Source organism: Sorghum bicolor, chromosome 9 (genome assembly GCF_000003195.3).
Source record: "Sorghum bicolor cultivar BTx623 chromosome 9, Sorghum_bicolor_NCBIv3, whole genome shotgun sequence".
NCBI lineage: Eukaryota > Viridiplantae > Streptophyta > Magnoliopsida > Poales > Poaceae > Sorghum > Sorghum bicolor.
In genome coordinates, this window is record NC_012878.2 from 53,927,866 (window position 1) to 54,055,961 (window position 128,096).

The 128,096-nt window shown below is 46.8% G+C and overlaps 15 protein-coding genes, 2 long non-coding RNA genes and 2 pseudogenes across 24 annotated transcripts; 8 read left to right on the forward strand and 11 right to left on the reverse strand.

Moving 5' to 3' along the window:
- On the forward strand, nt 5,926–7,495 carry LOC8067465 (peroxidase 1). The gene is made up of 3 exons (XM_002439975.2): nt 5,926–6,241; nt 6,354–6,542; nt 6,662–7,495. The coding sequence occupies exons 1-3, from the start codon at nt 6,035–6,037 to the stop codon at nt 7,244–7,246; spliced, it is 981 nt and encodes a 326-aa protein (XP_002440020.1). The 5' UTR covers nt 5,926–6,034; the 3' UTR covers nt 7,247–7,495.
- On the forward strand, nt 12,363–14,338 carry LOC8080065 (peroxidase 1). Of its 2 annotated transcripts, none has more exons than XM_021448451.1 (4): nt 12,363–12,977; nt 13,041–13,265; nt 13,364–13,529; nt 13,698–14,338. In XM_021448451.1, the coding sequence occupies exons 1-4, from the start codon at nt 12,735–12,737 to the stop codon at nt 14,141–14,143; spliced, it is 1,080 nt and encodes a 359-aa protein (XP_021304126.1). In that variant the 5' UTR covers nt 12,363–12,734; the 3' UTR covers nt 14,144–14,338. The 2 variants fall into 2 exon arrangements, with proteins under 2 accessions (XP_021304126.1, XP_002440021.1); XM_002439976.2 differs by having other exon boundaries at nt 12,396–12,977; nt 13,077–13,265.
- LOC8080066 (traB domain-containing protein) lies at nt 14,885–18,651 on the reverse strand. Its single transcript, XM_002441287.2, has 9 exons — nt 17,941–18,651; nt 17,593–17,640; nt 17,392–17,451; nt 16,923–17,009; nt 16,737–16,841; nt 16,031–16,144; nt 15,574–15,674; nt 15,364–15,475; nt 14,885–15,182 (listed from the first exon to the last, which is right to left on the reverse strand). Exons 1-9 carry the CDS (start codon nt 18,634–18,636, stop codon nt 15,057–15,059), a joined length of 1,449 nt encoding a protein of 482 aa, XP_002441332.2. The 5' UTR covers nt 18,637–18,651; the 3' UTR covers nt 14,885–15,056.
- On the forward strand, nt 18,898–20,382 carry LOC8067466 (annotated as a pseudogene).
- On the reverse strand, nt 22,669–31,059 carry LOC8080068 (annotated as a pseudogene).
- Nucleotides 25,460–27,174, reverse strand: LOC110430067. Its single transcript, XR_002447272.1, has 3 exons — nt 26,392–27,174; nt 26,190–26,261; nt 25,460–25,828 (listed from the first exon to the last, which is right to left on the reverse strand). It is a non-coding gene; the product is annotated as an uncharacterized LOC110430067 (long non-coding RNA).
- LOC8067467 (scopoletin glucosyltransferase) lies at nt 31,928–33,509 on the reverse strand. Its single transcript, XM_002441289.2, has one exon. It carries the CDS (start codon nt 33,488–33,490, stop codon nt 32,012–32,014), a length of 1,479 nt encoding a protein of 492 aa, XP_002441334.1. The 5' UTR covers nt 33,491–33,509; the 3' UTR covers nt 31,928–32,011.
- LOC8067468 (UDP-glycosyltransferase 73E1) lies at nt 35,548–37,612 on the reverse strand. The gene has a single exon (XM_002441290.2). It carries the CDS (start codon nt 37,442–37,444, stop codon nt 35,948–35,950), a length of 1,497 nt encoding a protein of 498 aa, XP_002441335.1. The 5' UTR covers nt 37,445–37,612; the 3' UTR covers nt 35,548–35,947.
- Nucleotides 48,049–49,884, reverse strand: LOC8067469. The gene has a single exon (XM_002441291.2). It carries the CDS (start codon nt 49,371–49,373, stop codon nt 48,312–48,314), a length of 1,062 nt encoding a protein of 353 aa, XP_002441336.1. The 5' UTR covers nt 49,374–49,884; the 3' UTR covers nt 48,049–48,311.
- Nucleotides 53,584–55,550, reverse strand: LOC8067470 (scopoletin glucosyltransferase). Its single transcript, XM_002441292.2, has one exon. It carries the CDS (start codon nt 55,421–55,423, stop codon nt 53,978–53,980), a length of 1,446 nt encoding a protein of 481 aa, XP_002441337.1. The 5' UTR covers nt 55,424–55,550; the 3' UTR covers nt 53,584–53,977.
- Nucleotides 58,969–59,517, reverse strand: LOC8067471. The gene has a single exon (XM_002441293.2). It carries the CDS (start codon nt 59,451–59,453, stop codon nt 59,130–59,132), a length of 324 nt encoding a protein of 107 aa, XP_002441338.1. The 5' UTR covers nt 59,454–59,517; the 3' UTR covers nt 58,969–59,129.
- Nucleotides 59,686–61,451, forward strand: LOC8067472 (22.3 kDa class VI heat shock protein). Its single transcript, XM_002439979.2, has 2 exons — nt 59,686–60,188; nt 60,900–61,451. The coding sequence occupies exons 1-2, from the start codon at nt 59,852–59,854 to the stop codon at nt 61,160–61,162; spliced, it is 600 nt and encodes a 199-aa protein (XP_002440024.1). The 5' UTR covers nt 59,686–59,851; the 3' UTR covers nt 61,163–61,451.
- LOC8080069 (scarecrow-like protein 32) lies at nt 61,702–64,491 on the forward strand. Its single transcript, XM_002439980.2, has one exon. The coding sequence runs from the start codon at nt 63,189–63,191 to the stop codon at nt 64,461–64,463; it is 1,275 nt and encodes a 424-aa protein (XP_002440025.1). The 5' UTR covers nt 61,702–63,188; the 3' UTR covers nt 64,464–64,491.
- LOC8080070 lies at nt 65,028–66,988 on the forward strand. Of its 3 annotated transcripts, XM_021447268.1 has the most exons (3): nt 65,028–65,777; nt 66,171–66,221; nt 66,502–66,988. In XM_021447268.1, exons 1-2 carry the CDS (start codon nt 65,055–65,057, stop codon nt 66,219–66,221), a joined length of 774 nt encoding a protein of 257 aa, XP_021302943.1. In that variant the 5' UTR covers nt 65,028–65,054; the 3' UTR covers nt 66,502–66,988. The 3 variants fall into 3 exon arrangements, with proteins under 3 accessions (XP_021302943.1, XP_021302944.1, XP_002440026.1); XM_021447269.1 differs by lacking the exon at nt 66,171–66,221; XM_002439981.2 differs by lacking the exons at nt 66,171–66,221; nt 66,502–66,988 and having other exon boundaries at nt 65,028–66,012.
- LOC8080071 (probable indole-3-acetic acid-amido synthetase GH3.4) lies at nt 76,207–78,811 on the reverse strand. Its single transcript, XM_002441294.2, has 3 exons — nt 78,358–78,811; nt 77,335–78,248; nt 76,207–77,222 (listed from the first exon to the last, which is right to left on the reverse strand). The coding sequence occupies exons 1-3, from the start codon at nt 78,699–78,701 to the stop codon at nt 76,537–76,539; spliced, it is 1,944 nt and encodes a 647-aa protein (XP_002441339.1). The 5' UTR covers nt 78,702–78,811; the 3' UTR covers nt 76,207–76,536.
- On the forward strand, nt 100,273–102,840 carry LOC8067473 (transcription factor UNE12). Of its 4 annotated transcripts, none has more exons than XM_021447211.1 (9): nt 100,273–100,613; nt 100,719–101,073; nt 101,199–101,318; nt 101,535–101,600; nt 101,794–101,859; nt 101,999–102,058; nt 102,184–102,379; nt 102,496–102,615; nt 102,694–102,840. In XM_021447211.1, the coding sequence occupies exons 1-7, from the start codon at nt 100,384–100,386 to the stop codon at nt 102,319–102,321; spliced, it is 1,035 nt and encodes a 344-aa protein (XP_021302886.1). In that variant the 5' UTR covers nt 100,273–100,383; the 3' UTR covers nt 102,322–102,379; nt 102,496–102,615; nt 102,694–102,840. The 4 variants fall into 4 exon arrangements, with proteins under 4 accessions (XP_021302886.1, XP_002440027.1, XP_021302885.1 ...); XM_002439982.2 differs by having other exon boundaries at nt 102,512–102,615; XM_021447210.1 differs by having other exon boundaries at nt 101,999–102,379.
- Nucleotides 105,537–109,189, reverse strand: LOC110430606 (NAD(P)H dehydrogenase (quinone) FQR1-like). Its single transcript, XM_021448425.1, has 4 exons — nt 109,014–109,189; nt 106,575–106,668; nt 106,186–106,448; nt 105,537–106,064 (listed from the first exon to the last, which is right to left on the reverse strand). Exons 1-4 carry the CDS (start codon nt 109,034–109,036, stop codon nt 105,830–105,832), a joined length of 615 nt encoding a protein of 204 aa, XP_021304100.1. The 5' UTR covers nt 109,037–109,189; the 3' UTR covers nt 105,537–105,829.
- Nucleotides 110,708–119,315, forward strand: LOC8080072 (receptor-like serine/threonine-protein kinase SD1-8). 2 transcript variants are annotated; one of them, XM_021447895.1, is made up of 7 exons: nt 111,069–112,574; nt 117,239–117,376; nt 117,484–117,653; nt 117,944–118,154; nt 118,231–118,468; nt 118,557–118,707; nt 118,802–119,315. In XM_021447895.1, exons 1-7 carry the CDS (start codon nt 111,200–111,202, stop codon nt 119,108–119,110), a joined length of 2,592 nt encoding a protein of 863 aa, XP_021303570.1. In that variant the 5' UTR covers nt 111,069–111,199; the 3' UTR covers nt 119,111–119,315. The 2 variants fall into 2 exon arrangements, with proteins under 2 accessions (XP_021303571.1, XP_021303570.1); XM_021447896.1 differs by lacking the exons at nt 117,944–118,154; nt 118,231–118,468; nt 118,557–118,707; nt 118,802–119,315 and adding an exon at nt 117,732–117,937 and having other exon boundaries at nt 110,708–112,574.
- LOC110430335 lies at nt 112,872–120,046 on the reverse strand. The gene is made up of 3 exons (XR_002447780.1): nt 119,337–120,046; nt 114,229–114,316; nt 112,872–113,446 (listed from the first exon to the last, which is right to left on the reverse strand). It is a non-coding gene; the product is annotated as an uncharacterized LOC110430335 (long non-coding RNA).

The following is a 128,096-nucleotide window of genomic DNA, read 5'->3' on the forward strand; positions in this document are numbered from 1 at the left end:
GGTGAAACAATCACACAAATATTTGAATATAGGTGTAAAATTGTATTCATTTTACGGTTTTACTGTACATGTCAAAGAGGTATTTATAGAGGTCATAGCCCTCATAAGTCGTATACAAATGACCATTTTACCCCTCTTTATAATCAATACAACCCCTTTAAATTACAGGGGTGAAGGTGTCCTTTCATCTTCCAGAGTTCATTCTTCATTATCTTTTGTCAATCTTAGAAGTCACTTTCTTCAAAGGTGTCTTCGCGCACCTGAACTTGAATGTTTTATCATGAATCTTCTAGACTTCATAAGTCGAGCGAACTCTTCGATCATTCTTCACATTACCTAGGCAAACTTGTTTGGCTTCAAGCAAAGTCCATGGTCTTTTTACTTGTTCTGAGCGAAGTCATTTTTTCCTCATTTGCTTTAAGGTTATGAAAGCAAACTTTTGTACAGAGGTTAGATGTTCAACTCCAAAGTTTTAGGGCTGCATTTTTTTATCGAAGTCAAATCCCAACATCGTCTGCCCCTCCTTTCTCTTTACCAGATTTGAGAAATTAATACTTTAATAGATGCGATGTCTTCTTGTAAATGACCACGATTTTGTAATGGTACCTTTGCAAATGTTAGTGTGTTATCAGTGTGAAATTGTCAATTTCATTGAAGTTGGATGTCCATAGCGATTTGCCAAACAAAAAATAATATTTGGTTTTGAATTGTTCTTGCCTATCTCTTTCCTCATGTCTAATAGCTTTAGCTATGCATCTAGATATATATTATATCGATATATAATAAAATTTATGTATATCTATAAAAGCATAACAATTTTGAATTTGGAACAGAATGAGTAATAGGTAGATAGAGAAAAGAAGAGATAGAGACTAGCATGTCTTGACGGCTTTGTGAGGAATCGACTGATTTTAGAACTCTGGTATGGCACTGATAGACAAATCCGGCGTATTTTCAGTTGATTTATGTTGTAGTAAAATGTTAATGCTGACAAGTACATTTAAGAGGGAAACTAAGCCGCTAAATTTCCAGCTTTGCTAAGCTTAAAGGCATTTTTTTTATAAGTTTCCTAAAACAAGGCATTATATGTACCTTATGCCTTCGACCGAGTCATTATTTTAATTTCAATTTTGAAAATATTTTCCCCAATACAAAGTTGGAACCACAACAAGGTCTTGTTTAGTTTGTGAAAAAAAGGTTTTGAGTACTATAGTATATTTGTAACTATAGCAATTAGTATTCAATTATTGATTAATTAGATTTAAAAGATTTATCTTACAAAATACATATAAATTATACAATAAATTATTTTTTATCTATATTTAATGCTTGCTGTCCCAAGGCCTTAGTTTTCAGTACCATAATTTTATTCTTTATCTGAGCTGTACCTGAGCCCAGGGACAGGGACTAAAACAACAAACGGATCCGCTTTATCTGAGCCAAGTGACCGAAGTTCAGTTCTATATCAAAGCCCTTGGACCAAGGTTTAATTTTTTGACATCGACAGGGGCCGCACGAGCGCCAAACCGATCGGAGCCCAAGGAACTCAAAAATAAAATATATCTAAGCCCAGAGACCAAAGTTTAATTATATATCTCAGGGCCCAGGGACCAAAATTTAATTCTTTAAAATTGGCAGGGGCCGCGCGAACGCGTACCCCCTCTACCACAAATTATGACGTCCACTCTCCCTCTTGGGGAGATGGTAAGCCAGCGCACCCGCCAAGTGCAATGCGGGCCACTGACCTAGGCCACGGGCCTTCATGACCACCTGTCGACCCCGTCCAGGTAAGTATGGAGCAAGGGTGCAGGGGGCGCTTGTCTTATAGCAGGAGCTCGCAGCGCATCCAGCTTCCGCTGCCGAGGTGGTGCTAAACGAAGCGTTCTGCCGTGCTATGCCGCTGAGTTTTTAACTTCTGCTGGGCTGCCGAGACATAGAGACGTATATGGGCCTTTAGGATTTGGCCCACTTGGAACAGTAAGATTGCAGGCTGCAATGAATCTGCTAGGCTCTCGTGGTTGTTCCTGGGCTCGGTTAGGCATGGGAGTAGTTGTTTCTAAAAAAAAGGGCATGAGAATAGTTTTCCAGGCTTATTATAATTTATAAGGTTTGTTTTTTTCTAATCTGCAGCTACATGCTCTCGTGGTATATGAGTTTTTTTTTGAAAAAAGGCAAGAAAATTTACACATGCTGCTACTCTACTTTGAGACTGGGCAAGAGAATGCCTTAAACCACAACCTGAACCTGAAGCAAACAAGTCCAAGATTATTTCTTAATAATTGGTTTATGATTATGCGTTGCAACATTAGAAAAAAAGTTTAAAAAAAATTGACCACAATAAGGAGGGGCACAAAAACACATGTTTTTGGGATAATTCCTGATTTGTTATGAACATGTTGCTGTACATGCATGCTATTGCTGCTACATATGTTGAATGAGGTACGGAAACCAAGGCATGATACTCCTCCGTCCTGGCTAGAATGATAAACATACTATAATCATGAAAAGGTCAAATAATATATATTTTAACCATCAATTTTCTCTTGGTGTTTTTAGAAGCTGAACAAAACCAACCACAGCCTAATAGAACGACCGTTGAAGATTGCTCTCAGTACAAACACGTAGCTTTCCATCCATTTTTAACCCACTGTTCTCTATTCAAGAGCAGGCACAGCAAGCGGACACGTTCATGAGTTCCCTTCCCCTAGTCTTGCATTGGACTCTTTTCTCTCGGTGCGTACTTTGGTAGTAGTGTACAGTACAACCTTCGCAGTCGTCGTCGCCACTCCCATGTACCCGCGCTAATAAAACGCTCTTGAATAGAGACATTGTCGCAGCTCGGTTCAACCACCACCATAGAACGGGAAGCATCATTATACTAGTTATAAACACCCCTCCTAATCATTTGCTACCCCGGGAGTGGGAGGGTGAAACCCCCCTGTCAGCTCCGACCAGCACCAGCCACCGGATCCTCGAATCCAGGCAAGTACGTACGATGCCACCTGTGCAGCAGCGCGCCTCCGGTGGAGAGAGCTTCCAAAGTTCTAACGGAACGCAAGAACAGCAGCTACTGCCGACTGGCCGCGGCGGCGCGGCAGTTCATCAGCAGCATATAGTCCAGCTCAACCGGCAGGCAACTCAGCTCCCCCACCGCCACCAGTAGAGTTCCTTCCTTCCCGATCGAGCTGCCCCATGTGGCCGTTAATCATGACGCCGACTGTTGTCTGGTTGCCACTACCTAACTGGAAACGGCTCCGGTCGCTTCTCTCTATTATCTCGTCGTCAAATTCCAGTTGCTCTGGTCCGTCCTTGTTGTGGAATTTGATATGCGATTTCCGTGCTTGTGACAACGCCGATTCACCTCATAACAGAGGTGCCGTAGCTGCTACCCAATGATTAGGGACCTAATTGCGCCTCGATCGCCTTGCAATGTTGCAGGTGAGGTAACCTCCCCCAGGTTGCACATGCATCAGAATCATGGGGGTGCTTACCAACCAGCCGGCCTGCCTGTGCTTGCAGTACATGCGTGCTTTCAGGTGAATGTTTGAGCTGGATCGTTCGTTGTGCTCAAATCTATAAGTCATTCAACAGAATTTTTCTCTCATAATAAATTAGCAAAACAGTACTTTCAATCACGGATTATCAGCCAAGCGAACAGGCCTAATTCCAACTAAAACCCAAAAAAACTTTAAGATTTTCCGTCACATCGAAGCTTGCGGCACATGCATAGAACATGAAATATATATAAAAAACAACTAATTGCATAATTTTTCTTTAATTTGCGAGACAAATCTTTTGAGTCTGCTTAATCCATGGTTGGACAATAGTTGTCAAATATAAACGAAAGTGCGACAAAAAAAAAATCTTCACCTATGGAATTAAACAAGGCCTCATTTCACTTTCGGACAGTGCATGTTCAGGTCATCAGGTATGTATGGGAGACGGCTTGTTTAGTTTCTAAACCATTTTGCAAAATGGTCAAAATTACCTGTCATATCGAATATTGCGGTACATGCTTAGAACATTAAATATAAATAAAAAATAACTAATTATACAGTTTGCGTATAATTTACGAGACGAATCTTTTGGGCCTAATTAGTCAATGATTGGACAATAATTGTCAAATACAAACAAAAGTAATACAATAGCTATTTTGCAAAATTTTTCGCAACTAAGGGGTGTTTAGTTCCCCTCTTATTCTAAAAAATTTTAGGTTTTAATTCATCATTTTTTAAAATGGAATTAAACACCATGCAAAATTTTTTGACAAAAAGGTGGTTATTCTTCATTTTACATTTTAGCCTTAAGAGGCCAAGAAAACTCAAAAGAGTCTCATGTGGCTCTCGTGAGAGAGCAATAAATTCTGTATTTTAGATAGAACTAAACATGATCTTGAAAATTTTGACATTTTGCATTCTATCATTCTAAAGTAGTTGGCATTTTGTATTTTTTTAACTAATAAACACCCCCTAAACAGGACCTTAAACTGGCTCTCGACGGCATCAGCGTTGCGTGTAACGCAGGGCCTGGGGGCCGATCAGTACTGCATCGCTGCATGCATGGTGGAGAAGCTGTACTTCGCGGTTCTGCTCGCGGAAGAGGGGAACCGAGAGATCGCTGCACACAAACGAACAAGTTGTAGTACTGATGTTTATGTTTTTATGACCGGAGCGTCGTACAGTAGTGCGGTTCACCTGGGATCCTTTCCAAGCACACTTTTCGGTTGTTTGCTCCATGCAAACACAGTACAGGACTACAGGGCGATGTACAAGTATTGTTGAGTACTGACCAGTGATAGTGAATTTCCACCGGTGCTAGTATAATACTAGCCACCAGCCAAGGAGTTAGTGTGGTACCTATGCTAATTAAACTCCAGACGACATGTGTTTGTTTCGCAAACTGATCAAACGTGGCCTTCTTGCGCAGTCTGTCTGCGTTTCTCTGCCTGTGATCCGGCCGTTGTACCTGCTACAGCAAAGATTCGCGCGAAGCCGCGGAGCAAGCAAGAACAACTCAACTCACGGAGGCTGAATTCATTATCCGCTAATAGTTAGCTGGCTAAGGGCACGTTTGGAAGCCTTGTAAATTTTTTTCGCCTGGAAATGACTTCCGATTGTATTTTCATGTGCACAAGAAACCTCTTGCAAATCTTTTCGGTTGGAAATTTGTGTTTGGTTTACATGAATTAGTTCTCAACCCTGAAAATAGGAATGCAGAAGCACTTACTACTTTGTACTAGAACGTAAAAGGGGTTGTGAAATCAAAACCAAACTTCAAAGCAGAAGCAAAATGCATCCAAACGGATCCTAACCTAAGAGCATTTCTAAGAACAACCTTTCTAAAATCTTGTATCTAAATTATCGTTTCGAGAGCCATTTAAATAGAAATTATTTTCTATATTTTTATTTTACAATAGCTTTTCTATATATTATGTGTAGTCTAGAGAGTTATTCTCGTTCTCTATTTTTGGCTAGCGAGAAATCCAGAATAGAGGATATGTATATTTGAATATCTAATTGAAGAGGTTACTGAAAGATATTTTTTCACCAAAATTCTTATAAATTAGGAAAGATATAAAGAGTCCCTTAAAGATGTTCAGATCGTATCTAATATTAGCTAGCTAACTAGGGTGTTTGGATGCATAGGTAATTAAAAATAAAAATGATACTCAGATAACTATTAGTTGCTATTTCTCATTTGGTCCAACTAGTATGATAGTTACTATCTAAAAGTCTAACTAACAATTAGCTAATTTGTTAACTATACTTATTCAAATCTATACATATTTAGATCCAAATGAGATAACTATTAGTAGATAGTTATTATGTAGTATTGGCAAAAGGGGCCTAATAAGCCATGCAAGCTCGAGCCAGCCTAAGCCATGCGGGCGTAGGCTCCGGCCCGGCTCTATAAATCGCGGCCCCGTGTCGTGGCCGCCAATTCAGCAGCAGCGCACTCTCCCGTCCAGCATCCCGACCTCATCAGCGGCGAGCTTCACCTCTGGTTCGTTCTGTTCTCTGAACTCCGAAGAGATATGGCGTCCAGGGCGGCTCTCCTGGCGCTTCTGCTCTCGGCGTTCGCGGCGGCGTCGGCGGTGGCGCAGCTGGACGAGAAGTTCTACAGCCAGTCGTGCCCCAGCGTGGAGGATGTCGTCCGGAAGGAGATGGTGCGCGCGCTCTCCGTCGCGCCCAGCCTCGCCGGCCCCCTCCTCAGGATGCACTTCCACGACTGCTTCGTCAGGGTACGTGCATTATTGCATTTTGTGGTTTCGTCAGGGATCGACTTGAGCTGGCTCGATCGGCTTTGCTAACCCCGTTGCTGCATCCTGCATTGCTCGCCGCCGATCGGTGCAGGGGTGCGACGGCTCCGTCCTCCTTGACTCCACGGCGAACAACACCGCGGAGAAGGACGCGAAGCCGAACCTGACGCTGCGCGGCTTCAGCTTCATCGAGACGGTCAAGGCCGCCGTGGAGAAGGCGTGCCCTGACACCGTCTCCTGCGCCGACTTGCTGGCCCTCATGGCCAGGGACGCCGTGTGGCTGGTGAGCAACCGATCGATCGAGCACTGCATGCACGCACGCACGCACACCATTGTTCCACAATTCATTACAGCGCAACTGTTCTTACTGGCTGGTTGTTTTGCACGCACGCACGCACGCAGAGCAAGGGCCCGTTCTGGGCGGTCCCTCTGGGGCGGCGAGACGGCAGGGTGTCCATCGCCAACGAGACCAAGCAGCTGCCGCCGCCGACGGGCAACTTCACGAAGCTGACCCAGCTGTTCGGCGCCAAGAACCTGGACACCAAGGACCTGGTGGTGCTGTCCGCCGGCCACACCATCGGCACGTCGCACTGCTTCTCCTTCTCGGACCGGCTCTACAACTTCACGGGGCTGGACAACGCCCGCGACATCGACCCGACGCTGGACCTGGCGTACATGGCGCGGCTCCGCGGCAAGTGCACGAGCCTGGACGACAACACCACGCTGGTGGAGATGGACCCAGGGAGCTTCAAGACCTTCGACCTGAGCTACTTCGCCAACGTGGCCAAGCGCAGGGGCCTCTTCCACTCCGACGGCGCGCTGCTCACCGACCCCACCACCCGCGCCTACGTGCTCCGCCACGCCACGGGGAACTACAAGGAGGAGTTCTTCGCCGACTTCGCCGCGTCCATGCTCAAGATGGGCGCCGTCGACGTGCTCACCGGCAGCCAGGGAGAGATCAGGAAGAAGTGCAGCGTCGTCAACTAAACCTGGCGACCGGCCGGCCGGCCGGCCGGAGCACAGACGACTGTGTGTAGTTCAGGCACTTTTGGTCTGAGAGATGTATGAATGTTACCCTCAGTTTCTCTAATCTTTCTCACTTTTTTCTTTACTGCAATTGATTGATTATTTTGTTACAGCTATGTATGTATTTATGTATGTAAATCTGCCCCTCATCTTCAGGTTCCATCAGGATCTCATGATACTTCATACAATAAACCTTTTTTGATTTGTCCATTACTGGCTCTGGCTATGTCAGCCGAGATGCCATTGCCGTGCACATACTAAAATGAGAGTCTGTCTGTCCATCCATCATCAGCGATCTAGTTGTGACGCACATGCAGGGCATACAAAGCGACACGCATGCTCGACCAGAGTACATGTTGACGGCGGCCGTGGCCGGAGGAACTAACACTGGTCAATAATGTACTCGATCATCGCCCATTCATGTGTGGTTTCAGCGCATCTGATCTGCGTTATACTAGTGGCAGCGTTGCCCCACGCCCATGCTTGCTGGCGCCATTTGTTTACTTGTACGGGCAGCTCTCTTCCTGAATGTCTGTAACGGGAGGGGACAGTTTCTTGAGCAGCAACTCACATGGCATGCAGCATGAACGGATGCGCCGCAGGGCGTAGACTGTTGCCGATGGCATCGGAGCGCCGGAGCGGCCGGGGGCGTCGCAAACTATCTTGTTGTGGGGTTTTCAGATAGTTTGTGAGATCTAAAACAGATTTGATGCTGCCGCGAGGGGTCGGGGAAAAGGCTGGTTGGGCTCTTAGATTTCAGACCCGTGCGGCTCTCTCCCGGGAAAAACTTGGACCAGGCCATGGTCCATTCTGTTGATTCGAGACTGTTGGAGCATCTTCAGCAGGTCTCAAACAAACTCCTAAACTAAAATTTGAGAGCACTTAAGCCCTCATATTTGGCTGGCCCTCAAATCACTCCCTGGACCCTCATTTCAGGGACTCTTCACTAAGGATGCAAGTTGGGGCGGGTTGCTGCGCCAACCCGTTGGGCTGCCCATGCCGCTAACCGACCGGGCTGCTCAGGCTAGTCCACTTGGATAGAGTGAGCTCAATTGCCCAACCCATAAATCCTAGCGGCAACCCGCATCAGGTGGGGAAGTGAGCGTCGTCACGGTGAATGCCTGAACACGAGCAACAGCCTCTTGGCTCCTCCGGCGTTGGCGCCACCACCTTCGCTACTAGTGCTTCTACTGCTGCCTCCGCCGATGTGTGGGCTTCACTGGCGTCAAAGTTGACATCATGCAAATGCTGGAGTACGTCTGCGAGGAGCATGACGGGTGCGTCGAGGTCGTCATGTTATACCTGATGGAACTGTGCCGGGTGCTGCATGTGTGTCTGCATGTGTGAAGTAATATGTGGGTTGGTCGTTGGCGGCGCTTGTGTCTGCATGTGTGTGTACGGATGTGCTAATATGTGGGTTGGCAGAACCCACATCTTGCCGCATATATCATGCGGTCATTCTGGGCTCGCCGCATCGAGCTCGTGAAGCCTTTGTGGCTTGGCGGACATGGGGTGGGTTAGCCGTTGTTGCCCCACTTGCATCCTGACTCTTCACCCAACCCTATTCTATTGTTGGAGATATTTCCTGCCCGTGCGACTTCTCCCTGGCATCTGCTCCTCACTGACAAGGCCACCCCTACTGTTGCTTCCCTCCTCCAGCGAAGCAGCTTCCTCCAGCGAGCCGTCCCCGATGCTGATGGACCTCCACACACTTGTCACCTACACTGCTGCTTGTTGGCAGACCTCCGTGCTCGCCGCCCGCGGGCACCCGTGTAGCTGGTTGCTCGTGCAGAGGAACTCGATGAAGAGGACGGCGTAGCTACGGGAATGAACTAGGAAGGTGGAGGGACCTTGAGATCCACCATGAGAGGGGCACAGTGTGGAAGGTGAAGGTGGATCTATGAGCATCCGTCACCGGCTCCAGATCCACGACTTCCCCTAGACGCACACACACGGATGGAGAAGAGAGAGGATGATGAGTGGGTCCCATATGTCGGTTGTATTAAAAGTGACGAGGGCTTCTGCTGCAGCAACAAATATAAAAAAGACCTTAAAAATGAGGAAAGCCCCCCCAATTCAAAAGTAGGGGCCCTAATCTGAGGGCCATTGCTGAAAATGCACTAGAGTCTGTTTGGCAGACCTCTTCTCCGACCCTGGCTTTGGCTTTGCCAAATGTTGTTATGAAGAAATCTTTTTAAGTAAAAAGCAGAGAAGCTAGAGCCGTTTTGGCGAAGCCACAAATTGTGGCTTCTCCAAAATGGCTCTGGCTCCTCTAAAGGAGTCCCTCGTGAGGAGTCGTGTCAAACACCCCCTAGCACCGGATGATCCTGAAACATCAAGGCTATGCACCTAAAAAAGAGAAAAATAAATATCAAGGCGCTAGACTTTTCTAGGATTTCAATATAATTTAGGTCTCTATTTAAAGAGTCCCTCACAAAGAGATTTACTGATATCAATAACTACGCACAGGTATGAAGGAGGAATATAAATATGTCCTTACTGTAGTCTATCGATTCATCTATATATATATATAACTTAATTGTTAGTAGTCAATTTTCAAAGAAGAAGAGAGAAAGTCACACAAGAGAATAATGCTAGCAGTATGTGTGCATGGTCATGTATAGGTAATTGTATCCACTATTGAAACTATTTATGAGTGGACACTTACATGTGGCAACGGGAGAAGTGGATGATGATATGGCTCAAGGAAGTGCCAGAGAACCATTTATGAGTGGACACTTACATGTGGCAACATAAGAAGTGAATGATGATGTGGCTCAAGTAAGTGCCAGAGAATTAGACTAGTGGGGTTTATCTTTATAGGAAATATAGATATCGTACTTAGGATGAAACTAGCATAAATTTAAGTGAAACTTATAACTACCCAAAATAAGACGTATTTTCTTTAGAAACAAATAATTTGAGCAGGGGCACGCACCCCCTCCCCCTCCCCCGCTCATTGTGTACTAGGTCCGTCCCTATTTGTTTTTGCATTGTGTTTGTTAAAACAACCATGGCCCGACTCATCCTTAGGAATAACATGAGGCTTCTTCCTTTAATTTTGGGCAAAGACACATAAAACTATCTTTTCTTATTCTAGAGGATGTAGTTGCTAGTACAATAAAGAGAAAACCCTATCAATATATCCATGCGGTGATTCGATGCTCTAGAAGTAATATATATTCTCAAGACAGAAAATGACGAATGAATCAAAGAATAAAAAAAAAGACAATATATACCTGGAAAACGGGGAAAAAATTCAAAGAAAAGGCAATCTATATCTGAAGATTTCCGTCTACACGAACTAGGTGGCACACGCTCATCATAGACGATGTCGACTAGAGCCATGGTGGCATCAGCCTGCTCTACCACGAATCTGGTTTCCTCACTGCCCACTAAGGCCATGCTCATGCGTCCACGTCGGGGGCGGGATCATGATGTGCGGCTGCAGCCATGGACGGGGCCTAAAGTAGCGGTAGCAACATGGCCGCAGCAGCGGGATCAGGATCTACGACTGAGGGCATGGGCGGGGCCTGCAGTACTAGCGACAACATGGCCGGCTCCGAGGCGGCGGCCATGGCCACGACCAGCGTGGGATCGAAGGGGGCGTCGTGCGTGGAGTCGGCAAGCATGGCAAGGAGAGTGGGGTCGAAGACCGTGGCGAGAAGTGTGAGGTCGAAAGTCATAGGATCCATACGGATGGGGTCAGAGGCGGGGCCGTCGAATGTCAGCGGCTTGTGGCAGATGTTAGGGCTGACTGGTTGAGTACATATTTTTTTTGAAAACCAAGAGTTTGAGTGGGGGCACGTGCCCCACTCTTGTGTACCGGGTTCATCATGATTCTACCCGATTACTTAAAAAAGAGAAAGAAACCTCAAAACACTCACTTTTAAGTAGCAACGGGTTTACTCCTTGTGTTCTCAAATATAAGAGTTTAATCTTGTAAGTCAAACATTGCTAAGTTGTACTAAGTTTTTTAAAAAGAAAAATAATCATTATGATGAAAAATTAGCATCATTGAATACGTTATGAAATATATTTTTATAATTTATATCTTCGATGTGTTAGGTGTTAATGCTCTTCTCAATAAAGTTAGTCAAACTTATTATAGTTTTGATCCAAAACAAATTGGATGCCTTATTTTTTCACAACAGAACAAGTACTTTTTTTTAGTTTACCCAAAAAAACAATATAATGCACGCAACACGCCCACACTCATGTACCTAGGCTTATCTATACGAATGCACGCATACAGTTTAACTTTGAATGTTTTCATCAAGAGGCTAGGCAAACCTTACAGAAATTAACAAAGTAACCAAAATAAGTATTCTCGTTTGAGCCAACAACCACCTTTGATCCACAAAAGGAAAAAAAAACAAGTTTAAAATAATATAAATGGAAATACACGCACCTGAACGGGAGATTCAAACTTTGGGTGTCAAGTTTAACTAGAAGATTCTTTTAAAAAAAAAGTTTAACCAGAAGAACGTAGTCGACACGCTCCAGTTTGCGTTTGCAAGTCCTAATAAATTCCTCCATGTAGAATTCCCAAATAAATAACCAACCATATAAGATTTCTCACCGTTTGAAATACCGAGATTTAGAAGGAACATAACACATGTTCGTATATATAGTAGTTACCAAGTAGCAGTGATTCCGTCGGCATAAAAAAAAAGTGATTCCGTAAAGTGCGGGGAAAGCAGTGTGAGCCTGTGAGGTCAGTGGCACTAGGACTCGATTCCGGCGAGATTTTTATGATCTCTGGTTCTGTTGAGGGAAATGTTGGGGGTGTAGCCTCGCAGGATGGACCGAGGGCGCGTGTTGCGTGCATAAGAGCAGCCGCAATAGCCGTGGAAATAAATTTCGCAAGAGTTTTTGCCCTCCAAAACCAAAAACAAGTACCCCTAAAACAGCGAGGGAAACTGACATGTGCTGTGACGAAGAATCGAAGGTACTCAACCTCGGCGAAGCCCCTCGTCAAATCCGCTATTAAAGTTATCATTGGAAGGGAAGACTGTGTGGAAACATTGCTTGGACGGCTACATCATCCACCCACCAACAAAAAAACAACACGCATCCGGATTCCCCTTTAACAGCATTCGCTCCGAGTGGAGACGCGCGCGCGCGCGGGAGCACCACCAACCACAACACCCCCTAACGTCTCCGAGCCTCGCGAGGCGACGGGTCCAGTCGCGCTCAATCGCCGGCCGACTGGGCTCGTCACACACTACCAATCTACCATCCGAAAGCCACCGTGCAACCAGACGCGCTGACTTCCGCTGGTGTGATCCCCCGATCGCGTACTGCGCGTAGCACAGCTCGCGCGCGCGCGCGCACACACACACCAGACACAGGCAGACACCACCATCTCCCTCTCGCCCTCCCGCCTCCGATCCGACGCGTCGAGCGTTTCAGCCACCGCTGTGCCTTGGCTGCCGGCCGGTTCTTGATGTGGAGGGAGCGGCGGCCGCCGCCGCCGCTGCTTCTGATAGTGGCCGGCGCGGCCCTGCTGGTGATCGGCGCGGCGCTCGCGAGCGCGCCGCCGGAGGCCGCGCTGAAGGTCGGGTTCTACCATGAGACGTGCCCCATCGCGGAGGACGTTGTCCTCGCGGAGATGAGGCTCATCCTCATGGAGGACGCCACGGTGGCGCCGGCCCTGCTCCGGATGCACTACCACGACTGCTTCGTGCAGGTAAAGCATCAGCTGCTTCGTCCACGTACGTAGAGAAATGAACTCTTTCAGCGCGCGCTCTAGCTAGCTAGGCTCACGCACGCATGGCGTCCATGGAAGGGCTGCGACGGGTCGATCATGCTCCGGTCCAGGAAGAAGGGGAAGGCGGAGCGGGACGCGGTGCCCAACCGCAGCATGCGAGGGTACGACGCCGTCGAGCGGATCAAGGCCCGGGTCGAGACCGTCTGCCCGCTCACCGTCTCCTGCGCCGACATCATCGCCATGGCCGCCAGGGACGCCGTCTACTTGGTAAGCACTAAGCACACACATGCATGCAGCGTTAGATGCCAGTTTGTTCGATCGTGTGCTTAATTTGCTGATCTCCTGATGAATGCCTGCCTGCCCAGAGCCACGGGCCGTGGTACGACGTGGAGACCGGGCGGCGCGACGGCAACGTCACCGTGGCCGAGTACGTCGAGAACGACCTGCCGCCGCCGGACTCCAACATCGTCGACGTCAAGACCTTCTTCAGCGTCAAGTCGCTCAACTCCAAGGACATCGCCGTCCTCTTCGGTAGCTACCTAGCTAGCTTAGCTGCCCGCCCACTCCTCCTCCCTCCTTTCTTCTCCACCACACGCACACCCTCCTAGCTAGCTAGCTTTTCGCGTGCGACAGCAACGCGTTAGCAAACCACTCCAACACTACCGCTAGCTTGCTAACGACCGCGTTGCCTGCCTTCAGGGTGCCACAGCATCGGGACCTCCCACTGCGGGGCGATCCAGAAGCGGCTCTACAACTTCACCGGCAACATGGACCAGGACCCGTCGCTGGACCCGGCGTACGCCGCCGAGCTCCGGAAGCTCTGCCCGCCGCCCCGCCCCGGCGGCGACGACGACGGTGCCGGCGGCGAAGGGAAGGTCAAGGTGCCTTTGGACCCCGGCAGCAACTACACCTTCGACCTGAGCTACTACCGCCACGTGCTCGCCACGGGCGGGCTGTTCCAGTCCGACGGCAGCCTCCTGCACGACCCTGTCACCAAAGGGTACGTCGAGAAGGTGGCCAAGGCGGCGTCGCCGGACGAGTACTACGCGGACTTCGCGGCGGCGATGGTCAAGATGGGCCGCACCGACGTGCTCGTCGGCGATCTTGGGGAGATCAGACCAACTTGTGGCATTTTTGTTGACTAGCATACAGGTTCAGGATGGCATTAATTGAATCTGTCAACGTGTGTACTGTGCTGTGCAGTTAGCTCAGAAGAGCACGAGCTGTTAAAATTGCGTAATCCGGGAATCCTGTTCTGTGCACACGGCCGTCACTGATGGACTGATTTGTCAGCCATGATATATTTATTTATCTAATATATTAGTTATATTACTGTGACCTATGCTTCAGATCGTTGATGGTTTGACGAAGTAGGCACATCCGAATCAGTTTGGTCAACCACAATTTGGTGACCAAATCTTGCCAGAGCACATGCAGGGGTCTGTTTGGTGGCGCGCACAAATTGCTGATTCTTAGTTCATTTTGGGGAAAAAAAAAAAGAGATACAGTGTATGGAGAAATCAGAGAAGAGCCGGTCAAAGCTCCATCAAACAGGCCTAATAACTGTGAATATCTAGAGCCAGAGCCGGCTATAGCTTCACCAAACAAGCCTCAAGGGCAGTGCATATCACGTCTCAATTTTTTTAGTGCGTATCTATGCTTAATACAGGGAAAACAAGACTAAAGGTTATGACATAAAATTAGTATACTTTGATACAACATGAACTATATTTTCATGCTATACTTTTTTTTGCCATATATGTTAGTTTTTTTTTGTATAATACGTCAAACTTAAGAAAGATGACTTAGGACAACTTCTACAAGAGATTTATTTATGGACTAAGCGAGTAGCAGATTGTCAAGAAGGGAAAAGAAAAGGCATACCGTCAGAGAAAAAAAACATGTTTCATTATCTGGCGGATCTGTCCTTTCATTTGTTTAACTTTAATTTCAGAAATTACATCTATTTATATTTAGAACAAATGAAACAAGTTATAGGTAAATAAACTAAATACATTTTTAGAGACTAAGGCGCACTGAATACATTGCTCAGATCTGTTATTTTCTACCCCATATATATATTCCAGATGCTATTATTACTCCGCTTAATGCTCCAATGGATGCCAAAATTTTCAGCTTTGAAGGACCTTGGTTAGCATCAGGCAGTTCTAATAAACATTTTACCTGCAAGGAACGCCGATGATTAACGTGTGCGGATTATTTATAGAATATATATTTTTTATAACTAATCAAGCATTAACCTGGAGGACACTATCAACCAGTGATCCATTTCCTATACCTAAATGACATAATATATATGACATGCAGCTTAGGGTTTTTGTTTGTTTGAAAAAAAAAAGCTAACCTGAATTGGCTGTTGCCAATTTTTCTTTATTCCAGCAACATGCCCCTTTCCCACAACTGCAACCACTGAAGAATATTCCCTGGCCGACTTCAACAACATTGAAGACATATACCTGAAGGTACAATTTTAACAATTATACCTTAACAATACTGTAATACCGGAAATAACAAAGGGTCTGCTTAACACAGTAATTGTATTAAAGGAACTCACATATCTCGCTCATGTAGAAGTGTGTCCATCAAACTAGGAAATGCCTTGCTCATCTCTTGAATAACAAGTGTTAGCATGTCAACATCATCCATGTCCTTTAACTGTAGATAAGAGTTGCCGTTAAGATGTGAACACAATAGTAGCGACTTATTTGCGGCCTTGTTTAGTTCCCAAAAAATTTTGCAAAATTTTTCAGATTCCCCGTCACATCGAATCTTTAGACACATGCATGAAGTACTAAATATAGACAAAAATAAAAACTAATTGCACAGTTTGATCGGAATTGACGAGACAAATCTTTTGAGCCTAGTTAGTCCATGATTGGACAATATTTGTCAAATACCAGTGTCCATTTTGCAAAATATTTTGGAACTAAACAAGGCCCAAAAGGTATATTAACTTTCATGATTATACAAGCTATCCCAATAAAATGGTGTGGACCAAGAGAATATCATACCATCTTATTCAGTTCCTCCGGGCTTGGTAAAAATATGGACTGGAAAATAATGTAGTACAAAAATTTTGCCCTGTGCCATAGTGACATTTTCCCCCAGGTCCTCCTCAAAGTGATCTTCAAGACAAATAAAGAATAGAGGTGAGATGGTGTTAGCTCTAACAAAAAGTAACTAGTAGCTATGCTTAAAATTATTGTGCAGCAAATTTTGGAAACAAAAATTTAAAAAAGTGTGGACTGATTTGCAAGGAATAAACAAGCAATGCCAGCAATTAGCAATGGTTAACAGTTAACACCAGCACCAATAAATGGTGAACCACTAAAATGCTTCATCTTTTATTCCTAAATAAAAGCAATTCCTAAATTAGTAGTAGTATTTGGGATTTGGGTCACATACCAACAGAAGTAGCCTTATTTAGGCGATGGAATATTAATGCAAAAGAGTTACAAAATAAGCAAGAGGAGATAGCTATGAATTCACAATCCAAAAGCCTTATGCTGGTCATTCTGAAAATGCTTATATAGTTATATTTTTCAGAAAAAAGAAAGATGGCTACACGCTAGGTATTCACATGTGAAAAGCATAATATACGACCATTCTGTTTTGAAACATTATGCCAAATGCATGAAAACAACAATATCAGAAGTTGATCATGCCTATTCCAAGTTTCATACGCACATAGCCAGGCTCCATTGCTGGGTTGATTACCTGGACAGGGCGATCTCCTAGGATAACTTTGCCACCATAGCTCATCGCTTCCTCAAATGCCACCCGGAACTCAGCTCCAGGTAACACCTCAAGTTGACTAGCAACCTTAAATAACAATAAAAATGTTGATCAAGTGATAAGAACACTTAACTATTGCTAACTGCAAAGACAAACATCTAAAAATACCTTTGCAAGAAACCAGCTGTAGAGAATCCCAAAAGTGTTCATCTTCTTGTTCTTCCACATGTCAATCATTTCATTCATAGTAGGAACCTGTGGGAACAAGTTAGACGATAAACAAGATGATACATTATACTCTAGAAAATAAAAGGTAGGCATCTTCTGTTTGGCTGATGCCATTACTAAGACTTAAAGTTTTCTTAAAAATAGTACTGTATGTCATTTAAGGCTATATAGTTTTAGTTATAAGGACTGACGCCATTAGTTATAAGGAAACCATGAAAAACCTTTACCAGACACAATAAAATCAGTACTCCTTTATAGAAAAGCACACAGGTTTAGCAATCTAGACAGGGGCACAGGTCATACCATTATAGTTTATTGTTTTTCCTGACTTTATATTAGGAATTACAATCATGCAGAATGTCCCTTGCAATAAGAAGGGTTGTTATTCATCATATAAATGTGTAGATACCTGAAGGTTTTGTGGTGTCAAAATTGCAATCCTGCTCGTGCAGAGCTCCAAGAAAACAGCCTACACATGCAAGAGGGATGCAAAGGAATTATGTCTTGGCCCAACAAAGAACAAAACAAAAACAATCCAAAACAGGCAGCAAACCTGCCAAAATCCACAAGTCAGCAAAATTTATTGATGATGAATAGATAGAGGAAGAACCTGAGGTTTCAGGTAGTTGACAATGGCCTTCACTTGATCACATGATTCCTGCAACAAAATCAATAGTCAAATAACCATGCCATGATTTGTACTAATTATGTCCGTTGGATACATTCACACTCCAAGTATAGACTAAATCCGAGCAGAAAAGGCAGATTGGTTCAGTACAAACTCCCTGCCTGTGTTTCTCTATAGCAGTATGAGAAGCAATCAGGACAGGCAGTGTTCTCTGATCACAAGCAATGCCTACACGCAGAACCCAAATCGAACGCCTAAAGTTCGTTCACGGAATCATCGACGGCTTATACATCATACCGGCATCGGCAGACAAACAGAACAGCAGCTCACCTGCGACACATGAGCGGTGCCGACAACGTAGACGCGGCAGGTCCCGCCAACCCCTGCCGCCGCCGCTTCGGCCGATGTCTCGCATTCGAGGCACACCACCCCCTTAGCGAGCTCCTCAGGCAGCTCCTTCATCTCCGCGTCACCGCCCGCCCGCACCATTCCGGACCCCGCCCCGGTCCCGGTCCCGGCCCCGGCCCCGGCGCCGTCGCCCCCAGCCTCCGCGTCCTCGAATTCCGCGGCGTCCTCGTAAACATTGGTCTCGGCGTCGGCGTCGGCTTCGGTGGCGGGTGCGGGGACAGGCTCGGGGACGGCCGGATCCATCGGCAGGCCGAGAAGAGAGCCGAGGCGGGACGACGACGCGAGGCGCGGCGTCGGGGTTGGGGCTTGGGCGGCGAGGAAGGCCCCGCGCGGCGACCGAGTAAGGCGGCGGTAGCTAGCAGGGATCGGGGCTAGGGGACGGCGGGGTAGGCGGTGGCGGATTGGCGACGGCGCGTGCCCGGCGAGGAGTCGAGGTGCGCGGATCATGCGGCGCTGGGGCGTCGTCGATTTGGGGCGGGACTGCGAGCGCTCGGCGCTCGTCAGCTGGTGCGGGTGGGGACTCTGGATTGTGGGCCCGAGAGTTTTAACGGCTGGGATCTGTATCGTCGACGTCACAGAAGTGGCCTCATCCGTCCGATCCACCGTTTTGTTTCCCATCTCTAGCAGTACGACAACTGTGACGTGCCCAAGGCGAAATCCGCCATCGCTTTGATTCCTTCCTGACCTCATTTGGCCGGATTCTGACGCAGCATGCCTCCTCCTGCGCGCAGCGCGTCGCGCCGGCGCGCTCGCTCTCTATCTCTCATCCTCTCCCAACACCGATCTCCGGACCATACCCAGCTGACTAGCTGAGCAAGGGACCGCACCTGCACGAGCAAAGAGGACCCAGCTTGTTGCAGCGGAGGCGCCGCAAAGGAAATGGCGGCTTCCGCTAGGCAGAGCAGCAAGCTCCGCATCCTCCTCATGCCCTTCGTTCTTCGCCACTAGCCATATCGTCCCCTTCACTGATCTCGCCTTCCACTTCCACCTCGCCGCAGCCCGGCCTGACGACGTCGAGGCCACTGTTGTCATCACTCCGGCGAACGCTTCAGGCCTTGTTTAGTTCGTAAAAAATTTTGTTTTTGGCTACGGTAGCATTTCGTTTTTATTTGACAAACATTGTCCAATCACGGAGTAAGCTCAAAAGATTCATCTCATAAATTACAGGTAAACTGTGCAGTTAGTTTTTATTTTCGTCAATATTTAATGCTCCATGCATGTGACCAAAGATTCGATGTGACGAAGAATTTTGAAAATTTTTGCAAACACAAGGCCTCAATCGTCCAATCGCGCGGCGCGGCGTCAGTCATCAGGCCAGGCTCAATGTGGCCACCTACGCGTTCCTGTCCGTGGACGGCCTTCCAGCGGGAGTGGAGAACCACTCCACGGTCAAGTCGGGCGACGCGTGGCGCGTCGATTCCGTCGTGTTCGACGAGAAGCTAATGTGGTGTGGCCGAGGCAGGAGAGCCTCATCAAGGAGCGCTCGCCAGACCTCGTCATCATGGACATTCACTTCTGGTGGAACGTCGATGTCGCTACCAACATGGGCGTGTCGTGCATCAAGTTTCACACCATGGGAACCTTCCCATCGCTGGCCTGTTTAGCTTATCACACGCTGCCGGTGGGATCGATGCCACTGGGTTGGTGGCTCTTCCAGGATTTCCACCGCTAGAAATCCGGGTTCTGAGATATTAAGGAATCAACCAATGCACGATGAATATTGTGCCATAGACAATCGGGTACACTCGGCGCATAAGAGTTATTGTTAACATTTTTTTTATTTAGAGCACAGGCACTGCAGTATGTTCGTAGAATCGTAGGCAATGGTTACGTGAAGCGAGCCTACTTCGTCGGGCCCCTATCACTGCCGTTATGGACAAGAAGCCACCTCAGTCTTTGGTGTACTTGTGCTTTGGCAGTTTAACTCATGTTTCAGAGGCCTATGAGAAGCCATTCGCCCATTCCTATGGGTGGTCACTGGTCAGGTTGAAGACATGGGTGTCACCGGATCAGAGGGGTGGAAGGAGTGTGTTGGGGATAGTGAGAAGCCATTCGCCCATCTCCGGCTGTGCTTCACAAACCGTGATACTGTTTCACCGTGCAGTGGGCGTGTTTGTGACACATTATGAGTGGAATTTGGTCCTGGAAACGGTGGTGGCTGGAGTGCCGGTGCTAACGTGGTCTATATGGTGTTTGAGCAATACATCACCAAGAGGTTTGTGATGGAGAAGTGCTGGTGATCGGAGAGCGGTTGTGGCCAGAGGGTGCCAGGGTGTGAGAAGCACAAGGTCCGAAGAGCATGAGTTGGTTCCTGCTGAGGCAGTGGCACGATCGATAACCACAAACTCGCAATGCTTGCTTTAATTGCGAGTTTGCCGTCGTGATCAAACAACAAGCAAGCATTGTCTTTTTTGGTGTTTTTTTTCCCGCAACTGCGATGTCGTGAATCACAGGTAGATTTGTAGCTAGATGGGAGACAACATCGAATAACTAGGTGTGGGAATTTAAATGCTCTGTTTTTTTTTTCTCGAAACTTCGGCAAGTGCTTCGCCTAATTACTGATTAGTACTAAAAGGAAGATATAAATTTTAAAACCAGTACATACGTACAGAAGAAAAAAAGAAAAGAAAAAAGAGGAAAGGAGATGCAGATGCAGCATTCAAATGCTCTTGCTGCCAAGTGCCAAGGAAGTAGGTGAGAGTGAGACGTTGCCAAGACTGAATCATGTTTGTTTAAGAGCTTGTTGCTTGAGTTTTGGATCTTCAGCTGCTCAACTACCTGTTGCGTCTACGCTGGATACGCTGTTGCCTTGTTGGTGAGCGGGTGCTGTGCCGTAGTTCAATCTGGTCTGTTCACTCAGGAAGTCAGCCCCGCATTTGCACAAAGCACTGCGGTGGAACACAGTGATCTGCACTACAATTGAACACGGTCACACGGCAGAACCTCTTGCAATCAAACACTTGCGTTTTGAAGCTCTGTCCTCGGCAGCTACTGTTTAGTGTTTACTGATTACACTGACACTGATGGTGACTGCAAACTGGGAAAGAACAGAAGAAATGTTGTATCTGAAGGAACAAAGCAAGTGCAGCTGATGCAGGTTTGAGTTCAGGCAGTTTATTCCGCGACGTATTGTTGCACTGGTTTGGCCAAAAGTACTACTATTGTCCATTGGCAACAGCAGGAACAAGAGCGGCAGCTGATTTGTGAGCTGCGCGTGTTTGCGCTTGTGTGTGGAAGCACAGTTCCATTTTCAGCTATAGAACTCTTGACGTGCCATTAGTTGTTGGGCCACCGTTTGTTCTTTGGTTACAGTACCCATTGCCATTAGTTGGTGGGCCACCGTTTGTTCTTTGGTCACACTTCCATCCACCGATTTTTAAAATGGTTTTTTCATAGACTTTAATTTTGCACAACACATGCCCATAACTCTCTTGGCCGTGGATGAGCAGTTGACCTTCGGGGGGCGGGGGGTGGGCGGAGTGTGTGTGTGTGTGTGTGGGGTGGGGTGGGGGGGGGGGGGGGGGGGGTTAGTGCTTGGGCACAATATCATGGCATTTCGATGAACCCTAACGGTGAGAGAGAGACTGAGAGAGTGCCGGATGAGCCATCCGAGATGGAGTGGCTAGCTTCTTGGATCCACTCGTTGACAGTGAGATAACAGCTTCCATTTGATCCATGAATAGTTGTAGAGATAACAACTTTAACATTCTTTCAGCCTGATCACCGTGATTCGCAGACCAAACTAGTGCTTTCTTCTGAACATATTGTTTTAGCCTGAGTCAAGATCCAAAACGAAATTAATTTGAATTAATTGTCTCGGTGCTTTAAGATCAATGCAACTTTTCTTGAAAAAAGAGGAACACCCGAACAAAACTCATTGTTTTATTGTGCAATTGAAACGCAGCACGACTGCCTGAGTGAACACTGAACAGAGTAGAAATTGAAAATCCTTTTGACTTCTGAGTCCATTAAAAAAACTACATGATCCAGTCTTGAGAATGTCTCATCGACTTAGCAAGAGCATTTGGATGTGTCTTCCTTCACACCATCGCACCTACTAGTTCCTCTAGGTTGTCTCCCAAGCTAGAAATTTAACGCATATTGGAAAACAAGTATGTTATAGCTGTAGTTGCGGCAGAACAAAAAGGAAAGTAAAAAAAGAAGATAATGCTTGCTTGTTGCTTGATCATGATCGCAAATTCGCAATTCTGTTAACATGACATGAGAGATCAAAAAATGAGGACAAAAAAATGTCTCACAAGCATGCATTTTATGGATCAAATCCAGTATGTGAAGTTTTCCTGAAATACAAATGCATTCCTGAACAATAACACGACAACAGTTGTTTCACACCTCTGAAGATTGAGAGAGACAGAATTTCGTATACTGTTTCTGCTGCTGGTATGCTCCAGTATGCTGCTATGCTTAGGATATTTTTGCCAAAGGCGACAAGAGGTTTGCTCTCACATCATAAGGAAAGCTCCAGCTCCCAAAAAACAACACGGAGTAGTTACTGAAAAGGGCCGCCTAAGTGTCATGATTGGAGTTTGATCAATATGAACGGCACTATCATTTGCTTTCATATTTTTCAAAATAAATAGATAAGTATCGGTTTCAGACCTCTTAAAGAAGAGACATCAATCCACAAATATTACAAACACGAATCAAACTCAAAATCAAAAATCAAAATCAGCATTATTGGCCAATATGACACTTAAAAAGGCACCCACGAGACGAAAATAACTGGATAACTCTTATACTAACCAAACATTGAAAACCGACACCACCAGAGCTCAAATCAGACGGAAAGAACTGGCCGTGCAGCCGCTGTTCCTGCTTCCATGAGATCATCAATCATGCGGTGCAGATCACGGTGAGAAGAGCCGCCTTCCGCCATGGCTGCACAAGCCTTCGCAAAGAGCTCCTTGACTTTACTCCTCGCTGCATCCCCAGCCCCTCCGGGCTCCATAAACTGGCCAGTGCTCGTGCCACTGCCTGAGCAGGGACAAGCTCATGCTCTCCGGACCTTGTGCTTCTTACGCCGGCACCTTGTGGCCACAGTCGCTCTCCGATTGCCAGCACTTCAGTCACAAATCTCTCAGTGATAAATTGCTCAAACACCATAGGCCATGTCAGCACCGGTACACCAGCCACCACCGTTTCCAGGACCGAGTTCCACCCGCAATGCATCACAAACACACCCACGGCATGGTGCGCCAGTATCACAGTCTGTGGAGCCCAACCGGTGATGAGTGATGACCATCCCCCTGTCCCCAACACGCTCCTTCCACCCCTCCGGTGGCACCCATGTCTCTGACCTGATCACCCACAGGAATGGCTTCTCATAGGCCTCTAACCCAAGAGCTAGCTCACGGAGCTGGGCCTGTGAGACATGAGTCAAGCTGCCGAAGCACAAATACACCACGGATTGAGGTGGTTTCTTGTCCAGCCAATCGATGCACTGTGAGTCGTAAGCACCTACTGCCACCTGCTGTGATGGCAACGATAGGGGCCCAACGAAGTAGGCTCTCTTCACGTAATCATTGCCTACGAACATCTCGCAATGCATGTGCTCCAAATCAAAGAACGTGTTAACAACAAGTCCAAAGCACCGCTTGTGTGCTAAGCTTACCAGGTTGCCTCTAGCATGACCGCCGGTTATTTGTTGCCTCCTTAGCATCTCGGGTAGCTCGGTGGTTGGGACTTGAATTTGTGGCGGTGGAAACCCTAGAAGAGTCACCATGCCGCTGCCGGCGTCGGTGGCATCACCGGCAGCAGACAAGTTAAACATGGCCAGCGATGGGAAGGTCCCGATGGCGTGGAACGTGACACACGGCTGTTGGTTTGATCTCCCACCAATATGGCCCAACGGCCTTATTGGGCCTTGTCTCGCGCCCTGATCGGGGGCGCCCAACCCTATATGGTTGGTGGGCCCCCGTCGCACTGCGCTATAAATAAGAGGTGGGGGCCGGCGGCACTGTTCACGAGTTGAACAATTGCCACTCCTCCTAACCGACATCCAAACCCTAGAAACCCTAACCGATCCAGGGAGCGCAGCCAGCGACGGGAAGACTCACCGACGCCGGATCTGCGCCGTCTCGACGTCCGCATCACTGCCACCACCGACGTCGTCGAAGATCAACCCCGCCACTGACGTGATGGCCTCGGGATCGTCTTCCACCGCCCCTGCTGCTCCTACCGTCGACGGTCTAATCCTATTAATCCCGATCTATTTAATCCTTGTATTTACAGTTCTTGTATTAGATCTTGTATAAGGATATGCATCTGTTGTTTACAAATCAAAGAACATACCCGCCTAGATCTACTGCTAGCCGATCCTATGAACAGATTATGTCTATCAATGGTATCAGTCGCCTATCTAGTTAGTAGATCTAGATCTCGGGAACAGAAGAAAGAAAATAAATTGTTTCGAATCCAGAACACTAGATCGAGATCAAGAACATAGAGCCCTAACCCTAGAATTTTTTTTTTTTTTTTTCCCGCTTCTCACCGTCACCAACCAACAGACACGCGACAAAAGCGCCGACACGAGGCCATTCGACGGCGGTGCGTTCACCCAGTGGGGAGCGCGCACGCCGGCGAAGGGGCCCGCGACGGTGCTGGCTTCTCCATCCACGGCCTCCTCTGCCGGCCGTGTTGCTGCTCCTATACAGCAGTAGAGGATGGGGAGAAAGAAACAGAGGGTTGCGGCACGGTAGAGAAGGGAGAGAAGGAGGGAGCACCGGCCGGACTTGGTCCGATGGCGGCCATCCGCCGCCGCCGGTGGCCTGCTGCTGCTGAGTGCGGCGCAGTATAGAGTGAGAGAAAGAAATGGATTAGGGTTTTAGGGAAGCTGGCTGTTGCGCCCTTTTATTCCAGCGAGAATGAAGGAGAGCCGTCCGATCCAGATCAACGGCTCAGATCAGCCGCGCGGCCTTGGGCCAGATTGAGCCCAGGCGGCATCCCACTTTCCCGGCCCAGGCCCAGGTTGCGGCCTGGGACGCGGGACACCTGCGCGTGGCTCCATTCTTGGGCCGTTTTGGCCACTGGGCCGAGACCAGATGACAAAAAAAAAAAAAAACCCCCGCCGCTGGGCCGCACAGAGCCGGGCCGCGCGCGCGCCAGCCGCTGCTGGGCCGCGTGGGCCGCGAGTTTGCCCAGGCCGAAATGGCCATCCACACAAGAAATCACACAGTTTTTCCTTTTTTCCTTTTCCAGAAGCAGTTTTATGCATATTTAATTAAATTTTGCACAGATTTTATTACTTTTCTCTGTATAATTTTTGTCCAACGATAATTTTGTTCAGAGAACAGTAAAGTATTCAGATGTTTCTGGAAAATAGATAAAGAAATTATTAAAGTTTCCGCTGCGCATTTACAGATATTTGTTTCACTATTAAATTCGAACCAACGGGAGAATTTAATCTTTGAACATAGATATGTTTTCCAGATTATTATAATATTGTTATTATTCTGACCAACGTTGATTAATGGCAGTATTATGATGTGATTAAAAGATTATTATGCATTAATTCTATTTCTGCCCAACGGTGATATAGTTTTATTGCATAAACAGTTGTATGTTTTAATTTTGACCAACGTTGATACTAAGGCATACAATTGTGATTATTTATGTTCTCACCCAGAGGTTTGTGTTTCAGGAGCTTACTCGTTGATGACGTTCATCAACACCATTCCACCACTCAAAGGGGACAACTACGTTGAGTGGAGGAAAAAGATCGACATGGCCTTCACCTTTGCTGAGGTGGACTGGGTCCTTGACACAGAGCGTCCCGTCCAGCCCGTGCCACCTGTGCGGGCAACAGATGAGACAGATGATGCATGGCAGAAAAGAGAAAGAGAGTTTGCTCCCATCCAGATGTCTTATGACCTTGAAAAGAAAAAGTGGGAATCAGCAAACAAGAAATGTAAAACGCTTGTACAGAACACGATGGAGTCTCACATATCAGATTCCATTCCAGTAGTAGACAGCGTTAAAGATTACCTAGATACTATAAAGAGGCAGTTTACTGGCTCTACAAAAACGTATGCAACAGAAATGATCAAAGAACTGATCTCACAGAAATATACTGGTGGTGGCACTGGTATTAGAGAGCACATCCTTAGAATGAGTCACTTGGCATCTAAAATCAAAAAGTTCAAGGATCTCACCATCACTGATGCTTTCCTTGTTCATTTGGTTTTTGCGTCGTTGCCAAAAGAATTTGAAACCTTTGTTGTTAACTACAACATGCAACCAGAAACATGGGACTTAGAAAAGACTATTGCTATGTGTGCTCAAGAAGAAGAGAGAATCAAAGCCTCAAATGGTGGTTCAATCAACCATTTGAGGGACAACAAGAAAAAGATTTACCATTCTCCTTCAAAGAACAAGGGAAAGGGCCCTATGCAGCAACAGGGCAAGCCTTCCACCCAGCACCAGGGCCAGAACCAGTCTCAGCCTACCATGCAGCATCTTCCTCAACAGAACCAGTTTGTAGTGAACCAAAACCAATGTCTCTACTGCAAGAAAGAAGGACACTACAAGAAAAGATGCCCTGATTGGCTACAGATGAAACTCAGATCATGTGGGGTTCAGCTCGACAAGGACGACAACAAGAAGAGAAAGACACATTAGAGTGGCGAATGGAGTCAGAGCAGATGTTGAAGCTGTTGGCGATGTCTCCCTGGAGCTTGCTAGTGGCTTCACACTTTTACTTAGAGATGTCCTTTATGTTCCTTCGCTTCAGAGAAATTTGATTAGTGTTTCACGTTTGGACGATGATAATTTTGCTTGTCATTTTGGTGATGGCAAGTGCCAGATTTATTGTAATAATGACTGTGTTGGTGTTGCATTCCAACAACAAGATCTTTATTTATTATCGCTTCGTGAAACAGTGAATTCCGTATGTGATGCTACAGAAAACACGTCCTTGTCTCAGAGTGAGAATAGAAAAAGAAAGCGAACTCAAGATGTATCGTCGAAATTATGGCATTGTCGTTTAGGCCACATTTCGAGGGGGAGAATAGAGATATTAGTAAAGAATGAAATTCTTCCTCCACTTGAGTTCTCAGAATTAGATCAATGCATAGACTGCATTAAAGGAAAATTTGCAAAGAAAATTAAAAAGAATGCCAAAAGAAGCACTGGGATTTTAGATATAATCCACACGGACATCTGTGGACCGTTTCCTGTGAAAAGTATGGATGGCTATGACTCGTTCATAACATTCACAGATGATTACTCCCGATTTGGGTATATTTATCCAATTAAAGAAAGAACAGAGGCATTAGATAAGTTCAAGATATTTAAGGCTGAAGTTGAAAATCAGCACAACTTAAAGATTAAGATAGTCAGATCCGACCGTGGAGGGGAGTACTATGGTCGGCACACCCCTTATGGCCAAGTTCCTGGACCTTTTGCAAAGTTCTTACAGGAGCATGGCATAGTAGCCCAGTATTCTACACCGGGCGAGCCTCAGCAGAATGGAGTAGCTGAAAGACGCAACCGTACCCTGATGGATATGGTGCGAAGTATGATAAGTTACTCTACATTACCGCTAAGTTTGTGGATGGAGGCATTAAAAACCGCCATTCACATTCTAAACAGAGTTCCCAGTAAATCGGTGCCTAAAACACCGTATGAGTTGTGGACAGGAAGAGTACCCTCGCTAAGCCACTTGCGTGTGTGGGGGAGCCCAGCTGAGGCTAAAGTATTTAACCCAAACATTGGAAAGCTAGATCCCAAAACAGTCAGTTGCCATTTTATTGGCTACCCAGAGAAATCAAAAGGTTATCGTTTCTACTGTCCAGACAGATATACAAAGTTTGTAGAAACGAGACACGCCGTATTTCTAGAGGATGAGCTGATCAGGGGGAGCATGGTAGCTCGAAAGATTGATCTTGAAGAGAAGCGGGTGCATGCGCCCACTCCGATGATTCAAGAGCCATTTTTTGAATTACCCATTATGAATGCACCGACAGTGCCCGACACTGTGATGCCAGAAACAATTGCTCACTCTCCTGTGGCAACAACAGATGAAAATGTGGAACCTGTCCTTCAGGAGCCCATAGAAGAACCAGTTGCCACAGGCGAGGGGGAGCAACAACAGCCCCAACCAGATCAAGTGCCAACTGTGGAGGCACCGAGAAGATCTCAAAGAATCAGAAGGTCAGCCATCCCAGATGACTATGAAGTTTTTAACATAGAGGAATTTCATATGGAGGGTGATCCCACCTCATATGATGAGGCCATGAGAAGCGCCAACTCACAGAAGTGGCTAGAAGCTATGATAGAAGAGATGAAATCCATGAACTCCAATGGAGTTTGGGATTTAGAAGAAATTCCTAAAGGAGCCAAAACAGTAGGCTGTAAATGGGTCTACAAAACCAAGTATGACTCCCAAGGGAATGTAGAAAGATTTAAAGCGCGACTTGTGGCAAAAGGCTTTACGCAAAGAGAAGGGATTGATTACAATGAGACATTCTCTCCAGTCTCATGTAAGGATTCCTTCAGGATCATAATGGCTCTAGTAGCACATTATGATTTAGAATTACATCAGATGGATGTTAAGACGGCTTTCCTACATGGGGATTTGGAGGAAAATGTTTACATGGCACAACCGAAAGGTTTTGTCGTGGAAGGAAAAGAGCGAATGGGATGCCGCCTAAAGAAATCCATTTATGGATTAAAACAAGCTTCAAGACAGTGGTATTTGAAGTTTGATGAGACCATAAGAAGTTTTGGGTTTAAACAGAATGTAGAGGACAACTGTGTTTATGCAAAGTTTAAGAATGGGAAGTACATCTTCCTAATCTTGTATGTGGATGATATCCTACTCGCAAGTAGCGATGTCGGTCTACTGCAGGAAACAAAGAAATTCTTGTCCTCGAAATTTGACATGAAAGATCTTGGTGAAGCATCATATGTTTTGGGCATAGAGATTCACCGAGATAGAAAGAAGGGGGTATTGGGATTATCACAGAAAGCATATATAGAAAAAGTTCTAGAGAGATACAATATGCACAAATGTAGTGCATCACCTGCACCGATAGTCAAGGGCGACAGATATGGGGATTTTCAGTGTCCCAAGAATGAGTATGAGCTCAACCAGATGAGATCAGTTCCATATGCTTCGGCTGTTGGAAGTTTACAGTACGCTCAAGTATGTACTCGCCCTGACTTAGCTTTTGTTACCGGGTTGCTTGGCAGATTTCAGAGTAATCCAGGTGTGGAACACTGGAAATTAGTAAAGAAGGTCTTGCGTTATTTGCAAGGAACAAAGAGCCTCATGCTTACATACAAGAGATCAGATTCCCTACAGATAGTAGGATATTCAGATTCAGATTATGCGGGAGATAACAGAAAGTCCACGTCAGGCTATGTATTTACTCTCGCAAATGGAGCCATATCGTGGAAAAGTAAATTACAGACGGTCACTACATCGTCCACAATGTATGCCGAATTTGTAGCATGTTTTGAGGCGTCGGGGCAGGTGAACTGGTTAAAGAAGTTCATACCCGGTTTGAGAGTGGTTGATAACATCTCTAAACCACTACAGTTATACTGCGATAATAATCCAGCAGTAGAATATGCACACAACAATAGGTCAAGTGGTGCTGCCAAACACATTGACATAAAGTACTATGTTGTGAAAGATAAGATCCGGGATCATGTCATAAAGCTTGAGCATATAAGCACTGAAAAGATGCTTGCGGATCCGCTTACCAAAGGCTTACCACCCAGCGTGTTTAGAGAACACGTAGCCGGCATGGGTTTAAGGGAAAGCCTATGATTCCTGGACAAAGAGGCCCAAAGAATAACAGAATTTGTTTCAGATCAGAGAAGTGTATTCGTAGCTGTCAAGTCTATCGGCGATAGACCGTGATGATGACGCAGTTCTATGCACTAATTTGTGATGAAATAAATAAGGTAAAAGAGTTTGAAAAGAAAGAATACAGACAAAGAATAGAGTGAGATCAAGGGGGAGAATGTTGGTTTGATCTCCCACCAATATGGCCCAACGGCCTTATTGGGCCTTGTCTCGCGCCCTGATCGGGGGCGCCCAACCCTATATGGTTGGTGGGCCCCCGTCGCACTGCGCTATAAATAAGAGGTGGGGGCCGGCGGCACTGTTCACGAGTTGAACAATTGCCACTCCTCCTAACCGACATCCAAACCCTAGAAACCCTAACCGATCCAGGGAGCGCAGCCAGCGACGGGAAGACTCACCGACGCCGGATCTGCGCCGTCTCGACGTCCGCATCACTGCCACCACCGACGTCGTCGAAGATCAACCCCGCCACTGACGTGATGGCCTCGGGATCGTCTTCCACCGCCCCTGCTGCTCCTACCGTCGACGGTCTAATCCTATTAATCCCGATCTATTTAATCCTTGTATTTACAGTTCTTGTATTAGATCTTGTATAAGGATATGCATCTGTTGTTTACAAATCAAAGAACATACCCGCCTAGATCTACTGCTAGCCGATCCTATGAACAGATTATGTCTATCAACGGCACGCCGATGTCAGTGGCGACATCGACGTTCCACCAGAAGTGTATGTCGGAGATGACGAGGTCCGGTGAGTGCTCCCTAATGAGACTCTCTTGCCCGGGCTGCATCAGCTTCTCGTCCATGGCGACAGAATCGATGCGCCAGGCGTCGGCGGCCTTGACCGTGGAGTGGTTCTCCACTCCTGGTGGAAGGCCATCCACGGAGGGGAACGGGTAGGTGGCCACTTTGACAGTGACCTGATGATCGGCGTCGTGCCGGGCAAGAGCTGACTGGACGACCACAGTGTTTGCCGGAGTGACCGCAACGGTGGCCTCCACGTCGTGAGGCCTGGCTGCGATGAGGTGGAAGGCGAGGTCTGTGAAGGGGCCGATGTGGCTGGTAGCGAAGAAGGGCATGAGCAGGATGCGCAGCTTCTTTCTTGGCTTAACTGTAGCTGTAGCTGTGGCCATTCCTTGCAGTTTATGGGTGATTCGAGGATTTGGATTGGTGTTTGGAGAAGGAAGGGTGATCTTGCTTTATGCTGATTGCTATATATTCGTGTGGAGTAATAAACGAACAGAAGCTTCAGCGCGTCAATATCATGTTTTATATTTTTCAGTCGAATATATGTACATAGCAGTTGCAGTTGCAGTTGCGAGTTTGGTGACCAGCTCAAAGGACGATGTACGGTAAGATGTTGAAAATTGTTTCCCTGAAAGTTGAAACTTATATAATTTAATAGTACATGTACATTCTTATGGACCCGTGCAAGTTGCCGGCTACTTCCTCTCGTTTCTTTTTAGCTGTTGTTCTTGTTTCCAGAAAATTCAAACATATATTTTCATAATAATCTTTTTAGAGATACAAACATTGTTAACTTTTTTTTTACAAAATCTATTTGAACTTAAAAAAAATAACCGGCAAAAATACCACAGCGACACTTACAAATAAACTGACAGAGTACTGTCCAACTTTTGTGCAACTAGCTTGTACTCTTTTTATTTAATTTTATTTTCAGGTCCCCTAAAATTAAGGGCTTCCCTAGCGTATGTTGTCATAATAATAAGTAGTTGTTGTTTCAATATGAGTGATGATATGCATGCTATATCTTTCTTTATCGAATGATTAACTCAATAACTCCGTATCTCGAGCTATCAATTTTTTTTTTTTGATAAAATATACGAGTCAAAGCTTGATATGATAATTCATATTCTCTTGTACAATTTACTTCTACATCTCGTTTTGCATATTAATTGATACGTTGATGGTCCTTTTTATCGCCAAATGTCAAAGTTCTTCCGTTGGCTCTATATATTAAGCTTTCTTTAATTGCGTAGTTGATGTTAGCAGGTATTATCTTTGAACTCTCCGTAAACATTATTTGTCAATATAAAACCTAATAAGTCAGCCGTGTGTAATTTCCTAACTTTTATATTAACAATCATTGGAAACCTAAAAACTGATACAATCAGACGCAACCCAAGCTCAAAAGTCAAATTATACAGAAAGGGCTGGCCCTGCAGCAGCTATTCCTGCTTCCATGAGGTCATCAATCATGCGACGCAGATCACGGTGGGAAGAGCCGCCTTCCGCCATGGCTGCATGAGCCTTTGCAGAGAGCTCCTTTACTCTACTCCTCGCTACATCACCAGCCCCTCCGGGCTCCATAAACTTGGCCAGTGCCTGTGCCACTGCCTCAGCAGGGACCAACCCATGCTCTTCAAACCTTGTGCTTCTCACCCCAGCATCCTCCGCCCACAGCCGCTCGCCGATTGCCAACACTTTTGTCACGAACCTCTCTGTGATGAATTGCTCAAACACCATAGGCCATGTCAGTACCGGCACGCCAGCCACCACCGTTTCCAGGACCGAGTTCCACCCGCAATGCATCACAAACACACCCACCGCACGGTGCACCAGTATCACGGTCTGCGGAGCCCATCCAGTGACGACCAACCCCCTGTTCCCAACACGATCCTTCCATCCCTCCGGTGGCACCCATGTCTCTGACCTGATCACCCACAAGAATGGCCTCTTAGAGGCCTCTAATCCAAGAGCTACTTCATGGAGCTGAGCCTCTGAGACATGAGTCAAGCTGCCGAAGCACAAGTACACCACAGACAGGGGAGAATTCTTATCTAGCCAATCGATGCACCTTGAGTCGTATGTGCCAACTGCCACCTGTGGTGGCGACGGCAACAATAGGGGCCCGACAAAGTAGGCACGCTTCACTTGACCATTGCCTACGAACATATCACAGTGCCTGTGCTCCAAATCAAAGAATGTGTTAACAATAAGTCCAAAACACCTCTTGTGCGCCGAGTCCATCCGGTTCTCTATAGCACAGTCATCGGTTATTTGTTGTCTCCCTAGCATCTCAGGTAGCTCTGTGGTTGGGACCTGAATTTCTGGCGCTAGAAACTCGGGAAGAGTCACCAACTTGCCATCGGCGGCATCGATCGCACGAGCAGCATGCGATAAATCAAACATGGCCAACGTTGGGAAGGTCCCTATGACATGGAACATCATGCATGGCACGCCGATGTCGGTAGCGACATCAACGTTCCACCAGAAGTGTACGTCGGTGATGACGAGGTCTGGCGAGCGCTCCCTAATGAGACTCTCCTGCCCTGGCCGCATCATCTTCTCGTCCATGGCGACGGAATCGATGCGCCAGGTGTCGGCAACCTTGACTGTGGATTGGTTCTCCACACCCGGTGGAAGGCCATCCACGAACGGGAATGGGTACGTGGCCACCTTGATCGTGGCCTGACTGGTGCCACCACGCCGCTCGAGAGATGACTGTACGACCGATTGATTTGCCGGAGTGACTGCAATGGTGGCCTCGACGTCGTGAGGCCTGGCCACGACGAGGTGGAATGCGAGGTCCGTGAAGGGGCCGATGTGGCTGGTGGCGAAGAAGGGCATGAGCAGGATCCGCAACTTCTTTCTCGGCTTAGCTTTGGTTGTGGCCATTCCCTGCAGTTTGTGGTGGTTCGAGCATTTGGTGTTGGGAGAAGGAAGAATGATCTTAGTTCATGCAAATGGACAAAAAGCTTCGGCGCATCAATCTCCTTGTATATCTATATCTAGGACCATGCTATTTAGGGCACAACATGTAAAATAGTATTTGATGCGGCATTGGCTGGCAACCGATGCTCCCGGGAGGTACTCAACTGTAAAACTTGTTCGATTTGGTTTTTTAAAGTAGTAAAATCAAATCGAAAACCAAGGATGGTTTGATTTTCATCCTCAATTCATGGAAGGTTGTCCACTGGATAGCAACCAGAGTCCCGGCATGTCGACGGCCATAAATACATGAAACACGCCAGCGACACTAGGCCCTTGTGAAGCAGACCACACTGGAGAGCCTGAGAGGCCTCCCTAACTCTAAATGGGTACTCAAACCAGCGACAAATATAGCTCTAGCTAAAATTTGACCTTCGGCTCCGGCTCTAAAATTTGATTCCTTTCATGAAATTTATTTTTTCTAAGTTATTTTTTAAAAGGGCTACTCTCTGTTTTTTTTTTCAAAAAAGGGCCACTTGGATCGGTCTTCTTTGGAGGCCGTTGTAGGAACTAGGGATCTAACAATGGCTGGCCGTCTCTCACTCTTCGGGCTTAACCGCCAACTCTATGAGCTTTAGAAAAAAAAAGTTCAGTAAAATAATTTGCTCTTGTGGCTGAAAATAGTAAAATGTTAGTATATCCTTCTTCTTCTTTTTTCATCTTGTTATTTATTTTCATCCTTCATTTTTTCTCACTTATTTTTTTATTCATGTTCTTTGTCCACTTTATTCGGATGCCTGGGTGCCGCCGACGCCTTTGGTGCCTTTGCGCATCAGCCTCGGCCCCTTCTAGTCCCGCATTATTTTCACCCGGCGCCAACACACCCCTAGGCCCTAGGGTAAAATTGGTTGCATTGACCCCATAGGAGTAAAGGGGTCGAGCGAAACTGCTTTTTTGTAGCTCCCATTCTCCTGTGCTTTTCTCAGCATGGTTTTTGAAGCTTCAACTATGGAGGTTTCCATGGGGGACGTTTGGTTACCATAGTTGCGAAGCTGCTCATGGAGCACTACCAAACATACGGTCGAAGTCATATTGAGTGATTTTTGGTAGCTTCTTGGTTTTATACGGTACCTTGGCTCCTTTTTCTCATGTTTGTGTACTGTTTCTATTTCAGTCTAGACCAGAGTTTATCTATACTCCCTCCATCCTAAAATACAATGCATTATGACTATTTTCAGATAAAATAAGAGAGTAGACAATAGACGCATGTACCCCCACTTAACTTTCTAATTTATTTAAATTTGATCCTATTCTGCATGATTAAAGGACGCAATCTACGTTTCTTTATAAAAATATGGTAAGCACTCAATTACTTTCATCTCTTGTATTTTTATTTAAGTAAACATTATGTTCTTGTTCCCGAATGTATTATATTTGGGGACACAAGAATGTACTATATTCTAAGGCGGAGGGAGTACTTATTAATAGAAATGGTGGGTCCTTATAGTTTATATTATATGTTAAAACAAGTCAAAGGTGCATCCTAACACGAAGAGTAGAGATATGCAAGACTATCAGTAAATCCACGATTAAACTTAATTTAAGAAGTTACTCATACATGCTTCCTATAAAATTCAACCTATTTGCTGGTTCACACACAACCCACCGAGATGATTGTGTTGCCAAGAGAGACGATGAATGAGTGTTCAGAGTTCACTGGTTCAGAGATCGGACCATGGATGCATGTCTGCTTAAAAGTCTCGATCACTCTCTTTTTCTATGTTCCAGCAAGGGATGAATGAAGAATATTTAAACACAATGTCACTGTCACAGAGATCACCACTACTGACCGTGCAAAACCCACAACTAAAATCGTCCTACGGCTCTGTTATCCTTTCTCAAAAGCAAAGTCCAATAAGCTTATTTTTTTAACAACCCAGATCATTTTTTGAAGACTAAATTTATAGACAAGCCATACAATAGTACAGTAGCATACCTCCTCACACGATAAGAGAAACATTAAATAGAAACCTCCTCCATGTTATTATTTTTCGTGCAAGACTTGATTTGGATTGGGGCGAACTCAATTTGACGCGAGGGAATAATTAATGAACTCAATTTGACTCGAGTTAATAATCAATGAAAAGAGAAGCTGAATGACAGCGTCGATTTGGGCAGGATAAAATCCAATCTGACGAGAGTTTTTCCCTGCACATGGGAACGAGTCAAAGAGAGGTGCTCGAAATCAAAGATAGACCGTAGGACAAAGTACCCAGCAGTTTGATTTGCAATGGATCGGAGATGGCAACAGCTCCTGCTATACATGTTCTGGTATTCTGGTCCACAGTGACAACAGCAGACAGAAATAATCACAAGTGTTTTCTTCGAGAACACCTTCGAATTGCTCGCCAGATCGAGACATCTCTACTCGCCGTCAGCATCGGTGCTCGTTTCCACGGGTGCAGCTGACGGCAAGGTTGCCACGCCGGCAGCCGCTCTGGCTTCGATCAAGTCGTCGATGAGGCGGTGCAGATCACGGGACGACGAGCCGCCTTCCTCTACGGCGGCGTGGGCCTTCACGGCGAGATCCCGCGCCCTGCCCCTCGCCGCCTCCCCCGTCCCACCTGCCTCCAAGAACCTTCCCACCGCCCGAGCCACGGCCTCCGCCGGCACGAGCTCCCTCTCCTCGTACCTCGTGCTCCGCGCCCCGCTCCAGACTCGCTCCCCGATCTTGAGGACCTCCGTCACCAGCCGCTCCTCGATGAACTGGTCGAACACCAGCGGCCACGTCAGCATCGGCACGCCGGCCGCCGCCGCCTCCAGCAGCGAGCTGGACCCGCAGTGCGTCAGGAACGCGCCCACCGCTGGATGGGCCAGTATCGCCGTCTGCGGCGCCCACCCTCTCACCAGCATCCCCCTCTCCCCGACGCGCTCCTCCCAGCCCTCCGGCGGCGCCCATCCGTCGGCCCTCACCGCCCACAGGAACGGCGTCCCTGAGGCTTCCAGGCCGAGCGCCAGCTCCCGGAGCTGATCGCCCGAGATGGCGGCGTAGGTGCCGAAGCACACGTACACCACCGAGCAGCTCGGCTTGGAGTCGAGCCACCTGATGCAGGGAGACTCGCTGATGCTTGCGGCGGCCGGTGGCAATGGCAGTGAGACCGGGCCGACGAAGTAGCCGCGCTTCAAAGATCCGACGCGCACGCGCGCCTCGCCGTACTCCTGCTCCAAGTCTGCGAACGTGTTGAAGGCGACGCCCAAGCACCTGGCCATCGCCGCGATGCAAGGATTGAACGTGCCTTGGACGTTCGCTGGGCATCTCAAGAACTCCGGCAGCTCGCTGACGGGGATCCGTATCTCCGGCCCCGGCAACCCGGGAACGGCAACCTCATGGGACTCAGAGTCAGTGCCGCCGCCACTGACGACGGCGCCGCTGAGGAGCTTCATGACGAGCCCCGCGAAGGGGCCGATGACATTGAAAACGACGCTCGGCAAGCCGAGTTCGGCGGCGATGCTGCTGTTCCAGAAGAAGTGGAAGTCCGTGACGACGGCGTCGGGGACCTGCTCCCGGAGGAGCGCCTCCTGTGCCGGCCGCGACAGGGACTCATCGATGGCGGCGGCGTCGATGCGCCACGCGTCGTCTCCGGCAGTGGAGAGGTTCTCGACGCCCGGAGCGAGGCCGTCCACGCACGGGAACGGGTAGGTGACGATCTTGACGACGCCGCTCGCCGCAGGGCCGTGCCGCTCGAGGGCGGACCGAACCACCGTGACGTTAGCCGGGGTCACGGCGATGGAGGGCTCGACGGAGCCAGGCCTGGCCGCTGCGAGACGGACGGCGAGGTCGGTGTAGGGGCCGATGTGGCTTGTGGCGAAGAATGGGATCAGAAGTATGCGCAACTTCTTGCTCTGCTTTGCTGAAGCCATGGCTGTTGTTGCAGCTTGTGTTGGCTTGAGCTTTGAGGGGCAACAGGACTGCAAAGAGTGGTCTTGTTTTGATTATGCTTTGGACAAGTAGTTTCGATTTAGATATATAATCATGCTTTAAGTTGGTTGGCACAAATAATGCAAGCCAGCAAGCGCATCTCGTGGTTAGTAATCAAATATAAAGTACATAAGTAAAGAACTTATTTTAGATAATAATCCCTCCATCCTAAATTATAAGTTCTTTTATTTTTTTTGAACAGTCAAAACATATCAAGTTTGACAAAAAAATTACAAAAATCTATTTTAGAAAAAAAGACCAGGAGGGGCAAGGAGCCCCTACTTATAGTGGCATAAATAAATAAAAAACAGCAAGGTTCAGATACAAGTGTAAGAAAGAAAAAAACATAGCAAGAGAAGCATAAGTATTATTATTTTATTATGTAAATTTGGTTATGATTTTATAATATAAATTTAGTTAAGTTTGAGATACTTGGACTCTTTAATAAAGTTTTAAAATGTTTTGACTCTTTACCATTAGTTTTTAAAAAGTTTTGCAAAATTTTTCAGATTTTCTGTCACATTGAATCTTGCGGCATATGTATCAAATCTTGCGGCATATGCATGGAACATTAAATATAAATAAAAAAAAAAGACAAATTTTTTAAGCCTAATTAGTTCATGATTGGACAATATTTGTTAAATATAAATAACAGTGTCTGTTTTGCAAAAAAAAAAAATTGAAACTATAATAAGGCCTTGTTTAGTTCACCCTGAAATCCAAAACTTTTTCAAGATTCCTCGTCACATTGAATCTTGCGGCACATGCATGGAGCACTAAATATAGACGAAAACAAAAACTAATTGCACATTTTATCTGTAAATCACCTTTTAAATCTAATTACTCTATAATTAAACAGTGTTTAATAAATAAAAATAAAAATACTACAGTACCGAAAACAAAAAAATTTCGGAACTAAACAAGACCTTACACTATCTAAAAAGTATGGCCTTGTTTAGTTTGCGAAAATTTTTGCCTTCGGCTACTGTAGCACTTTCGTTTGTATTTGAAAAATATTGTCCAATCATGGACTAACTAGGCTCAAAAGATTCATCTCGTAAATTACAGGCAAACTGTACAATTAGTTTTTATTTTTATTTTTATTTAATGTTTCATGTATACGTTTAAAGATTCGATGTGACGAGGAATTTTGAAAATTTTTGGAAACTAAACAAGACCATATCTACCTATGGCATTCGGTTGTTTTGTAGGGGCGAGGCAACACCCGGTGCATTTGTGTGTAGGTGCCTGGGCCCTGGGTGGGTGGGGGAGGCCGGGCCGGGAGGCAACAGCCGCGTCTTGGCACCGCACGGCACAACCACCGGCACATCATTTACAGGATCAAGAGTACACTACTGGATCATAAATACGGTGACATGGTGGGATGGACCGGCAGACTGCACAGACTCGAACAGGACAACCTCTACCTGCATGTCAGACAGACCGGGCTTAAACTTTTTAAAATTCTTATAATATCTTAGGGAGCGCGTGACAAAGGCCTGGTTTAGTTCCGAAAACTGAAAAGTTTTCGGAACCGTAGCACTTTCATTTGTTTGTGGTAAATATTGTTCAATCATAGATTAACTAGAGTCAAAAGATTCGTCTCATGATTTACAGTCAAACTGTATGATTAGTTTTTGTTTTCGTCTATATTTAATGCTTCATGCATGTGCCGCAAGATTCGATGTGATAGGGAATCTTGAAAACTTTTTGAATTTCGGGGTGAACTAAACAAGGCCAAACTGACAAGACAACCGCCGCGCTTCTCCGCTTACGTGACAACCGCCACGTTGTAAAACACAAGAACATAAGGCGCCGCTAGACGACCTCCTCCCCGTGACCCGTCGTCGTCCACGCTCGCTTCGCGGGCCTGCGCAGGAAGCATCCCACGTGGTCGCCGTAGACTCTGGCGTTGGCCTCGCGGATCACTGTCCAACCGTGGATGACGACGTCGCAAGACGTGGAAACCAAGTGTTCTAATCAGTGGACCCGAGTGGGCGTGAACCATAGGCTAACGCAGCTGTGTCTGCGGGGTTCACGCCGGGGCATGGCCCTTGTATAAAGACAAATCGTTATGGGAGAGAGAGGGTAAGAAAAACATAACAAACAGAACAATACAATCCTTTCTCTGCCCTTTTTCCCTGTTGCGTGCTGAAGTCTCCTTCTATTCTTCCCCAACTCACTCCGTTCCTGAGATTTCCTTCCCAATTCGCTGCTACCCATCTCTGATGCTAACATTTGGTACTCAGAGCCAATCCCTCTAGATCGCTATCAATTTTTTCTTCTCTCCTTTCGATTCACAAACAACCCTGGTTGGATTCCTCTCGGCGACGATCGGCTTCGGCTGGACGACGCAGAGAGCCGTAAATCCTTGGTTCCGTGAACGATTGGTGAGAACGCGATCTGGATCCACTACCGCCGCCACCGCCGCCACCACCACCACTTCCACCCAAACCCCCAATCCGCCTTCACTACACCAGACGAGCCACGCAGCGCGCAACCATGAATCCCGATACCTAGCTCTTGCTCAAGGAGATCCAGAAAATCTCCCTTGAGCAGGCTACAATCCAGCAACAGCTCTCCGACCAGAAGCTCCTCCTCGAACGACGCTTCGATGAGGTCGACGAAGCGATGGACCAGCGCTTCAAGGAGGCCGAATCCGTCGTCGAACAACGCATCATCGACTCCGAACTTCGGCAGGATATGTACGACTCAGCGCGGTGGAGAAGACCGCCGAGGATCTGACCTCCTGGCGTCAGGAACAGGAAGGCCTCGTCGACGACCTGCGCCTCCGCCTCGGCAAGCTGGACAAGTATTGGAACCGCTCGGTGCTCGAGACGGCGTCCCCCTTCACCGAGCCGGGCATCTTCCCCGAACCGGGCGTCTTCACCGAGCCATCTCTCAAAGTGGAGCAGCACGCCGCACCATCATCTGCGGGCTATAAGGCTGCTCGGCCAATCGGGCACCGCGACGACCTTCACCACCGGGGGAATGAGTTTGGGGTGGTTACCACCCTCACTCATTCCCCGGTCACGGGTATGGATGATTCCTTTGCCAATCCCCCTAAGTTGCATGGTACAGCATCAGATTTAATCCTTTCGTGCAATCGTCCTCCTGAACATCAATTCCACCCCACCGGCAAACTTCCCAAATTGTCGTTCCCTACATTTGATGGTACTGATCTCCAGCTGTGGATCACTTGTGCCGAAGATTACTTCACTATGTATTCTGCTGACCCATCTGTTTGGATTCAGTGCTCTCGCATGCAATTCCTTGGACCTGCAAAGCGCTGGATCCAATCCATTACTGAGGATCTGAAAACCATGTCCTGGTCCCAGTTTTGTCAAGCTTTACACACTCGCTTTGATCGTGATCAACACGAGTTCCTCCTCCGTAAGATGAACCGCATTTGCCAAACCACATCAGTCCAGGACTATGTGGATCGCTTTGCCGAACTCGTAGATCAACTCAAATCCTATGATTCCTCTATGAAAGCCTTGCCACACATTACTCGCTTTCTGGATGGTTTATTTCCTGAAATCCGTGCTGTACTTCTTGTTCAACGGCCGACTTCCTTGGATATTGCGTATTCTCTGGCATTGTTGCAGGAAGAAGCAATGGAGTCCTCAAGGCGTCGTGATTACAAGTCCTGGAATCACAAGGGAGGCTATCAGGCGCCACCTCGTTCTAACCATGTACCCGAAGGGCGTTCCGACAGGGAGACCATGCACCAGAAGCCTGTGGACAAGAAGTTAGCTGACCTCAAGGCCTACCGGCGTGCCCATGGTCTCTGTGATCGCTGCGGAGAAAAGTGGAGCCGTGACCACAAGTGTGCAACCCAGGTCGGTCTACATGTCCTAGATGAACTCTATGCTTTATTTTCCACTGATGATGCTGTTGAGGCTGCTCACACAGAGGCAGATACTGATTCTGGTCCTGAGGAGGTCTGCTGTTGCATTTCGGCTGCTGGTGCCGTCAGGACATTGCAATTTGAGGGTGTTTTTCACAACCGACCTGTTCATATTTTACTAGATTCGGGCAGTTCTTCATCTTTTGTCAGTGCTACACTGGTTGATAGTTTGGGTCTGGCTACTACTTCTTGCGCTCCGGTCTCGGTCCGTGTGGCAAATGGCGCCATTATGCACTGTGACACCTCCATCCCTGATGCAGTTTGGACTATTCATCAGTATCACTTTCAGCATACTCTCAAGGTATTACCCCTGGCATCATATGATATTGTTCTTGGCATGGATTGGTTGCAAATGTTCAGCCCAATGAAGGTCGATTGGCGGCAACGTTGGTTGGTTGTCCCATACAACGACACGACAGTTCGGCTGCATGACAGTTCGGTTCCTCCGGGGGAAGAGGTGACTCAATTCCTGATTCAGTTCTGCAGTATATCAGTGCCCGACTCTCAACATAGCACTACACAGTTGCCTGCTATCAGTGCTATTCTGGATGATTTCCCTGAGGTACTATCCCCTCCAGTGTCTTTGCCTCTTAAGCGCACCTGTGATCATGCAATTCCCTTGGTGGAGGGTGCTCGACCCGTTACTGTACGGCCTTATCGCTACCCTCCAGCTATCAAAGATGAAATCGAAGCTCAGGTTGATGCAATGCTAAAACAGGGTCTTATTCAGCACAGTACATCTCCTTTTAATTCTCCGGTGCTGATGGTGCGCAAGAAAGATGGTACTTGGCGCTTTTGTGTCGATTACCGATATTTGAATGCCTTGACTGTCAAAACGGCCTTTCCAATACCAGTCTTTGAGCAGCTTATGGATGAGCTTTCTGGTGCCCGGTATTTTTCGACTCTAGACCTGCTGTCCGACTATTATCAGATTCGTCTTCAGGAAGGTGAAGAGTACAAGACCGCTTTTTCCACTCACGTCGGTCATTATGAGTTCACAGTGGTGGCATTCGGTCTCACAGGGGCTCCTGGAACGTTTCAAGGCGCAATGAATTCAACACTGCAGCCCCTTTTGCGGCGCTGCGCCATTGTTTTCTTCGATGATATACTCATTTACAGCAAAACATTTGAGGAACATTTGGAGCATTTACGTCTGGTGTTCTCTTTGTTGGCAAGGGACAAATAGCATGTGAAATTGTCCAAATGTAAGTTCGCGCAGACTTCGATTTCTTACCTCGGGGCACATTATCAGTGAGCAAGGTGTGGCCACAGATCCATCCAAAATCGAGGCAGTAGTCTCCTGGCCGACACCCACCAATGTGCGGGAGCTACGCAGTTTTCTGGGATTTACTGGGTTCTATCGCCGGTTTGTCCAACACTATGCCATTATTGCCAAGCCTCTTACAGAGTTGCTGAAGAAGCATTCACTGTTTCAGTGGACATCTGTGCATGACACTGCTTTCGCTACCCTCAAGTCCAGCCTATGTTCTGCACCGATTCTTAGGTTGCCGGATTTCTCTCGTCAGTTCTGCATCGAGACTGACGCTTCACACACAGGGGTTGGTGTTGTGCTCTTACAGGATGGTCACCCTCTAGCTTTTCTCAGTAAGGCTCTCGGACCTAAGAATCAGGGTCTTTCAGCATATGAAAAAGAGTACATGGCCATTCTCATTGCGGTGGATCAGTGGCGTTCATATCTGCAGTTAGCTGAATTCATTATTTATACAGACCAGAGAAGCCTGGTGCATTTGTCTGACCAGCGTTTGCATACCATTTGGCAGCAAAAAGTGTTTACCAAACTATTGGGTCTCCAGTACCGCATAGTCTATAAACCTGGCACTGAGAACCGTGTGGCTGATGCTCTTTCTCGCCGTGGTCCTGTGAGCGAGCTGTCTTCTATTTCAACTCCAGTTCCTCTCTGGTTGGAGGATGTTAAAAACAGTTATACTGCTGACTCCCAATGCCAGGAATTGTTGGTCAAACTTGCAGTGTCTTCCTCTTCCAATACCCCTTTTTCTCTGCACCAAGGTCTCCTCAAATACAAGGGGCGCATCTGGGTAGGAGCAGATTCTGCTCTATAGAACTAAATTATTATGACTTTTCATGACTCCCCTGTGGGTGGACATTCTGGAATTCCAGTCACTTACCAACGAATCAAGCGTCTGTTTGCTTGGGCCGGTCTGAAAACTTCTGTCCAGCAGTTCATCCACTCCTGCGCCACTTGTCAGCAAGCCAAACCTGATCGTTCCAAATACCCTGGTCTTCTTCAGCCACTAGAGGTCCCTACGATGGCTTGGCAGAGTGTGTCAATGGATTTTATAGAGGGCTTACCAGCTTCAGGAGGTAAGAACTGCATCTTGGTGATTGTCGATCGTTTTTCAAAATATAGCCATTTCATACCACTTGCGCATCCCTTCACTGCCATAACTGTGGCCAAGGCGTTCCTTAACACTGTCTATCGCCTTCATGGCTTACCAACTTCAATTGTGTCCGACCGTGATCGTGTTTTCACAAGTCGGTTGTGGCAAGAGCTTTTCCGTCTCTTTGGAGTGACTCTGAAAATGTCTTCGGCCTATCATCCTCAGACCGACGGCCAAACTGAACGAGTGAACCAATGTCTGGAAACATTTTTAAGGTGCTTTGTCAGTGCTTCCCCATCAAAATGGATTGATTGGATCTATTTGGCTGAATACTGGTATAATACATCATGGCACTCATCCTTGGGGCACTCTCCGTTCTACATATTATATGGCCACAACCCAAGGCACTTCGGCCTCACTGCTGCAGATGTTGTTCCGTCAGTGTCCTTAGATGAGTGGTTGGCCAATAAATCTCTCACGACTAACCTCATTCAGCAGCATTTGGCCCGTGCCCAGAAACGTATGAAGACACAAGCTGATAAGGGTCGTTCTGAACGGCAGTTTGCTGTGGGTGACTGGGTTTATCTGAAGCTCCAACCATATGTACAAGCGTCTCTAGCGCCAAGATCTAACCAGAAGCTTGCCTTCAAGTTCTTTGGTCCTTTTCAGGTGATCTCCCGCATTGGTGCTGTCGCTTACAAGCTCCAGCTTCCGTCTTCTTCAACCATCCACCCCATATTCCACGTGTCTCAATTGAAGGCTGCAATTCCAGCAGATCACTCAGTGTCTTCTCTTCCGCAAGCCCTTGAGGGTCATCAAATTCCAGTCAAGGTCTTACAACGCCGGGTGCGAACATCTGACAACAGTGTGGTGCCTCAGGTATTGATTCAATGGTCCAACCTTCCACGATCTTTGGCTACTTGGGAAGACCAGGAGGCGCTTCAGCAACGCTTCCCACATGCACCTGCTTGGGGACAAGCAGTCTCTCTTCGGGGAGGGAATGTCAACAACAAGAGGGACCAATCGTGGATGACGACGTCGCAAGACGTGGAAACCGGATCAAACGCGCAAGTGTTCTGGTCAGTGGACCCGAGTGGGCGTGAACCATAGGCGTAACGCAGCTGTGTCTGCGGGGTTCACGCCGGGGCATGGCCCTTGTATAAAGACAGATCGTTATGAGAGAGAGGGTAAGAAAAACATAACAAATAGAATCATCTGCCCTTTTTCCCTATTGCGTGCTGAAGTCTCCTTCTATTCTTCCCCAACTCACTCCATTCCTGAGATTTCCTTCCCAATTCGCTGCTACCCATCTCTGATGCTAACAATCACCTGCAGGAGCCCGTCCTCCGCCATTGCAGTGGCAGCCGGCAAGTCGGCTCTTCTTCCTGCTCTCGCCAACGGCAAGGACGTACATCATCCTTTTCGAAGGGGAGCGCTCGTTGGCGTCGCCTGTCAAGATCGGCCACTAGTCCCTCATTCACTAGCATTACCGTCATCAGCGAGTGGCAACTCAGAAGCCACATCGAATCATAGCGGAGGAAAACAAGGTATATTAGGAGTCAATGATTGTTCTGCTATTGTATCCTGGGTGTTCGATGAAATGTATCTTTGGTTTGGTAGTTCAATTTATTTGTACTCGGTTTCGGTCTGCTTTAGCTATTCAGATTCAGAGTCAATGGTTTATGTATAATTATATAAATTTGCTAAAAATGCAGCACTATTTAATTATTCGAAGTTACCATGCTCCTTTAAAACATCTGTTAATACTTCAGTGTTGTTACCTGATGCATTTGTCCAGATAGATAAGCCTAACTCAAATAAAGATACAATATATCCTGCATAAACCTCTGCTTCAAGGATGCATCATTGTGGATTGCAAGCAACGGAATTCAGGTTGTTAAATTGTTTATGTTCAGGGAGAGATCATTCTGAAAGTTAACTTCAGGTCAGTTGGTACGCAAATATTTGTTCTGTCGCAAAACATTACCTGCTGTTGGCAGATTCTTATATGACTTCACCTGACTACTTGAAATGACAAAACATATGCATTGCAGTAGCATTTAATTAAATTTTGGTCCTGGTTGTTTACTTGGTTCTGAATCTACTTCAGGATTCCAAAGAAAAGGAGGCAATTCCAATATGACTTCAAAAAATGAAATTTAAATCCATATTAAGGTCTACACCATAGTGACTGTCTCATGTGAGCATTCTGAAAAACAAGAGGTAAGCCTAAACAATACTCGAAATTAAATTTAAAGCTATGCAAGACTTTATTATAGTACTGTTTTCATTAAACCAGTATGATTCTTTTAGGTAATCCCTATAACAAAGAGTGTGTTGCCATTCACTAATAATTTTGCTTAGGGAACCTTTTTATTATTATTTGCAATCCATATAAAATTTATTTGCAGCATGTCCTGTGGTGGATTGTAGCTCATGATGTATCATCTTGTAGCTTATGATTCATCATCTAAACTTCTTTTTTCTGCTACATCTTTGTTAGGTGCTTACTACTACTAAATTATGGCCTAAAATTTTGGCCGGTGCACATTTTGTATTATTTTGTTCTCTGAGGTAACCATGTTCACTTATGTAAGCCTGCATCAAGGTATTAATTTTAAAATTTTAATGTTTTTTTTCTCGAACACGTAGGAGAGTTGTGCATCATTCATTTATATTTAGATGAAGTACCAACTGGAAATCTTCTTCATCTTCTTCAAACTCTTACTGAACTGCACCTATATATACCACATATTTTTCTACCACATGACTTTTTTGAAATCGGAATTCAATTCAAGATGAAAAACCAATTGAGTGTGTCAGCCTAAGATGAGAATACCAAAGGCTTCTTCCATGGGAAATGCATCAATAGCAAATTTGACTGAATATCAGTCAACCCATCTTAAAAAACAGGAAGCAGTTTTGAAGGTGAAATAGACACTATAGAAAAGGGGATTATTGTTGACTTCACTAAACATTCAGATATAGTAATTACATTATGTTATTCATTTCGGATATGCGGTGTTATTGACAATTTGATGGTCTCCTTTTTACTGTTCTAGATCCCTCTAATCTTTTTTTTGGATGAAACTGGAGGGGGCAAGGCCCCTACAGAAATTTTATTGAAAAATCCCTCTAATCTTTGATTGGAAGCTTCAGTAAATATAATATGTTGATGGGACTACGAGAGTTCTGAATGCAGCACCAGTCATCCTGAATCATGTTCGCACTCCAAAGATCATGATGGGGCTCTGTATAATTACTGGACCTGATGGCATGCCGGCACATATTGAGCCACCAATGTTTGGGTGTGTTTGACGTATGTGTTTCCTCACTTATCTCCTCCCTCCATTATGTCATTCTTCTATTAAATAAAACTTTTAACAGGTTGCATCTTTGCACTCTGCAGGAATCCTCTAACTGATGGACATCTCAATATGGGCACCTCGCAGGTAAGGGAAGCACGTACCCGTTCTCAGAATTGATCAGATATTCAAGCTTACTTCCTGCAGTGCCACAATTTGCAATTGGAAGATCGTAATTTGGTAACAATTGGCAAACCGATGTGAGCTTTTAGATTAGATAGGATCCTGAGGAGTCCAAATCTATAAGGATCTTCCTCATTAGATAGGATCCTGAGGAACATATGCTTTTCACCATGATGTAAGTTTGATTTGTACAGATATGGCACTCTCAACACTGACCTTGTATTATGATAAATATCCTTAATCTAAATTCTATGTCTCGTTTTCTTTTCAAATTCTCATATGATATACTGCCGAAAAGTGAATGGTTCCGATAAATGTTTCAGAGTTATGACATCTTCAGTTCGTGATATGATAGTATCCTTAATCTAAAATCCTGTCTTTTTTCTAATTCTCGTACCATACCGCTGAAAAGTGAATGGTTTCCGATCCATGTTTCTAACCTCTTCGGCTCAAGTCATGGGTGCAATTTAGGCTTCTGATCATTGCTTTTGTTTAATGTTGGTGATATCTCAATGTAACGTACTGCTAAAAAAAATGTTCCTGCATACGCCTGCAAGGTTGCAAGAGCCTCTCGCGGTCGCAAGCGTCGAGCAGGGAGCACTGCCTCCACCGCCGCTCCAATAAGTTGTTTGCTAACTGATATTCTCCACGATTACAGTGTCCTTCTCTGAATGTTATTGAGCAAATGCGGGACTTATATCGATCAAAAGATACTTGCTATGACTTTACAAGCCAAACAAATCAGCGAACATTACTTTCAGCCATAATTTTCAGACAAGCAAACAGACTTGCAACAAACTACGGGCCGATCAAACTACTCATCATCTTCATGATTTGTTGCAAATGTCTTCTTCTGAACATTTTGTGCAAATAACCCATGAATCACCACTATCTCAAAAAAAAAATGCGCCATGAATTACCAACCCTTAAAAATTAGCTCCACCGTTTACAGGTAGCTGCATCTTCCTTTGCGTGTGGCACAAAGAAATTCAGAACACGCCACCAACAAAATCCAGACCAACGAATCTCACATTCATGCAGGTAGGGTAAATCACTGCGCCTTCGACTTTCCACCAGTCACATTGGAGACCATCTCCCGGAGAAACCTGGCCGACTTGGTCACCGGCGAGTTGGCGGCCATGAGGTTGTAGAGCATAGTCTCCACCTCGCCGATCGTCGGCCGCTTCTTAAGCCGCGACACGACCTTGAACTCCTGCCCCTCCGGCGCGCCGTCGTCGTTCTCCACCATGAGCACCCAGCTCTCGCCGCCGAACCGCCCGGCCTGGACGCACCGGAGCAGCACGCCCCTCTTCTTGCTCAGCAAACCCCGCACCTCCAGCCCCGTGAAGGAGTACACCACGTCGAAGGAGCCCACGAATCCCCTCGTGCCGGCGCCGAATTTGTCATCTTCTTCCTCCTCGTCGAAGCTCCACGCCGGGTTGAACAGCACCACAGGCTTGGGTTCCAGCGCCGCGGCGGCGGCCTTCACCTGCTCCACCTGCGCCGGCCCCGTCGCCAGGAACACCGCGGCGTCGCAGGCACTCAGCGCGTCCGGCGCCACCGAGCCCAGCCGCGCGTGCGCCGTCGTTCCCGAGTCGCCCCCCTGGTCTTCGAACTCCCTCAGGGCCACGGACAGCGCCTCGGCCGAGGGCCAGACGAGCAGCAGCCTCGCCGGCGCGCCCTTTCTCGACGCCCCTGCGCCGCGCGAGAACACGTCGAACGCGAGGCGCGCGAGGGAGCCCGGCGACTCGTCGACCACGGGGATCTCGGCGCGGAACCGCGGCTGCCGCTGCCTCTTGAGCTTCTTGAGCGGGGTCGAGTTGTTGAGCGGCTTCTGCAGCGCCGTGGCGAGGCAGGACCGTGCCTGGGCGACGGCCTCCTGCCTCGACGACGGCGGCGACAGGGTGTTGTTGTTGTTGGCAGTGCCCGGCGGCGGGGACCTGGATGATTGGACGCCTTCCCGCGGCAGCGGTGGCTTGCTGCAGAGGAGATAGCGGCAGGGCGGGAACTGGCGCGGTGCCAAGAAGACCGACGGGCGCGTCGGGAGTGGCGGGAGCGGGGGGTTGAGTGCGATCTTGGAAGGAGGAAGGTTTTGGAGGTTGTTCAAGGCCATTGGCGCGGGAAGCGTCGGCGCAAGAGAAGATAAGGTGTCATCTACCTGGCCTGGGGGCGGGGCGGGGCAGAGCCGTAGTGGCGGGGAAGAAGTTCAGTGGGGACGTGGCACAGTGGCCCAGATAGCTCGAAGAGCACAGCAGTCAGCAACTGCCCGCCACATCCTTCGTAGTTTGTACCACATCCTTTCCTCCCACCGTGTTCCCGTGACCTCCATGCCAGGGCGACAATGGAGGCTTTCGGCAAGCCCTGTCTCTCTATGTCACCGGAGAGAAGCGTGAAGACGGTGATTTTTGACGAGGTAGGTGGATCTTTATGGATCTAAGCCCTCCCCTTTCTCCTCCTTTGTGAGCTTTTCTTCTCTTGCTCCTCCTCTTCCTCCTACTTGGCGGTGGCTAGAGTTTTAGCAAGCTATTCAGGTTGGAATCTTTCCATGTTGCAATGATTCTCTTTAGATTTTGTCATAGGTTTGAATTGATGTTGTAGTACTACTACTTTGAGATGTATGTACACACTATGTGTTTAGTTGCTACAATCTACATATTGCAGTAGTTGTTGTATGTTGTTGTAGCAGTTGTTCGGTGTTGTTGTAATAATATGTTCATGGTATTTTAGCTACTTCAACATAATGTTTTGCTATTTCCCTTTGTTGTTGCAATAATATGTGTTAAGATGTTTCAACTTCTTCATCCCAATGTTGCAGTTGTTGCCCTTTTTGTTTGTTGTAATATATGTGTTCATGGTGTTTCAACTGCTTCAACCTATTGTTGTAGCAGTTTATTTGATGATGTTGCATAACATATTCATGGTGTCTTAGTGTTGCAGCGACAAGAGGGTGGGGATGTGGGGGCGAGCTAGCGATAGGGGGAGGTGCGGGGGGCCAAGAGGTTGGGGCAGGCAGACCTGTGCGTGTGGAGGACGGGGCAAGTTCCTTGCGCGGAGAGCGAAGAAAGGGATGATTTTATTTCTTCTCCGTGTGGGGGCCGGCGGGGTCATGTTAATATCTCTACTTTTTTTCTTTTTTTCTTCTCAGTGCGGGGGCCAACAGGTTGGGTTTGCATATCTTACTTTTCTTTTTTTTCATGTGGGGGCAGGTGGGGGCGCATAAGAAGGCCAGCGTCCGGACGCTAGCATCCGGATCGAACGTCCGGGTGCTAGCAGTACCGTGTTTTCATTTTCATGACTTCATAACAGTAAGCACTCCTATTTGGATCACTGGCAAACTATTACTCCTAGCTATTTTAGCTTAAAGGGAACAATTAACAACTAAAATTTAGCTAGGTGATAGGTAAGACATTAGCTAACTATTAGATGAAGATTTTAATATGGTCTTAGCTCATTTTAGCGGCTAAAGCGGCATGGAATTCAAAAAGATCCTAAGGTTTTATTTGGTTCACAACTTTTCTAGGGAACCAACAATCAGGTATTGGTTCTAACCCGAGTGTCTGAGCCACACAAATTTGCTTGGAGCCACACCAAAGAGCTCCTAAGTTAACGTGGACATGATTTCTTGGTCCACCAGCCATCATATGTTGATGTTGTATAGCGTAGCAAAACAACATAAACACACTCTCAAATTGTATCCTCAATTGGAAAGTCTCCTTCAAACTTGATCAAATAAATCTTTTTCTTGACATCTCCAATATGTTTCTTCTCCTCGCACATCTAAATTTCCTCTTTCAAGGTGTTATGTGGATTCTGCTACTCTAGCAAGAAATTAATGACCTAATTTATATGTTTGACTTATTATTCTGATTCAGGGTTTTGAGGGTTACAAGGGTTTGGTAGAGCCCCTTCTAATCTCAAGGCTCATTGGAGGTCCAACACTAGAGCAGTGCCCACCCTAGTAAAAATGTATTGTTGGAGGTCGAATAACTCATGCTAGTGCTAGTATTTATCTGTTATTGGTTTGTAATAGGTTCTCATGAACTTAGTACATCTCAATAAGAAATTTATAGCACCACTAGCTTAGAGGGAATGCTAGAAACAATGACTAGCCCTAGTGTTGGAGCCTAGAGGTGGTTGGAGGATGGGGTGGTGAAGCCACTAGTGAAAATAGCAAAGATACATGGGGTTTAGGGTCTAGTGTTGGAGCCTAGAGGTGGTTTCATTTTGTTGTTTCTAAAGAGTAAAATATTATTTAGAGTGCTTAAGTTGATACATGGAATAACTCTATCCAATGCATAGTCTTATTTTGTTTTATGGGCTGGTGAAAGCCCAAGTTTGGTTTTGGTAATTAATGACACCAAGTTGCTAATGCCTTGTGTTTAAGTGATTTGAGTTAGGCATAGTAACACATGTGATGAAGGTGCATGGTGGCATGGAAAGGTGGCCACATGATCACAAAGGGATGAAGCATGAAGTGAAGATCATGGTGATAGACGAGGAGCAAAGTTATCAAGGCAAAGGTATAAACATAGGGTTTTACTTTTGCTGGTCTAAGATGAGTAGAGAAGTGATTGACTGGGTTTAGGATAGATAGCCGACTATCAAGAGGGGAAATCACGGTCATCTCTGAATCAAGTGCTACTAGGTCCATATCTTGAGCATATGCATTAGGATCTAGTAAAGTACTAACTTAACTCCTTTGGTGAAAAATGTTTGTGAAAAGCTAACACACATGCACTTTGGTGGTGGACACTTGTTGGTGTTAGCACATTTGCAAAGGAGGTGGTTTTCCTAGGGTTGAGAGGGGTGTGGGTTCCTCTCTCCCTCCCGCCGAGCTTGCGAGGCGGGATTCGGCGCCTTTGAGAAAATTAAGTGTATATTTTCTATTGCGCTGATGGGAAATTTGGAGAAGTCGCGAGAGTGTTTTCTCACTGAGAAACACTCACCGGACGCTGGCCTCACAGTCCGGTGTGCTTGACCCTGCTAGGGTTGAGCACCGGACGCACTCTGAGAGCGTCCGGTGGTTAGCGTCCGGTGCGTGGGCGTTTTGCGACCCTCTCTGCGCATGGGTCCGGTGAGCACCGGACGCTACCGGTGCTTAGCGTTCGGTGACCCGCAGGTTTACGGAACTCTCTGCGCATGAGTCCGGTGTGGACCTGTAGAGCGTCCAGTGATCCGCAGGTGACCGTTAGGATCTGACACGCGAGATTCAGGATGAACACGTGGCCAACTCCAGTGCACCGGACGCAAGGAGTCGAGCGTCCGGTGCTCACTTAGTAGCGTCCGGTGCCCCCGATTTCAGCCCAGTGAAAACAGCCAACGACTAGTTTCTTTGAGGAGCTTATAAATAGAAGGTGGCCGGCTTTGGGAGGCTCACTCTTACACATTTGATTACTTGAGACATACTTTGAGCTAGAGAACACTCCCTCCACTCGTCTCCTTGCTTGATTGCTAATCCTAGTGAGATTGAGTGAGATTCAAGTGCATTGCTTTGAGAGTTGCATTTAGTGGCACTTGATTCTTGAGTTTGCTGCGGATTTCTTGTTACTCTTGGGTGTTTCCCGACGCCCTAGACGGCTTGGAGCAGCGGTGGTGTTGAGCTCGTGATTGGAGATTGTTTCGAGCCTCACCAAGTGACTTGTGAGGGGTTCTTGAGCCTTCCCCGCGGGAGATCGCAATTGGCTACTCTAGTGGATTGCTCGTGGCTTGGAGGATCCCAATCTTGTGAGTGGATGTGCGGCACCCGCTGAGGGTTTGGCTTTGGATTGCCAATTAGCTCGCGATCCATCAAGTGGGTGTATCGCCACAACGAGGACTAGCTTGCCGAGAAGCAAGTGAACCTCGGTAAAAAATCTTGTGTCATCTCTTGCCGAGGATTCTCTTGTGATTGTGAGTGATTGGTTGGATATATCTCTACTCTACAACGTTGGTATAACAATCACTCTCCACTCCTTTACTTACTTATATACCTTGCAAGTTGTTTAGCTTGTTTAGTATAGTCTTCTTGTTTAGGAGTGTAAATAGCCTTCTCCTGTTGTTGTGTTTTAGTGTTTAGTCTTTACTAGTTTGTATAGGTGGCTTGCATAGCTTAGTTGAGCTAGTGCTAGAATTGCCTCGCCATTTGTTTTACTAACTCACTTACTTAGTGAAGCTTTTAGAAATTTTAAATAGGCTATTCACCCTCCTCTAACCATTTGGACCTTTCAGCTGGTAAGAGCATTTAACGCCTGACACGAGATTGTGTCGTCCTATCTATTGAAATCTCCATCCCCAAACACTGGTTAAATAGCTTCTTAAATCTTAGAAAAAAAATCATCTAGCTAAAACATCTTCATCTCTCTTGAGAATTCCCGTATCATGCAATTAACTTTACTTTCATGGTACTTTTATTTACGAGAACAAAACCCCCATTTGAACGCACGTGGATGAGTAGATCCTCTGCGGACTATTGCAGAGTGATTGTGCCACTGACACGTGGCCCTGATGCTCTGCAGGGAAGTCTTAAGGAGTCAATTTTGTAGAGATGCCGCAACCATTGAAAAATGAGTCTTGCAGCCATTGAAGGGAGGAGTAGAGATGCAGAGATGAAAATGAGTGACGCATTAAAACTAGCACGAGTCAACTTTGTTCCTTCGACAACAAATTTAAAGAAACGACAAACACCTGAAAATAACTCGAAGGCAGCAATTCCACACGTACTCGAGGTCTGCATTGTTCTCAGGCAGGGGTTCCGGCAGCCGTTCTTGCTTCGATCAGATCATCGACGAGACGGCGCAGATCACAAAATGACGAGCCGCCCTCCGCCACAGCCGAGCGTGCCTTGGCGGCGAGCACCCCCGCCCTGCTCCTCGCCGCCTCGCCGGTGCCGCCCGGCTCCAAGAACCTTGCCACCGCTCGCGCCACCGCCTCTGCTGGCACGAGCGTCTGCTCCTCGTATCTCGTGCTCCGCGGCCCGCTCCACACCCTCTCCCCGATCTTGAGGACCTCCGTCACCAGCCTCTCCTCGACGAACTGGTCGAACACCAGCGGCCACGTCAGCATCGGCACGCCGGCCGCCGCCGCCTCCAGCAGCGAGCTGGACCCACAGTGCGTCAGGAACGCGCCCACCGCTGGATGGGCCAGTATCGCCGTCTGCGGCGCCCACCCTCTCACCAGCATCCCCCTCTCACCGACGCGCTCCTCCCAGCCCTCCGGCGGCGTCCAGCCGCCGGCCCTCACCACCCACAGGAATGGCTTCCCAGAGGCTTCTAGCCCAAGCGCCAGCTCCCGGAGCTGCTCCTCCGAGATGGCAGCGAAGGTGCCGAAGCATACGTACACCACCGAAAATCTCGGCTTGGTGCCGAGCCACGCGACGCACGGCGAGTCGCCGCCGCTTGCTCCGGCCGGTGGTAACGGCAGCGAGAGGGGGCCGACGAAGTAGGCGCGCTTGAGGTATCCGCTGCGCACGCACATGTCGCAGTATGGCTGCTCCAGATCCACGAACGAGTTGATGGCGACGCCGAAGCACCTGCCCATCGCCACATGGCACTGGCTGATCACGTCGTGCTCCGGTGGGCGTCTCAGGAACTCCGGCAACTCGGATACGGGGACCCGTATCTCCGGCCCCGGGAACTCTGGGACGATCACCTCCTGGCCATCTCTGACGACGACGCCGGCGGCGGCGGCACGGCCGAGGTGGTACATGACGAGCGTCGAGAAGATGCCAACGACGCTGAACGTGACGCACGGCACGCCGAGTTCGCCGGCCACGGCGCTGTTCCAGATGACGAAGTGGATGTCGGTGATGACAGCGTCAGGGGACTGTTCCCTGATGAGCGCCTCCTGCACCGGTCGCGTCAGGGCCTCGTCGACGGCGACGGCGTCAATGCGCCACCCGTCGTCTCCGGCGACCGAGAGGTTCTCCACGCCCGGGGCGAGGCCGTCCACGCGCGGGAACGGGTAGGTGGTGATCTTGACCACGGCGCTCGCCTCGGCGCCGTGCCGCCCGAGGGCCGAGCGAACCACGTGGACGTTCGCCGGAGTGACAGCCAGAGTGAGCTCGACGGCGTCCGGGCTGGCTGTGGCAAGGCGGACGGCGAGGTCGGTGAACGGGCCGATATGACTGGTGGCGAAGAAGGGCATGAGAAGGATGCGCAGCTTCTTGCTGGACTCGGGCGCGGCCATTGATTCTGCGTGGCAGGCTCGGCTTGTTTCACAAAGGAACTGGAATGACGCCGAATTGTTAGGCTCGATGCCAAGCGTTTTGTGAATGAATGTTAATCATGCAAGCAATCACATTTCTCAAGCGTTTTGTGAACGATGGTGTGTTTACTTCCCCGTAGAATGTAAAATGTAAAATGCCAATTACTTTGAAATAATGAAATGTAAAATGCCAAAATTTTTAGAATTATGTTTAGCTCCATCCAAAATACAAAATTTATTACCTCATTAGGGCCTCTTCAAACTCTTTTAGGCTTTTTTAAGCCTCTAGAAGCCAAAATCCAAAATAGAGTATAGCAATATTTTTACTAAAAATTTTGCATAATATTTAGTTTCATTATACAAAGTAATGAATTAAAACTCAAAATTTTTTGGAATGAAATGAGAACTAAACATCCCCTGAATGTTGATCATGCAAGCAATCACATTTCTTCTCCGTTGGAGCCAGTGGCGGATCCAGAAACGGATCAAGAGGGGGGCTAAATAACATAGGCTAAATTTTTTTCTTGCTCAATGCAGTGCACTAATAGATATAGCTAAGATTGATAATTTAATATTGATTCAAAGTTTTCAAAGACAAAGATTCGTAGAATAAACATAGAAAAATTACCAAATATATGAAATCTTTTGCAAAAAAGAAAACCTATTAGAGCAACTCCAACAGCTTTGCTATTCTTATTATGAAGGCCTTTTAGAACTTTTATAGTAGAAAAATAGGCTCCAACAGATGTGCTATTTGGTTTTGTAAAATAGAAAGTTTGCTATCCCTTGATTTTCGTTGGCCATATATAGCCAACCACTGACACTAGCTATCTGATAGCAAAGCTGTTGTAAACCTCTTCTCTTTTAAGAAGTTATTTATTTTATAAAATGGCTAAATATTAGAATTTAGCTACTCATTTTAGTCAAACTCTTGGAGATGCTCTTAAAAAAATTTTTGAGTCAAGAGGGGGGCTGCAGCCACCCAGCCCCCCCTTGAATCCGCCAATGGTTGGAGCTATGACATGGCAAGCAGACGGTAACTAGTTAACATCAACGTGGCCAGCAAGCAATCACATTTCTTCTCCGTTGGAGCTATGACAGGGCAAGCAGACGGTAACTAGTTAACGTCAACGTGGCCAGCGTGCTCGACATAAAAAATGGTGTTGTGACTTGATCTGCCTTAGTAGATTTTGTCAATCTATTTAGAAAAGCTACTCAAACCGTAGTTAACATCAACGTGGCCAGCGTGCTCGACATAAAAAATGGTGTTGTGACTTGATCCGCCTTAGGCTAGTCTCATGCGCATTAAATATGTTGATGTGGCGCTATATTAATGAAGAGAGAGATGATAAGAGTTTCATGGGAGTAGAGAGAGTTTCATGGGGATGAAACTCTCTCTACTCCCATGAAACTCTTATCATCTCTCTCTTCATTAATATAGCGCCACATCAACATATTTAATGCGCATGAAACTCTAATGAAACCCCCATTAAGACTGGCCTCATGCACTATTTCCAAAATAAATCCGCTGACAGGGTATCAATGAAACGAATAATGAAACAACATTTACAATGTATGAGTTTCACCTTGACGTTTCCTAGGCTGGGCAATGCATTTAATTACTGCAAAATGATTGGATCACATGCAAGATGGTGAAACGATTTAGCCCTCAGTGGAGATTTCATCCCGTTTCACCGCGTGGGAAACAACGCCCGCGGAGTTTCACCATGGTGAAACTACTTTCTTCTCTCTCCACTTCGTTTCATGCAAAAAGTGCAGTGAAATGGCGTTCTAATAAATGTGCATGACATCCTGATGAAACCCCACTGAGACTGACCTTAGTAGATTTTGTCAATCTATTTAGAAAAGCTACTCGAACCGTTCCATATTATAAGACATTCTATATTATAAGACTTTTCTAGATTCATAGATTTTGCTACGCATCTAGCTATATAAAATATCTAGATATACATAGTAAAAATTATATATCTAGAAATGTCAAAACATCTTATAATTTAGAATGGAAAGAGCAACTATCAACATACTTGAAGAAATGGCCTGTGACTGATTAACCGCTTTGTTGTCGGTTTTTTTTTTAATATAAAGATGGTGAAAAAATGCCCCATATCTTCATATTTGATTATTTGAACCTTTAAAACATTATTAATGGCCTTTTGATTTACTACCAGAATTTGTCATGCCAAAGATTTGGTATTCCAAAGTTGGCTTAAAATATTTGTCACGGCTTAAGCAAGCCAAATGTGAAATTTTAGCGAGTTTTGGTAGCAAACCAAATGATAACAAAAAACTTTGCTCAAGTTTGGCAACCAAATTTTAGCCACGAACCAATTAAGCTCTAATTCTCGATTAAAAAAACATAAATGCATAAGTGTGCTGGTAAGCTGCTAGTACAGGAACATTGAATTTCTGGATTAGCATTAAATTTGATTCCATGTTGATGGATGCTTCACTAGCCAGTTCAAATGCCGTCTTCCGTGCATTCGAGTATCAAGCATATAGGCATCCTAGTACCAAAGCATACTTGGATAGCCAACGTCCCAGTAGAAATCAATTCACTGCTGCTACCTCCTGCATTACACCAGGAGGTATTTCGGAACATTCACAGAAATTTAAAGAGTAGTGACAGATTGTACTTGGTACTATTGGAGCATTGGTACAGAGCTCATATGGCTAAAACAAACAATGCGAAGCCAATATGAGAATTGAGAATTGTGACAAGACAACTGTTTCCTGATTCAACATAACCAACTTAACAAGAACCAAGCAAATGATCTAGTAACCTGGAACAAAAAACAAGGACAAGTGAACTCCAGAAAGCCATAATAATATATTAAAAAAACACGATTGATCAACTTGATACAGACGGAAGAATTTAGGGTTTTTAATGTATTCTACTTACATATATAGAAGATACAATAGTTGTATCAAGGTATGTTGATACTAGCACCAAAGGTAAACTGCACAACTTCAAGTTCAAGCTTGCAAAGGATAACGTTACCCTGCCACATGGTTGTGTGTTTGGTTCTTTGATCACAGAACCAATCAAGTATAGTTTTGATGTCTGGTACATTCTGATTTCTGTTCTTTCCAGTGAACACCCAGACACTTACCATTCCAAACAGAAAATAAAATTTCCGGTTCAACATAGGAATTTGGTAGTCCCTACAAGACCAGCTCTAAGAATATCACACCACAATTAATAACAAACAACTTACACTAAGCAACATCCACAAATGTAGTTGACTTCCATAGAAATCCCGTGTATCTTATAGGATTTTCAGTGTGCATCTAATAATATGATGACACCATAGCTAGAACAGTGATTTTAAGGGACTATCTCTAATGTTCACTGAGCATGTATCTTGCATTTTTGTTTCCAATGGTGCTATAACTCATCCACAAATTTGAGCCCTGTTACCATAAGAGCCAGGAGAAAAAACAGATTTCACAAAGCCCTAATTTGGCATATTGTAAGCATCGAAGAATCAAATCAACAACAGGCAAAGTGAGCATAGAAGACCATCCATATCTAATCAGAAAACTCATCAATCATATCTCAAGTTTTATATTTCCACTGAATGCTTGGTTACTAGTACACCCCAAACCCAAACATCAGTACATCACATCTTTATACCATACCATCCGAGGTGTCATCGGCGCTCAGAGCTCAGAACACGATGCGGAACTGCGGTGCGCCCTCGCCGGCGGCCGGAACCAGCTCCCAACGGCACGGCTCGAGCTCGTCGGAGACGGGGCAGTAGCCCGCGAGCGTCAGAGCGGCGCCAGACTCCGCCGCGGACCCGAATTCGAACACCGTCGCGTCCGCAGCCTGCCGCTGCCGCTGCCGCCGCACCTCCACCGCCCCGTTGGTACCAGAAGCTGCCACCTCGGTCCCCACGACCCCCGGAACCGCCGAGGCTTGCTGGCCCTGCTGGTCCGGCGGGCCGCCGCCGCCGCGTCGCCCTCCCCTCCACCACGAGAAGAGACCCATCGGGAAGCGAGAGACGTGGAAAACGGAGAGATTGGGTTAGGGTTTTTGCGTGTTGGTGACGGACTTCGGGCCCGCTCGGGTGGATTTTAGACGTGTGAGTTTTATGGGCCACCCTTGAAAACCTTAACGATTTGGGCCAACGTTTCCACAAATGGGCCAAGAATTTGTTCACCCTTTATCAGCCCAGTATGTCGAGGTCTAGTATATATGAGAGGAAAAATAAGAAAAAGGCGGGAATCACATCGATGGCACAGCCAGCCAGCGAATGGCAAACGGAATCGCGCCTCCCATCCTCTGCTTTCCCCAAAGGCCAGCTCCCTCCACCGCGGCGCCACCGCTCCTATAAACCATCAGCTCCCCGTAGGCGCGCTTTCACCGCGACGACAGCGTGAGCAGCCATGCCGGGGCGGCGGGCGATCGAGGTCCGGCTGCTGCCTGGCGGCGGCGACGCCGCGGCGCCCAGGTGGCGCATGTCGCTGCTGGAGAACACGTTCAGCGGGTTCCTCCTGCAGGGCGCCGGCGCCGGCGCCGACGCCGCAGCGAGGGCCGTGTTCGCGGAGGGGTCCCTGTTCAGCCCGTTCCTGTTCGGCAAGTTCTTCGACCCGGCCGACCCGTTCCCGCTGTGGGAGTTCGAGTCCGACGTGCTGCTCGCCGCGCTCCGCCGCGGCAACGCCAGGACCACCGTCGACTGGGCCGAGACCGACTCCGAGTACTACCTCAGAGCCGACATACCAGGTACGAATTGCGATCGCTGCTAGCTCCATGCTTTTTCACACATGGTTGTGCACACTGTTAGTGTTAGTGGATTAAGATATCCTTGTTCGATCTTAGAAATGGTCTTAGAACACTGCGCAGAAACAAACATCAATGTTCAATATTCCTTTGAAAAAGTTCAGATTATAAACTGATATGAGATGATTTCCATTTAGCAGATGTAGGTTAGATTTAGAACTTTGTGATATTATGCGGCATCAGTTCCGTATAGCTGCTACTTAGTGTGGTCTTGCGTGTGCCACCAGCTAATGCGTTACTGAGGCGGCGTGACAGTAAAATTGCATTGGCAGTGTGCCGTCCATATCCACGCTTCAGTATTCAGATGCTTAGTGCTTTACAGTTTTCCAGAGATCTTTTGCAACTAGTAGTAGCTAGAGCTAGAGGATGAAAGCAACCATAAGTCATGTGTGCATCCTCCTTTTCCCCCACTAGCTTCCCTTTGCTTTATCGTTTACAGCAACGTTAGATTAGAACACTGCTTTTCTGGCAAGAAATATTCGTTGCGTTTGCGTGTGGCACACCGCAATCCACATCGATCATCGTGGACCGTGGTGAAGCGTACGTAGCTAGAAATGCCAGTGCAGAGCAAAGAGTGATCGAGACGATTGCCAAGGCCAAGAATCTAGGTCAAAAATATGGATTTTTTATTTTGCCCTTTCGGTCTTTATTCAGGTGGAAGGAGATGCGACGTGGAGGTGAGCGGGGACGCGATGAAGGTGATCGACATCAGCGGGCTGTGGCGGGCAGTACCGCCGGCGGACGGCCGGGACTGGCGCGCCGGGCGGTGGTGGGAGCACGGCTTCGTCCGGCGGGTGGAGCTGCCGGAGGACGCGGAGTGGAGGAAAGTGGAGGCATACTTTGACGACGGCGAGGGGTCCCTGGAGATAAAGGTTCCCAAGACCGCCGATGATGATGCCCACCACGCCACGGCCTGACGCCCGCTGAGAATCGGAACCTCGCCGCCCCCATTGGAGGACAGCCAGCATTATTCTTCGAACAGTCGGCAAAAATGGAAAACGACGGCATAATCTTCGTGATTGATATTACAAATTTGCAAGATACGGAGCACGTAGAGAAGGGAGCAAACTAAAGATCATCGCAGCATGCTGCATATGCCTTAATGCATGTCCAGATGTCCCTGAAAAACGATGTATGTAATATGTTCCTCAGTGCCAACAGTTGAATTGGCTAGCTAATTGGCAGTGTCACTGTCGCCTTTGGTCACCCGTCCTTCAAATCCGGCGTCGAGACCGTAAACCGTATAGATGATTCCGGGATCGATAGATAGATGAATTCGTGAATGAATATATAAATTCACTCACAGGTCGCGGCTTTCCGAAAGGCGGATTCAGATTCTCCCGTTTCTTTCGGCCTGAAGGCTCTCTATCAGACTATCACCCGCGTCGCTTTTATCCTCCAAAACAATCAGGCACATGCACATGAGCATCAAAGCTCTGACGGAAGGCCGGCACTTTCGGTTAGTCAGGATATTCTTCAGAGAAATCATTAGCCAAACATCTCTCGGTGATTGATCACGGTCTGTTGTAAAATAAACATCTTTTTGTGTGTCTGACAGACATTTGCTTCTTATTTCCCCCAAGAAGAACGGACATGTTATTTGTTTCAGTGCAGACATCTTTCCGCGATGCTCTTATCGTACTCGAATGCATTACAGTTCGGCCCTGGTGTGGTCCAGCAGTCGACAGGTGTTCTTCACAATTCCTTGTCCCTTCCATGAGTATGGCCAGCAGCTCGTTGCTGCAAGGCATCTTTGACTGATCTTGACCGACAACTGACCAATGAGGCCATGCACGCAAGAGCACGACACGATCAGCGCACACGTGGCGCCGGAGGATCGCCGGATCGATCGGAGGCTGAATTCCATATAGTTTCCCGCTCACGCCCACCCAATCGCTCGTCAAGATCAATGGCAAGAAGACAGGTAGAGATACGACAAGGCGTTGCGACAGGCACACCCCAATGATGTTCCAATCAGAGGCTCTTGGAGTGACGAGGACAACAGGTTCTTCGTCAGCGCCCGGAGATGCCCGCTCGTGTGGATTTTACCTCCTTTAGAAATTGGCCTGCTTGCTTGTTGGGTTCTCGGAACGCCCGCCCTCCCGCATAGAAAATGGGGTCCGGAGAATGACAAGGTGAGGTAAGTTTATTCAGAGTTCTTCGTCCGTTGCTCTCAACGGCCAAAAGAGTCCGGGCGGCTATGGCTTTTCCGCCGTCGCCTTCTCACCGGCGTGTAATTATTCTAGTTTAACAATGGAGGTGCTGCAGCCTAACGACATACCAATACACGTCATAAACTCGTTGTAGTGTCGTTAGGCTGAACCGTTTGACGACAAAAAGAAGAGTTGGTTACAACGATGCTGTCTGAAACTCAGAAGTCTGAACGAAATTCAGTATTTCATTCATGAGTCGGGTTCTGTTTTCTGCTTGGGTATCGAGTGTGTTTTCTAGCTTGATTTGAGTAGGAGTAGTCAATAGTCAGTTGCAATCCAGTTGAGAGGAATTTGTGACCAGCTCCATATACCATATCTGAAGTTCAGGCACGATCAGACAAGGGTATTAAAAGAATAAATCAGATTGTCTTTACCCCAATAGAAAGAGTCCAAATTGCTATCCAATTTCCTCCCCATGGAGATGAAGTGAGGATCTTTCACAGAGCTCTTATAAATACCCCCAAGTCATTCCAACAAGCAAACCAAAACTACCAACAATCACCTCAACCCTGCTAATTCTCTCACTCTGTCAGAAGTCGTCTTTGCAGTAGCCTGCTACCAAACAGGCAAACACCACCTTAGGGATTGCTTCGTTCCACAATCCACATCTCCTGAAATGATCCGAAGCCGCCCAATCCGAGGCCGACAAGTGTCTCGATCCTAGCCAGCCCTAACTATTTGGCTTGTCATCCCAAAATCCGTCCATACGACGAGGTGGTGCTGCCGGAGCATGGAGCAGGAGCTGAGGACCGGCGGCGGCGGCAACCTCAGGGCGGCGCACAGCTCTGTCTGCTTCTCTGGCGCGCTCATCGATGGCCCGCGCATCCAGCAGCTGCTCCTCCACTGCGCCGCGGCGCTCGAGTCCAACGACGTCACGCTGGCGCAGCAGGCCATGTGGGTGCTCAACAACATCGCCTCCTCGCAGGGGGACCCCAGCCAGCGCCTCACGTCGTGGCTGCTCCGCGCGCTGGTCGCGCGCGCGTGCCGCCTGTGCGGCCCGGCGGGCACTATCCAGGCCGCCGCCGCCGCCGGGGCGCCCGCGCCGCGGGAGCGCGCCATGTCGGTCACGGAGCTCGCCGAGTACATCGACCTCACGCCGTGGCACCGGTTCGGCTTCACGGCCTCCAACGGCACCATCCTCCGGGCGGTGGCGGGCAGCGCCGCGGTGCACGTCGTCGACCTCAGCGTCACGCGCTGCATGCAGTGGCCGACGCTCATCGACATGCTCTCGAAGCGGCCCGGAGGACCGCCGGCGCTCCGCATCACCGTGCCTTCCGCCCGCCCGGCCGTGCCGCCCCAGCTCGGCGTGTCGGACGAGGAGATCGGCCTCCGCCTGGCCAACTTCGCCAAGTCCAAAGGCGTGCAGCTGGAGTTCAGCGTCGTCCAGTGCGCGAGCCCGAGCCCGACGTCGTCGCCTCCAAAGAAGCAGGCGGCGCTCTGCCAAGACCTCGCGTCCGTGCTGTCCAACCGGCAGTCGCTGGAGCTACGGGACGGCGAGGCGCTCGTCGTCAACTGCCAGAGCTGGATCCGCCACGTCGCGCCGGGTTCCAGGGACGCGTTCCTCGACGCCGTCCGCGCGCTGAACCCGTGCTTGGTCACCGTGACCGACGAGGACGCGGACCTGGACTCGCCGAGCCTGGCCACCCGCATCGCCGGCTGCTTCGACTTCCACTGGATCCTGTTCGACGCCCTGGACACGTCGGCGCCCAGGGACAGCCCACGGCGGGTGGAGCACGAGGCGGCCGTGGGCCGGAAGATCGAGAGCGTCGTCGGGGCCGACGACGCCGACGGAGCGGAGCGCGCCGAGTCCGGCGCGAGGCTCGCCGAGCGGATGCGGAGGAACGGCTTCGCGAGCGTCGGGTTCGACGAGGAGGCGGCGGCCGAGGTGAGGCGCCTGCTGAGCGAGCACGCCACCGGGTGGGGCGTGAAGCGGGAGGAGGACATGCTCGTGCTCACCTGGAAGGGCCATGGCGCCGTGTACACCAGCGCCTGGACGCCCAACTAAGTTTAGCCATCTCCATTAGCGATCGAAACTGCTGCTTAGGATGCATATGCCAATGCTACCATCACCATGGCATGAAATGAAAGTAGTAGGCTAGACTGCTGATTAGCTCGAAAAAAGATCATCAAAGAAGTAACATAGAACCAACACAGTCATAAGAACTTCAGTCGTTTTCGTGCGTCCATGGTCACGGTGAAAAGATCGGACCAGAACTCTAAGGGTAGCCAAGAACTCATGTAACATGTAGAAGTGCCACGAACTTATCGAGTTGTATCAAGCAACTCCTTTCACAAAATAATACTCCTTTCATTCCAAATTGCATGACGTTTTGCCTTTTCTAGACATATATAGAATTTTGCTATGCACTTTTTTTATACACCATCTAAATTAATGTATGTAGAAAAGTAAAAACATCTTAATTTAGAGAAGGGGGTCATCATTGAAAAATATGTGGGGTCTTTTACTCTGTGTTTTGAGAAGGGGGTCCCTTTGTACTTGAAATGGGCTGCGAAGTGTTCTTTACAAAAAGCCCAAATTGTGATTGGGCCCAAGGTTCTGGCTGCTCCGGATTATCCAACTCCCTGTCAGCCCGTAATGAGGAGGACGACCCAATCTATGGCCGCCTCCGCCGCGCGCTCGCCGCCGGCGATTGACCGGCACGCGGTGCGGCTGATCACGCGCGTCTCCGTAGCACTGGCCGCCATCGCCACGCTCTCACTCTTACACCTCTTGCGCCACGCATCCATCCACTGCTTCCCCGCGTCCAACCCACTTGCGCTCACCATCTCGCTCGCCCCCTTCCCCCGCACCTCCTGCGACGCCGCCTCGCGCCGGGTGGTCCCGCCCGACCGCCGCCTCGCTAAGCTCCGCGCCTCCCCGCGCTGGAGACGCCGAGCCGTTTCCCTGGCCACGTCCGCCTTCCCACCGCTCCGCGGCCTCGGCCTCCTCGCGGCTTCTTCCCGCGTCCTCTGCCTCGCCGCGGGCGCCGGCCACGCCGTCGACGCGCTCCGCGCGGTGGGGACCAGGGATGCCACAGGGATCGACCTCGTCGACTTCCCGCCGCTCGTCCGCCGCGCGGATCCCCACCACCTCCCCTTCTCCGACGGCGCCTTCGACCTCGTGTTCTCGGATGACCCCTCGGCGATCTCCGGCGCGCTCTTCGCGGCCCGCCTCGCGAGCGAGGCTGAGCGCGCCGTCCGTCGCGGTGGCGGCATTGCGCTCGCGTTCGACCGGGAGATCGAGACCGCAGCCGTCGCCGCACTATTCAAGAAATCGCGCGTCGTGGATGTGAAGGATGTCACCTTGGATGGCTCCCAGGTTAGGCTGCTGATCATGCAGAGTAATGGCACTACTTCAGATCCATATTGATGTGTGTTCATTCGCTTCGTGTATTATCATATCTCAGTAGTGCTATCCAATGAATTTTAGGAAAGGTAGTTGTGAATATGGATTATGATCAGTATAGATGATGGTCCAGAAAAATACGAAATTGCCTGATTTTCTGTGCAGTACTGCAGGTTTTTTTTTTCAATGCAGTACTGCAGTTCATCCATTGTTTTTCTTGGCCATACCATATTATGCTTCTGCAAACTTCTTGCTCCAGAATCAGAGAGTACTTTTTGTCAACACAATTGTGCTAAGTGCTATACTTATTACTTTGCAAAGCACAAAGCATAACCTAATGTCCTCTTGCCCTGAATCATTGGACAGCTTGACTGGTTGAGAGCCATCCATGATACTTCAAATTGTGAGTATTTCTAGGTATGGAATGCATCCCAGTGTAAATTCCTGTGATTCTACCTGCCACCGTTTCCCTCGGTCAGACATTTGTTTTTTTCTAAGTTGTAGGAAGGATATATAGAGTCCACACCAAAGCGAAACAGCATAGATTTTGGGCCATGCATATGCTCCCTAAGAACTAATTATATGCAGACCCTGTTTAAATTGCTTCTTGGCAGATGCTAGGGTCTAGCTAAGTAATAACACTTAATACGTGCATTGCAATTGGTTAAACATAACTAAATTAACTTTTCATATTCAGACTATACATTTCGGAGAGGGGAAAATATGAAACTGTTCGAATTATCGCCTGCTTTGAACAAGTGTTGTGCAGTTCTACAGTTCATCCATGCTGTCTCTTGGACATCCCATGTATGCAGTATGCATGCTGCTGCAAATTCCTCGCTCCAGAAGTACCTTTTATCAACACAATTGTGCTAAGTGCTACTTACTTTGCAAAGTAGAAAGCAAAACAGAATGTCCTCTCAGGCCCTGAGTCGCACAGTTTGAGAGCCTCTTCATGATACTTCTGAATTCTGAATATTTCAATGCACCCCCAGCGTATGTTCCTGTGGTTCTTCCTGCCGCAGTGCCCCTCTGTTGACATTTGATTGTGGGAATGATATATATCGAATCCACACCAGTCACCAAAGCGAAACATAGGGCCTGTTTGGTACAGCTCACAACAGCTTCATGAGCTGTTGTGAGCTGTTTTTTTTTGCCAAACACTAAGCTGTTGTGAGCTGTTTTTTTTTTTGCCAAACACTTATTTTCAAAACAGCTTCATGGGTGAAGCTATTTTTCCCCTCCTCTCACAAAGACATAAGTTGGATGAAGCTGGAAAAAAGTAGCTTATTGCAGCTTTTCCCTCATTTCTCTCTCTCAACTATGCATGAAGTAGTTGGTGAAGCTATTTTGCTAAACACTTTCTCTAAAACAACTCAGCTTCATCTAGAAAGTCACTCATGAAGCTATTTTCTAAAAAAACAGCTTTACTAGTGAAGTTGAGCTGTGCCAAACAAGCCCATAGTATGCAGATCCTTCCTAAGAACTATTTATATGCAGCCTGTTAGATGGGATCCTGGCTAAATGACTGCTTTGACAGATGCGTCTAGCTAGCTAAGTGATGATGATTAACAAGTGCATTGCAATTGGTTGAGCATAACAAATCACCTTCTCATATTCAGATTCTACATTATATGGGAGGTACAAAAATGAAAATTCGATAGCACCAGTTTAAAACTTTTTTTCGAATCGAGGCATTCCCTATTTCCATTATCATATAGCGGAAAAACAACATTCAAAGATTAGTTCAGAAAGCAACAGACATGACCAGAAAAAAATACTACAAACTACCCTTTGCTGCTATCTCTATCTGATTCAGATGACATAGCCAGCATCCCAGCAAGTAAGAAACACCCACAGATAGCAGTTGACCAAAAAAAATTTCACCCAACCTCCCTTATAAAGACATCAAAGCACCAATAGAACAGATGAGACCCAGTAACAGCTCGTCCCATCCCAAACAGAACTTATTCAAGCATGCCTGTTGGGGTCATGAGGGTCATCCTTCTTATCTCTATCCTGCAGTTGCCTCCCCGGATCCTCTGCCTTCTTGCCCAGGAGTTTCGCAGCGACCTGCGGCATGGTGTTCACCCCAGCCTCTAGCGTCTCCTTGTCTTCATCCGAGTATAGCACTAGTTTAAAACTTGAAGTTGCATAACATGTATTGTAACTTTGTGAGATCGTGTTATGCTATAGGCTTAGTGTAAGCACTTACCTACACGTACTTAAGTGTTCATTAGGCAGACACTTCAGTATAGTTGAATAGGAAACAAAATTTGTGAACGGAACATACTTCCATAGTTCCACTTGTGAAAGAAGATGCAGTTCTTTGGATAATTCTTTGCAGTGTCATGTATTCCATCTATATAGTTTTGCACCCCCCTCGTTTGGGTTACTGGAGTTTATAGCTGAGCTAATGGTTGAGTTATTCAGTGCGAGTAAATTTATTTGTGTGCAAGTCAATTATCTGCCTAGTTGAACCCTCTCTAAAATCTTAAGTGATAATCGATGTAGTAGTGTAGCAGAAAGTTTAAGCCGTCTGATGGTTATCATGTGCAGTTGCAATAGGAACTGCACCTGAATACCTGATCTTGGTTGGCGCTCTCTCCTCTATTATTGTTGGTCTCGTGTCTTTCACCGTGAAAAAAAGCTGGAAAGTAACTTCATGATGGGCTTGAGGGCTTGGCACTAGCAGCACGTCTGTTCCTGATGCAACATTCCCTGGCTAGACTTTTGTTTACAGGAATGGTAGAATGATTGGCCTCATCTGATCTGATTTGGGTGAATGAAAACTACCTACCATCATTTCAGGTCAATTCAGGTGAACTATTCAGCATTGACAAACTGGGGTGAATGTTTATTCCTGCCGGCCAAATTTTGATGGGCGACATCTCAAGGCCCGGGCCGGCGACTTGGCCTGGGCCTATAGCCTATAGGCCGTAGCCCGGCAAAGTAGCTTGCTGTGCCTCCATCCGGACGCACAGCGTCGCGCAATCGGCAGGCCCACCACGCCTTGCCGCCAATTATAAAAACCTCGTGCCCTGTCACAACTGAAAATTACACGAGACAGAAGCAACAGTGGGCACTGTTGCATAAGAAAATTCTGCGCACTTGAACAGTCATAGTAGTACACTAGTAGATCGAAAAGTCCTGAAAGACTTGGTGGTCTTCATCACTAGTAAATCAGTGCCAGTTCTGTTTGGAATGCATGAAATTTTGCAAAAGGCGGCTTAATGATAATCTGTGCAATATTGGAGTAGCATCCAGAGGCAAGACATATATAGTTTAGACTTGGAGAAGGTTCAGAAATGACCTTATTAAGTATATACCATATACGTCTTTGGGCCTGTTTGGTATAGCTTATAAGCTGTTTATGACTAAAATAATCTAAAACTAGAAACCCAATGGTACATTTTTCTACGAGTTTTTCACGTCTGTCCCCCGTAGCTCCCATTTGTATTAAATAAAAAAATTGGATCAAGTCATCTTGTTTTGACACAGCATTTTTCCTTCATTGATGCAGTTTTTCGCAGAAAATATTTCTCCACACGGCTTTTTTTGTGAACCTAAACTACACACTGCCTTTGAAATGCCCATACACGATCGATCGATGAGCATGCGCTATATATATATATATATATATAATTCCTTACCCTGCCGATCGGTCGGCAAAGGGCAAAGGCGCAAAGCTGAACAACAGGGTCGTCCCCGTGTGTGTGTGTCTGCAGCAGACCTAGCCCTCCGATCGTGCTGCTGTCGGCCAGGGGAAAACGCCGCGCGCGCTGCGGTCGCTGCTGGCCTGGCGTGGCCAATGGCCATCCCCATCAGACCGCGCGCGTGCGAAGGCCGGCGCTGTTTGCTGGGGGCGTTCGGCAGCCGCCGGGCCAGTGTAGCTAGTAGAGCGCTGTGGCGAGAGGGCGACCCAGCGACGGCAGCGATCCCCCGGCGAGATCGGAATGTCCCCCCTGCGCGTGCGCGTCGCCGTCGCATGGCCGGCCGGGGTGCTCCTCGTTTCCTGGGGTGTACGCGTCGTCGTCGTCGTCTCGCCGGCTAGCTACCTGTTGGCGGCAGGCATATCCGTGCATCGCGTCGCGACAGCGTGTCCAATGCAAACCACCTCTGCTGTGCATATGCATGTGCACAGCTAGCAGCGCCACCCCAAGCATAGGCTCAGGCTGTATATAGGGCGCAATCACTGATGGTGCACGTACGGTACGGTGGAGCAGTATTACGCGCGTGCACTGTTGGATGCGCCGTGGACGGAACGGACTCCCGATCGATGTGTGTGTTTCGCCGGCTCGACACGTCGTCAGTCGTCACACGGACACGATCGAGCGAGGAGGAACGTGTCGAGTGAGCTGTGCGTATAGTAGCCATATGTAGGATCAGTCAGATCGTAGATGCATGCCGCATGCAGCTGCTGATAAATGGATCGGAGATGGACGGGTGAACAGAGCATAGCTATATATACATTGCTTGGTTGGCGACAAACGGGAACGCGACATGCGTGCGTGCATGAGTGCATCACCTAACGACGACACTGCCCTCTTCTCCCTACCGCCCGTGCATGGTTGCTGGGATGATGAGGTGGCCGACCCACATGTTCCCCCTCCTGCACGTGCATGCACGGCTGAACTGATACACGCTCGATGCCTCGATGGGCAGATCAGATGGACCTCCGATGTCCGATCCCCTGCAGCCTGCAGCCGAGCATGCACCGCTGTTGCGTCACTAAATTTTTGGAGTTCGAAATACCAGTTTGAGCGAGATGTTTGTGTTGCATATGGTTTAATTTGCAATTGCAACACAAATTGTTTTCGATCACGCAAAAGGTTTGTGCATCTTTGTATATATTAAGGTAGAGAACGATTTGCATATATTAAGCTAGAGAAAAAGTCTAATATGACACGTGTTAGTGACGCAACACAAATTGTTGTTTGCTACTTTGGGTGTTTCTGGAATGAGCTTCTCCCATTGCATTGGTCTGTCACATACTGCGCGTGTTTCGTGACATGTCTAGTGGGCTAGTGGCTACAGAAGCATGCTCTTGCGTGTGACGCTCCGCTAATACGTCCATGCATCACTACTACAGCAACTTTTACAATGGCGAGCAAATTTGGCTTTCCGAGGTGGTTTTTCTATCCCTCTCGCTTTTAAGGTCATGGTAAATCGTTAATTTACTGAGGCGGTCTAGATGCCCGTCACTGTTAATAAAATTATAAAATGAAAAAAAAAGATGAGCCCGCCAGCGAGCCCATCTAGGGCCCAAGTCGGCCCATCCATCGGTGCCCTCGGCCCGCGCCACTGCTGCCGCGGCGCATGTGGAGCCAGATCCACCGAGGCGAGCTCGATCCGTTGCAGATCCATCGTCGTGGACCTAGATCCATCGTCAGATAGGTAGCCGTGTTCGGGGATGGAGGAAGGAGCGCTGCCGCCGGTCTCGACCGCCATCCCATGCCACTGCAGCATCGACCGCACCCAGATCTGGCTTCCTTACCTCCGAATCCACGTGGGGAGGGGTGCCACCGCCAGAGGTAAGGGCCGCACCATCGGAAGAAGGGGCAGCGACGTCGCCGGATGAGAGATGGATAGAGGGAGAGGAGGGTCGCCGCCACTGGATCCACTGGAGGATGGGGCCAGGCCCTACACGTCGCCGACACTAGAGGTGAGGACGGGCTGTTGGCGCTGGATGAGAGACAGAGAGAGGGAGGGGCGCGAGAGAGAAGAGGAGATATGCACTAGAGTAGGGGAGAGAGAGAGAGGAGTGAGATGAGAAAACCCTAACTCCTAGTTTTATACATGGTCATGTTTATCCGGCCTTCTTTGGGTCATCTGGGCTTCAACCGTTTTATCCAAGGCGGGTATTGTAGGAGGTTCGCCTCAAAAATAAAGATATTTTTGGTGGCGGGCTACTTATAAGGCCCGTCTCGGTTAATATATTTTTGGAGAGGGTTATTTTTAACCGCCTCTGTTTTGTGAGACAGTTATTCTAACCGTTTTGGTTAAATAAAAAATAATCATCTCGGTTAATCTAAGGCATTACTGAGACAGTTTAAACTCTTGTCCGCCTCTGAACCAGTTTTTAAAAGGTCACGGTAAATCTTTTTTTAGTAGTGCATGAATCATGATGCATCATTCTACACGTACGCGCACTCTTGTTTTGTATCTTTTTTTTCTCTCGACAAGCTATCTTCACTGGATCGTCTATCGATCGTGTAACATTATTGATGTCCTATTATGCAATAAGATTGAGAGTACTACCTCGAAGATCACAATCACAAGGTTCACGTGCTATCTTCATTAGGTTTAGAATATCGATCACATCCAGCCATCCAGGAAAATAGCAGAAACAAACATAAAGAATGAATTGATCGAGAGTCCCTTTTTAAAAGTTTTTGTAACGCGTTTCACGTGGTTAATTTCAACTTTCCTTTTTTGAAAAACGGATTCCAAGGTGCAAGGTTCACGTAGTACAAAGGTAGGTCAAGTAGCCATATAAGTGCTGGAAAATAAGCATATGCATATACAAAATCTCTACTTCAGTACAAAATGCAAACATGTCCTTAAATAAGTATAGCCACCATATGACAAAATGCACTGTCGTTCATTAAATGAATTTCTAAAATCCATTCCAGTCAAATTCTTTAAAGTTTGACCAATTTTATAGAAAAGAGAAACAATATCTATAACATAAAATGAGCACCTTATAGAAATATATTCTATGATAAATCTAATTATACTAATTTAATACCATAAATCTTAACGTTTCATTCTAGAAATTTGGTCAAAGTTTAAAAAGTTTGATTTAAGACAATTCCAGGAATCTATTTATTCAGGGACAAAGAGATTACTTGATCTTTTAGCATTTCAAAATTCCTTCTAAATTAGTTGTCATTTTCATTTCTCAATGAACATTTCTCTTTTTCTGAAACTTCATCTCTCTCCTTCTCATTTCCTGTGCACTACATATTTTACTCTCATCCATAATTTTTGTGCCTAGACCTAAAAAAAAGGTCATCTATTACGATACAGCTTCTAGATTTGCTCAGAATCAAACTTGCGCCAAAAAGATTGCACTTCTAGATCTGCTCAAAATCAAACTACTTAAAATTTGATCCCAAACAAAAAAAAGATATAGAATGCAAATACATACAATGATCAATTAATCACCACAACAGAACAGACAACCATTGCCGGACTATGACTGCATGGTTACCTTGCAACCAGCAATGATAATACAAACCTACATACACTACCGATTGTAGCCACGAAACGACAATATATGTAGGTTTTCACTTATTTTGCACCAAAAAGATATCATAACTTTTTGAATAAATCGGATCAAGACCGTATACCAAAGTTGTAGAGTTCAAAGAGATCTAAAACTGTGTATAGTTGACAAAATTTTAATTTGATATGGTTTATATGTTCCAATGTTCAATATAAATTCTTGGATTGGATTTGATATGGTTGACAATGCTGAAAGGATATAAAGTTAACATCAAAGTTGTAGTTCTCAACGAGATCTACAGATTTACAGTTAACAAATTTTTATTTGAGATCATTTAGAGTGTCAAATATACAATATATAAGATTCATTAATATGTAGTTGAAAGAATGGCAGTGGTTATATAATCACAAACGTTGCTTAGCTCAGATGATATGGTCACTTTGAGGTCCTAAGTTTGAATCTTAAAAACCCTCTTTCATGGCTAGACCTGGCATTGATATCACCATATCTGCCCCTTGCTTGCCCTCTGCCACTAGTGAATGATACTTATTTAATATCACAAATAGAAGTATATTTTGTAAAAAAAATAGTCAAACTAAAGATTATTTATTGCACCTAGGCTATAGAAAGATACTTTTTTTAGACGGAGGGAGTATACACGTATTCATGGCTCCAAACTTTTGAACGTTCTGAATTGTTAGTTTGGCCCTATGGCAGGGACAGAACTTTGTTAGGGCTAAAAGGGCCATGGCCTTCCCACCCCAAACCATCACCAATATCTGTACTTCTTTAGCATAAATTGTAGGCCTTCTCTACGATCCGAGGCAAAGCTCCGCCACTACCCAGCTAGTGCCACAATGTCATGTGGTGGGCAGACTAGCTACGATACTCCACTACTACACAATCACGACGGGTGGGATGGGATGTGCAAGTGCAAGGGTTCTCACAGGATTTGCTCCATACACATGCTATCTTGAATGGACAAGAGAGACATAGACACACGCCCGCGTTTTTAAAGATTTCTCCCTAACTTGTGAGAAATATATGACAACTCCAATGCTATATATCATATCAACTTGTACTTAAATGTAACATAATGAAAAACGAATGCAACGCACTCGTCACACATTTTTATCCCTATATATTAACGATGGTGAGCAATACATCAGGAGTTATTAGTTTACTGTACTCCTCATTATGTGGCCTTGTGTATGCATGGGGCATAAGAATTAAAGTAGGGAGTACAGTGACTGCATCGTGTTCGCTTTTACATTGGCTCCACGCATCTTTAAAACTCTGGCAGGGGAACGTTAGTACTAGTTTAGTATATATGTGGGGTATTTAGGATCAGAGTGACATTGCATATATAAATGGTTGGGATATTATATATGGTAGCCGTTCTTTCACAGTGCATCAACAAAAAAAAATATTGAAGCCTTATTTAGTTCACCCAAAAATAATTTTTTTTTTCAAGATTCCTTGTCACATTGAATCTTGCGTCACATGTATAGAGCATTAAATATAGATAAAAACAAAAACTAATTACACAGTTTACATGTAAATCGCGAGACGAATCTTTTAAGTCTAGTTACTCTATAATTGGACAATGTTTGTCAAATAAAAACGAAGGTGTTATAGTGTCAAAATCAAAAAAAGAAATTGAATCTAAACAACTAGTGGTGGGAAGCAAACTACTACTACTAGAGCAAAGGTAAAAGCGAGAGCAAGATGATAGAGAGAGAGATAGTGTTGGCTAGGCGAAATCAAGAAAGATACTGTTGGCTAAAACGGCAGCAAACGGAACAAATCATGCATGTCCGAGCTAGCTACTCTAGCTAGGCAGCTAGCCCCTACTACTAGCCGCGCGCCTTGTGTTGTTGAGAGCAAAAGCTCGAGGCCTTTATCCCCGATCGTCCCCTTGATCCGGCATCGATCTCTGCTGTCCTGCAGCGTCCTTCGCGGATGCCTCCCCTCCTTTGGACTGGACATTTGGATAAGGTGCAGCTGCTAGTGCTTGCTCATGCATGCGTCGTCCAAGGCCACTGGTCACTGCTGGTCAGTCCCCAGGCCAGGGCCTGCCGTGACCTGACCCTACTAGAAGCCTAGTCGTAGCCGTGTGGAAAAACGCCACGGGCAATGGCATGCTTTTGTGTACTACTGGGCTAGTACTGGACAGTGCGATGAATGTCATGCACTCGAGCACAGGCTCTGCAGCTTTTGTGCTCCATCGATCGGCGATGAAAGTCATGCACTCGATCGAGCAGCTAGCAGCAGAGCTCGGTCACGATCAGCATCTGCTTTGCTGAGATGACCCTGTGCCTGTCAGGAATCTGCTTTGCTACCGGCCGGGGGCGCGAGGGGCACTCGCCGAGTCGTCGTCGCCGATCGAGCACGGGACACCGCGACATGGGCGTCGCTCCGGCCGCTTTCTAGCTATATAGCTAGCGTGCATGTTTATTTGGTGCTCCATGCATGTGCATGCAACTGCGGCATGCACGATCAGCTACCACCTACACCGAGGACAGCAAGCACTCCACAGTCCACTACGGGTACGTCCTCTCCACTCTCTCGGTATGAAAGGATTCTAGACGCCGGAATGATGGAGGCGCTAGTATGCAGGGATGCGCTGACAGGCGGCTACAAAAGAACTATTTGGAATATCAAATTATTGTTTGGAGCTTGTTCAGTTATGGGAGAAGATGTGGAGTTTCAATGATCTCCTGTTGTTTCACTCCTGACAGAAATCAAGGAGCTGAGCTGAGGCTTGCCTCCTTTAGTGATTTTGTGTTTAAGGTTACTCATGTGTTAGCTAAAAGGATCACGGATACACGTAGGTCGGAGGTGTGGCATGAAACACCAACTTATGTACATGATTTGATCTTTTATGAGGCTCCGGCCGTAACGTACACACACTATGTCTCTATAAGCACCTCCTAAAAATTCAGTGAATGGATCCTAAAAATTCTAGAATGTATTAAAAAAAATGAGCACTCATTTTAAAAAAATCAGTGAATGGATCCTAAAGATTTTTTTTTATTTTGCTAAAAGATTTATAGATAGAAAGTCATTTGTCAAACTTTTGGAGGTGCTCGTGACTATAAATGACATGATGCTCCGTCCGGAGATAAGCTCATCAGCAATCAACGTCTAACTAAACACAACATGCCAAAATATGACAAAAACAAAAGGGACAGAGGTTCCCAAGGTCACTACTACGTACGTACAGCTTTATTACAAAACCACAGAAAAAACAAAGAAAAAAACGAGAGGAAGAACCAAAAGCCCATGATAGCGCGACGCGTACAATACTTAAGCTACCACACGACGATGATTAGCGCTAGCTCGCTGCTAATCACTCGTCCCCATGCATATGCATGTGGATACATACATCAGCTCACTCATCATACTCGATTCGATCGACCACAACTCTCTCTCTCTCCCACTAACGGTTCCGGAATTAGCCAGCTAATTAAACAACTCCCTACTAGTATAGCTCGATCATCAGGCGACGACGACCGCCCCTCCTCCTCCACCTCCACCATTGCTGCCGCCGGCGGCCGCCTTCTTGGCGGCGGCGGCGGCGTCGCTGCTCCACTGCTTGCCTACTCCGGGGCTCCACTTGGGGCACTTGGGGCTGAAGTAGCTGGCCTGCACCCGCCCGTCCAGCAGCTCCACGACGGGGCCCGGGCGCACGCACCGGGGCGCCTTGTACTGGTTGATGGACGCGCCGCGGGCGAGCGCGTAGTCCATGAGCTTGTCGAACGTGCCGTCCGACACCACCCTGATCTCCAGCGGGCCAATGGAGCGGTCGGCGGCGCGGCCCTGCCGGTACACGCTGTTCAGCGCCTCCTCCACGGCCAGGCAGCAGTCCTCGAACACCGACGCCGGCACCGGCGTCGGCGTCGCGCCCGCAGCCGCCGCAGCGCGGAGGCGGAGCTCCCAGAAGAGCACGTAGTGGCCCGGGATGGTCCCAGCGTCCGCGTAGCTCGTGTACTCCACCAGCGACGCGCCGAACGGGGCCAGGTGCTGCACCGCGCCGCTCACCGCCGCGTGCAGCTCCGCCTCGTCGGTCTTGTCCGCGTCGATGCTCAGCACCACGTTCTTGCGGCGCAGGAAGTTGAACATGGGCGCCTGGTTCTTGAACCCGGCCACGCGCAGCACGTCGCCCACGCGATACCGATACAGCCCTGCGGGTCATCACACGGTTGCGTTGCACAGCGTGCGTGCGTTAGTGTCACTGCACAGCTATAATAACAGCCTAACAAGCAGACACACATGCATGTCAACACACGCAAGCACCTGAGTAGGTGGTGACGACGAGCTCGTACTCGTGCCCGAGCTTGACGTCGACGAGGTCGACAAGGTCGCGCTGGTCGGGCTCGCCGGCGTCGTCGTCGCCGGGCTGTGGCAAGGGGAGGAACTCGAAGTAGCACATTGTGGGGATGAGGGTGTAGGCGACCTCGCTGGGCTTGCACATGGGGTTCAGGTTGATGCCGAAGTAGCTCTCGGAGGAGGCGTACATGGTGCAGGTCAGCGGCAGCCCGCCGCCGTAGAACTCGAGCTGCGGGATGTACTGCGCCATGGCGCCGGTGACGATGACGTCGATGTACTTGGTGTTGGGCCACACCCTCCGGATGATCCCCTGCCACGACGTCCTGGCGCACTCGGCCTCGACGGCGTCGGCGAGCGCCGGGTCGGCGCGGAGGAGCACCCGCTGCTCCACGGCGGCGCGCACGGCGCGGTCCGTGACCGCCTCGGCGTCCAGCGTGCCGGTGCGGATGTCCCGGCACAGGCGCTGCCAGTGCTTCTCCAGGAAGCGGATGGCGCGGAGAAAACCCGAGGCGAAGACGGCGCCCACGCGGAGCACGTCGGCGCGGTGCACGAGGCCGCACAGCAGCTGCGCGTACATGCTCTGGTACGCGTCCACGCAGAGGATGGCCTCGTCGGGGCTGGTGTACACGGTGTAAGGGTCGTGCGGCCGCTCCAGGAAGTGGCGGCTCCGGTAGAAGCTCGTCAGCACCGGGCGCGCCGGGTGGCCCCCCGGCGTGCGCGACTCCGCCTTGACGAAGTAGAGGTACATGCACTTGCCCTTGTCCAGCCCCGGCACGGCCTGGCTCATCACCGGCATCAGTAGGCTGTACAGCAGCGACCGCCGGTCCATCTCGTCGGCTATCGCCGGCATCAGCTTGCGCTCCCCTCCCGACGTGCCGGAACTGCGCCAGCATGCCACGTACGGCCATTACTATTAGCGACGACGCTACGCTCACGCGTGCGACACGTGCACATATATATGCTATAGAGTCTCGGATCGGCCGGACGCACCTGGTGAGGAACTCGCGGATGGGCTTGCCGGAGAGGATGGGCGACGTGTCGCCGTTGGCGATGCGCAGCACGTCGGGGAGGATGTCCTCGTAGGTGACGAGCGGCGCGGCGCGGCGGAACGCGTCGACGGCGCCCGGCGCGTCGCCCGCCACGCCCAGCCTCCGGAGGTACTCGGCGGGCGCGTTCTGCGCCAGGATCTCCGCCAGCACGCGGCGCTGCACCTGCGCCGCCCCCGCCGTCACGCGCTCGATGTACTCGAGCAGCTCGCGGTGCGTCTCGGGCACCGCCGCCGCCGCCGCCGCCGTCGCCGCCTCTCGCATCGTGGTGACCGGCGCCTCCGGCATGCCTCTGCCCTCTTGTAGCTAGCTACCTCGTGAGGCCAAGTGATTAGTGGGCTTGCTGGCTGGCTAGCTAGCTCGGGGGCAAGTGCGATCTGGAGCTCGTGTTCTTGTGTGACAGAAGCGAGGGGTGGGTGTGCGATATTTATAGATGGGCAGCAGGCCGGGGGTCTCTGCTCCCGTGCAGCCACTGTTTCTGTCTTGTAGCGCCTGTCCCGTGCGTACGAAATGGAATATATATATCGCTTTGGGGAAAAAATCGAGATTATATTCTGGATAATGCGTGTACTCCTACTAGACTAGAGTGTGTGTGTTTCTTTCGGAGACGAAATTACTCACTCCCACGTACTGTACTATGTAGGAGTACTAACCAATGTCTCCAAATATGACGACAATAATATGTGAATGTGAGGTTTGGATTTGATGATGTATGTAATGTATTAGTTCGAGGCACACGGAAGAAGGCGTGGTTTCTATGATGCTGAGTCACAGAAATGACGTGCAGGCCCCCAAGTGGCAAAACGGTTCGATCGGTTCCGGCGCGATTCAGGTTGCCCTGGCATACGATCTGCATGATCTGATCAGTGATCATGCGTTAGGGACAGCATGGCAATGCAATGTAGAGCACGAAAAAAAGTGGAGCATGTAGCTAGCAGAGCCTTGGGTTTTATTAATTATTTCGTTTTTTAGTTTGTCATAACAACAATCTTTGTATATATATACAAATCGGGAGTGTCGGAGTAAATAGTGAAGACGTACTCCAGTGCATCCACAATTTTTAGCGTCAAATCGCTGGTGGCATTGGCTCGTACCCCTCCGCCATCTGTTACCGGTAAAACTTGTTTAAGCTTAATCAAAATTTGTAATGAATAGTATTAATATCTATATTTTTAATAGAGTTTACTATAAAAATATTTTATAATTAATCTAATTGTACTTATTTTGTACTATTTCAGCTTAAAAAATACAGTTTTCACTTTTCGAGAAATCAAACGGTTTAAAGTTTGACCGAAGTTATAAAAAAAAGCAAAGACAATCTCCTAAAATGGAAATAGAAGGGTGGTCCCACTTGTGCTTTTTGTCAGGAAGCTAGATAAGTCTATTAGAGCATCCTAAAAATCTTTCTAAATTTCACTCTTTGAATCACCAAGAGTCATCTGCATAAAAGTTGTTTTCTATATGTTTTTATTCTAGAGTCATTCTAGATATCTATTTTTGGGTGGCGAAAAATCCAGAATACATAATGGCTATATTTGGATAACCACTTAGAGAGTTTGTAGATGCTATACCAAAATCTCTATTCATAATAATTCGAAAAAATATAGAGAGTTTGTAGTTGCTCTTAACCTCTTATTTTTCTTGTTTGTCCGGTGAGCAAATATGTTTGGAGCAACAGTGAGACCTAATTCGTTTTCTTAGTTTTGGGGTTTTGATTAATGGGTGTTTACCAAAAGGCAAACATGTGTGCACTGTTGGTTTAGCTACGATCTGTTGGGTTATGTAGAGAACAAGAAACCATGTTTGCTTTGAAGGAAACAGAGTGAAGGCACCTACTGAGGTCATATGTTTAGTTTGTTTCATTTAACATATCTGGCAGGCAGTGGTGGATCTAGGATGGGGACAAAGGGAGGGCTAAATAGTGAACATTTAAGGTTAAAGCTAGAGATTCATAAAGATTTAAGATTAATTAACACTAATTTAATGAATAAATCAGACTTATATGAGGGCTCGAGCCCACCCTTTGGATCCGCCCCTGTGAGCAGGGTTCTAAAAGGATGTAGTCCTAATTGGATCACGGGACAAAAGTTTTGAACAAGACAGCGTTGCACTTTCATCAGCAAGGACGAAAGGATGGAGATGACAACAAGATGGCGATTGTCTGAGTGAGTAGTCTTTTGCGCATGGTCAGAAGCTATGTTAGGTTGGTGATGTTGTAAACTAAACGCTCGATGGTTTCATGGTTCGTTTAGCACCAATTGGGTGAAACATCTGTGTTCATTTCAGTGTTGCTTCACTATAGGTTCGGTTTGGTTTTATTTTGCTATTACAAACTATTGCAGTTTTGTTGCTTTCGAGTAATGAAATTCATTTCGTCTGTAGTCAAAATAAAATTATGCAAAGTACTAATATTTATAATACAAAATAAGTACTTTTAAATTATAAACTTTTTTATAGATTTTCATAAAGAAAATATGTTGACAAGTACCTAAAATAGTCTCAACTACGAATATAGCCCCCCACATCAGAGACTAATATATATAGTACATTTATTGATATTTTTTAGTTTAAATAAAATGGGTTAAAGTTGGACAAGTTAATTAGACCGAAGACAAAACAGAAACGATCGACTTGCAGTTTGAACGTGGAGCAGCTGTGTAGGCGGTCGATCCTAAAAAAATTTCCCTGTTCCGGTAGTGCCTAGTAGTGGAGTAGTATGATACTGTACACGGAGACGACGCTACAAAATCAGCGCTTTCACCTTGCCTCCGGTGGCCCGAACAGCGGGGCGATTTTGTATTGCGTTCAACGCCCCCTTCTTCGCCGGCTTTGGGACCAGCCGATCCTCGGATAACTTGGTCGATCGTACGTAGCTTCACGCCAAAGCCCCCTCAATCGAGGAAAACAAAGGTTGGGTAGCTGTGTTGATCTCGATCTCCTGCTGACAACGAGACACTAGCCATCATCATATCCACAGCACGTACTGCCTGGTTGGCATTGCAGAAGATCCGGTCGCGCGCATTGGTTTTGCAGCGAAGGTTGGTGACTCGCCTCGGGCCCCGGCGGCCACCAGGGCAGGACTGCAGGAGATAGAGCAGGGAGGCAGGCGAGCAGGTCACCTGGAAGTGGAAATAAATGGTGGTGCCGGCCGGCAGCGGCCCGCAGACACGGCGGGGGACGGAGGGCCTTTGCGTGTGCCGCGATGGCGCGTGCGCTGCCGGGCGATGGGTCGGCAACAGTAGCGGTTCCCGGTGAGATGGACAGACAGCGCGCCAGCCCCTCCGCCGCCGGGGCCGCCGTACGTTCGTCCTCGCCCGTACCCAGCCTCGCAACTCGCATGCATACCTCGCGTGGCACATGTCTATGCGTCCGTGTCCTAATAAATAGGGGTAACAAAAAATGAGATTGGGTTCGGATCCGATGTGGCGATTGTGTCATTACGTGGATGATCTTTTGAGAACGCAAACAAAGATCATCAGCAGGTTCATCGATTGCTGCCGTCGACGCAGGGGCGGAGCTTCATATGGCCTTAGAGGGTGCAAATGCAATCCCCGAAATTAAAAAAACCAATGATCATCAGGTCTCTAATCTGCTCAGCTTCGCATCGACGTCCTTTGGCCGAGTTCGATCGGGACCGGCCGGCAGAAGAACAAAAACAACTACCCTGACGGCCTGACATGGATGCCTTTCAGGTTTCCAACCACCACATATTCGCCGCACGCACGCATGCAGATGCTGTGCCGTGCCCAGCTCTGTTGCGCTTGCATGGCATGGCAACCCCCAACCCCCAGCTGTATCAGATCGGAGCAGTGGATCACCTGCCACGCCATTTCGATCAGGAGGCGCACGCGATCCGTTCAGTCTTGGCCGGCACGCGCGGCAACTGCAGCTGCGGCAAACATGCACAAACGGGGCCCCTTTGGTCGACCACCTTTCGTATCCACTGCAAGGAGGATGGTCCAGATCGATCCTGCTATTTGTTGAGAGGACATACACACACGCGCGTCCGAGACATGCATATATGCATCGATCAGCTACGGCCGGTAACAGCAGCCTCGCTGGCATTTTGGCGCCGCTTTGCCCGGCCACTTCCGTGCCGCCAACTCATGCATGTAGCCCGTCCCGGTCTGAAAGGCACGAAAGTACACTCGGACGCATACTCATTATTTGCAGCGGGCTGTCGTCACATGTACGTACGGATGTATACTTAGGTACTTACAATGCAAGACTATCACAGAATCTAAGACACTTAATTACATATTATTTATAGTATTTTACTGATGTGGCAACATATTTCTTGAAGAAAGAGGTAGAAAAAATAAGACTCCAAGTCCACATTGTTTGAGGTAATAAAAAACTTTAGACTCTATCGTAGAGTCTGCACCCTAAGCAGTGAGATAACCTATAGCTTCTTAATTATAGAGATTTTTTTTGAAAAAAAAATGTCGACAGGCTGCGGCAGATGTACATGTAGCTACTAGCTAGCTCTGGCGTCCAGATCGAGAGAGAGGCCGGGCAAGCGACGGAGTGCCCTGGACGCGATGCATCGTGCATCTTGTACGTAGCTGCTTTTGATGCAACTTTATGTTGCAGCATGTAGTATAGTAGGAGGCGTACGTATAGGATTGATTAGGCGAGATAGGATCTAGTGATAGTTTACGGATAAATGGCACTACTGATGACTGATGAGCCCGTTGCCGGGGCTCCTGTGTCCCCCGTAACCACGTCCCCGAACCTCAGCCAACGCAGTATTGTATGGCTAATCCAGCTTGATGATGAGCTTGACTGTCTTGCAATGTCTCCCAGAGGCTAGCTACTTAGCTGCCGGTAATGAGCACCTAGTACCATATCATAATACTCTAGCAGTACTGCTAATTACAAGCTACTGTGTGTCTACTACATGTCCACAACTAGCTCCACATTAGTTCTTGTGTGATGATATCAAGATGCAAGCTAAGAACAAATTAATTATAAACGCAACTTGGTCGGTGAACTTAGGACCAATAAGGGCACTCACAATGCAAGACTCTATCACAGAGTCTAAGACAATTAATTATATATTATTTATGGTATTTTGCTGATGTGGCAGCATATTTATTAAAAAAAGAGGTAGAAAAAATAAGACTCCAAGTCTTATTTAGACTCTAAGTCCATATTGTTCGAGGTAATAAATAACTTTAGACTCTATATGATAGAGTCTGCATTGTGAGTGTCCTAAGTTCATTTTTCTGTTGGCTACTAAAGTTCATTTTTCTGTTGGCTACTAAGTACTAGGAGATAGCAGGACCCAGCTACTTGGTTGAGATATAGATTTGAGACTACCTTCGAGAACCGAATAGATCTAATAGGTCCTTGCTGCGGAATAACAAAATGCCATAGCCAACGTTATCGGGGGAAAAAATGCCATGGCCAAAGCCCAAAGATCCACAAAACAAGAACAACATTGAGGTACATATTTGTTTATAAGGTTCAGGGGATGCTGTTAATCTAGCTAGGGTTAAAAGTTATTCATGTGTTTTAGATGCCAAATAGAAGGGCTTAACTTGAGCTAAGCATGTGCTAACCAGCCCATGCTTAGTCCATTATCACACACATTGGCTAATTTTTAGCTCTAAGATCCAAATAAACACTCCTTAGTCAAAAGCCCATATCTTATTAAATTATCCCAATTCATCCTCACTTCTTGAGCATTTTGATCCTTTTAGCCGGCCTCTAGAAATGGCTATTAACATAGGTGAACATTGTAAACGTACCGCCTCTCTAAAAATAGTTACATAAAAATATTCATAATTTTTTCATGAAGTGGATGAAGATGAACTGTACATCAAAATTATAGAGGTCGATGTGATCTACAACTTTAATTTGTTGTTGACAAGTTTTTGAGGTGAAACTATTTAGATTCCTAAATTTTTTAAAATTTCTTAGAATTTCTATCTTAACTTTTGAACTTTTGAATGATCTTAGATATTGATATAGTCTATACGGAAGTTTTAGTAACCATGTGCTTTACAAATTTTTAGTTGGCAAGTTTTTTATTTAAAGTCATTTAGAGTCCAAAAATGTGTTTGCAGTTCTTAGATTTTGAAAAATAAAATTCAAAATTTTCAAATGACCTCGAATATTGGCATGGTCAACAACATATTTGTAGTGGTTGACGTGATCCACGGCTCTGTAATTAACCAGTTTTTTATTTGAAGTCATATAAATTTTTTATTTTTTAACTTTCATAAAGAAGACGGGTATCTTAATACGACCATTTGATACGTAAATAAAAAAAACATATGTATCTGAAAATGCTTTTAATAGTAGTGGAAACTTCTCATGCCTCCACAATGGAAACTATTTAAACCTAATAAAATTCTCAAGGTATTCAAAGAAAAAGGTATGCACAAAATTGTTGGTTTGTAAATAAACATTTGTAAAGAAAAGGACGTTTAATTAATACAACGTGCATTTGTGACTAGAGGCGCACACTAGGTAGATGCATTTGCTGTCAAGAAGGACGTTGTCACCTCTCTAAAGAGAGGCACGCAGACGGCCGCATCTCTCCCACCTTAACACACTAACGACTAAGAATGCATATCTACGTAATGACAACGGCCACTTAGCTTCAAATCAATGTACTCCACTACTCGTCTACTCCCTACACACTCGTCAAGTGGTGAACGGCAGTAGTGCGTGCCGTCATCAGAAAGAAAAAACACATAGAACAACATCATTAATAATGAAGAGCCTATCTGCTCCCCAACAAAGCATAAACCATGGATGCTACATGCTTAGTTAGTATAGTTAGAGCACTCCCAATGTAAGACTCTATCATACTCCCTCCGTCCACGAAAGAGTCAATTTCTAGAGTTGTCCTAAGTCAAACTTTTTAAACTTTGACCAAATTTCTAGAAAAAAATGCTAAGATTTATAGTATCAAATTAGTATTATTAGATTCATCGTAGAATATATTTTCATATAATGTGCATTTTATATTATAGATGTTGTTACTCTTTTCTATAAAGTTAGTCAAACTTTAAAAAGTTTGACTGGCACGGATCCTAGGAATTGATTCTTTCGTGGACGGAGGGAGTAGAGTCCAAGACAATTAATTACATATTATTTATGGTATTTTGCTGATGTGGTACCATATTTATTGAGGAAAGAGGTAGAAAAAATAAGACTCCAAGTCTTATTTAGACTCCAAGTCTACATTGTTCGAGGTAATAAATGACTTTAGACTCCAAGATAGAGTCTGTATTGTGAGTGCCCTTACTAGTATCTTTTAGATGAAAGCTACTCCTCCTACTGCGTGTTACGACTGATGCTAGATGGCAATGGCAAAAATAATTGCATGGATGCATATCCAGTCTGTATGGACATTAAGATTGCCAACGAAAGGAGGGTTCTTGTTGTTGATGATGATTAGACCTAAGTATCTAGCAAAGCAATCTAGGTTTAGCTGCTAGTGATGGTCTGATGGATTGATGTTCAGCATCAGCAGCAGTGGAAAGTGGAGACCATATTTGATATGTCTCTCTGCCGGCCCAATCAGCTGCCAGCTTCAATTCTTCTAATGCTGGTTGTACACTGACCAGCGATTTGGACCGCTACTTAGTTGTTCTTGCCTGGTCAAATTAAATGTCGCTTTAGCTAATAAAACACCTCCTGAATGCTTTTGCTGGGACAATATGATTGCAATCTTTCTAGAGAAAATCTGGCCCCCGCTAGCTTTTGCTTTTCTAACGATATTGCCTTTCCTAGCTAAGAGAAGCAACGCAAGAGAGCAACTTTCATGTCTGATACGACGATGCTGCTCAGCCCTGATTAGTGCCGCTGCACTGTCATGACGGATCGGGAAAAAAAACATGCATGTAACTGTATGACTGTGTATTCCGCTTTGTTTCTTTCTGGATGATGTTCAGTCAGTATCTGGCCTCCCAAAGACGCATGATATGCATATACACATGGACATGTCAAGTCGTACGTACGTGTACCTCACAAGGTGTACTTTCTTTAAAAAAAAAAGAAAAAAAGGATATATCTGTTGAGACCATAAGGGAACTAGCTAGTACTCCCTCGGTTCTAAATTATAAGTCGTCATTCCAAGAATAAAAGTATTTTCAAGTTTGATCAAAAATATAGAGAGAAATATAAAGATTTATGTCATAAAATAGGTATACTATGAAAATATAACTAACAAAAAATCTAATGATACTTGGTTGGTACAAAAAATGTTATTATTTTATTATATAAATTTGATCAAACTTGAAAAACTTTGATTGTTCAAGATTCTTGGAATGACTTATAATTTGGGACGGAGGGAGTACATGGATAGGACCAGATGAAGAACGGGTGATATCAAATCTTGATCTCTCTGTTCACACGCCTCTACACGCTCGATACGAATCATTTTTCACTCAGCTCATGCGTGTGCATCCTGCCTGGTCTGATAGAAGACCAAATCCACATAACGTATCATATAATTTTATACTAATTCTATTTGAAGATTAAATATTAATATAATTTTCTATAAATAATATAGTTAAACTTGAGATTTGTTTAAACTCATCGAAGTATGAGATGTGTGGTTATTTTAGGACGGAGTGAGTGATATATACAATTCATGGCAACCAAGCTCCCAGGTTATCATCCTAGTAGGGGAATAAGAGAAATTCACTTTCTTCTTTTCTATCTCTTAATTATATGTAAGCAAAATAATGAGCAGGATTTCTATAGATCGGCTGAGATGTACTTATTCTAGATATGAATCGTCTAATCAGTTTGTACAGATTCATACATAATATTGTACGTGTTGTTGTTTGTGGGACGAGGGAGTAACTGTTGTCAAGTTTATATCCTTGCTGCTGACTTCCGGACAAACTGTTGTACTTCATCGATCACTACACAGGCCACTACGCGCATCCATGCATGTGCTTTATGTCGACGCACAACACAAAGGCTTTGTTACGTTACGATGCGCTTCACGCCGGGGCACGTCCGCAGAAACAGATCGAAAGCGACCTGCCGGCGCGAGCCGTACGTCGGCAGAAAGAGAGGCCGGCTATCTAGCTCGCTCGCTCTCGGGACGGCGACGTCGCACCGAAGCGGTACAACCGCCGGCCGGCCGCATCTTCTGACGCACCCCGGCCGTACGTGCCGCCGGTGGCGTCGTCGGTGCTATTTTGCAAGCAGGAATCACAGCGACCTGCTAAGATATATAGCCATGACGGATGACGCGTAGCTATAGCTAAGATAGCCTTTCCCACGGCCGGCCACTGAGCCGGTGCGCGCGCTGCGCAGCTGGTTGTGTTGCATGGCCATGCCGGCCGGCGACGCATGCGACGGCCGTGGCGCTCCGCGCGCTCCTGTCTCGGAATATGAATATATATCACGGAGCCAGCCAGCTAGGGCCGTACGTCCTCCCGACGAATCGCATCCAAGTGGTCGAGTCAAAAAAGCGGTGGCGTCGCGCGCGCACGCAACAACTTGTGTGTGCATGCAGCTCATCCCGGCAAGACGATCTCGACGGGGGCTTTGCTTTCGCCGGTTAGCGCTGCCTGCGCGCCACGATTTCCAGATCACGCCCCGCGCGCTTTTCCGGCTGACACGACGCGAATAGGCAGCACTCGCGTCGCTCCCGTCGCTCGCTAGTGCGCTCGCATGGTGGTGGCTGGCCCTACGGCTAGCTCGATCGTCGCGTCGCGTCATGCAAAAAAATCGGCGGGAATCATCTTGTCCTAGCTGCCATGCCCCCGAGCGGCCGAGCTAATTGCATTTTCGTTGAAAATGACACAGTGTCAGTGGCAGCCCAAAGATCATATGGAGTATATTTATTCTGTGCCGTAGACTTGTACTACTACTACTACTACTACTATATATACCGCGTGCAGAACTGTAGATGGGTACCAATACCACCATTGCCATGCCACCCCTTTTCCTTGACATCTGCTGGGTGTCGCTCGGCTGCTAGTGCTAGGCTGTGCTAGCCAGGGGCGCGTGTGTCACCCTGTCGAACACCGTAGATAAGGTACCCGGCCGGCGGCCAGCGCGCGCTAGCTCGTGCGTACGAACACGCTACCGATCGAGTACCGACCGGGGACCGTCCGCGCGCGCGGCTGCCAATAATGGCGACGCGGAGCTTCATAGGCGCCCAAAACTGCACGTCACGGGCATCCGCGCGGCCGGGCCACGGGGGAAAAGTACGTGAAAGCGGCCCCGGCCCCGGCCGGGGACGACGACGACGACGACGACCGATCACGTCTCGTGTCCGCACCCGGTGACATGTCGGGACATTCCTTTTTGCTGCCCCTCCCCTGTGCCGCGCCCCGCACATGGCTGCCACCGGCCGCCCGCGCCCGGTGTGCCCCTCCCACTCCCACTCTCGCCCCAGGCGTCTTGGTCATCCGTGCGCGCGACGGCAGCAGCAGCTCTCTGGTTCCAGCGAGTATGAACTGGCCGTGTCGATCGCCCGTCGGCCCGGCCGTGCGTGCGTGCCGTCGCTGTCCGTGGCCCGCCTTTGCAAAAGGCGGAGGAGCCGGCCGGCAGGGCGGGGCATCTGCGGCCGTGGCCTCTCAACGTGCGTGCTCGCGTTTGTAAGCCTCACGAGCCCTATCCGTTCCCATGAAATCAACCGACCCGACGGAGACCGACCGATCTCATCTGCTCCATGCATGCAAGCGCCTATAACTGCGGTGGCGCACTGGCGCGGCGCCGCTGGCTACTACTGTTTCGGATGGGCCGGCCGGGGCGGGGGGGCGTGGTGACCACACGGCGGCGACGCGGCGTCATCCAGGCAGCTAGCAGCACTCCAGCAGTAGCAGATAGGAGGAGCATGGAGCTGCATGCCTAGACCTAGACCTGCTAGGTGCACGTAGGGGTATCAATGTCGATCGTCAGATGGATGGATCGCAAAAGGGAATGTCCCCGGCCCCGGCGGCCGCTCGCATTATAGTATGCTCGTGTCCCGCTCTTCTCCCCCGTCGATCGTCTGCCGACAGGCTCGGCAGCGCGGTCGGCGTCCATGGATGGATCGCCACACACAGCTGGCTTCATCAGGGCCTTGTTTAGTTTTCAAAAAAAATTTGTAAAATTTTTCAGATTCCACGTCACATCGAATCTTTAGACGTATACATAAAGTATTAAATATAGACGAAAATAAAAACTAATTACACAGTTTGATCGAAATTGACGAGACGAAACTTTTAAGCCTAGTTAGTCCATAATTGGATAATATTTATCAAATACAAACAAAATTGATACTATTTACATTTTGCAAAAAATTTTGCAAGCAAACAAGGCCCGGATCATCAGCCGGGTGGTGCAACGCTTAAATTATGTAGCCGGCGGCCGGTTTTTTTTTTTAAAAAAAAAGGTGTTTTGTTCCTCGGGCTGTACGGTGATGAAATGCTGAAACGCACACATGTGCGGTTGCTTTGCTCCTGGGCCTTGCCCAGCCAGCTATTGTATGTTTGGTTTGGGGATAAGTGGAGATAGGATAGCTCTCACTCTATGTTAGATTGAGAGACGATAGATTTCTTCTAGGCCTTGTTTAGTTCCCAGAAAATTTTACAAAATTTTTCTTTAGACGTATGCATGAAGTATTAAATATAGATGAAAATAAAAACTAATTACACAGTTTGGTCGGAATTGACGAGACGAATCTTTTGAGTCTAGTTAGTGCGTGATTAGACAATATTTATCAAATACAAACGAAATTGATACTATTTACATTTTGCAAAATATTTTGCAACTAAACAAGGCCCTAATTGTTATTAGTTGATTGAAGGCATTCAAAGATAGGACGAGGAGTTTTTTTTATGTTCTGATTGATGCAGGGGACGGCTGAAAAAAACTAGTAAAAACCGGGTGTGACTCAACTAAGTATGTTTTTTTTGTCGATTGTCTGGGTTGATTTATCGACCTGACACGATTGCTCGCATTTATTTATGTATTCTAGAATCTAAAGCGCTAATCTTTTAATGGTATGTAACATACTCAATGAAGTAGGCTCTACAACGACTTCATAAATCTCAAAATCTACCGATTTAGTCTTTTTATAATTTTATTATTATCTACCTACTCCCTCCGCCCCTAAAAAGTATTGCTATGAAACTCACATTTATGCCTTGTTTAGTTCCCAAAAAATTTTGCAAAATTTTTCAGATTCTCCGTCACATCGAATCTTTAGACGCATGCATGGAGTATTAAATATAGACGGAAATAAAAACTAATTGCACAGTTTAGTCGGAATTGATGAGACGAATCTTTTAAGTCTAGTTAGTCCATGATTGGACAATATTTACCACAAACAAACAAAAGTGCTAGAGTGTCGATTTTCCAAAATTTTTTGAAACTAAACAAGGCCTTAACTAGGTTTCTTGAAATTCAGTAATATTTACCTCTCTAGATAAGTTTATTACAAAAGTATATTAAACCATCTATCTGGTGACTAATTATGTACTATAAACATCAATATTTTTTTATATCTAAATATCCTATAAAGACAAACCCCACTAAGCTAATTCTCCTGTATCTCCTTGTGCCACGTCATCATCCACTTCTACTGCTGCCGCATGTAATTAAATGTCCATTCACAAATGGTTTCAGTAGTGGATACAACTACCTACACATAACCATACATGCATAATGCTAGCAATTATTCTCTCACGTGACCTTCTCTCTTCCTCTTAGAAATTGACTACTAAAACTTTTTTTGTGAGCAAAAAAAAAATATAGTTTTAGTAGTCAATTTGTAGATGACTCGATAAACTACAGTAAAATCATATTTATATTTTTTCTTCCTACCCGCGGCAACACGTGGGAAATCCTCCTAGTTTATTTAAAGTTAGAAATATTTAACTTCTTAGAGAATAAGAATGACACGTTTATTAGACGAGCGTAGAAGATATTAATAGGTATATATAATAATAGTGTTGTTATATTCTTTCATTAAATATAAATAAAAAATGTAGGATTGTACTAATTTTTTTTGTTGTCGTGTGTGTGCCTGTGTGGTCAGGGGGTGTTGGGGAGGGGGGGATTGTATTAATAGTGGAAGTCCGTACGGCGCTCGGTGTCCCTACTCATTTTTTTGTGTGGGGGGGGGGGGGGGGGGGGGTGTCGGCCTCCGTTGGCTCCGCCCCTGGCACTGAACACACACGACAAAAGGAGTCATTTTCGTCAACCGGTGTGAGGAGCTACAGCTATTGTCCCGGCAATTAGCATATCTTTACAATGCAATATATCTTCAACATAGAAATGGGAAAAAAATATAGAATTATAGTTGTATGTTAACTTGTAATAATTCTAAGAAATAAATGTCGTGGGCACATTGCAAGAAGGCAAGGACCCGGCCGACACGCTCGTCTGCTTGGCGGAGAGAGACAGGAAACACGTGCACGATACACGTACGGACCAGTTTGTTGTTCGTGGTCCACGGTTCAGTTGCTGCAGTCTGGCACTCTCGATACAGACTCTATTATAATTTTTATAGTCATTTATTATCTTTAATTTATTGTATTTTACTGATGTGACACTGTATTTATGAAAGAAAGAGAGCTAAAACTGAAGAAACCGAGTCTAAGATAGACTCGACGTCTACGAGCGAACCGAGGCGAAAGAAACGACGCGCGTCTGCGTTGGGGAAGACGGCAGTGGTTTCCATGGAGCCTCCCAGATCCCGTGCGCCTCCCTCCCCATCCCTGCCGGCTTCCTTCCCGCGCGCTCTCCTGACTTGCAGACCACGCGTGACCACCAGCGTGGATGAAGCTCGTGTGGCCGCCGTCGCCGGGGCAGACGGAGCTCGCTCAGCCCCATCGCTGCCATGGATAGAGCCTGTGTGGCCGCCCTCGCCGTCGTAGACTCTTGCTCGCACTGCCGCCAAGCAAGGGCACAGAGGTGGTGGTGGTGCTCGACGAAGCGAAGCGGAGGGGAGCTGGGAACCAGAGACGATGGCTTACGAGAAGAGGAAGGCCTGCAGCGGAAGCAACATTAGGATGAGGTGGTCAGTGCCTACCTCTGCTGCCTTCGTCAGTGCTCATATATCTTTCTACCCCTATTGCCAAACATTGACTGCTACAGCGCCTATTCTTTTCTATTATTCATTTTAGTAGAAGTATCAGTGCTAATTTCAGTTTTCACTGAAACTATTTAATTCTGTGAAATTGATTAAGTGCATAACCACTATTTTTTTTTTGCGTGCGGGCAAGAAACTGATGTGCATTATTTTTTTACTGCATCTGTAGTGCATGGATGAAGATGGCAGCATCGATCCTACTGATCTTCAAGAGCAAGAAATTATAGATGATTTAGGCGATCATCAAGTAGCTGAAATGCAGTCCCTTGTCTTCAGTTAATTTATCAGTCTTTCCTTGCATGCAAGCGTGAAACTGAAGTGTGATCCACTTTAAATATAGTGTATCAAGAAAGGCTACATAATGTTTGGCACAACTGATCCTTGTTTATTTGTGTTGCATACAAGTATTCATTAAATTCCTTTCTCTATAGAAACTACTTGTATATATTTGCATTGGAAAGAATAGTTTCTGGTTGAGAAGTCTTGAAGCTATAGAAACTATGGTGGTTTTTTAGCATTGGAGTGCCTAAGCCACGTGCAGCGAGCGGGTACCGCTGGTCGCTGGATCGAGTCGGAGCCGCAGCTTTGTGCTGTGCCTTTCGAACCGGCCGTGCCCGGCCGGACGGCGCGTGTTTTTCTCGACGACCCGTGCCGTGCCTGATCGCGAGCAATTCGGCCTCGGGCCGAGCGCTGCAGCGTGGCGGGCAACTGCGGCAAGGCCCCCGGACCCAGCTGGTTTTTGAGCGTTCCGAGCTCCCCACGTAGCGCGCTGTGGGTGAGCTGAAGCAACCTGGGACGGGGTGGGCCGTGTGACCCTGGTAATGTGCTGGGCCGCACGGAGACGAAATTGCAATTTGTGTCGTCAATCAATTCCGAGTCGCCCGTGCCCCATCGCCAGCACTTCTAAAAAACATTTCCTAAAAAAAAATAGTTCACAATTATTAAATCAATGAATTTTCTAAGTCACTAAACATGTAAAGTATATATTTATTGTATTTTTTCCCAATCATTTTCAACATGACACTTCTAAAAGATAGATGATAATTTAAATCACAAAATTTAAACTGTTTATAATCACCCTAACCACTTCTATATGTTTTTCCCTCATATACGTTTGTATTGGAAACCTTATTTTCTCCTTATTATTTCCACACATCCTTTCACCTCCAAATGAGCCAATAATCTACGAGATGTTGTAGTATGTTATATGTTAGAATGTTCGGCAATATATTTCAATTGTTCTCACAATATCCCTTAGATGTTATCTTCTTTTACTACTTGATACAAATATTATGGAATAATCATCCATTAGAACCTAGAATTTTTTATTCTTGTAAATATAAAATAGTATTCTTCCAAACCTATGAATCTTTTCTTGCGACGGCATAATATTTTTTTTCCAAAACCTAAAATATTGTCCAGCTAAAAATCTTTTATTGCTTTTATATGAAATATGATAATTAGATTTGTTTTGAAGGATTTATTATAAAAATAATAGCACAATCAAAATTTAATTTGGATTATGCTTGGGTTTGAACACAAATTTTAAAATTTCGTGCAAATGGTGATATGAAGAAATTTGTTTGTTAAGCTAGATCCAAATGAACAATAATGACCCAAAAAGAGTGGTGGTCGACGCATTACTCGAGCCAACTCGTTGGCAGTGAGGACTGGCATCGTGTGCTCTAGCGTGTAAGACTAGTCTCAATGTATAGTTTCATGATACAGTTATTAAGATTATAAACTAGGTAACCGAGCCATAAAAGTTTTATGGGGATGAAACTCCTCTCTCATCTGATGAAACTCCTTCATTTAATGACCCTGCCCAAGTCAGCAATTTTGCTTATGTGGCACCCTATTTAATGTGTATGACACTCTCATGAAATATGCATTGAGACTGGCCTAAGAGGTAAGAGCAACTTTAAAAGAATCTTTGATGAAAAATATCTTTCAATACCTTTTTTAACTGATTATACAAATATAGTTGTCTTCTATTTTGAATTCGAAAATGAGAATGACTCTTAGAGTGCAAGGTACAGAGAAACTATTGAAGAGTGAAAAAATAAAGAAAACATTTTTTTACAAATGTATTTTTAAATGATGATTTATAGAGTGAATTTTTGAAACACTATTGGATATATGCTCTAAACTCTAACATCTTCGTGCTACGTATGCAGTAGCAGACGTGCACTGCAAAAGAGATGTGACCAGTACGTTCTCGTGTAAACATAAGAGTAAGAGACATCCTTTGTGCTTTAATTACCTTGGCCTCCATGGCTGCATGAGGAAAATACCTTGACGATAGGTACTACTCTATCTCGGCACTGATCGTGCTGTATGCTCAAAGGGAAGCACGCCTAGCGCTAGTCAACGCCTCGATTTGACGTCGTGAGCGTGTTGACTAACTGGCCAAACAAATCCACTCACGCGTTTATTTCCAGGGAATCAGACCTTGACGAAAAAAAGATCTGGACGGTAATCAGGTCAAGTCTCTTCCTGGTAGTCACAATCGCGTTCGCGGATCTTTAAGGACGATTGCTGAAAGGACAAGAGGCCCTGATTGCATCACTGGGCATAACTTTGACACTTCTTGACGTTTGTGATGGACCATCCGTTTTACATGCAGGAGGAGGCAATGGATTGTTTTATATAAAGACATCAAGAATGCTATATATAAAACAAAGACAAGTATAAAAGTTGGACAACAAGACATAAATCAACCTCTAAAAAGTAATAGTAAATTAAAGACTAAATTGGTTGTTATCTTTCTTTGATCGATCCTTCATTGCTTGTTGGAGCTTCAAGATCACACTGAAAAGACAACAAAGAAAAAAGACACTTGCAAAACACCCTCGCTAGATAAGACTTTGAAGATTACAAAAATTGCTCGCCTCTGTCAGTGAGACCTAGTACCCACTGAAAGAGTATCCATTGGAGGAACGCTTCAAGAAACACAAGTTTATAATCCTTGAGCATCAGAATAGTGTTGAAGATTTCAAGCCTTAATATAAAGCGATCAAAAGAAGAGGTCGGGATTGCCGCATTGAAAGCCAATCAACTCCTTTCACTAATAACACACCAAATGGCAAGATCTGAAGATGCACCAAACTCTCACAACCGTTCGCCAATGCCAAATCGAATTTTGTCAAGGTAGGGAGAGACTAGAGAGACCTTATTCTAAAGCACAATCATTGCCACCACCTCATCGATGATACTAGAAACCATAACCCTAAATCAATGAGGATCAAAAAAACTACAAAAAAAATAAAGAAAAAGAGATTGGGTCCCTGCTTCTCTATCCGCTAGCGAGATCACCAGTTAAGAGAGAGGAGAAGGACCGAGACGATATAGCGGGGAGGCCGGTGGTGGCGGCGGTGGCTGGGAGGCTCTTGTGGTGTTTTGGCTGTGGGGCAATGGATTCTAATTCTATTTTCTCCGTCCAATTGAGTTACGCGGCTAATAACATGTGTTCGCAGTTTTTCAGTTCAAACTTGATGCACTCTAGCGTGGGTACGTCTCATATGTTTCACTCTCCTCAGATCAGTGGCTTTGTCAACGTTTCTTTATCATGAGAGGCCACTATCAGCAATGTGCAAGCTATATATATATATATATCCTAATAGCTTTGCCGCTCGATTGGACTCAAAATACGGGGTTCAAGGTCATTGCAAATACATTGTACACTCATTTGCCCCTATACATCCCATCATAGGTACTGAATGATGTCGTATTTGTAAACTTATATGGCTATTTGAGAGCTAACATCAATAAAATCAATCAGGTAGGGGATCCCCCCTCCAAGAACTGTTAAAAAATCTTCCTTATACCATTTCATTCTCGTGTTTTGCTGCCTAGCTAGATCTCTGTTTTTTGTAGTTTTTTTCGTTGCAAGAGGTTGTAGTTCAACCATAGCCTGTTTGATGTGGATACTTCTTTTGTTGATGAAATACCCAGATAATCGATTAATAAAACCGATGGGCAAACTCAATCGTTGCATGGTCACACCCAATTCCATACCGAATAAAGTTATAAGAAACTATAGGAAACACTACAAACATTCTGATTACATAAAAAGATAAGGTATAGGATTACATCAGGGAACAAGGCTGGTATTTTTGCACAATGAGTCAATAACCTGCATTTTCTCAGTTAAAAAGGCCTAGACAATTAAAAGGTCATCAAGGAGTTCACCCGGCTTTTGATTGGATATGGAGATCTTCCTGTCAGGCCAAACATAAGGTTTTCTTTTGGCTAGTGCTTAAAGACAGATTAAGCACAAGAGAATTGCTGAAAAGGAAGAGAATGCAGTTGCCAGACTACACTTGTGTTTTATGTAACAGTTCAGTTGAAGAAACTTTGGCACACCTGCTATTAGAATGCAACTTCGCTCAACAGTGTTGGGCAACTCTTAATTTACAGGTGGACCTGGATGCTGATCCATTCCAGATCCTACAGCAATTCAAAGATCAGCTGGGGGTGTCGATCTTCATGGAAATAATCATTCTAATGTCCTGGGCAATCTGGATGGCAAGAAATGACCTCATCTTCAGGCAAATCAACCCGGCGGTGCCTCTGACATTGGCTAACTTCAAGAGTGAAATGAAGATGCTGCTTTTAAGAGTAAAACAAAGCTACTTCCCAGAAATTGAAACATGGACTGCATCTCTAGCTTAGCAAGGTTTTGGTCAGCCCTGGTGCTGCTCTTATTTGTCAATTTCTTTGTTTCCTAGATCTCAGTAAGGTTGTGGTGTTGAGGTGCGTGGGCATTTGTTGCACACTCCCCTTGTTTTTCTGGTAGCTTTGGTTATCTCTCTTTTCCTTTTCTTTTTCTTTCTGTGGCTACTGTTATTGTTACTTTTTGCTATTAATAAAGTGTTGTAGGGGTGTAAACCCCTCCAGTCTCATTCAAAAAATCTTGTCGACTAGAAAAACACAGTTTGCAGGGATACGATGACCACAAGGGTACAAGGTTTGTTGGAAAGACTTACACGGGGGCAGAAACAGAGATTCTGAAAGTTGTGTCATATGTAAATAAGAGTACTCTATCAATAAATAAAACCCACAAACACAACAACTGGACCATAAGGGGAGTACCAGCATACGACCCCTTGTTTGTTAATTTACTAGTACTTAACAACATGCAATGCAAGGCGCATGGTTGGGATTTTAGCTAGCTCTGCCTCTGCGAAGCAAAGAGCTTTACAGAAAGCTTTACGTTGGCTAAACCCTGAACTGATTAATTCCTATTCTCCCTCGTAGCAATTGCGTCCTAGCTACTCGTAACTAACCTCGTCCGCTTGTAGCCGCCATGAAGTAGTTAATTAGGTTGATTAGCCATGATCGCCGACTCGTCGTCGGGCTCCTGCTCCTCTTGCAATTGTCTTCTCTCGCCGGCGTCAGTAATCAGTCAGCGGCTCCCCCATCCACAGCGCACCGGCGTCCGCCGCGTCGTGACGTATATACGCCAACCAAAGCGGATTCTGGCGACGATGCGCCGCCTGTCGAGCATGCAGTTTCCCTGCATGTGTCGGTCTCTGATTTGCATTGACAAACAAGTGACAATAATCTGGCATTATTCTTGCACGCGGTTGTCGTTGACTCTCTCTCTCTCGTCCGCTGTTGACTACGTAAGCAAGGTGAGGCTCTGGCTCTCAGACGGCGGGCGGCGGAGCTGCTCCGAAATTCCCAATCTTTTTTTTACAACAAAAAAAAATCCCAATCGGACAAACCTTGTTTAGATGCGAAAAAAATTTGGATTTCACAACTGTAGCACTTTCGTTTGTTTGTGGTAAATATTATCCAATCATAAACTAACTAGGGTCAAAAGATTCGTCTCACGATTTACAGTCATACTTTGTGATTAATTTTTATTTTCGTCTATATTTAATGCTTCATGCATGTGCCGCAAAATTTGATGTAACAAGAAATCTTGAAAACTTTTTGAATTTCAGGGTAACTTTTTGGATTTCGGGTGAATTAAACAAGGTCAAAGCCTCGCACTTTCACCATTCTGTCCACGGATACTCGGACAAAAGTTTCCCTAGCTACGTGCAGAGATTCCACAACAGGCTGATGAAGGTCAAAGAAGATTGTTACCACTACAGGAGTCTAGGGCATTAGACTCTGGCCTTGTTTAGATGCGAAAAGATTTTGGATTTCGCTACCGTAGCACTTTCGTTTGTTTGTGGTGAATATTGTCTAATTATGGACTAATTGGGATCAAAAGATTCGTCTCGCGATTTAGTTTATATTTTCATCTATATTTAATGCTTCATACTTGTGTCAAAATATTCGATGTGACAGAAAATCTTAAAAATTTTTTGGTTTTTGGGTGAACTAAACAAGGCCTCTATGAGTTGACTAGTAGGAGTGTACTGCTGGACACTGCTGGAGTGCTGGTGTGGCCGGAGCTGAGGTCGCCGATGGACGAGCGTTGCAGGCGTCCGCGACCATCGCTTTCGGGGCTTTTGACTGCAAGCAACCAGCAAATTGGTCGGCCCCGCCTGCGGCTGCGGAACCAACGGTACGTAGGCGCCGGGAGGCACGCGTGCGAGCGTGTGGGGCCCTCCTCCCCGCCCCGCCCCGGCGCGACGCCAGCCTGACGTCACGTACACAACAATCAGCCGTGCTGACATGTGTAACTGTGTAATTTGTAAGCAGCTACTAGGTGATGATGCCTCATGGCTGCATCCTGAAAACTTGACTTGCTTGCTGAACTCTGAACTAGTATAGTAATAACGAGCAAGACAAGAGTTCATCTGCTCACATTTAAAGTATAGGCGGAGCTAGCTAGGTGGATATAGGTGGTTCATGGACCACACTAAAATTTTGTTCAAAGTTAAACTATAGTAGATAAGCTCTCTAAAATTATAAAATTACAAAGATCATTTGTAGTTTGATTTTACATCTAAAAATATGGACCATCCTTGCTTTAGATCCTAGCTATGCCACTGATCCAAGACTTATTTTTTAATGAAGAAACAGGAAAGAAACGTCCGAGGATATTGACCGAGCTGAGCCTTCACGGCCATAGCTAATCACCGTTGCTTTTTACGCTTAGTACTAACAGAACATCAAGTCCTAACTTTCCTTGCTCGCAAACAACACGGTACAAAGCCATAAATCACACATGCTACACAAGCCACCATCAATTTGGTTCACAAGAAAGGGAAATTTTGAGGCACCGCATTGAGGTCTGCCACCGCGGGTGCTCTTAAGAGCATGTGTAACCTAGATACTACGAAAACTTTGCTCTTAATAAGAGCATGTGTCTACGCTACTAGTCTCCTGCTACACACATACATAAATGTGAACCCATGCATCCAACGGTAACGCAAATAGGATATGCATGTTCTTGACGGGAAAGTCAATATTACCATCTTTGTTGGTATATATATATGACGGGTAAACCAATTTTCAGTTAACAATTTACATCTCATATTCACATCCTTGATCACTACTTACGCTCAGTACTCCTTTTATGTTTCTCTGGCCCCACTGTCCATGAACACGAAGCCCGCGCCGCGTGACTGTGTACACGCAGTACACGCAGTATGCCTACTAGTATAGGCGGATACTATATATCCTAATCCAATCAACAAACAGTTAAGGTTTCACTAAAAAAACAACAAACAGTTAGGGCCTTAATTACGACCAAAACTAGCTGTGTCCAAAAGGTCAGAGTGTTCACAAGTCAGAGATCGACTCCTGTGCCCTCCACAAAATGATCCCACCATACGTCCATACCCATATATATATATATATATATATATAGGTCACCGTCTATATCACGTTAAATTTCATTCCAAGCCCGGCAAGCGTCAAAATACCAGCCAAAATCCTTCCATATACATCGCGTCATCTTGATTTTCGGTAGGACGCTTTGCTTCTAGCAAACCGGCGGCTCATATGGCAGACGAGTGGTGGAGCTCTGCGCGTACTGCTGCCGCCGCCGATGCCGGTTCTCCCTGCTCCACAGCTCCGGCCACGGACCAGGTGGACGCTGCCGAGTCGGCGGCGGCGACGACCACCAACTCGATAAATTTCCGGCCAACTTTGCACGTCGTCGACGCTGCCGCCCCGCCGTCCTTCCTCACTGATCCACCCCATCATATGGATAATTGGACGCAAGCCTACATGTAAGCCGAGAATTATTCTCATTTCTCAACCTGACATTCTCATTTCTCTCCACGGTTACATGCGCGATGCTGATGCATGGCGATTTGCACGATGGACGACGACAGGGGCGGGAGAGCGCCGACGGCGACCACCAGCTTCAACTTCAACGCGTTGCTCCAGCTCCACGGCGACGCTGGCCGCCACTTCTTGCTCGGTCAGCATCTCCACGCTGCTGACGGCGCGGCGCCCGTGGCAGCAGAGTCGCAGAGCGCGTCGTCGTCCCTGTACGCCGGCGGCAACCAGCCGTACTCCAGCTACGGCGGCGACGTGCCAGCGGCAGCACTGATGACGAAGCCGACGTTCCGTCAGCAGGAATTCTTTGACTCGTCGACGCGGAATTTCGGCGACATGCCGGCAGCGCCGCCCATGACCACGACGAAGCCGCTTCTCTTGCAGGCCTTAGAGCAAAAGGCTTTCAAGGTATGATACGGCCGGGTTCGCTTCGCAGCGGCCGCTCGCTTCCGTTTGCAGTCCCCCCTACTTCTTGCCTAGCAGCAGCTAGGGTTTCTTCTCACGCCTCGATGGGCCTCTGTCCTCTGGTGCAGTCCCATAAGGAACCTGAACAAGACGCTTGCTCCTCGGCGACGAGAAGTGTTCCCAGCTCGCCTGCGCCGGCGAAGAAGAAGCCCCGAGTCGCGACGCCGTCTCCGTTGCCGACCTTCAAGGTGTGCACCGATCGGGCAGCTGTGACGACGCGTGCAATCCGAGATATCATATCATCTTGCATCTTCAATTATTCGGACACAGCTTTTGATTTCCAGCTCAACATGCAATTCGGGCGATCTTTTTTGAAAAAAAATGCAATTGGGGATAGATTTCTTGTTTGCTATGATGATCGATCAGCTGAACTATGATTGCCTTTGATTCTTGCCCGAGCGCAGGTGAGGAAAGAGAAGCTCGGGGACAGAATCACTGCTCTCCAGCAACTAGTCTCGCCTTTTGGAAAGGTACCTTTTCTAATATAATTTCGTTCCCCCCTTTCTTTAATTAATGTCTCTGCATCGGTTTAATTTCTCTCTCGTTCGTCTTCCTTTAAATTCTGCATGCATTTGAGCAAAAATTAATCTCGTTTCCAAGTTGATCGATGAACCTTGACTTGACATCATTTTGGATGCATCGCATCCAATCTGTCAATTTTAGACGGATACTGCATCAGTTCTTCACGAGGCCATCGAATACATCAGGTTCCTGCACGATCAAGTAGCTGTAAGTATGCGAATTCTATACTTCACCATGATCAAATTAAATAGATGGAAAAGTTCATGGCCAAAATGCATGATCGCCAAGCTGCAATATATATAATTTGTGCGATTCGATCGAGCTCATGAACCTGACCTCTGCACAGTCCCTGAGCTCTCCCTACCTGAGGTGTGGACGGCCTGTGCAGCAGCTACAGCAACAACAGGTATGTAGTGTACAAGTGCAAGTTCCTACGTTTACCCGCCAATTTGATCTGCAAAATATGCCATTATTATCCAGTTATTTTCCTCCCAATGATGAGATTAACAAAGTTCAATTTCTTGTGCGGAGGACGGCGGCGAGGCGAAGGAGGACCTGCGAAGTCGAGGGCTGTGCCTTGTCCCGGTGGCGAGCACTACTTACGCAGTGGCTACTAGCGAAACGGCGCCGGAGTTCTGGCCCCCTACCTTTGGGGGCACATTACAGTAGAGAGTATAGGGACAGAGAGAATGCAGTAGCATGAACATGAAGATCTAGGTGTAGATAGGTAAGTATATATTTGTGTGTAAGGTGGTATTCTCAGATAAGTAAAAAAAAAGTGCTGAAGCAAAAGCAAATGCAAAATCTGTGACCGATCGATCGCATTGTTGTAAGGGTGTTTAGTTGGATTGAATTGCAGAAAAGCAATGGAAAGAGGGGAAGAAAGCCGTCAGAAAAACGTATGATAGACCACATGCACTTGCATTGGGCAGGTTCAAAAGAGAATAGTACTGGTATTACAGAGTAAGCAACTTTCCAGAGAATAACGCTATTGGCACTTTGGTACTAGTGTTTTGTATTAACCGATTGTGGATGGATCAGGAGGAGATCTGGAGACGATGGTGGAAACTTTCTAGAAATTGGAAGCAAAAGGAGCGCTCATCAGCTTTGTAAGATAGCGAGCCTATTGGTCTTGTTGTTTAAGAAAAAGTTATTACAAATTATTAGACAAGTACATCTTATTGATTATTGAAAAGTGTTTCCTGCTAGTACCTAGATATTAATTTAAAACTAAAAAGTCCTTTACTAACCTTGCACTCAACCTAGCCTGAAGTTATTGTCTCCCATTCCAAACATTGATGCAACTTTTTCCCATGATGTTTATAATTTAGCGTGTTTTAATTATAAGAATTTTTGTCTCCTACTCCAAGGTTCTTTTTTTATCCGCAATAGATTGTGAAAGATAACATAAGCATGCATGATAAAATGATCTAATTTAGGCTAAAAGACACTTAGAGATTAATAGACTGAACCAAACTAATTTTTAGATTAAGGAATAAGCAATATTCCGGCCTCCATCATCCACAAGTGAATTATGCATTGTTCTAACTTAGATTGATCGGATGCAGTATCTCAGGGCATAAACATATATGAACACTATCTGTTTTAGACTCATATAAGCATAAACATGCTAAATGGATCTATCTTAGAATAAATTGCCAACTTAAGACTAATACATGATTTCTAATTAAATAGATCTAAAAGAGGCATTGTGTATAATATGCTATAGCCTAGCTAGGCTCATGTTAGAAAGCAAGCTTTGATTCCAAATGATAAATAGAACTTATGCATAAACATGTGATTACACATTAACAAAGTCATGATCTTAGCCTATGTACAATGAGTAACCTAACTTAGTGTGAAATTTAGATCTTAGATACTAATCGAAGCAGGGCAGATCCAAGATAGGGTCAGGGGGGCTAAATAGTGAAGATCTAAGGCTAGAGTTAAAGATTAATGCATGGTGATTTGAGACTAAGCAACAATTATTTAGTGGAGAAATGAGGCTCATGAGGGGGGCTGCAGTACCCTTGGATCCGCCGTATTGGTTTGATGTGGTGTGTTTACAGTACAAAAATTGTAGAGGAGCCTAGTGTCACCTCCCTATTTATTTGCGACCCATGTCTCGGGGGTGAACCCTAGTGGCGGCTTAGAGTTCTTGTCCGTCAGGACAAAAAGACTATCTAATATTTTAGGCTATTTTGTGGGCCTAACATAATATGACAAAACAATATGTTGGCTTGAGATTATATTCCAACATTCTTCTACTCTATCGAACAACTAATAAAGTAGTAGTATTTATGTTTATTATAAGCTTATATCCACAATCAGCACAAGAATAATACCAGAAAAATATGTTGTGTTGGTTGAATTGTTCACTGCAATACCTTCTAAAACATTTATTTCTTATTAGAAGTCGATTATTTGTGATGAGGGCATGGCACTTAGGGATATGGCCATTAAATATAAGGTGAACTCATTTCTATATTTATATAATGATATCAATAATAATTTATTGCTACTAGCTAATGTCGGTACTTTCATCAATATGGTTAGAAACAAAAGTTATAATGTGCACTTTGAAAATACACTTTCTATGACCTTTACATCTTATGGGGCATGGATACACCATTACGTGGGAGTGCTCAAGACCCAATAGGCGTTGCTTGAAGATAAGTTGCTTTATCGAAGTGCATCTGCTCAAGGTTGATGAAGTGTTATTTCCACTTGGCGTCGTACTCGGTGAAGCGCTTGTTCAATTCCTTGATGGCGAGTTTGGCCATCAGATTCATGGTTCTGTGGCTTCGCTAGAATCACGTGTAGTGGGCATGGGGATGGGGAAGACCCAGGATTCTATGGCAGAAAGAAAGTAGGAACTAGTGAATCTGGTTGCAATTTCTGTGCCTATCTCTCTAGCTCTCTCGAGGATACTGTGATGTTTTGAGCCTATTACACCTATATTGGGCGGATAGTCTCCACTCTCGAGGGCCAGGCTACTACCACCCAGTCTTTTAAATAGTAAACTAAGGGGCTGTTTAGATTCCAGCCAAATCATGCCACCCTGCGTCTATGGTGGGCACAACCTGTGGCGGTTGAATTAGACGCCACATTTGCCACAACCACAACGCATTTATTACACGCTAGAAGACAAGCGGCAGAAACAAACAACAAAGGACAACGTACCGTGACTGCCTCAATGTATACACCATCCAAACAACAGCCAACGTACTGTGGCGGCCACGAGCATGGCGCGGCTAGTGATGGCGCCAAACCAAACAGCCCCTAAACCATTTAGGGGCATCCCTTCTCAAACAACTAATAGCCAGCTAATCTAGGCTATGACGGCTAAATTATACATAGGAGCAAATAGCTTGATCCTCTACAAACAGCCATATATATACCAAAATAGTGGTAGATACAGCTGGTGATTAATAAAACCTTGCTGCTACCCCCTTGATCAACTCCCATCTCTTCCTCCTCATTTCTTAAAAACTCTCCCATCTCTTCCTCTTTTTTTTTATCAGTGTTTTTCTCAAGTTGCTGGTGGCCCCTTTGCATGTGAGCATGCAATCCTTCCGGTGTCCTTTTTGCGGCACGGCCCAAGTAAGCAGGCTGACACGCCATACATGAACACTTGGACCGAGCCAGCGGTGGACTTCCAAAAGGCCTACTAAGGCCTTGTTTAGTTCCAAAAAATTTTGCAAAATTTTTGAGATTCACCGTCACATCGAATCTTTAGACGCATGCATGAAGTATTAAATATAGATAAAAATAAAAACTAATTGCACAGTTTGGTCAAAATTGACGAGACGAATCTTTTGAGCCTAGTTAGTCCATGATTGGACAATTTTTGTCAAATACAAACAAAAGTGCTACAGTGTCGATTTTGCAAAAAATTTTGGAACTAAACAAGGCCTAAGTGGGCCTAAGTGATGAATACATTTTTTCCATTCAGTAGCAAGCGAGACTTCCACTCAAAAAAAAAAAAAGTAGCAAGCGAAACTGCAAGAGGAACACAGTACATGGGCAAATGCACAATCCGAGTACCAAATTTCACACAAGCAATACAACCGACACCACTACGACAACGTCGAATGTATGATATCACTCGTCGTCGTGTATGTGTAATTATGTATGTATAGGTGTATACGTGCGAGTATGGCAAGGCCATGGCGGATCAGGCGGAGCCGCCCTTGAGCTTCTTGGCGATGCCGGCGAAGTACTTGCCCTGGTGAAAGGCGTGCTCCAGCTCCAACTCCGTCGGCCACCGCGACCCGTCCCCGGCGAACGTGCCCGCGCCGTACGCACTGCCGCCGTGCACGCTCTCCATGTCAAATATTTTGGCGCCGAACGTGTACCCCACCGGCACGAACACCATCCCGTGGTGCGTCAGCTGCGTCACCGCCGTCAGCCTGCAGACAAAGGGAAAAACATTACCCACTGCTGCTGCGATCGATCAGTTGGTGCAAGCAATGGAGGTGCGCCATGTATGAGAAGGAGAGAGGTCAGGTGGGGTCAACGACGACGACTTACGGTGTGGTCTCCTGGCCGCCGCCCTGGGTGCCAGTGCTGAAGAAGAGGCCAGCGGGCTTGCCGGCCAGGCTCTGCTCCCGCCACAGCCCGCCGGTGGCGTCAAAGAAGGCCTTCATCTGTGACGCCATCATGCCGAACCGTGTGGGAAACCCGAAGAGGATGCCATCGGCCTCAGCGAGCTCCTGCGGCGTGATGATCGGTACGTCGGTCTTGGGTGGCGCACCCATCTTGCCGAGGACCTCCTCGGATAGAATTTCTGGGACCTTTGCATGTGAAATGAATGAAATTTGGTGGCGTTAAGTGATCATTTCAGATTCATATAACACATTGGTTCTAGTTCCTGCCAAGCATCGATCAACCCCGAAAATTGCAACGTTGCTGACACTGACCTGCCATATTTTGACCTCCACGCCTTCAACTGACGCAGCACCTTTCTTGATCTCCTCAGCTAGCTTGGCAACATGCCCGTAGGTGGAGTAAAACCTATTGAGAAAATGGGAGTGTTTTACTGATGCCCAATAACTAAAACGATCTAGTACTGGTCAGTATCTGACTTTCAGTAAATACACAATTCACATTCATCAGGAAACATTATGAATGAATAGACTAAAGTAGGGAACCAGTGGAGGCTAAAATATTGCCAACAGATTATAAGTGTTAATTAGGTATCTAATTTTGGTGTAAAGATGTACTAGAAATAAACTAGTTTCCCCATCTTTTAATCAAAGGTTTCTAGATGCTCTTACTTTTTGGGTAGTTGGACAATCTCATTCAGGCAGCAAAACTAAGACATGGGCGGATTATTATTACTTATACCAAACGACATTAGAGTGGTTGTTTATCCTTTTAACCTGTCACATAGATGTGACTTCAACTAAAGAGATGTGATACAGATTGAAAGCTACACCACGGCTTGCCAATAACAATATGATGGTTGCACCAAGTACAGTATTAAACAATGAAACAGACAACTATATGAATATTTCGCTGCTCAGAAGCAACATCCTGTGAGTTGTTACTCAAAATTGAAATTATGTATGTTCCATGGTGAATTGTAATCAAGAAATGGACTACAAGCCATGTTATTTGGAAATTTTTTTTTTACAAAACAAATACGCAAGAGATGAAGAATTGTGCATCAAGAATGATGATGTGAAAGTGGGAAGCAACAACAGGTAGAAAACATGCATGCGCATCAGCAGACAGAGTGGGACTGTACTGTTGTAGTGGAAAATCCATATCAACAGAAAAGGGCATCCGTGGATTTCATAATTGCCCACAAGAGAAAAAGTAATGTATCATTGAGGTGACACATTCTAGAAGTTTGCATGTACAGCCAGAGACTAAATCACAAAAAAATAAAAGGAAAAGGGTACACATATAATGACTGTATGCATTTTGATCTTTTCAACAAACGAAAAATTGAACATGCTATAGTTTTTCACTGTGTAAACAGAAAGTAGCTTAAAATAGGAGTAGGTTTCACATTTATGCTTGGATTTTCCATCAAATACAACCGATAGAAACTAAGTATGATAAAGATCCGTAAATACATTTGAGCTGTTAAGAAAGTGGCAGATTAACCTTGAGTTCAGTTATTTGGACAAGTGGTTCAGTGGTTCACTTTGCCTAATACACATGACAATTCCATATTTTAAATGTTGAGTTATTTTTTTATAAAAAGGTGTCCAGTTGTACTACTAGCAGAGCAGGAGAGAAACAAAAATCTCATTGCTAAATAAAATGTCCTCTTGCTCTCAGCAGCAGGTGGGAACAGGGAGTTGGTGAAGATGTCATACATGACTAAATGAAATGTTTCTCAAAGCAGCCGTCCTTGATAGCAGTAACCTAATCAATCGGCGTGAGTCCCACCTATTGGGCTATTACTGATGATATGAGCCATCCCACTAATATCTTCCTTTCTTTAAAGGGGTAGTGCAATATGACTACAAATCATTGCAAGAACACTCGCGACTCCGCCACTGTCATCGGGCCGCAAATCTACTAGTGTTTCCACGGTACAAGGAAAAGATTTAGAGTAAAAGTAGGAGGCCATGACGCCTGACGAGTGTTGGTTCACGATACGTTCGTTTCCACCGTTTGGGGGCATGTCCCCACATCAAGGCATAACACAGAGAGGCCAAGGCCTAACCAACCCCCGCGAACGTGATCCAGACATTGACAGCCAAAAACAGAACCCAAATAATTGAGTATTAGCCTAAAGCCCTAAACCCTCCCCAACTGCCTAGTTTCATTGATCCTGGACACAGTCCCGATGATGGAGACTGAAACCTTCTAGAAGTATTTTTTTTCTGGGGAGCGGGTTTAACCCAGCCTGTATTTCATTAACCCTTTCATTAAGCAGACAGGAGTTTTTTTTAGTAGGCATTACAACGTGCAATTGATCCTTGCTAGTGAGGCACAAGCAAGGGAGGAAGCCACGCACTGAAACTGATCCAACAAACTATACGTTTACTGAATTTTGCGACCTCAGTGCGTGCCACACCGACAGGCTAGAGAAGCCGGCAAGCACCCATTCATCTATCAAACCTTCCAGAAGTATCACTGGACGTAGCAGAGCAATTGTGACAACAGAATATAGGAACATAGGTGGCATGTAATTTCTGAATACGGGAGTATACTCCGATCGATTCGATTCGAAACAACTAAAGTCCATCGCTCATACGGTTTGCTCTGAACTTCTGAAGGCATCGCCGGCGGCTTTGTTTAGGATTCGTAACGGGGGAAAAAGAAACATACAAGTAGCTAGGGCATGCAATGGGGGCGGCGATTCAGCAAGCGGGAGAGAGGGCGGGGCGGATACTTACACGACGTAGATCTTGACCGCCATTGGAGCAGGGCCGGAGCTACTCGGATCTGAGATCTGGGGCCTGGAGGCAGCAGGGGAAGGAGGAGGAGGAGGACGCTGCCCGCTGGGAGGAGTTCTCTTTTGTTTATTGTGTTCGATGAATGCAGTGCGCAGGTGGTGCAGGGGAAGTGGGGAGGGAGAGAGTATTTATAGGACCACACCACCCTGGGCTGGGCTGCTCGCGTCCGTTTTGACCCGCAGGCGAGGTGGTGCCAAGTGTGATCCAGCGTGGCGGGCTCCACGTCAGCCCAGATGGACGTCACGGTTGCATCATCAGAACGCAGAAATTTCACCTGAAGTCAATCGAGATAATAAATGAAGGGAGCAGAAATTGAGGGCCAAGAATCAAGCTTGGACCTAGCTAGCGTGTACGTAAACGCTATCAGCAGCAGTTAATACTGTCGCGTACATTAGCTAAGCTTGACAGCCTGTTGAGAGACCAACCGCGGCGTCCAATATGGCTATAATGAAGAAGGCCCGGTTTAATATATCGGATCACGTCAGGATGCCTCCATGACAGTATTAGTATCTCACAGTCACCACCAACAACCATGACCGTGACTGGCAAAGGCTCTGGAAGCTGCATGTTATGGTTGGCTGGTGGCAGGTAAATAAAGGATGCAGCCTATTCGTTTGAGTTTATCAACCTAATATGTCATTCATCTCACAAGAAATCAACTTACAATATTTTCTATCATGGCTTATCAGCCAAACGTCATGTTTTTTTTACATCATTCTTCACCATTAATAATCCTACTAGTACGCAAAGGACTGCAGGGTGCAGGACCTGAAATTTTCAACCATGCAATTGGTTACTCACCGTCTCACCTTTTTTCAAGATGAATATTAGTTATTTCACACGCCAAACTCGTCGATCGCCTCTTGTAGTTGTCAAGCCAGACCATCTTTGCCTTTCGATCAACAGCAGAAGCAGGTTTTAAGGCGCTCTCGCTGTTTCCCTTTGCCTTCGCCTTTGCCCCTTCCCCGAAAATAGGAATATCAGGAGCACCGATGGCCGTCCCTGCATTTGTTGTTGGATCGATGAGTTGCGTTGCGTCGCGTCGTCTCGTGCCGGCGTGCAGGGCGAGCATTCATTCACACCATCCATGCGTCTCGTCTCTCACGTATCTTCGTTGTAAAGCAGCAGCCTCCCTGCCTGCCTCAATGATGGCCACCGGAGGCAAAGAAGAAGCAGCCGTGCCGCCGCTGGATTGGCGCGACGCGACGCCTGCTGCGGCACCTGCTCGACTGGTTGCCCGGGTCCCTTGGCGCCCAAAAAAGATCGGGGATCGGGGCCACGCAAGTCGCAACGCGAGGTGAGTTGACGCGTGCATGGATGTGATGACCTTCGTCTTCCCCTAGTGGCTTCACCCTCAAGCCATGTCTCTGCATTCATCATTTGCCACGGTTTCTGCTCCTCTTTCGGCCGCCGGCCTACAGATCCCAGCCATGCATGGTCTGCTTGTGCTTAGAGCAAGTATTATAGCAAGCTGTAAGGCAGCTAAATACTGAGGTGGAGGAGAGAGAAGAGGAGAGAGAGAGTAAAAGCGGACTATAAACTTACATCCGGTTTAGACAAAAAACTAAAAAAATCTGTGAGATAGATAAGTGGGCTATGTATTAATAGTCATGAAGTAACCATTATATAAATAAGCTGTAAGAAAACTATAAAAAAATCTTACAGCCAGCTGACTGTATTATAATACGATGCACGGTAGATCTCTAGCTCGAGGAAATGATGTGGTGGATCTTCTAGCGCATCGCAGGCTAGCTAAGAGTTCCTACTCCTCTTTGGTTTCCGAGGGGAATGGCCCAACTCTTGGAAGAGTAAGAAAAGTTGTATGGCCCAGCCATGGAAGAGCTAAGAGGCCTAATGCTAGCTAGCAAAACTCTACCAGCCCATCGCAGCCCAGCTTACACTTTCTAGGCCCGACGGATTTGTTCGTATGGGCCTGATCGGAAGCCTCGCACGGCCCACCAGATATACCACATCGCTGCAAACAAAAGTACAGTGGCAACGACGGACGGACGGAACGGACCTGACCAACACACGAGACACGACGAGACAATCATACGGATGCTGTCATCTTGTCCGCCACCTGCGACTGCGAGCTCGTTGCCAGCTCCGCTAGTTCACTCGCCGCGATGGCGCCCAACCACCAGCTCCGCCTCGCCACGGCTCTTCCTCTGCTGCTGGTTCTGCTTCTCCCCGCGGCTTCCCGCGCCAGGGACACCATCGCGCCGGGCCAGCCGCTCCGGGGGAACGACACGCTCGTCTCCTCCGGCGCCGGCAGCTTCGTGCTCGGCTTCTTCTCCCCGCTGGGCTCCAACAACACCTATGTCGGGATCTGGTACGCCAAGGTGCCCATCCGCACCGTCGTCTGGGTGGCCAACCGCGCCGCCCCCGTCCGCGGCGCCGCCACGGACAACGCCGGCGCCACGCTCTCCGTATCCAGCCAAGAATGCGCGCTCGCCGTCGCGGACGCCAACGCCACGGTGGTGTGGTCGTCGGCGTCGTCCCCGCGGCCCGCCGGATCCTCTGCGGCGTCGGGCGGCGGCTGCACGGCGCGGATCCGCGACGACGGCAACCTGGTGGTGACGGACCAGCGCGGGCGCGTGGTGTGGCAGGGGTTCGACCATCCCACCGACACGCTGCTCCCCGGGATGCGGCTCGGGGTGGACTTCGCGGCCGGGACGAACATGACGCTGACGGCGTGGGCGAGCCCGTCCGACCCGTCGCCGAGCCCCGTGGTGGCGGCGATGGACACGTCGGGGGACCCGGAGGTGTTCATCTGGAACGGCGGGACCAAGGTGTGGCGGTCGGGGCCATGGGACGGCGTGCAGTTCACGGGCGTCCCGGACACCATCACTTACAAGGGCATGGGCTTCAGCTTCCGCTTCGTCAACGACGGGCGCGAGGCCACCTACAGCTTCCAGGTCCGCGACGCCGGCATCGTCTCCCGGCTGGCGCTCAACAGCACGGCGGGGGGCATCATCGGCGGCGGTGGGCTGCTGCAGCGGTGGACGTGGCTGGAGTCCGCCGCCGCGTGGGGGCTCTACTGGTACGCGCCCAAGGACCAGTGCGACGCCGTGTCCCCGTGCGGACCCAACGGGGTGTGCGACACCAACAAGGTGCCCGCCTGCTCCTGCCTCCCCGGGTTCACGCCGCGGTCGCCGGCGTCGTGGGCGATGCGGGACGGCCGCGACGGCTGCGTCCGCGCCACGCCGCTCGACTGCGGCGGCAACGCCAACCGCAGCAGCAGCACCGACGGGTTCGCGCCGCTGCCGCACGCCAAGGTGCCCGACACGACGCGGGCGGTGGTGGACTACGGCTCCAGCCTGGACCAGTGCCGGCAGCGGTGCCTCAGGAACTGCTCCTGCACGGCGTACGCCAGCGCCAACCTCACCGGCGCGGCGGGCCACCGCGGCTGCGTCATGTGGACCGGCGGACTCGAGGACCTCCGCGTGTACCCGTCCTTCGGCCAGGATCTCTACTTCCGGCTCGCCGCCGCTGACCTCGGTACGTCTCGTCTACACACGTATGCATTGCATTGCATTGCATGCACGGTCTAGTATATTTCTACGTACAGTAATTTATTCTGTCCTGACGTTTCCGTACAAAGATGCACACGCTGGTTGGTGAGAACTTGTACACGTACGACCTTCATCCGTTCTGTCGTGCAATGATGCATTTTGGTTGGTGGTGAGTGGAAAACGTGGCACCAGCCTTCCTTGAGTTTACCACGATTTACCCTTTTTTACAGTACAAGTATATGTGGCGAAAAGCGCTAGTGTTATACCAACTAGCACCTGAGAAAACACTAGAGCTCGTTAGTATCTGTTCCGGGCCCATTCTTTAGTTAGTTCCTTGATTACTTTCAGTATCTGTAGTTCGTCCCCATCAGATCAAACAGTGACGAAGGAACATCAACATACTGTTCGCACGTCCCCTTCCAACAGTACCTGCTACGGCTAGGTACTAATTGGGAATTGGAAAGCATAATCCTGTGCCATCGACACCTAATGCAGATGACAATAGTGACTTGCCATTGGTAGGTCGTACAGCCATACGTTTGGCAAAAGTCTTCAGTTTGCGCACGACTGCACGAGACAATTCTGGAACAGAATCTCCAATCTCCAGTGACCTCGTTGTCGTTGCACACGTATCCGCAAAGTCCATCGTTGATGTATCAGGTAGAATGAGCACGAGCTATGCACAAAATCGACGTACACTGGGAGTGAGCTGGATGCAAGCTGAACTTTGCTATCTGAATGTGGTCAGATTCCAATTCCCAACAAAAATAATGTTAATTAAGGCAGGTCTCCAACACATTGGAGCTAGTGTACTCCTCCGAGTCGTGCACATCCGTGATCCATCCCCACCAACGTCACCTGATGTTCCAATCCAACAAACGCATGCAGGGTTAGGAATTAGGATAGACACATGACTAGTGGCTTTAGTGCTTTTACAGTGATGAAATAGATTCCGTTCCAATCAATTCTGGCCCCTCTTGAGAAGACTTCATGTTGGTGCGTGTCATAATCACGCACACACACAGTTCATAATCCACACTGCTGAACGTGCCAACACAGTAGTAGTGCTAGCTGCTACTGCATGACCATTCCAGCACATCCCTCGGCCCTTTCTGCCCGGAAGATATCAGCACGATATTTCCGTGTTGCAGCAGCGCAAGGCACGATCATGCCAACCATCTAACACGCGCGGCCATATCGGCATATCGCGTGGTGCACGAGGGCAAAGTTGGCCAGGGCCAAGAGCGATGGTGACCACTTGGTAAGGTTTCTAAGGGACCATGACACACAATAATGCCATAGCCAACGTATTTGTTAGACCAATGAGTCAGCAATGTCTAAATCAGTGCATGAGGTTGCTGTGTTAACCGCCAAACATGAGGAACGATAGAAATGTTTCGGGTCTCTTTCTTGTTTCTTCTCATTATGAGTCAATTAAACAAGGAAACACCCCAAGCTAAGAAAGGCAGAAAAGAGGAAACACCCTTCCTGCCATGGGGATAGGGACTAAAGTTTTTTTAGCTATATATTGTGAATGATATTCAAATTCAACTAGAGGAGAAACAAAAAACACTAGCCAAATTTTGCAATGCATGCTGCATGACTGAAAGAAAAATGCATTGGATTTATAAAGGATAAACCTGAAATCTTTGCTTCTCTGTTTGCTGCAAGCCTGCAGCTAAAAAAACTTGAGAAATTGCATTGTTGCTACTTTAGAAGTTATGCTTCCTGAAATAAACAAGAAAGTTGTTGCAATTAAGTACAGTACTGGTAACATCATGTATGTCCCCGTTTTCAACAGAAATTAAATCATCAAAGAACTTAGCTGAGCATGCATGGACACACCAGGAATAGATGTCGTATTCACACTTCACAGGCCAATAATTGCCCTGGAAGCTCACACAACACAAGTATGACTGTATGAGGTATGAAACCACCTTGAGTGGAAGACCTTTTTTCAATATCAAGCAATAAGTGGGCCAAAGTCCAGGAAACATCACATGCTGATGCTGACTCTCAAACATACTACTTAACTTTTTTTAGGAAATGAAAAAATCATAGCACTTAATTAACTGCACATGCTTTCCAGCAATATCATTATATCACAAGCCTAAGGGCTATATATAATAAGAAAACAAAATATCAGTGTCTTTTCCAGCAAATATATTGCCAGAATAAAAAGGGAGGAACTTTTTTGTTTGGTACTTAAGCTCATCTTTAACTATGAGCCTGTTTGGTACAGCTCCGCGCAGCTCCAGATCTCAAAAAACAGCTCCTCTCCATATTTTTTTAGCCAAACGGTCTAAGTTCTAGCAACTCCACCGCAGATCTGCTCCATGAAAAAGTGGATCTACCCCAACTCCCACCACTGCCACTGGTAAGTGGAAATTGACCGGTTCATTCCATTTTCTGTTTCATTCCGTAGCGCCCCCGAGGCTGGTCGCCACGCTGCCCTCTCCGCCCGCCGCGCCGTGCCCTCCCCAACCCGCGACTGCAGCTCCATGCGCGCACTGGCGGGGTAGGGAGCGGCGGACGGCGGCGCTCCACCCTAGCCCTGCCCGTGCAGGTCCGCCCCCGCGTGGACGGCGGCGCTCGGCTCCAGCGCGGACCACGCAGGTGTTGATGGGAGGAAGGGGATGAAACATAAGGCAGAGACTGACGTGTGAGCCCTAGATGAAAGTGAGACAAATGAGAGGAATAATGGAGCTGAAGCTCTACCAAACGTTTTACCGGAGTCTAGCTCTGTGGTAGAACTGCTATGTGGTGGAGCAGCAGCTCTAGAGCTGGTTTGACAGAGCTGGAGCTCTACTAAACAGGCCCTATATAGGCACTCCAGGACCCGTTTATAGAACAAGTGCTGCTATGTGCATCAACACATCTATCTGGACTTTTCTTTTCCAAAAAAGAACTAGGGTGATTAATGCTGCATGTAAATGGGTCTTATACAAGATCTATAACACTAAATGACAGAATATTAAGACCCATTAACTAGTCATGGCGAAATCTATGCAACTGTTTTAGTATGAAGGTGAATTTTTCAAGACAAGTGACTTGAGTGTTCAAGTCTTTTCCATTTTTCTTACACCAATAAAGAAGAACAGATAAAGAGGGATAAAGGAGCTGGGAGCAAGGGCTCTCTCTACTTGTGGATAAAAGCCATTTATGATATAACACGCATTACATCTATATCCACTAAAAAATTGAACTAATTCTGTGTGTTTCTTATTTAACATATGTGCATTAGATTGGGGAAAATGTTGTAATGTAATCAGTTTTAATAAGAACACACAGCAATTAGATTTATTCAATGGAACTCAAGAGAAGGAAATGAATCCCCTGGAAGGCTGCAACACAAAAAAATATCGAAGTTAAGTAGGATTAGAACCATATGCTCCAAATGAAAGAACACCAAGCAATAATAGCTACTCAACATACCTGGACAATTTGTTGCTGTCACAAAGAGTGTTGTTTCATTTACAACTAGCAGGTCAGGAATGGTCCATGTGAACTTAGATCAAAACTGTAGCAGAAAGTAGTACTCAAATCCAAAGTGAGCACTAGGTTCTGTCGTGTGGCAGGGCAGTGCTTTTTCTGGGGTCAAGATGGTACAGCAGTCCTCTTTGCTTTCTAACACCATCACACGATTTAAAGGCTCCGCACAGGTATTCCCCTGCCTCCTTCCAGCTGAATTGTTGGTACTGTGTACTTATTATTCTTAAACTACACATCAGCCCCCCCACCCCCCCGGCGTGTTGCATGAACATCGCAGCATCTGTTTCCATGTCTAACTTCTGCACTGTTGGTGCCATTATATTCGTAGATGGGTCCGTCTCTCAATTGCTAAAATTCACTGGTGTGCACCACATGGAACTGGACCCATTCCATAAGGCCAGCTCATCATCATGCAGATACTTTGGATGAGAATCACATAGTTGGACCAAGTGTGCCAACAGTGATAACACCCCGTATTCTCTTTCAAATGCAATATCATGAAGAACCCTTTTTGCCTATGAACATAGATTGTGAATCATATGCGAGGCATCCCATGTTCACGGTCCCGAGTAGGTGTACCCTCTGTGTTGCATGCTGTGTTCAGATTTCAACATACCTGGACCACAGATTTAAGATTTTGATAATTGGACAATATATGACAACCAACTGTAGTTGATCTTGATCCCATGGTATTCAATTATCAACAAGCAAAGGCTGCTTAAATTATTTGATGCAACAATGTGTTCCATCCATTGTTAAGATTTAAGAATGCTCTGCAGCAACCAGCGAGTGAGCACTTCAAATATTACGCACGATATATTAGATCTGGTCCATAAATTCTGTATCACGCAATACAAAAGATCTACTGGCCATAGACCTGGAATAATATTTCTAGATTCACTTGCCTCACTCTCAGTGTAGATATTCTAAACTGAAAAAATTATCATGAAGCTTTCATTCTTAGCAGTAGCAATATGCAATTCTACTCTGTTGGCAAATACTCTTTCACTCAGTAGCCCTATCAATGTTTACATATTTATCAGAAAATGTAATAGTCACAATCCATAATTAGCTTCAATGTAATTTCTAAGCAATATAGAAAATTGTAGGTATCGATAAACCTATGATTAAAATTATTATTTATGATTTGCTGTGCAGCTTCAATAGGCAAGTCAAAGAAAAAGGTCAGTATGGCGATTTCAGTTGTTGTGAGCATAACAGCTGCCCTGGCAGTTCTTCTAGCAATCACAGGGCTTTTGATTTGGAGAGCAAAGAAAACAAAAGCAAGAAAACCAGGTGACATACTATCACTACAGACTGTTGACATCCCCGAAAGGGATGACAAAACCTACATCAATGTAAACTTGTTGCTTGATGTAATTTTGACTCTGGTATTTTCATAGGATCAACCATATGGACAGCTAGTTCACGCAATAAGGATGGGAGTGAAGGTAAGGATCATGGGGATGACCTGGAGCTACCAGTATATGATTTTGAGACAATAGCAGCAGCCACGGAGGGTTTCTCAACTGAGAATAAGCTTGGTGAAGGCGGCTTTGGACCTGTATATAAGGTAAAGATCTTAACCTAAATAATAGTGTGTAGTGTACTTACATCTTAAACATTTAAAAACATTTTGAAATGGCACCAGGATGGCTCAGCTGCTGACAAATTTAACACCGGCATTTCAGCACGCACAATATTTTCAAGCATTTCCAAATAGATTGTTCTTTCGTGTAATGACGTATAAAAGACATCACTGCTAGTCCATAAAATAGGATGTGGCATTATTCTTTCCAAAAACAATTGTGGACTGAGTCTCACTACATGCCTAATTGGAAATGCATGACCACATAACTACAGGGTAAGCTTGAGGATGGACAAGAAATAGCTGTTAAAACACTTTCAAGAACATCAACACAGGGTCTTGAGGAATTCAAGAATGAGGTTTTGTTGATAGCTAAACTCCAGCATCGGAATCTTGTTCGACTAATTGGATGCAGCATTTCTGGACCAGAAAAGATACTTATATATGAATACATGGAAAACAAGAGCTTGGACTTCTTTATGTTTGGTATGCCCATAACCTTTCTGAGCGAAAAAAACCAAAACCTATCAACAAATAAATAACAAACTATCTTTGTTACCAGACACAACCAAGAGCAAGCTACTTGACTGGCAAACACGATACCGTATAATTGAGGGAATTGCTCGAGGTTTACTGTATCTTCACCAGGACTCGAGATATAGAATCATCCACAGAGATCTCAAGACAAGCAACATTCTTTTGGATAAGGATATGACTCCTAAAATTTCAGACTTCGGCATGGCTAGAATGTTTGGCAGTGATGACACAGAGATCAATACTCTCAGAGTAGTTGGCACATAGTAAGTAACTACAACAGACATTTCAATCAACTAATATTGTCTGCGCAACTTAATGTCCTAATGATAATGGCATTTACATGGTTTACAGTGGTTATATGGCTCCTGAATACGCAATGGATGGGGTGTTCTCGGTGAAATCAGATGTATTTAGCTTTGGTGTTATAGTGCTGGAAATCATTGCTGGTAAAAGGAACCGAGGTGTCTACAGCTACTCCGGCCACCTCAACCTTCTAGCACATGTGAGCATCCATCCAACTCAACAATTGTTCACAAGTAAAGACCACTGGATTTAACTTGACATCAAATTTGTATCTGTTTCTGAATATTTACCAGGCCTGGAGCTTATTGAATGGTGGGAATGGCTTAGATTTAGTCGACGAAAATCTGAATGGCTCCTACAACTCAGATGAAGTGTTAAAATGCCTCAAAGTTGGGCTTCTATGCGTGCAAGAGAACCCAGATGACCGTCCCCTGATGTCCCAGGTGTTGATGATGTTTGCCAGCACTGACACTGCCTCGTTGCCAACTCCCAAGCAGCCAGGCTTCGCTGCAAGAAGAGCTGCGGCTGAAGATACATCGTGGAGCAAGCCTGACTGCAGCATCGTGGACAGCATGACCATCACGATGGTTGAAGGTCGGTAGAAAGGTATGTCCTATATATCAGAGCACAACATGATACTGTAGAGTACTAGAGTGGAATCTCTGCTTTGTTATCTTGTTTGACAGATAACAAAAAAAATTAGAGTTTTGTGGGTTGTGATTGTTTATTTCTAGGAACGAATGTAATGTGCAAAAGATGTACAATTCATCCTAATATTGAAAAGAATATACAGATTGTATAGCAAAATGAAGGGCAACCTCAACTCACATTGCATTGCAGGCAGTGCGCCGGTGCCAAGAGACCAACAATCCGCTTATCCCCGTATCACCACTGATCTACATGAGAGGTTTTCGAAACTGCAAAACGACACTGACATTCGAGCGAATCCTCAGAACGGCATGATGATCTAAAACGTACGTCGGATGAGACACGCACCTCCGCTGCTCGCCTCCTCGCCTCGCGCCTCCGCACCCTGCTGCCCCGCAGCCGCAGGCACATGCCACATCCCTCTCCGATGTGCGCCCACATCATGCGTCCAATCACCAATCCCCCCAAACTCGCGCGCCCAAACCACTGGACAGTGGACACACCAATGGGCGACCACGGCGCCCAGCAACGGACCTCGCTCCTCGGCGCGCTGGACTGCTTGTCTGCTTGCCGCGGTGCGGCGGCGTGAGGCTGAGCAAGGTCGCCGGCGCAAAATCTGCAGAGGGCAGCCCAAAAGGCCGTTCAGATCGCCATGACTCGTTTCGGCTTTCCGTTTTCTTTTACGATAATTTCTGATTCCCTTTGGGCCGGAGACCCTGGGCTTCTCATAGACTCATCTAGCAGTCCGGGGACGCTGGGCTTTGGTCAAGGAATAGGATGGCCTGTTTCGGTAGAACAGCCTTTCCTTTTTCTTTTCTTTTTTTTAGCACTCACATCATCTCTTCCCTTGTACTCAGAATCTCAGATTGTTGTTATTCTAGATAAAATATTTAGAGCTTGTGAAAACATCTCTAGAAACCTAAAAAAAATATGTTTAGCTCTAGAAAAATGAGGAAAATGTTCAGAACCTAAAAGGAATTAAAAATATTCTACTCGGTATGTTGGATGCATAAACATGTTTAGAAAATGTTCAATGCATTCATGCTATGAATTCGTGATGGTTGTGTGTTAGGTTTTTCATCGTGAAAAGTTATCTAAAGATGCTTACATGTCAATTAGAATGTTTTAGGATTTTTTTTGTACTAGGTGAATTCCCCGTGCGTTGTTGCGGGATTTTTTTTAAAAATAAATTATTATATACATAGCGCTACTATACGGTATTTAGTCTATTATGTATGTACACATATGAATTTGACTTGCATGTATTTTATTGTATTAGATCTAGTAAAAAATTGCTAAGCTAATAAAACAATAACTAATATTTGGTTACATTATAGAGGAATTAATTGATGATGAAATAAATAATGTATGTACATGACTTGTATGTGAATATATTAAAGATTTAAAGTATTTCACATGATATAGATGACATGGTTATTTTTTATAATTAATATGGAATGACGTGGACTTAGTGGAGAATGATGTTGACATATTGCATGAAGAGATAAAATATTTAGTGGATCACTTAGTGGGGAATGATGTGGACACCTTGCATGAAGAGAGAATTCATCTAGTCGGGTTTAGCTTTATAAGAGTTATAGATTTGTTGGGATATCTTTTCCATTTTCATCGTGAGAAGTTTTCTAAACATGCTTACATATCGATTAGAATGTTTTAGTTTTTTTTGTATTTTTTGGATATTTTTCCATTTTTTGTAGAGGCAAATTTATTTTTTAAGCATATATAGATATTTTCTTGAGTTCTAAATATTTTATTGGATTTTTCATATCTCAATCTGCCTCTAGAACATTTAAATATAATAATAAAATTGGTACCAAAGTTCCATTAAAAATACAGCCTATCTATCCTATTACTCTACTTAAGTTGCTTGTATTGTTCATGTTGCTATTATTTTATTGTTCGTAGTTGCAACCATTTTAAATTGCTTTCATATTTAAATTGTCTTGTGTTATTTTAGGCTACAAGATCAGACAAAATTGCTTTCATATTTTCATTAATTAACATAAACTAGTTGATAAATTTTAGAGATTTAACACATTTTATTTTTTTTGAATTTAGAAAATAAAATTGTATAGACAAAACCAGCTTTGAAACCAATCAAAGGGTCAAATTTGGTTTTGATAGTTCGATGCTTAAACATATCTGATTTTAGAGATGGGTGAACAAAATCGGACTCGAGCAACAGTTCGATGGCCAAAGATAGATTCTTTTCTTAAGTAGTGAGTAGAAGAGTAGTTAAAAGTAATGTTCTTCAGAAGGTTATATATCGTTTGGCTGATAGTGCTGATTTATTGTAAGAGGAAAACACTACTGAATGACTGACAGATTTGACTAATAAACTCAAGCAAATAAGTTGATTAATGTGGTCGATGAAGCCTCAAGGAGTACTAGCTTGTTATTCTTGATTGGCACATCTCCCTCCTGTTCACGTAAGAATAAAGAAGGACTTGACCTTAGGGCCTTGTTTACTTCCACCTAAAAATTTTAAAAAAATTAAGATTTTCCATCACATCGAATCTTTAGACGCATCATGGAGTGTTAAGTATAGATGGAAATAAAAACTAATTGCATAGTTTAGTTGAAATTTATAAGACGAATCTTTTGAACCTAGTTAGTTCATGGTTGGACAATAATTATCTTAAACAAACAAAAGTGCTACAGTATCGCGAAAATTTTTCCTTCAGTAACTAAACAGTGAACCTTGTTGTGCCTATTTTTGGCCTTGTTTAGTTCGCAAAATTTTTTAAGATTTCCCGTCACATCGAATCTTTGGTCCCATGCATGGAGCATTAAATATAGATGAAAATAAAAACTAACTACACAGTTTACCTGTAATTTGTGAGATGAATCTTTTGAGCCTAGTTACTCCGTGATTGGACAATGTTTGTCAAATAAAAACGAAATGCTACAGTAGCCAAAAATAAAAAATTTTGCAAACTAAACAAGGCCTTTGTTGGGTGCCATTGTTGGAACCTGGAAGCAACGAACATATTTTATTCACAAGAATCCAGAGATAGCTGATCATCATCATGTCATACGCAATGAACAACTGGACAACTATATATACTTGCATATGCATGAGCCGCTGTTTTCCACGATCGAACAACACGAACTGCATTCAACGGAGACGCTACTCGATATCGTGGTGTGAGTCGAGAATGAGCAGCCAGAGAGGCCCTGCGCCGACTGACAACCTTCTTCAGACGGAGGAGGCAAAGGAGGGCGTGCGAGACCGCGCCTTGGCCGCGCGTCGAGCCCGCATGATGCTCATGGCCGCAAGCTCGGGCGACTGCCAGCAGCTGCGTCGGGGACAGATTCTGCCGCCTGCTCCCTCATGAACTCGTCATCGACGTCGTCGCTGAGCCGCCCGCGCTGGAACGAGCCGGCGTCACGTAGGAGGCGACGACGACGGGCTCCCCGCTGCACGTGGTGGCGGCTGCCGGGGACAGCCAACGCTACCGGGACAGCGCCACGGTGATCCACTGCAGGGCGAGGCACCTGCTGACCGCGCGCAACGGCAAGGGCGACACGCCGCTGCACTGCGCCGCCCGGGCCGGGAACACCGGCATGGTCGCCCACCTCATCTCGCTCGCCGGCGGGGGCGAGGACGAGGACGAGGTGAGGGCTCTCGTGGGTGCGCGGAACGTGCGCGGGGAGACGGCCCTGCACGAGGCCGTCCGTTTCGGCGACGCCAGGATGGTCGGAGCACTCATGGAAGCCGACAGGGGGCTCGCCGCTGTGGCGGCAAAGGATGGCACCTCGCCGATGTACTCATATATGTACCTCGCCTGCTCCTTGGGCTGCCCGGAAATTGCTCTTGAGCTGCACCGCCTAGGCGACAGACAGGGTATCCACTCCGGCCCGGATGGACAAAATGCCTTGCATGCTGCTGTTATGCAGAACCATAAAAGGTGAGCTATCCTTTTATCTTGAATAAAAAAAAAAGTACTTTGATGCTGCGATTTATGAATGTGTACACCGCACAAACACTTCATGTCAACTAAACAAAGTTTACTTGTTTGGAATTAATTGAACTTTGAGTATTATTTATCTATATAAGCACTCATTTAATTTTCATATGTTTCATACTTTTTCTCAAAGTAAAGTTTCATGTAGAAAATGGTATTTTCACGGGTATCTCCAACTGATTGAGTGATCAGAAGTTCTTTTTCATCCCCACAAAATGGAAAAATAAATCTTTCCAAAAAAAATGGAAATATAAGTTGTTCAAGGAGTTTATCAACTGTCAAACTTCATCTAATAACTTGCTACTGTTAGCCAGTCTCAATAGTGAGTTTTATTTTCCAGTTTTCAACGCATAAAACATTGACATGAAACAAGATTCTCTTACAGTGCAAAATTTCATTGCACAGTTTCATAGTTTATTTTACTATTTTTGCTCATCCATCTCTTCCCGCATGAAGCCCAACGGCTCCCATGAAACGCCCGAGCTCTTCGGCACAGGTTTCATCCTCGTTTTGTGGTGTTGGAAACGTCGCCCCACTCGTTCGTGGGGATGAAATGAATTTCTTCTCTCTCCTGCTCGTTTCATGCAGTTTGCTGATGTAGCACAATTTTAAATATGTATGAAACCTCCCATGAAATCTCATTGAGACTGACCTTATCATTACTATCGAACATGTCAGGTGCCAGCTCAAATAATTTAAAATTATTATTAATCGTTACACATATTTTATATAAGTTATTACTTTACATATATTTATACATTTTAAATAAAAGGGAACATATCTAGTGCAAACCACAACCTCCGTGAAAACCTGTGCAAACCATGGCAAAAAAGTTGTCTAAATTCATAAAAAAAAACACACATGTAGATGATTTGATAATACACAACATTGTAAAATATCTTGTCCAAACTCAACTTTGTTTGTGAGATATTGTGGGGGTATAAACCCCTATACCCTTACGGCTAGACTTCGGCCAGGAAGCTTGGCCCATCACGAGACGAGTTCAAGGCTTGATCCGACAACCTGGAGTTTCGCGTAAGGAAACAGGACGTGGAGATCAAGCAGGATTCTAGTCGGTTAGAATAGGAATTGATATCGAATTATCTATGGCAATTGTAACCGGCTAGGATTAGTTCTAGATCTGTAACCCTGCCCTCCAGACTATATAAGGAGGGGCAAGGGGACCCCCTGGGACAGATTATCTCTCAACACAATCCAATACAACCAGACGCAGGACGTAGGTATTACGCCAACTCGGCGGCCGAACCTGGATAAAAAGCTTGTCCGTGTCTTGCGTCACCATCGAGTTCGTAGTTTGCGCACCGTCTACCGATAAACTACTACCGTGGGTATACCCCAAGGTAGACTGCCGACTAGCTTTCGTCGACAGTGGCGCGCCAGGTAGGGGGTGTGCGTGCAACTTTTCCGGCGAACAAGATGGTCACGATCCCAGCTTCCGCGACCGTGCCCGAAGGCCTCACGTTTACCGTCGGCCAGATCACGTGGACGACGTGCAGCGGCGGCTTCCCGACCACGGTCCCGAAAGAGATCCAGATCCAATCTGAGATCACGCCGTCTCCGACCACACGCATGACGGCACCAAACTCCCGGCCGCCGTTCCCACTCTACAAGGGAAAGGAGATCGACTGCTCGGACCTCCTCCAAGCGCTCGATCGCGCCGACTCCAAGCTGCTCGAAGTCTCCCAACTAATAGATGGAGTTCTGCGCCGGCCCGACCAAGCCACTCAAGCGGATTTTTCGAAATCCCGCCGGCCAACTCGTGTCACCACACACGAACGGCTGGGAACATCCCTGACGATAACCTCAACCTCCTCAGGCCGATCCGTCGAGCTCAAAAAGGGAGACCATCCTTGCGGCCTGAATAACTCGGCCTCTGTCTACTCACAGCATGTTCAATCCGTTTTCAGCAAAGCGGGCTGGTCGCCGACAAGGAACAATCGTCACCATGTCAACATGGTGACAATCCGAGAGCTACGGAACGGCCAGGTTTCCAGCACCAACTCAAGCACCGGCTCCGTCCCCACCGAGGTTATAAACACCGAAGACGAGGGCTACGACCTGGATTTCCCTTCACACCCTCCGGGTTTCGACCGGTTCCCGATATTCCCCCCCCGGCGAGGGGATATTGTATTCAATGTCAGCGCTGACGAACCGGTCGTTGACGGAGAAACAGACGACCAGAGGCAACTCCGCGAACAGCGCAACGCTGATCGCGCCCGACGGCGTGCGGACGAGCAACAACAGACGCCACCGGGTAACCTCAACGACGCCTTTGACATGGTCGGGGACCAGCCGGTCTACAAAACGCCAAGCGCCAACGTGGCTGTTGCCATGGCCAACCTGGATCGGCTTCCTGACACACCAGAATGCCAGGGGGTCCGGGCCAGTATCCGAGCACACCTGATCGCCGCGATGGGACAGACAGCAACTCTGCTTAAGAGAGTCCAGGACGTCCCTTATACGGAAGCCGCCTCCGACCAGACTCATCGTAGCCGGGCCTCGCCCAGCAGGCGTCGCCGCAGCCGCTCCCCCGACAACCGTCGAGGGGACTCACGGCGCGACGATGGTGGTCGAGACGCCGATGGCCGCCGCTAGCAGAACCGCGTACGCGGCCAGGAAGAAGAAGATCAACACAGGGATCTCCGCCACAACATCCCTCCCAAAGATGCCCGGGACCGCATCAACAGGCGCGCCGCAGAGAGAGCAGTCCACGAAAACCTGCGCCGCATTGAGTACGATGCGACCCATGGTCCCCCGGGCCTAAGGCAGTTCTCTTCACACCTCCGCCAGGTCGTGTGGCCCAGAAATTTCAAGCTCGAAAAACTTAAAAAATACGACGGCAAGGAAAATCCAGAGAACTGGATCACCCTCTACGAAATCGCCGTCCGATCAGCGGCAGGAGATGAGCACGTCATGGCTAACTACTTCCCCGTAGTCCTCGACCAGGCTAGCCATCAGTGGCTTCTCGGCTTGCCCGAGGACTCCTTCGACTCTTGGGAAGAACTACGACAGGCTTTCATTGACAACTTCATCGCCACATGCGAACAGCCCGGAAACAAGTATGACCTTGAAAGGATAAGAGACAGGAAGAATGAACCTCTGCGCGATTACATCCGACGATTCTCGGATATGCGTCTCAAAATCCCGAAGATTTCTCATGACGAGGCCATATCAGCCTTTATCAAGGGCTTACGTTTCCATGAAGCGCTGAGGAACAAGCTGTTGCGTAAACGTCCATCAACGGTAGCAGAGCTCCTCGCCACGGCTAAAAATTATGCCGATGCTGATGACGCAGAAAAACTAATCCGAGACGATGCAAGAGGCACCGACCAGCCCTCCCGGCGAGACGACGGTCGCGGCCGCTACGACAACAGAAATCACCGTCGCTCCGACAACCGCGATCACCGAGAGGGTTGGGATCGGCGGCGCGACAGCCGCGACGACTTCAGAGGAAAGCGCCCTCGCGAATACGACCACGAAGTAAACACGGTCAAACGTCCCAATGGACGTCGGGACTACCAAGACGACTACAACAAAACGTTGAAGGGACCGTGCCAGCTACATCCAAAGTCTAACCATACCATGGAAGAGTGCCGCGTCCTCAAAAATATCTATACACGGCGGGCCGCCCAAGAAGACACCGCCAAGAAAAGTAACAAACGCGACGGACACGACCATGAAGATGAGGACGAGGACCAAGACAGGGACCCCCGACACCAATACGTCAGCCCCACCGACGTGGTCCACTCCATTTTCGGGGGCAAGGTCTCCACTGAGTCCAAGCGAGAAAGAAAGCTGTTGAAGAGAGCCTGCCTCAACATAGACAGCACCGACGGGCTGATCGCAGATCCGAAATTTCCCGCCTGGTCCCACAGGGAGATCGCGTTCAGCAGGAAGGACCAGTGGGCCGCTATCCCGGAGCCGGGTCGTTTCCCACTAATTCTCGATCCTTGCATCAACAGCATCAGATTCGAGCGCGTGCTCGTGGACGGGGGAAGCTCCATTGACATCCTCTTCCGCAACAGCCTGCCCGCCCTCAAGATATCACCGGCCCAACTAAAACCGTACGACACCCAATTCTGGAGGGTTTTGCCAGGTCAAAGTTCGGTGCCCCTCGGACAGATAACATTGCCTGTCCAATTCGGCACACCCGATCACTTCCGGACGGAGTTCATCAACTTCGTAGTCGCGGACTTCGACGGGACCTACCACGCCATACTGGGCCGCCCATCGCTGACAAAGTTCATGGCAGTCCCGCACTACTCGTACCTAGTGCTTAAGATGCCCACGGAGAAGGGTGTCCTGACCGTCAGAGGCAACGTCTACACTGCGTACACCTGCGAAGAAGAAAGTTTCAAGATCACCGAGGCAATTGACCTCTCAATCCGCATGGCGGAAACAGCAAACCAAGCCGCACAGCTGCCCCCCGACCAGCTCCGATTACCTGAGCAGGAGACAGCCAGAAAGAATTCGAAATCCAAGGAGTACAAAGAAGTGCAGCTGGTCGAGGGCAACCCCGAGAAGACAGCCCTCATCGGGGCTAACCTGGATCCAAAATAGGAAGACGCGCTCGTCAGGTTTCTAAGGGACAACGTGAGCGTTTTCGCATGGAAACCCGCAGACATGCCCGGCGTCCCACGGAACCTGATCGAGCACTCCTTAAACGTCTCGAAGACCGCAAGACCAATCAAGCAAAAACTGCGACGGTTCGCTCGTGACAAAAAGGAGGCTATTAGGACAGAAATAACACGGCTTCTAGCAGCCGGATTCATAAAAGAGGTGTATCATCCCGATTGGCTCGCCAATCCGGTTCTTGTACGCAAAAAGAATAATGAATGGAGAATGTGCGTTGATTACACCGATCTCAACAAACACTGTCCTAAAGATCCTTTTGGTCTTCCTCGCATCGACGAGGTGGTCGACTCAACGG

What these genes read in the sequence shown, in the direction of transcription:
- LOC8067465 (XM_002439975.2), top strand. Translation starts at nt 6,035, where the DNA reads ATGGCGTCCAGGGCGGCTCTCCTGGCGCTTCTGCTCTCGGCGTTCGCG. An exon ending in TCCACGACTGCTTCGTCAGG is followed by an intron (nt 6,242 to 6,353) that starts GTACGTGCATTA and finishes CGATCGGTGCAG; the next exon opens with GGGTGCGACGGCTCCGTCCT. An exon ending in CCAGGGACGCCGTGTGGCTG is followed by an intron (nt 6,543 to 6,661) that starts GTGAGCAACCGA and finishes GCACGCACGCAG; the next exon opens with AGCAAGGGCCCGTTCTGGGC.
- LOC8080069 (XM_002439980.2), top strand. Translation starts at nt 63,189, where the DNA reads ATGGAGCAGGAGCTGAGGACCGGCGGCGGCGGCAACCTCAGGGCGGCG.
- LOC110430606 (XM_021448425.1), bottom strand. Translation starts at nt 109,036, where the DNA reads ATGGCGGTCAAGATCTACGTCGT. An exon ending in TGGAGGTCAAAATATGGCAG is followed by an intron (nt 106,449 to 106,574) that starts GTCAGTGTCAGC and finishes TCACATGCAAAG; the next exon opens with GTCCCAGAAATTCTATCCGA. An exon ending in GGCGGCCAGGAGACCACACC is followed by an intron (nt 106,065 to 106,185) that starts GTAAGTCGTCGT and finishes CTTTGTCTGCAG; the next exon opens with GCTGACGGCGGTGACGCAGC.
- LOC8067468 (XM_002441290.2), bottom strand. Translation starts at nt 37,444, where the DNA reads ATGGCTTCAGCAAAGCAGAGCAAGAAGTTGCGCATACTTCTGATCCCA.
- LOC8067471 (XM_002441293.2), bottom strand. Translation starts at nt 59,453, where the DNA reads ATGGGTCTCTTCTCGTGGTGGAGGGGAGGGCGACGCGGCGGCGGCGGC.
- LOC8080066 (XM_002441287.2), bottom strand. Translation starts at nt 18,636, where the DNA reads ATGGGAAACAAAACGGTGGATCGGACGGATGAGGCCACTTCTGTGACG. An exon ending in TCAACTACCTGAAACCTCAG is followed by an intron (nt 17,452 to 17,592) that starts GTTCTTCCTCTA and finishes TTGCATGTGTAG; the next exon opens with GCTGTTTTCTTGGAGCTCTG. An exon ending in ACAGCTGGTTTCTTGCAAAG is followed by an intron (nt 16,842 to 16,922) that starts GTATTTTTAGAT and finishes TTGTTATTTAAG; the next exon opens with GTTGCTAGTCAACTTGAGGT.
- LOC8080071 (XM_002441294.2), bottom strand. Translation starts at nt 78,701, where the DNA reads ATGCCGGAGGCGCCGGTCACCACGATGCGAGAGGCGGCGACGGCGGCG. An exon ending in ATCCGCGAGTTCCTCACCAG is followed by an intron (nt 78,249 to 78,357) that starts GTGCGTCCGGCC and finishes ATGCTGGCGCAG; the next exon opens with TTCCGGCACGTCGGGAGGGG. An exon ending in CGTCGTCACCACCTACTCAG is followed by an intron (nt 77,223 to 77,334) that starts GTGCTTGCGTGT and finishes GATGACCCGCAG; the next exon opens with GGCTGTATCGGTATCGCGTG.
- LOC8080065 (XM_021448451.1), top strand. Translation starts at nt 12,735, where the DNA reads ATGTGGAGGGAGCGGCGGCCGCCGCCGCCGCTGCTTCTGATAGTGGCC. An exon ending in ACCACGACTGCTTCGTGCAG is followed by an intron (nt 12,978 to 13,040) that starts GTAAAGCATCAG and finishes CGCGCGCTCTAG; the next exon opens with CTAGCTAGGCTCACGCACGC. An exon ending in CCAGGGACGCCGTCTACTTG is followed by an intron (nt 13,266 to 13,363) that starts GTAAGCACTAAG and finishes CTGCCTGCCCAG; the next exon opens with AGCCACGGGCCGTGGTACGA.
- LOC8067470 (XM_002441292.2), bottom strand. Translation starts at nt 55,423, where the DNA reads ATGGCCGCGCCCGAGTCCAGCAAGAAGCTGCGCATCCTTCTCATGCCC.
- LOC8067469 (XM_002441291.2), bottom strand. Translation starts at nt 49,373, where the DNA reads ATGGCCTTGAACAACCTCCAAAACCTTCCTCCTTCCAAGATCGCACTC.
- LOC8067473 (XM_021447210.1), top strand. Translation starts at nt 100,384, where the DNA reads ATGGCAGACGAGTGGTGGAGCTCTGCGCGTACTGCTGCCGCCGCCGAT. An exon ending in AATTGGACGCAAGCCTACAT is followed by an intron (nt 100,614 to 100,718) that starts GTAAGCCGAGAA and finishes GGACGACGACAG; the next exon opens with GGGCGGGAGAGCGCCGACGG. An exon ending in CTCCGTTGCCGACCTTCAAG is followed by an intron (nt 101,319 to 101,534) that starts GTGTGCACCGAT and finishes GCCCGAGCGCAG; the next exon opens with GTGAGGAAAGAGAAGCTCGG.
- LOC8067472 (XM_002439979.2), top strand. Translation starts at nt 59,852, where the DNA reads ATGCCGGGGCGGCGGGCGATCGAGGTCCGGCTGCTGCCTGGCGGCGGC. An exon ending in CCTCAGAGCCGACATACCAG is followed by an intron (nt 60,189 to 60,899) that starts GTACGAATTGCG and finishes GTCTTTATTCAG; the next exon opens with GTGGAAGGAGATGCGACGTG.
- LOC8080070 (XM_021447268.1), top strand. Translation starts at nt 65,055, where the DNA reads ATGAGGAGGACGACCCAATCTATGGCCGCCTCCGCCGCGCGCTCGCCG. An exon ending in TCACCTTGGATGGCTCCCAG is followed by an intron (nt 65,778 to 66,170) that starts GTTAGGCTGCTG and finishes ATCATTGGACAG; the next exon opens with CTTGACTGGTTGAGAGCCAT.
- LOC8067467 (XM_002441289.2), bottom strand. Translation starts at nt 33,490, where the DNA reads ATGGCCACAACCAAAGCTAAGCCGAGAAAGAAGTTGCGGATCCTGCTC.
- LOC8080072 (XM_021447895.1), top strand. Translation starts at nt 111,200, where the DNA reads ATGGCGCCCAACCACCAGCTCCGCCTCGCCACGGCTCTTCCTCTGCTG. An exon ending in GCTCGCCGCCGCTGACCTCG is followed by an intron (nt 112,575 to 117,238) that starts GTACGTCTCGTC and finishes TTTGCTGTGCAG; the next exon opens with CTTCAATAGGCAAGTCAAAG. An exon ending in CTTGGACTTCTTTATGTTTG is followed by an intron (nt 118,155 to 118,230) that starts GTATGCCCATAA and finishes CTTTGTTACCAG; the next exon opens with ACACAACCAAGAGCAAGCTA.